The 121896-nt window shown below is 47.0% G+C and overlaps 3 protein-coding genes and 1 non-coding gene across 16 annotated transcripts in view; 3 read left to right on the forward strand and 1 right to left on the reverse strand.

Annotated features, from left to right (window-relative positions):
- The window catches only part of ZCCHC7 (zinc finger CCHC-type containing 7), a 279525-nt gene extending 238391 nt beyond the window's left edge, over positions 1-41134 (forward strand). The window contains exons 8-14 of one of the 8 annotated variants that reach the window (XR_012516641.1): positions 389-472; positions 10515-10606; positions 18531-18598; positions 19700-21030; positions 26080-26176; positions 27110-27273; positions 35284-41134. Coding sequence is in view for 1 of the 8 variants with exons in the window: in XM_074395057.1 (XP_074251158.1) it covers positions 389-472; positions 4525-4575 (135 nt within the window). In the remaining 7 variants the exon portion in view is untranslated. Of the gene's footprint in view, positions 1-388; positions 473-4524; positions 4576-10514; positions 10607-16705; positions 18599-19699; positions 21031-26079; positions 26177-27109; positions 28437-35283 lie in introns of those variants that run through there. The other 7 variants (XR_012516639.1, XR_012516638.1, XR_012516637.1 and 4 more) reach the window with 7 other exon arrangements.
- A 9506-nt stretch (positions 41135-50640) lies between these two features.
- Positions 50641-75410, forward strand: GRHPR (glyoxylate and hydroxypyruvate reductase). 4 transcript variants are annotated; one of them, XR_012516644.1, is made up of 11 exons: positions 50983-51097; positions 53161-53291; positions 54232-54304; positions 54839-54955; positions 56450-56538; positions 57688-57792; positions 58773-58908; positions 60188-60318; positions 72182-72298; positions 72947-73115; positions 75075-75165. XR_012516644.1 is itself a non-coding variant. In XM_003940054.4 (9 exons), exons 1-9 carry the CDS (start codon positions 51015-51017, stop codon positions 75194-75196), a joined length of 987 nt encoding a protein of 328 aa, XP_003940103.1. In that variant the 5' UTR covers positions 50641-51014; the 3' UTR covers positions 75197-75410. The 4 variants fall into 4 exon arrangements, 2 of the variants coding, with proteins under 2 accessions (XP_003940103.1, XP_074251159.1); XR_746459.3 differs by lacking the exon at positions 72182-72298; XM_003940054.4 differs by lacking the exons at positions 72182-72298; positions 72947-73115 and having other exon boundaries at positions 50641-51097; positions 75075-75410.
- A 2251-nt stretch (positions 75411-77661) lies between these two features.
- Positions 77662-119747, reverse strand: ZBTB5 (zinc finger and BTB domain containing 5). 3 transcript variants are annotated; one of them, XM_003940055.4, is made up of 2 exons: positions 119515-119747; positions 77662-82105 (listed from the first exon to the last, which is right to left on the reverse strand). In XM_003940055.4, the coding sequence occupies exon 2, from the start codon at positions 82099-82101 to the stop codon at positions 80068-80070; it is 2034 nt and encodes a 677-aa protein (XP_003940104.1). In that variant the 5' UTR covers positions 82102-82105; positions 119515-119747; the 3' UTR covers positions 77662-80067. The 3 variants fall into 3 exon arrangements, with proteins under 3 accessions (XP_003940104.1, XP_074251153.1, XP_010349085.1); XM_074395052.1 differs by lacking the exon at positions 119515-119747 and adding an exon at positions 118258-119504; XM_010350783.3 differs by lacking the exon at positions 119515-119747 and adding an exon at positions 93714-110024.
- LOC120366490 (small nucleolar RNA SNORA48) lies at positions 93704-93838 on the forward strand. Its single transcript, XR_005581144.1, has one exon. It is a non-coding gene; the product is annotated as a small nucleolar RNA SNORA48 (small nucleolar RNA).
- Positions 119748-121896: the final 2149 nt, after the last annotated feature.

A 121896-nucleotide genomic window follows, 5' to 3' on the forward strand; every position in this document is an offset into this window, starting at 1 on the left:
TTCACTCCTGAGACAGTCCAGGCAGGAAGCACAGAACCCTTCTCAGTTCTATAATCACGCACGCTCGATACTCATGCTTATACACATGTATGTACACAAGCACATATGCACCCTTGGCACCACACATGCTGGTACATACATACACCATAACACATGCACACACATGCTCACACTTGCACAGACACACAAATACACTCCATCAAATGTTTTATGGGATTCAGGAGTTTGAAGATTTGGGGGCTAGGAGGACAGGTTACCTGACACAGGACATAGCTTCCCACTGTCCTTGCAGCTCCCCCACCCACTCTCTCTGTCTTCCCGTCAATTCCATCCCTTGTTCCAGCACTGCCCCACCTCAGTCCCAAATTCTCATCCCTCTGTTTTATAGAGCCATTCTACTGTCTGCTGTGGAGTTGGGGACCGTCCATACCTGTGCCTGCAGATACCAAATGAGGGAATGTTTCCCAAAGAGGTATTTGAATCACATGTTTATCTATCTTGTTTAATATCATTATGAACAAATGAATGGCTGTAACAGAAGAATGTCTTGTCACAGCTCACCATTTCCCACTCTAACACAATTCTGGCTGGACATAGTGACTCATGACTGTAATCCCAGCACTTTGGAAGGCTGGGACGGGAGGATTGTTTGAGCCCTGGAGTTCAAGACCAGCCTGGGCAACATAGTGGAACCCCTGTCTCAATGTTTTTAAATAAAAGAGAAAAAGGAATAAACTAACACAATTCAGTGGCAAATCTCATGTTTTAGGCCCTACTGAGTACCTGGCACTGCATCAGACATTGCAAATACAGAGAAAGTAGCTCCCCCAGGAAAGCACCACAGCCTAATAGAAAACCCACACACATAAACAAATAGTAGGCTGGGTGCAGTGGTTCACGTCTGTAATCTTAGGACTTGGGGAGGCCAAGGCAGGAGGATCACTTGAGCCCAAGAGTTGGAGACCAGCCCATACAACATAGACCGCATCTATTAAAAAAAAAAAAAAAATTAGCGAGGCATGATGGCCTATGCCTATAGTCCCAGCTATGCAAGATGTTGAGGTGGGCGGATCTCTCGAACCTGGAGGGCTGAGGCTGCAGTAAGCCATGATCATGCCACTGTACTCCAGCCTGGGTGACAGGGCAAGAACCTGTCTCAAAAAACAATAGTGACAAGCGAAGGGTGTGACTGAGGCCATCCTGGAGGTAGAGAAACAGCTTTCCTGCTGTGATGTGAAGGACAGTCAGCTTTTCAGGTGAGCAAGATTGGGAAGGTCATCTCAGGCAGGAGGAGCCGAGTGTGCAAGGACACGGGAGTGCCTCACCTGTTCTTGAACTTCATATAAATGGAATCATTTAATGTGTGCTCTTGTCTCAGGCTTCCTTAGCTCAGTGAGTCTGTAAGAGTCAGCCATGGGGAGAATATTATAAAGCTTTGTTTCAAACATTGAGAAGTGGGGCGCTAACTTGGAGGAGCACAAACTCAACACAATAGTTTCCTAATCACCCCACCACAGAAGCTGGGCTCTCATGAAAATTAGCTTTTATCCTCTTCTTGTAAAACCTTCCTTCCACAGAACATAAGCCTCAAGGACCACAATGTATATCAAGCCCCCCCACCGCCCCCACTGAGCAGTGAGAGTCTCACTCCAGTCCACAACTTAAGACTTTAAACTATTAAACCCAGGGTGGATTTTCTATGCCCAGTGGTTTTCCATTTTGTCTTTTAATTTTTACTTTAAGGACTTAATTTTAACAAAAGAGCCAAATTACTACCAAGCTTTACAATGAACTTGTTTAGAGGAGTTAAAGACAGGCTTTGGAATACAGAGCTTTAATGACGTTGGAAGATGGTAATTAAACAGCCCCTGTGTGCCCTGTCTCATGTTTTGCAAAAGGCAAGGAACAGAGAGACCAAAGACCAGAGGTATTCACTTTGGGACCACTGGAATCACCTGAGGAAATTTAAAGTCTCCCGTCCCCAGCCTGCACCCCTAAACCAATGGCGTCGGAATCTATTGGGTGGGGACTCAGACGCCACAGTGATCTCTTAAGCTCTCACGTGATTCCAGTGTGCATCCAAGGTCAAGAATCTCTAGATTGGCTGGGCGCGGTGGCTCACGCCTGTAATCCCAGCACTTTGCGAGGCCAAGGCGGGTGGATCACGAGGTCAAGAGATCGAGACCATCCTGGTCAACATGGTGAAACGCTGTCTCTTCTAAAAATACAAAACATTAGCTGGGCATGGTGGCACGTGCCTGTAATCCCAGCTACTCAGGAGGCTGAGGCAGGAGAATTGCCTGAACCCAGGAGGCGGAGGTTGTGGTGAGCCGAGATCACGCCACTGCACTCCAGCCTGGGTAACAAGAGCGAAACTCTGTCTCAAAAAAAAAAAAAAAAACAGAATCTCTGGATTGATTGACAGTGAAGTGATGAGAAACTGATCAAGGGAAATAAGGGAGGCCGGACACAGTGGCTCACGCCTGTAATCCCAGCACTTTGGGAGGCCAAGGCGGGAAGATCACAAGGTCAAGAGATTGAGACCATCCTGGCCAACATAGTGAAACCCCGTCTCTACTAAAATACAAAAAAAAAATTAGCTAAGTGTGGTGGCGCACACCTGTAGTCCCAGCTACTTTGGAGGCCGAGGCAAGAGAATTGCTTGAAGCCAGGAGGCGGAGGTTGCAGTGAGTCGAGATCTCGCCACTGCACTCCAGCCTGGCACCTGGTGAAGAAACGAGATTGTGTCTCACAAAAAAAAAGGAAAATAGGGGTGAGCCTGGAAGACAGAGAGAAGTCTTCACACCAAAATATAGCTCTGCTTTGGAAAGAACCAAGAGGGCTGCATCCAAGCCTGGTGACACCAGGGGATATTTCCAATCTCTGAGGAAGAGTTCTGTTATAGTCTCAGTTATGTTCCCCCACAGTTTATATATTGAAGTACTAATCCCCAGTACCTGAGAATGTAACTGCATTTGTAGCTGGTCCTATAGAGGGGTGATTAAGTTAAAGTGAGGTGGTTAAGGAGAGCTTCCATCTAATCTGGCTGGTGTTCTAATACGTAAGAAGAGGAGACCAGGACACACAAAGAGACCCAGGGGTGACAAGGACCATGTGAAGAGGCAGCGAGAGGGCACCTACCTGCAAGCCAAGGAGGAGGCCTCAGCGGAACCCAACCCTGCCAATGCTTTGGTCTTGGACACCTGCTGATGACATTCCCCAGTCAGTGTTATTTGGTGTGGCCGCTCTAGCAGACCAACGCAAGCTTCATTTCAGCACTTTGTTCTTATGTCTTTCTCACAGGGTTACTCCTTGGCCACTTCTAGGACTCTTCCCTAACAGCTAATGAGGATGCCCTTAAATGCTGATCCACCTAGATGGTCACAGAATACTCCTGATAATTATGGGTAATGGAAATGTTTGACAATGAGAGAATGGAGAAGTAAATGATAGCAGTCAGTTCAATCGAGCATGAAGAAGCCATTAAGTTATCAAGATTATTTTTTAGCCTCTTCCTTTGTCTTCTATCAAGACTTTTTTATTCTTTTTGAGACAGAGTCTCACTCCTGTCATCCAGGCTGAAGTGCAGTGGCATGATCTCAGCTCACTGCAACATGTCTTCCAATTCAAGCACTTCTGCCTCAGCTGGGATTACAGGCATGTGCTACCATGCCCAATTAATTTTTTTTTTTTTTTTTTAGTAGAGATGGGGTTTTACCATGTTGGCCATTCTGGTCTCAAACTCCTGACCTCAGGTGATCTGCCCACCTCAGCCTCCCAAAGTGCTGGGATTACAGGCGTGAGCCACCTCGCCCAGCCAATTTTAAAAATCTTGATAGAAGGCCTGGCGCAGTGGCTCATGTCTGTAATCTCAGCACTTTGGGAGGCTGAGGCAGACAGATCACCTGAGGTTAGGAGTTTGAGACCAGCCTGGCCAACACGATGAAACCCCATCTCTATTAAAAACGCAAAAATTGGCCAGGCGTGGTGGCTCACGCCTGTAATCCAAGCACTTTGGAGACCAAGGCAGGCAGATCACCTGAGGTCGGGAGTTCAAGACCAGCCTGACCAACATGGTGAAACCCAGTCTTTAAAAATAAATAAATAAATAAACAAAAAAATGCAAAAATTAGCCACTCTTGGTGGTGTGTGCCTGTAGTCCCAGAAACTCAGGAGGCTGAGGCAGGAGAATCACTTGCTAAGCTTTTTAAAGTTGCATTTTCAACATGAAAGTTTTCACCTATGTGAAAACGAATTGAAAATCCCTTCAACAAGTGGATGGGTAAGTTCTGATGTGTTCGCAAAACAGAATCCCACACCGCCTACAACAACATGGAGGAATCTTGCACACACTGAGCTGCAAGGAAAAGAAGTCAGTCACAAAAGATTCCACTTCTCTAAAATTCAAAACAGTCAAAAATAAGCTGTACTGTTAGAAGTCAGGATAGCAGGTCCCTGGCGAGGCCAGAACAGGGCACAAGGGAGCCTTCTGGGGTGCTGAAAATATTTTATGTCTTCATCTAGGACATCAAGACCCTCTTCCTGAGACCTCATAACCTCATGCCGGGACACTGAGTATGCATCTACTTTCTTTGCCTCTAATGTCTGGGTTACCTACAGGTAGTCCCACCTCCCCAACACATATGGGGACACCCACAGAGAGTCTTTAGTTTCCTGGTTCATGCCTTGACCTACCCATCTGTATCCTAAACCCACACAAGGATGTATAAATATAGAAAAATGTATTGAGTTATAACTGTGCTTTATATAAGTCATATGTCAGTTTTTTGAGTGTTTTAAAATGCATTGTAAAAGGGCTGGGTGTTAATATGTACACAGATGGCCATGGCATTCAGCTGAGGCTGGTATGGGGTCTGTGAGACTGGTTAGGACTGGGACAGGTGGCTCAGTTCTGACTTGGGTTGGAAGAATAGCATCTTCCAACCGCAGGGGAGGAGGTGGCTCTTGAACTAAGGCTCAAAGGTGAAGGCAGAATGAATGGGAGGGGAAGTATCTCAAACAGGCTTGTTCAGAGGCTCATAGGCAGGCCAGTGGAGGAGTCATCCAGGCAGAGAGCACTGGTCAGGGTCGGACCATGGTTGTGGTGAGAGAGGAGATGGATAGGATAGAGACAAGGCCACCCAATTGCAGATGAAGTTGTCTGATTCCAGGAATGATCCCAGCATAGCTGACCATGGGTGGCCTGTGCTGTTGATGATCTCAAGGGGGATCAGCTAGCCATGCCAGCTCTGGGGTACCAGGGAGAAGATGTGATGTACCAGAGTCTAGATGATGTGGTTGAGGTCCCAAGTCACTCTATGTGAGATTATGGATGAGTAAACTGAGGCACAAGCTGGAAAGCTCAAGACTCTGTGGATCTCTCTCTCTCTCTCTCTCTCTCTCTCTCTCTCTCTTTCTCTCTCTCTCTCTCTCTCTCTGTGTGTGTGTGTGTGTGTGTAGGAGAGGAGGTGAAATACACAGGTAGGTAGACACAGTGTCCTGGGATAGGGTGAGGGGATCTCAGGACAAGGTCATGAGTTGAGGCTTGGAACCTAGGACAGCTTAGGGGTTCTTAGCTGGTCTGGTTTCCCCTTGGTTTGGTTTCGTTTTGTTTTGTGAGTGCATGTGTTTAGAAATGGGGTCTTGTGGCCAGGCAGAGTGGATCATGTCTATAATCCCAGCACTTTGGGAGGGTGAGGTGGGCGGATCATCTGAGGTCAGAAGTTCGAGACCCACCTGGCCAGTATGACCCCATCTCTGCTAAAAATACAAAAAATTAGCTGGGCATGGTGGCGGGCAATCCCAGTTACTTGGGTGGCTGAGGCAGGAGAATTGCTTGAACCTGGGAGGTGGAGGTTGCAGTGAGCTGAGATCGTTCCACCACACTTCAGCCTGGGCAGCAGAGCAAAACTCAGAATTAAAAAAAAGAAAGAAAGAAACGGGGTCTTGCTATGTTGCCCAGGCTGGCCTTGCATTCCTGGGCTCAGTCTCCCAAGAAGCTGGGAGTAGAGTGTGCTTTTTGCTTTTAAATAAGATCTGATTGGGAATGATCTTTGATGATTCTTCTCCTTAATGATCTGTTTTGTAATGGCCTTTTCTTGCCCTCCCACACTCACCTCATTTTACAAAGGGCAACACTGAGACCAGAGAAGGGAAGAGAATCATAAGGGAAGGGAATGTGACTAAATCTCCATGGACCAAGCATGCAAGGGTTTGAGGGTGTCTGCAGCTTAACCTGTGCCCGCAGCTGGGCTGCCAGGACCAAGACCTCCTAAGACACCTGCCCCTGCCACTGGCCACCCAGGAGACCCCTGGACCAGTTATTTTGGGAGTGCCATCAGAATAAGATGCAGAAATGTGCCAATGTGTCTATGAAGATCAGCAGTAGTTTCTTCTGAATCTTTTTGGGGTATTTTGGCTGGGTTTTTCTTAATTATCCAGATTAGCATTAGGTAAATTCCCACATGGAAAGGCGTCTCATCTTCTGAAACCAGCTGTTAATGTGGAAGTGGGTGTGTGACTGGCTTGCCCCCTAAAGACTGAATAGACAGAGGACGCTGAGGCCCTGCCAGCCCCATCCAGCCCCACCCTTCAGCCTATGAAGTAATTTCTCATGTTATAAACAACACGGGCTATGCAAATGCAACTCTCTTGTTAGTGTTCAAGTACAGCATTTGTTTCCATGATGAATTGGAGCCTCAATAATTATTTCTACAATGCAAGCCAGGCCTCTCCCAACAATGTGGCCACCATGGTTCCAGATGCTGTTGGGGGGGCATGCCTGCGGCCACTGCATGGGGCCTTGGAAGGAAGACAGGAGGAAGGGATGTGCATCAATCAAGCCATGAGTCTGGGCACCACTGGCCCGTCCACCACCTGGGAAGCTTTCCGTGTGGAGGATGCACATGGCTGAGCGCATGGCTGCCTCTCCACCCGAGGCCTTCACTCTGCCCTGTCGCCCCCTGGGACCCCTTTTTCTCCCATCTCTGCCCAGCCACATCCTATCATGGTCAGTGGCCAGCTCTAGCGCCACCTTGGTGAAGCCTTGGGGGAGACCTTGCCATCCCAGCGAGGGGCACAGTAAGGATGCCACAGTCACCCCACCCCACCTTCAGGGCCACCTCATCTGGCACCAGCACTGTCTGCGCTGGTCCCCAGCACTTCACACATTTGTATGCTTTGCTTCAGAACGACAAACACTAAAGTTACAGAACTTTATTTAAAAGTGAAAATAAAACTGCATGATTTATATAGACACATATATAGATGTTTGAGAACATGTGTGTATGCATATAGAGAGTGCATAAAAATAGATTTATATTTATATATTCTTTTCTTTTTTTTAAGATGGAGTCTCTCTCTGTTGCCCAGGCTGTAGTGCAGTGGCGTGATCTCAGCTCACTGCAACCTCCGCCTCCCAGGTTCAAGCAATTCTCGTGCCTCAGCCTCTCGAGTAGCTAGGATTACAGGGGTACGCCACCATGCCTGGCTAATTTTTTGTATTTTTAATAGAGGCAAGGTTTCGTCATGTTGACAAGGCTGGTCTCAAACTCCTGACCTCAAGTGATCCACCTGCCTCAGCCTCCCGAAGTGCTGGGATTACAGGCATGAGCCATCGCACCCGGCCTGTATTTATATATTCTGTATTACATAATATAAAAATATAAATGTTTATATAAAGAAATATGTCTTTGCATATTCATAGAAAGAAATCTGGAAGAATACGCACCAAACTGTTCCTCTTGCTTATCTCTGGGAAGTTGGTTTTGCTTTCATACAAAGTAGTGTTTGAATTTGTTTCAGGAATATATTAAGTTTCTAAGCTCTTAGCCAGTGTTTCTGAAGAAGAAAAAGTGTCTTGGATATGCATCTGGCTTCTCTCTTATTAGGCAGTGGGAACCTGCCTCTGTCGTCTAGGCCAGGGCACAGAGCAAAGTGAGCACATGTTTGTGAGATGAATTAAAGAGAGCTCAAGGATAAGCCCCAGCCACCTCCAACAAGGCCCTGGAGTGGCGGCTCCTCACTGCTGCCTTGCAGTGCCTGGCCCAGTGCTTAGGGAGTGCTCCATAAAGGTTTATTGAATGAAGAAGGAAGGAGGGAGGGAGGGAAGAGTTGGAAGGAGAGAAAGAAAGGAGGAAAGAAGGGAGGAAGGAAAGGATGGAGAAAAGGAAGGATGAAGGGAGGAAGGGAGGGAGGGAGGGAAGAAGGGGTATGGGTGATCATGAACTCTGAATGTGTGTGTCTGAATTAATGATTGTTTAATATGTAAATGTGGGAATCTAATGAAACACTAAAATAGAGGGTACCAACTGGATGTTGGAAATATTTTATTACTAGGTTTACAATTTTTTTTCGTTATAAAGTAACAGAACTGTATTCCAAAAGTATGAAAAATAGGCCGGGCGCAGTGGCTCACGCTTGTAATCCCAGCAGTTTGGGAGGGTAAGGCAGGTGGATCACCTGAGGTCAGGAGTTTGAGTCCAGCCTGGCCAACATGGTGAAACTGGTCTCTACTAAAAATATGAAAAAAAGTAGCCGGGAGTGGTAGCACATACCTGTAGTCCTAGCTACTCAAGAGGCTGAGGCAGGAGAATCGCTTGAACCTGGGAGGTAGAGGTTGCAGTGAGCCGAGATCGCACCACTGCATTCCAGCCTGGGTGACAGAGCGAGACTCTGTCTCAAATGAAAAAAAAAAAAAAAGAAGAAGACGAAGAAAAGAAAAGAAAACTTCATCATCACCCTATCAAATCCCCGTTTGTATTTTCGTGAATTTCCTTCCGAGGTTGTGAGTGTATGCACATATTTCTTCTCTGCATGTTACACAGTAGACTGCTCACACCTTTTATATCATGTTTCTGTTGTAACTTCCTGTTATGTCCTAAGCTTTTTTCATCCTATTATAAAGTCCCCAACCTCTTAATCAACTACATTAAGAGAACATATATAACTTATTGAACCAATTACCTCTTCTTATATTGAGGTAACCTCATTTTTTATTATAGCATTTATGATTTTTTAAACTACTAGCTTTTGCCTAATGCCTTCATAATTTTCCCTTGGGTAACCTCTCAGGGGTGTTTGGATGCCTCAGGTTAGTGGCCCAGAAGCAGAGGAGAGATGAGCAGCCTGAAGGCAGCTGGGCCACAAACCTTGTTACCATGAGTTAAGCAGCTTGCCCCAGAGAGCAAATCAGTGCCCACTTCCTTTATTGAGAAAGTCTTGCTATGGAAAACGTCAGTGCGCCTACATAGCCTGCTGAGTGGCAATAATGCACATTCTGGTGGGAGCTTCCTGACCCTCTTCATGGACACCTAGCCAAGAGTTTGCAGAGTGGCACGGGTCTGCAGATGACGTTCTGAGCAGTCCTTGTCTACAGAGCTTCAGTAGGCACAACTGGCTCGCTGTGGAAGGTTTACACCTGGGTGGATTCACAGTTGGAGTTTGAAAGAGAGTAAAGTCCCTGCCATGAGCCTGGCACTGTGCCATGGCCTTCCCGTGCAACAGCGCTCAAAGGGTGCCCCTCCCACAGCGGGGCCTGCTGCCCTGCACTCTTGAGGGTTTGCCTCAGGTCCCTTCCAGGTGCTCCAGCTCCTGTCCGGGTTGCAGAACTCCTGGGCATTGCTGTGTGTGAGCACACACAGCCAGGGCTGCCCCTAGAAACAGGAGAACCAGAGCCGCTCGATTAGATAGGCCACCATGACAACTGTACTGTCAGCATCTTTCATGGGCTCCTTGAGGTATTGCTAAAAAGAGTAATTTTACAATTGGATTTCAATTATTCTCAGAAAATAGGAAGAAGACCCCCTCCCCCCCAATATGAAAGAAGGATGGTCAGGATTTTTTTTTTTTTTTTTTTTTTTTTTTTGAGACAGAGTTTCGCTCTTGTTACCCAGGCTGGAGTGCAATGGCGCGATCTCGGCTCACCACAACCTCCGCCTCCTGGGTTCAGGCAATTCTCCTGCCTCAGCTTCCTGAGTAGCTGGGATTACAGGCACACGCCACCATGCCCAGCTAATTTTTTGTATTTTTAGTAGAGACGGGGTTTCACCATGTTGACCAGGATGGTCTCGATCTCTCGACCTCGTGATCCACCCGCCTCGGCCTCCCAAAGTGCTGGGATTACAGGCTTGAGCCACCACGCCCGGCAATTGTCAGGATTTTTAATCTGAAATGTAATATGTTCAGGTCTGCATTTTAGAAGGAGTAAACTAGCTACTTTATGGAGAGTAGATCAGAGGGTTTGGGACCACAGGTGAGGACTCCCGTGGGGACGTCAGGATGGGAGGTCCCAGGGAGGTCAGTGGCCGGGAGTAGTAGGTGTGAATATTAGCCCCAATTCTTCCGTCCCCCTGCGTCCATACTCTGGCTGTATGAGACTGTGGGCTTGGTCTTGTGACTTACTTTAGTCAATGGGATGGGGCAGACAAGTCTTGATACTAGGTCTGAAAGTTGACCGTAAGAGACCTCACGTATTTCTATTTTTCCTCTCACGCATCTGCCATCACCATGAGAAGAACCTGTCCAGCTTGCCCGTGAACCCTAGGAGGATGAGGGACAGAGCAGAGATGTTCACCAGCTTGCCAACCCCTGAGTGAGCCCAGCCAAGGTCAGTAGAGCTGCAGGCCCTGAGAAGGAATGGCTGTTGTTGCAGACCACTGACATTCTGGGGCTATTTGTTATGCAGTATTGCTGCGGCGGTCGGTTACCGATACAGCGGGCGTGGAAAGAAATTAACAAAGCCAAGAAATACTTAAGAAAGCAAATGGAGTTGGTGGCCAGTTGAGTGAGTGGGTGAGACTGAGAAAGCCTCAGAGAACTTGGTTCGGCTCAGGTACCTGGGTGGTTCAAGGCCCAGTGCCTGCAGTGGAGGACAGAGGAAGAGACGTGGCCGCCCACATTAGACTCACACTAAAAGCACTCTCTCCTTTCCCCGACCATTTCTTTTTGTTTCTGGAGGACGCCAGGGCCTGTGTCTGACAGGATAAGCTCCGTAGGGGGCGAACAACTGTGTGGGATTACAGGCAACCCTGCCACAGTCAGCCGCCCCCACAGCCTCCGGCTCTGTCAGAGCTTCTCCAGTACGGACTCATTAAAACAGACTGATTAAAACAACCCCTGATGTGGACAAGGGGGTGAGCCAGACTTCCCGGCCTCAGAGGCCAACTCAAGAAAGGCCCCCAGATTTCCCAGGGCTTCCTGCAGAAAGCGTAGCCTGCATCTCGTTACTTTCGTTTGCTTAAAATACGTGTGTTTGCAGCAGTGAAACCACCCAAAATACTCACTTCTTTATTTCCAGCTAGATAAGTTGAACTCAATTTGCATTGGATAATTATTTTCAATTAAGTGATAACAATCCTGTTTGGTGCAAAAATAATCTTGTCCAAAGGCCAAACAGTTTATCCCATCCAAAAACAGGAAGCAGTGACAGAAGAATGTTATTAGCATGCTTGCCGTGGGGATGGAGGGGCCAGTCTCTCCATCCCATGGAGGGATGGCCCAGCCAAGGCCTTCAAGGGGGACCTCTGACACTATGGGCTGGGTGGGACCATTGACCTGGTTTGCCCTGTGGCAGCCCCCGGGCTGTGCAGCCACTCTTTCTTCTTTCCAGAAAAAGGAGGAGGCACCTCCTGATGGCTGCAAGGTAGTGGAAAAGACAGCTGGTCAGAGAAGGGCCCAAGACAGAGGCCAGGGCCTGAGTTCTGGGCCACCTGTGTGTCCCTGGACTAGTCATCCCTCTCTGGGCCTCAGTGTCCCCCTGTATGGGGAGCAGTGAAGTTAGATGGGGACAGTTCCAGCTCAGCTGGGATTCTGTCCTGGTAATCCAGAGCTACCTAAGTCTGCAGCCAGGTTTTCTTTAGGGAAAAGCCCCACTTCCTGTGTGATCTGTGTGCTGCTGGGGCAGGGATTCTCCCCCGCCAGGAAGAAGGAGCAGGTGCTGAGTTCTGGAGCCTCACAGGGGCCCCGCCACTCTCCTGGTCTTCTGGCAATGTCACATTCTCTGCAGGCAGCTGGAGTTCCTTACTTTCCTCCACAGCCTTCCCTACTGTTGCACATCTGGGCAAACCCCTCCCCACCGACGGAGATGCTGTGAACATCTTATTCAAGGCTGCTGGTATGTTCAAGAGCAGACCGTGTCTCAAAAACACAAAAAAGAAAAACAACCTGCCTGCCAATCTTTCTATTGTTATTTATGTAGGAAAACATGAGGATCAAAGTAGTCCAAACAAATAACTCATATGAATTTTTGCAGCCAATACTTCAAATATTTGATCCTGAGTGCCCCGTGCTATGTGCTGTCTGTGTTTTCACTGACGTGCAGTCCTACCACAGCCTGAGAACTAAGACTCCTGTCACTTATAGACAAGGAAACCAAAGCTCAGAGAGACTAAGTAATTTGCTCAAGTCACACAGAGTGGAAATCTGACTTTGTTGGTTTCAATTGACTTCCACTCTGCATTTCTTCCATTCCTCCCTCTCTTCCTCCCTCCCTCCCTCACTTCCTTCCTCTCCTTCCTTCCTTCCTTCCTTCATTCCCTTTTTTTGAGACAGGGTCTCACTATGTTGTCCAGGCTGGTCTTGACCTCCTGGCCTCAAGCGATTGTCACCTGGGCCTCCCATGGTGCTGGGATAACAGGTCTGAGCCGCCATGCCCTGCTGTCCTGCATTCTTTCCTCTACTCAACGGTGGCAGCGCCCCTTAGGCTTCTCTGGCACACAATGTACCCTCAGCCAGGCCGAACTGAGAAGCTGGACAGGGGAGAAAGAAGAAACCATCTGAGCTGCCATATCTCTTAAGTTCATAGCTGCCATTTTTGATAGCAAGAGTTTTTCATAGATGTACATTTCATAGATTACTATTAAATATGGATGTATCACATTTTAGTTTGTTTAAATGTTTTCTCTTATAACATTTGTGTGAACAACTTTGGTGGAGCCTTCAACTTTGAGATACGGAAAAGCAGTGTTTCCCACTCTGAATCAGAAACCCAAGGTTAAGTGAGAAGATTGAGCCCAAGGGTCCGGAAGGCCTTTTAGAAGCAGCGCCACCTGCAGGCCTTCCGAGTTCCTTACCTGACAGAATTCAAAGGTGTCAGACCAGGAGTCTCAGACCAATTCTGAGTCCAGCTACTAAAATCACTTTCAGTATGAAAAGTGATTTTCAAACTGAGGCCCAGAGAGAGAAAGAGCCTCAGTTTCTCCATCTATAAAACTTCGGGGTTGGAATAGAACAGTCTTTCTCAAATGATGTCACTCTGGTCTAAAAGCCTAAAAGATGCCAGTGACCCCCTTCTTGAAAGTGTTTTGGTTGATTGATTGATTATTGATTGAGACAGAGTCTTGCTCTGTCACCAGTGCTGGAGTACAATAATAAGATCTCAGTTCCCTGCAACCTCTGCCTCCCAATTCTCGTGCCTCAGCCTCCCAAGTAGCTGGGATTACAGGCACGTGCCACCACACCCAGCTAATTTTTTGTATTTTTAGTGGAGATGGGGTTGCACGGTGTTGGCCAGGATGGTCTTGAACTCCTGACCTCAAGTTATTCTCCTGCCTTGGCCTCTCAAAGTGCTGGGATTACGGGTGTGAGCCCTCACGCCCAGCCTATTTATTTATTTTGAGACAGGGTCTCACTCTGTCACCAAGGCTGGAGTGCAGTGGCACAATCATGGTTCACTGCAGCCTCGACCTCCCTGATCTCAAGCAATCCTTCCACCTCAGCCTTACAAGTAGCTGGGGCTATAGGCAAGCACAACCATACCTGGCTTTTGAGTTTTTTTCTGTATTTGCAGAGATGGGGTTTCACCATGTTGCCCGGTCTTGAACTACTTGGCTCAAGTGATCTTTCTGCCTTGGCCTCCCAAAGTGCTAGGATTACAGGCATGAGCCATGATGCCTGGCCTGAAAGGTGTTCCTTTGTTTGTTTGTTATTTTGAGACAGCCTTGCTCTGTCGCCCAGACTAGAGTGCAGCAGTGCAATCTCGGCTCACTGCAGCCTCTGCCTCCCAGGTTCCAGCAATTCTCCCATCCCGGCCTCCTGAGTAGCTGGGATTACAGGTGTGCACTACCACGCCCAGCTAAATGTTTTTGTATTTAAGTAGAGACAGGGTTTCACCATGTTGGCCAATCTGGTCGCAAACTCCTGACTTCAAGTAATCAGCCTGCCTTGGCCTTCCAAAGTACTGGGATTACAGGCGTGAGCCACTGTGCCCTGCCTGAAAGTATTTTTAAATGCATTAAAAACACACAGAGCAGTTCCCTATCATTCTAACTGCTCAGCAGTGGCCCACGTTTTAGAAATGGTGTGATGGTAGGAGCCGGGGGTGCGGCATGAGAGGCTGCCCGGCCGGCGCCTGCGAGGGCGATGTCAGATCGGGGAATCCAGGCACGGGCAGACACGAGACTGCTATGGTAACAAGGCTGAGGATGATGGCTGGTCTCTGTTCGGTGTCTTGTCTTGTAATCCCAACATGTAGTTGTGACCTTGCTCAATGTTCGTTGTCTGTTAAATGCACTACACAAATTTAATTCCCATGGCTTGTGGCTGAGCAAAGGAGATTTTAAAAGAAAGTTGTGTGCAGTCTAGCTCATCAGCTCTTGCTATTATTTTTAAAGAGCTCCATGGAACAAATGGTGGACTCCAAGCACCCTTTGATTGCTAACAACCTAGAGAAGAGGTATTAGACCTTGGGAGTAGCATTTTTGGCAATGTTTTGGTTACAGACCTCCTTCTGAGTCGCCTGGAGAGGTCTTTCCTGCTCTTTGTAGTGGATGTATGATTTGGTTTGCAAGTGTCACTCCTCCCACAGCATGTGGCCGTCAATCATGGTGGCTTCTGCCTCCAACCCAGTCCCTCTGAGGATCCCAAAGATCACTGCCCCGCCCCTTAGCACATGATTGGTTCAGAGGCAGGCGTATGACTCAAGATGCCAATCAGAATTCTTGTCTGGGATTGTTATTTTAGTCCCTGGGTGAAAGGAGGACTTCCCTGGATAGAGCTGTCTTTCTGGGAGGTTCTGTATCTGGCTGCCCACCACCATCTTGCCTAACTCATAGAAGAAAGCCAAGGAGAGAGCCAAGAGATGGGAGAGAAAGAGGGAGAAAGAGAGAGAGAGAGAGAGAGAGAAGGTCCTGACAACACTGCCTGAGCTGCTGTGTCCAGCTATACCTGCTTCCCCCTAGACTTCCACATTTCAGGAGCCAATGAATTCCTTGGTTGCCTAAGCTACAGTAAGTTAGGCATCTCTCACTTGCAACCAAGAGTCCTTTAAGGCCCACTCAACAGGGCTGCCATATACAGTGACATCCCTTCACTTACGTGGTACGAAAGCTTTTCAGAAGAATGCAGTAAAGTGCTCAGTCATCACCTCCTCACAGAAGCCTTCCTTGATTTCTCTATGCAGAGCCAGTCACTCCCTACTTTGTGCTTCCAGGAATCTTGTAAAAATATATGCTGTAGCCCAAGTCCCTCTATGTATTTATAAGAATATAAATTGAATATTCTTATTCACATGCCTATCTCTCCATCTCAGTGGGAGATCTTTGGGGTCGAGAGGAAATCTGATTTATCACTGTTTCCCCAGGACCCAGCCAAGAAAGTGCTTAGGTGTTTATTGAGTGAATTATAACCAAATCTCACTACAAGAAAAAATTGGGATGTCTCATCTAATTTGTTATTAAGAAAATTCTTACCTGGGTGGGGTGGCTCACACCTGTAATCCCAACACTTTGGGAGGCCAAGGTGGGAGGATCACTTGAGCTCAGGAATTTGAGACCAGCCTGGCAAAATAGGGAGACCCTTTCTCTACTAAAAATACAAAATAAAAAAAAATTATCCAGGCATAGTGGCAAGGCACCTGTGGTCACAGCTACTCTAGAGGCTGAGGTGAGAAGATTGGTTGAGCCTGGGAGGTCAAGGTTGCAGTGAGCGATGATCATATCACTGCACTCCAGCCTGGGCAACAGACTGAGACACTGTCTCAAAAATTTAAAAATTAAAAAAAAAAAAAAAAGAAAAGAAAATGATTGGCTGGGCACTGTGGCTCATGCCTATAATGCTAAAAACTTTGGCAGGCCAGGGCTCTGAGGCTGCTTAAGTGTGCTGACTGGCCCCAGGTCACACACAGGGACCAGACGTGCTGACCTCTGTGGAGCTTTGCACCCAATCACCCAGAGGCAGCAGGAGGAGTTTCCTTTTTGTTCTATTTTGTTTGAGACAGGGTCTCACTCGGTTGCTGAGACCAGAGTGCAGTAGCACAATCTTAGGTCACTGCAGCCTCAATCTTCTGAGCTCAAGAGATCCTCCCACCTCGGCCTTCCAAGTAGCTAGCACTACAGGTGTGTGCCATTATGGCCTGGCTAATTTTTTTTTTTTTTATTAGAAATGGAGTCTCACTACATTGCCCAGGCTGGTCTCAAACTCCTGGGCTCAAGAGATCCTCCCACTTTGGCCTCCCGAAGTGCTGGGATTACAGATGTAAGCCACCATGCCTACCGCAATTGAGATTTGTTTCTTTTCTTTTTTTATTGAGATAGAATTTCGCTCTGTTGCCCAAGCTGGAGTGCAGTGTACAGTGGCACGATTTCAGCTCACTACAGCCTCTACCTCCTGGGCTCAAGGGATCCTCCCACCTCAGCCTCCTGAGTAACTTAGACTACAGGTGTGCACCATTAAGCCTGGCTAATTTTTGTTTGTTTGTATTGTTTTCCAGAGACAGGGTCTCACTATGTTGCCCAGCTTGGTCTGAAACTTCTGGTCTCAAGTGAGCCTCCCACCTTGGCCCCCCAAAATGCTGGGATTACAGATGTGAGCCACCACGCCCAGCCCTGAGGTTTGTTTCTTAAACTATTATCCTCTAAGGGCGGTTCCACATTCACACACCTTCATGCATTTGGCTCTTGGCTGTACCTGCCTCCTCTCACCCCAGATTCTGCCAAGCTGGTCCTTAGGACAGTGGCTCTCCCACCTACCCTGAGGCCGAGATCTCTACATGTTTGTGGGCCTCACTTCCCAGGCACCTCCCAGCCCCACACGAGCCTTCTCCTAGGGCCAAGAAGGCATTTTTGTATGGGCGGTGGTGGGGGGTCTGTTTCAGAGACACAGATGGCTCCAAATACGTCTTCTCCATCTGTAAGAGATAACAGATGTGCATTGAAAGAAAGGAATACGTACATATTTAATGATTTAACTTAAGCAACTGGGCAAATATTCATTTTCTTAAGATGGTAATATATAATTAACTGATAATAAAATTAATTGGGTAAAACAGTCTAAAAGAAAGAGGTTTAATTGTTCCAGAGACTGACGAGTCCCCAAAAGCAGCCACGAGAAGAAGGTTTTTCCTGCTCTGGAACAAGGGCTCTGAGTGGGGCTTCGTGTTCATCCTGTGGGAATGGAGGGTGGAGAGGAAGATGGTTCCTTGCAATTTAACAACTTAACAATGGGTTTAGAGAGATCCTAATGTCTACTCCCAACCCTAACCACACATCTTCACCCCTGCCAGTTCAAAAAACACAGAAAAGAAAGAATCTACCACCAGTACCCTTGTCCTAGATGATAGGAGAGAAAGCTTGTAGCAGCCTCACGACCTTGCCCCTTTCACTGCTAAGTGCCAGACCCCGGGCTGGACACTGTGGGGGAGACTGGCTGGGCAAGTCTGCCCTGCAGGGAGGTCTGAGGTGTTTAGGGAAAGGAGACAGGGACACACGGTCCTCACAAATGCAAAAGAAGGTTTTGGTCCTTAGATCAGTAGCCCTCCCACCTTCCCAGAGGCCGAGATCTCTGACACGTTTGTGGGCCTCACTTCCCAGGTGCCTCCCAGCCCCACACGAGCAGAGGGGTCACCAGTCAGAGGGAAGGGAAGGTGACTGGGACTGGAGAGAGACGTCCCGGAGGAGGTGGCTGGGGCAGGTGGTCTCTGACTGGCACCTACAGGACAGGAGCCCATAGGAAGAGGGGAGAGCAGGACAACTGGGGTTGGGTTGGACTAAAGCGGGACCAGGAAGGGTGTAGGGAGAGATGAGGCTGGATGGGTGGCTGGAGGAGGGGGTCCCAGGTGCGAGGGAAAAGCAGCTCTGGTCCCACCATCGGCCCTGCCTTTTATTATTAATCTCTCTTGTGAATTCAGGTGGGAAAAGGTCTGCTGAGATTCATGCCAGAATTCACAGGAGAAAGAGTCTGTAATTTCTTTGAGCTCTGTGACTCTGGACAAAGTATTCAGTATTAATGCAGTTGACCATGACGTCTTCTGTGTATTCAACTGACAGACCAAATTACCTTTCCTTATCTCCTGGCGAGAAAAAAGGACCATTTACTTGACATATTTCATAATCATTTCACCTGCTTGCCCCCTACAGAGAGCACCAGTGACCCGGCCCCCCCCCTTCCCACCCAATACAGGAAGTATGTCGTCTAATAAGCCCAGTTTCTAAAGAATGTTTTTAATCTTAGTATAGTGAATGTGATTTTCAATTGTATTGTTAATTCTCCATCTGCTTTTTGAAAAGCACATGCTTTTGTTCTAATTCTCATCTTAGCTCACTCATCAGGACCAGGAGGAAGCTTCGACATCTTCCATTTCATGACCCTATTTGGCATTTGACAGGTGAGACCCAAAGAGGAGAAGGCATGGGCCAGGACACCACAGGGCAGCTGGGGGCAGATCAGTCAGGGCTCTATTCCCTCCATGCCCAGTAGGCACCGTTCTCTAGGTGGTGCCCCAGCCTGGGTAACTACAAAGCCTCAGAGACTCAGAGCATTTTTTTCTAATTGTGGTAAAGTACACATAACAAAAAATCTACCATCTTAACCTTTTTTTTCTGTTTTGTTTTGTTTGTTTGTTTGTTTTGAGATGGAGTTTCGCTCTTGTTGCCCAGGCTGGAGTGCAGTAGCACGATCTCAGCTCACTGCAACCTCCACCTTCTGAGTTCAAGCGATTCTCCTGCCTCAGCCTCCCCAGTAGCTGGGATTATAGGCACCCCCCACCACTCCTGGCTAATTTTTTGTATTTTTGGTAGTGACAGGGTTTCACCATGTTGACCAGGCTGGTCTCAATTTCCTGACCTCAGGTGATCTGCCTGCCTTGGCCTTCAAAAGTGCTGATATTACAGGTGTAAGCCACCGAACTGGCCCATCTTAACCATTTTTAAGTGGACAGTTTAGTAGCATTAAGTAATTTACATTGCTGTATTACCACCACCATCATCCATCTCTAGAACTGTTACACTTTAACTGAAACTCTGTGCCCATTAAATAATAATTTTCCATCTCCCTCTAACCCCCAACCTGGTAACTACCATTCTCCTTTCTGTCTCTACGAATTTTACTACTCTAGGTACCTTACGTCAGTGGAATCACACCACTTATGTGGTGACTGGTTTATTTCACTTAGTGTGATGTCTACCAGGTTCATCCACATTATAGCACATGTCAGAATTGCCTTCCCTTTTGAAGCTTCCTCTTATTCCACTGTCTGTCCACACCACATTTTGTTTATCCATTCATCTGTCAGTGGACACTTGGGTTATTTCCATCTTATAGCTATTGTGAATAATGCTATGAACAAAAATACCACTTTAAGATCCTGCTTTCAATTCTTTTAAGTACATATATAGCCACAGTGGAAATGTTGGATTATGATTCCACTTTTAATTTTTTGAGCAGAAGTGTTACTTCATTAACTACCACTCTGGCTTCCATCCCGCAGGCCGGAAGCCACACCAGGCATCAGATGAGAGGATAGGAAACCAGCCGTTGCCCAGAGGTTCCTGGGTCTCAGAGAACAAAATCCAAGTGTGGGAAGGTCTTGCCCACTGGCCAGGTACTGGGCATGGCCTCTCAGGGCACCTGTGGATTTCTAGTCAGTGTGTCTTGGGGCTACTGAAAACCTGGCTCTGGGCTTTGCCTTAGGAAGCAGTGGACCAGGAACTGCACACTCACATCAAATATAATAGTAAGTACAAGGGACCTTTCTTGCAGTACCTCATTTAATTCTCATCTCAACCCTGGGAGGTAGGTACAATCGTCATCCCATTTTACAGATGAGAGTATCAGTGCTCACGGATGTTAATAGGTCCAAAAGAAAAGTGGCAAGGCTCAGACTCAAGCCCAGCTCAGTCCCTGTTCTTTCTACCACCTCCAGCTGCCTCTCGTGGTGTTTTAGTGTAGGGAGGAAAGGTACAGGTGCTGCAGGGAGGAGTATGTAGGAACAGGGATGGGGGAGAGTGGTTCTGTCCAAGGACCTGGAAGGTGCCTTGGAGGAGGCTGCCTTTTAGCAGAACCTGGAAGGATGGGTCGATGCTGGGGAAGAAGGTGCCAGAAAATGTATATCAAACTCCTTGGGTGGTTCTCTCTGGATGCAAAGAAAAGTGATAGATCTCAAATATGGTGGAGATTTGCCAGGTGTGGTGGCTCATGCCTGTAATCCCAGCACTTTGGGAGGCCGAGGTGGGTGGATCATGAGGTCAGGTGATCGAGACCATCCTGGCTAACACAGTGAAACCCCATCTCCACTAAAAATACAGAAAGTTAGCCAGGCATGGTGGCGTGCGCCTGTAGACCCAGCTACTTGGGAGGCTGAGGCAGGAGAATCGCTTGAACTCGGGAGGCAGAGGTTGCAGTGGGTGAGGGGGTGAGACTCAGTCTCAAAAAAAAAAAAAAAAAAAATTATCCAGGTGAGGGGTAACTAGCAAAAAAAAAAAAGAAAGAAAATATGGTGGAGATTTTTTTTAAAGACTGTAACTCTAGATAAATAGATTTGAAAATTGTATAAAATAGATAATTTTCTATGAAAATAAATATTCAGACCAATTCAAAAAGGAGTTGAAAACATAAAAAGATCATGGAAGAAATTGGAAGACTTTCACTGTCTGTATTACTATAATATTTGAACTTTTTTTTTTTTTTTTTGAGGCACAGTCTTGCTCTGTCTCCCAGGCTGCAGTTCAATGGCGTGACCTTGGCTCACTGGAACCTCTGCCTCCTGGGTTCAGGCAGTTCTCCTGCCTCAGCCTGTTGAGCCTGTTGAGTGGATTACAGGTATGCACTACCACGCCTGGCTAATTTTTGTGTTTTTTCAGTAGAGATGAGGTTTCACCCTGTTGGCCAGGCTGGACTTCAAACTCCTGACCTCAAGTGATCCACCTGCCTCAGTCTCCCAAAGTGCTAGGATTACAGACATGAGCCACCATGCCTGGTCTATATTAGAACTTTTAAAAATGAGTGTTTGTTACTTTTGGAATCTGAAGTAGATATATATATATAAAATATGTATACTATCATAGGAATTGTTGTTGTTTTTGAGACAGAGCCTCGCTCTGTTGCCCAGGCTGGAGTGCAGTGGCATGATCTCGGTTCAGTACAACCTCTGCCTCCCGATTCAAGTGATTCTCCTGCCTCAGCCTCCTAAGTAGCTGGAATTACAGGAGCCCACCACCACGCCCAGCTAATTTTTTGTATTTTTAGGAGAGATGGGGTTTCACCATGTTGACTAGGCTGGTCTCAAACTCCTGACCTCAGGTAATCCACCCACCTTGGCCTCCCAAAGTGCTGGGATTACAGGCGTGATCTACTGTGCGTGGCCACATGGGAAATATGTATGATATTAAGTATAAAAAGCAGATTGCATAGCCAGTCATGGTAGTGTACACCTGTAATCCCTGCACTTTGAGAGGCCAAGGTGGGAGGATCGCTTGAGGCCAGGAGTTCGAGACCAGCCCGGGCAACATAGCAAGAATTGATATCTACAAAAAATTTAAAAATTAGCCAGTATAATGGCACGTGTCTGTAGTCCCAGCTATTCTGGAGACTGAGGCAAGATGATCACTTGAGCCCAGAAGTCCAATGCTGCAGTGAGCCATGATCACACTACTGCAAGCTGGCCTGGGAGACAGAGTAAGACCTTAGTTCTAAACAACAACAAAAATAATTAACTAAATTAAATTTTTAAAAAAGCAGGTTACAAATTGGTATATATAGAGAGTGGCCCCCACTTATGTGAGTAAATATGTAAATGTCAGTGTGTATTTACAAGGATATTTACCACAATTTCACCAATGGTTATTCCTGGGTAGTAGAGTTATGGATGGCTTTCTTTTTCTATTTTCTTTTTTTAATGAAAAACAGATAAAACAAAAATTGTAATTGCCTGCCAGGGCTACCATTAAAAAAACCACAGACTGGACTGGGTGGCTTAAACAACAGAAGTTTATTTTCTCATAGTTCTGGAGGCTGGAAACCCAAGTTCAAGGTGCTGGCAGGCTTGGTTCTCCTGAGGCCTCTCTCCTTGGCTTGCCAACAGCCACCTTCTTGCTGTGTCCTCCCAAGGCCTTTGCCCCGTGCACATACATCCCTGGTGTCTTTCTTCTTATAAGCACACCAGTCATATTGCATGAAGGCCCAACCCTTATGACCTCATTTTACCTTAATTACCTCCTTAAGGACCCTGTTTCCATACACAGTCATATTGGAGTTTAGGCCTTCAACCTATGAATTGTGGGGGAACACAATTTAGTCTATAACAAAAGTTAGTTTGAAAAAGAAAAAGGCCGGGCGCGGTGGCTCAAGCCTGTAATCCCAGCACTTTGGGAGGCCGAGGCGGGTGGATCATGAGGTCAAGAGATCGAGACCATCCTGGTCAACATGGTGAAACCCCGTCTCTACTAAAATACAAAAAAATATAGCTGGACATAGTGGCACGTGCCTGTAATCCCAGCTACTCAGGAGGCTGAGGCAGGAGAATTGCCTGAACCCAGGAGGCGGAGGTTGCGGTGAGCCGAGATCACGCCATTGCACTCCAGCCTGGGCAACAAGAGTGAAACTCCGTCTCAAAAAAAAAAAAAAAAAAAAAAAAAAAAAGAAAGAAAAAAAAAAAGAAAGTAGGCCAGGCACAGTGGCTTATGCCTGTAATCCCAGCACTGTGGAAGACCAAGGTGGACTGATCACTTGAGGTCAGGAGTTCAAGAGCAGCCTGGCCAACATGGTGAAACCCCATCTCTACTAAAAATGCCAAAAAAAAAATTAGCCAGGCATGGTGGCAGTCACCTGTAGTGCCAGCTACTCAGGAGGCTGAGGCATGAGAATTGCTTGAACCCATGGGGTGAACGCTGCAGTGAGCTGAGATTGTGCCACTGCATTCCAGCTTGGGCAACAGAGCAAGACTCTGTCTCAAAAAAAGAAAATAAAGCTTATTAAAGCCCTTACAAAAAGACCCAGACAGTTCTTAGGATGAATTTTGTCAGTTTCACCCAACAGTTAATTTCTGTCTTTTTTTTTTTTTTTTCGAGACAGAGTTTCGCACTTGTTACCTAGGATGGAGTATAATGGTGCGATCTCAGCTCACCGCAACCTCCACCTCCTAGGTTCAAGCAATTCTCCTGCCTCAGCCTCCCAGGTAGCTAGGACTACAGGCGTGTGCCACCATGCCCAGCTAATTTTTGTATTTTTAGTAGAGATGGGGTTTCACCATGTTGACCAGGATGGTCTCAATCTCTTGACCTCGTGATCCACCCGCCTTGGCCTCCCAAAGTGCTGGGATTGTAGGCGTGAGCCACCGCACCTGGCCAACAGTTAATTCCTATGCTATGCAACCTCTCCCAGAGCTTAGAAAAAAGTTAAAAAATTTCCAATTAATTGTATACAGTTTGCATAACTCCAATACTAAGACTTGATGTTACAAGAGCACAGGATAAAGTCTATCTATCTAAAATCAAGAGTCAACATCATGCTAATGATAAAACGCTAAACCCAGTCTAGAGGAATTTGGATTAAAGTCAGAATGAAGACAAAGGTATCAGTTAGGTATCAGCAATGCTAGCTGCTCTAAGGAACATAACTCCAAACCTCAGTGGCTGAACACAATGGAAGTATATTACTTATTTACACAAAGAGCAATGAGAATTCCTGGTTAGCCAGCTGCCTCCCATGTGGCCATTCAGGGCCCTCAGCTGCTTCTGCCATCCTCTAGAGCCACTGCCAGCTCCTCTGACAGCAGACAGGAAGAAAGACAGTAGTAGATTGTGTGGGAGGTTTTATGGACCAACCAGGGAAGGCACTTACATCACCTCCACCCACAGTCCAGTGACTAGAACCTGGTCACACAGCCACTCCTAACTGCAAGGGAGGCTGAGAAATGTTATCTCCTTCTGTGCCCAGCAGGAAGAAGAAACAGGTGATATTGCAGCATTTCTTTTCTTTTTTTTTCTTTTTTTTTTTTTGAGACAGATTTTTGCTCTTGTCACCCAGGCTGGAGTGCAATGGTGCAATCTCGATTCACTGCAACCTCCACCTCCCCAGTTCAAGCAATTCTCCTGCCTCACCCTCCAGAGTAGCTGGGATCACTGGTGCCCGCCACCATGCCCAGCTAATTTTGTATTTTTAGTAGAGATGGGATTTCACCACGTTGGCCAGGCTGGTCTTGAACTCCTGACTGCCTTGGCCTCCCAAAGTGCTGGGATTACAGGCGTGAGCCACTGGGCCCGGCCTGTTGCAGCATTTCTTACAGAATACTGCGCTGTCGTCTCCAGGACTTCTGTTGACAAGTCACTGATGTTTTCTGCACACCCTGATGTGCAGCAGGCAATGACTGCTACCTGAGCACCATCCCAGCTTCAGAGATTAAAAATGTGAAAAACTTGCAATTGATGAAATACTCGATAGGAATGGTAAATGAGAGGCTACACTTGTAAAAGGCCCATGGATAAGCCAAGGCTTTCCGGGCATAACCCCAAAAGCCAAAAACATAAATGAAAGACTTAACTACATAAAAACAAAAAAATCCCTTATATCAAAAAAGAACGTTGAAAGGAGAAGGGTCCACTGTGGGGAAAATCTTTGCAGTGTGTGATAGAGAATGAGTAGGCTTGCTATTTAAAGAGACCTCAGGCCGGGCGCGGTGGCTCAAGCCTGTAATCCCAGCACTTTGGGAGGCCGAGGCAGGTGGATCACGAGGTCGAGAGATCGAGACCATCCTGGTCAACATGGTGAAACCCCGTCTCTACTAAAAATACAAAAAATTAGCTGGGCATGGTGGCGCGTGCCTGTAATCCCAGCTACTCAGGAGGCTGAGGCAGGAGAATTGCCTGAACCCAGGAGGCGGAGGTTGCGGTGAGCCGAGATCGCGCCATTGCACTCCAGCCTGGGTAACAAGAGCGAAACTCCGTCTCAAAAAATAAATAAATAAATAAATAAATAAATAAAGAGACCTCACAAATCAAGAGTAAACAAGGTAAACAAAATGGATAAAGAACATAACAGGAAATTAATAAAAGAACTAAAAATGGTTAAATATGTTAATGATGTAAAACTATTTAGTAGTCAAGCACAAATTAAAACTACCATGTAATACCATGTTTTACCATGAGATTGGCAGAGATGTGAAAATCATAATGGTGTTTGCAAAGACTAGCAAGTAAAAGCTATTAAACCTCTGGAAAGGGAAAGATGGGCACCCTGTTTACTTCTGTGGATGATAAGGTCTTGGAAACACTTATGCCTATTGACCCAGCAGTCCCGCCTCTGGAATGGATCCTAAGGAAACAAATGAAGAGATCTAAAAGACATAGGTACAAAGCTACTAATTAACTTTAATTTGTATCAAGTTATACATGCACATGATTTCAAAGGTGAAAAAATTCTACAAGATTTGTTATGAAGGCCAGCAATTCCCTGAAGCCCCTTCCCAAGTCATGGCCCTGCTCCGCTTTTTCAGTCCTAGAGATACAATTTTTTCTTTTTCTGTTTTGAGACAGGGTCTCACTCTGTCTCCCAGGCTGGAGTGCAGTGGCATGATCACAGCTCCCTGCAGCCTCGACCTTGGGGGTACAAGCGATTTTCCCTTCTCAGCCTGCTGAGTAGCGGGAACCACAGGCATGCGCCACCATGCTCAGCTACCTTTTATCATTTATTGTAGCCGGAGGTCTCCCTGTGTTTCCTAGGCTCAAGCAGTCCTCCTGCCTTGGCCTCCCAAAGGGTTGGGATTACAGGCATGAGCCACCACACACAGCCTCAGAAAGACTATTTCAGTCCTTTAAGTATCTACTATATTTTCTCTAAATACCATACTTATATTGCTACTTCTTGATTTTTCAGGTTTATACATTATATACTGATTTGTCATTATGGAAGGGGAGAATTTGGCTCTCATCAACCACTCACAATACCCCTCGCCCACCCTGGAACAAAACAGGTATGAATACATGTTTTCCCACCCTCACAGCCCCCCAATATAGTTATTTGTAATTCTGATCAGATCAATATTTGGTGTTTACTTCATTCTGACTGTAAATCTATTTTCAAGATTTCTAGAGTTAATAATTGTAATTGTCTTGCTTTTTTTTCTTTTCTTTTCTTTTCTTTTTTTTTTTTTTTTTTTTGAGGCAGAGTCTCACTCTGTCTCGCAGAAGTGCAATGGCACAATCTTCACTCACTGAAGCTTCCACCTCCCAAGTTCAAGTGATTCTTTTGCCTCAGCCTCCTGAGTAGCTGAGACTACAGGCACGCACCACCATGCCCAGCTAATTTTTGTACTTTCAGTAGAGATGGGGTTTTGCCATGTTGGCCAATCTGGTCTCAAACTCCTGACCTCAGGTGGTCCACAGCATTGGCCTCCCAGAGTGCTGGAATTACAGGCACAAGCCACTGCACCCAGCCCAATTGTCTTGCTTTTACCATTGGCTTGGTTTACTAATTTTCATTACTAATTTAACTACAAACTCTTTCCTTCAGAATTTTGAACATATTCCTCCATTGTTTTCTGGCGTCCATTGATGCTGTTAAAGAATCCAGTGCCATTCGGATCCATGATCCTTTGTATGAAATCTGCTTTTTCTCTGCAAACTTGTAGGATCTTTTCTTTGTGCCAGATACTTGTGTTCTTCAATTCTAGTTTTTTTGAAAACAAAATATTTTTTTAAATTTCTTTCTTTCTTTTTTTTAGGACAGAGTCTCACTTTGTCACCCAGGCTGGAGTGCAGTGGTTTGACCATAGCTCACTGCAGCCTCCAACTCCTAGGCTCAGGTGATTCTCCCACTTCAGCCCCCCAAGTAGCTAGGACTACAGGTGTGTGCCACCATGCCTGGACAATTTTTTAATTTTTAATTTTTTTTTTTTTTTTTGCAGAAGCCATCGGTACCATCTAGCTAAGCTAGGTTGAAGATACTCTGGACTCAACAATTCTATGTTAGGGTACATGCCCTAGAACATCTCTCCCATGTGTGCACAAAAAGATAGTGATGCCTGTGATCCCAGTGCTTTGGGAGGTCAAGGAAGAAGGATCACTTGAGGTAAGAAGTTTGAGACCAGCCTGGGCAACATAGCAAGACACTGTTTCTATAAAAAATTTAAAAATTAGCCAGGCGTGGAGGCATGTGCCTGTAGTCTTAGCACTCAGGAGGCTGAGGCAGGAGGATCACTTGAGCCCAAGAGTTTGAAGTTACAGTGAACTATGATCGTGCTACTGTATTCTAGCCTGGGTAACAGAGCAAGATCCTGACCTAAAAAAAAAAAAAAGACATTTTTTTTTTTGAGGAGTTTCGCTCTTGTTACCCAGGCTGGAGTGCAATGGCGCGATCTCGGCTCACCACAACCTCCACCTCCTGGTTTCAGGCAATTCTCCTGTCTCAGCCTCCTGAGTAGCTGGGATTACAGGCACATGCCACCATGCCCAGCTAATTTTTTGTATTTTTAGTAGAGACGGGGTTTCACCATGTTGACCAGGATGGTCTCGATCTCTTGACCTCGTGATCCACTTGCCTCGGCCTCCCAAAGTGCTGGGATTACAGGCTTGAGCCACCGTGCCCGGCAAAGACATTTATAAGAATGCTATGGCAACGTTGTTTATAATGACAAATAAAAGAGAAAAGATATAATAAATCCTTTTTGACAGTTGAATGAATAAAGATGGCATAGTTATACAAAACATATATAATATTGAGTAAATACACAAGACATACAAGGAGGCAATTTGGCTCACACCTGTAAGCCCAGCCCTTTGGGAGGCTGAGGCAAGAGGATCACTTGAGCTCAGGAGTTCGAGACCAGCCTGGGTAATATCTAAAGACCTTTTCTCTGCTTAAAAAAAAAAAAAGGGGGGCTGGGGCCGGGCGCGGTGGCTCAAGCCTGTAATCCCAGCACTTTGGGAGGCTGAGGCGGGTGGATCACGAGGTCGAGAGATCGAGACCATCCTGGTCAACATGGTGAAACCCCGTCTCTACTAAAGATACAAAAAAAAAAAAAAAAAAAAAAATTAGCTGGGCATGGTGGCACGTGCCTGTAATCCCAGCTACTCAGGAGGCTGAGGCAGGAGAATTGCCTGAGCCCAGGAGGCGGAGGTTGCGGTGAGCCGAGATCGTGCCATTGCACTCCAGCCTGGGTAACAAGAGTGAAACTCCGTCTCAAAAAAAAAAAAAAAAAAAAAAAAAAAAAAAAAAAAAAAGGGGGGGCTGGGTGCAGTGGCTCAAGCCTGTAATCCCAGCACTTTGGGAGGCCGAGGCAGGTGGATCACGAGGTCAAGAGATGGAGACCATCCTGGTCAACATGGTGAAACCCCGTCTCTACTAAAAATACAAAAAATTAGCTGGCCATGGTGGTACGTGCCTGTAATCCCAGCTACTCAGGAGGCTGAGGCAGGAGAATTGCCTGAACCCAGGAGGCGGAGGTTGCGGTGAGCCGAGATCGCACCATTGCACTCCAGCCTGGGTAACAAGGGCGAAACTCCGTCTCAAAAAAAAAAAAATTAACTAGGCATGGTGGCATGTGCCTGTAGTCCTGGCCACTCAGGAGGCTGACATGGGAGGGCTGCTTGAGCCTGGGGAATTTGAGGCTGCAGCGAGCTATGATTGTACCACTGCACTCTGGCCTGGGGGACAGAGCAAGACCCTGTCTCAAGAGAAAAGAATTGCAATCCTACTTAAAATTGCAGTATTCCATCCCTGGCTCTCCAGCTTCCCTTGTTTTTTCCCTCTGTACATCTCACATTTTAACATATTTCATAATGTATCTTAATTTCATACCTTGTGTTTATGGTTTGGCTCACGCCACCAGAATGTGCATGAGAGCAGTGATCCTCTCTGTTGTTTACCGATATTCCCAGGGCTTAGGATGGTGCCTCACATATAGTAGGTTCTTAATAAGTATATGTTTGTGAATTTGTGAATGAATAAAAGACAGAAGCCACTACTGAAAGTTTAAAACCATGCAAAGCAATACCACTTATCATTGATGGATAAACACGCAATTCAGATTTGGGTTACCACTGGCGACAGAGGTGGGGAGCAGGATCAGGAAGGGGCACCCAAGCGTCTTCCAGTGTCCCTGTAAGATTATATTTCCTAAGCAGGGCAATAGAGATGAAAATATTTGTTTTATTATTATGGACAAGTTTTGCATGGTAGAGAAATTTTACATCACAGCTTTAAAAAAAAAAAAAGGAACAACAAGCACCTGCAGCAGGTGTTGGAATCTCCCTGGGTTTTTCACATGACCTCATGGGACAGGTGTGCACAGAGGGCTTCCTGGAAGCCCAGCTCAGAGCAAGGTGGGGTCTGGGACTGGGGGTTCTTTCAAAGCTCCCAAAGTGGGGGGAATCCCAGTCAGATCAAGAGAGGAAGTGGCAGCCTAGGAGGTCACCTCTTCTGGATGAGATGGGGAGGTAAGGCCAGAATGAAGGTTGGTCTTACACTGTCTTATTAACAGCTCAACAAGTTCTCCTAGCCTATTGTCCAGATAAAACTGATTCATCAAGACAGGGAATTGCAATAGTAAGAGTTTAATACATGTACAGCTGGCTAAACAGGAGACTGAAACTTTATTATTATTTAAATCAGCCCCTTGAGAATTCAAAAATGGGTCTTTTAAGGATAATTCGGCAGGTATGAGGCCAGGGAGTGGGGAGTGTGGATTGGTCAGGTTGAAGATGAAATCATATGAGGTGGAAGTGGATTCTCTTTTTTTTGGAGAAAAAATCTCCCTGTCACCCAGGGTGGAGTGTGGTGGTGCCATCTCGGCTCACTGCAGCCTCTGCCTCCCAGGTTCAAGCAATTCTCCTGCCTCAGCCTCCCAAGTAGCTGGGATTACAGATGTGTACTACCACACCCGGTTAATTTTTGTATTTTTAGTAGAGATGGGGTTTCACCATGTTGGCCAGGCTGGTCTCAAACTCCTAACCTCAAATGATCCGCCCACCTTGGCTTCCCAAAGTGCTGGGATTACAGGCATGAGCCACCGCACCCGGACTGAAGTGGATTCTTGCCATCTTCTGTTCCTGGGTGAGATCACAGGACTGGTTGAGCCAGATTACAGGGTGGGACCAGCTGGTACATTGGAGTACACCAGCAGTACAGAGTCTGAGAAATTCCTCAAGTGCCAGTCTTAGGTTTCACAATCTTGATGTTATCCCTAGGAGCCAATGGGAAGGTTCAGTATCTTGTAGCTAGCTGTGTGACTCGTAAACCATAATTTCTAATTTTGTGGCTAGCTCACTAGTCTTACAAAGGCAGTCTGGTCCCCAGGCAAGAAGGAATTTGTTTAGGGAAAAGGCGGTTAACATCTTTGTATCAAAGTTAAACTATAAACCAAGTTCCGCCTATGCCCAGGAATGAACAGGACAGCTTAGAGGTTAAAGGCAAGATGGAGTTGGTTAGGTCAGATCTTTTTCACTGTCATTTTTTTTTTTTCTTTTTTGAGATGGAGTTTTGCTCTTGTTGCCCAGGCTGGAATGCACCGGTGCAATCTTGGCTCACTGCAACTTCCGCCTCCCAGGTTCAAGTGATTCTGCTACCTCCCAGTAGCTGGGATTACAAGTGCCTGCCACCACGCCCAGCTAATATTTTTGTATTTTTAGTAGAGATGGGGTTTCACCATGTTGGCCAGGCTGGTCTTGAACTCCTGACCTCAGGTGATCTGCCAGCCTTGGGCTCCCAAAGTGCTGGGATTACAGGTGTGAGCCACCGCGCCTGGCCACTGTCTTAATTTTCACAAAGGTGGTTTCATCTTCACCCCGGAGCGAGGACTTGCTGCTGGATCCGCATGAGACGTGCACTGCTGTGAGTCAGCTCTGGGTTTCGCTTTAGGACACCTGGGAGCTCTCCCAGTTCAGAATCGGATTCTCTGTTGGAAGCTCTGCCCAGAATTTCTCACAACTTAGTCTCCATCCTGACCCCTACCCCATCAATAATGGGGAGAGAAAACGTGGACCCTGTTTGTTTACATCACAGGCTGCTATGAGAATCAAAAAGGATGAAAAAAATCGCAGTTAGACTGGTCTCTACCAACCTCCCTGTGGGTAGAGACCAAAGTCTAACTGCAATTTTGCATTTTTTCTTAACCATCTCCCTACTGTTTGATTGAGTGTGTTTGCCATTTTCTTTGCTATAAACAGCACTGCAATGAACATCTTTACATGCCTGCATATGGGAGAAGGGAAAACTTCCCCTTTACCCTCTGAAGGTTCACTGAAAATCAATTGACAAAAGGCAGATTAGTAGGAGAAAAAGCATGCACATTTATTAACATTCATGGGAAAGAATTACAGTGAGATTACCCCAAATCCCCAATTTGGTATAGTAGTTTATGCACCCTTTTTCCCAGGGGAGCAAAGAGATGGGGAGTGTAAGCCATTCTTTTAAGGAGCAGTAAATGATTATTGTATTGACCAGGCACTGTGGCTCATGCCTATAATCCCAGCACTCTACAAAGGCTGAGGCAGGCAGATCACAAGGTCAGAAGTTCAAGACCAGCCTGGCCAACATGGTGAACCCCGTCTCTACTAAAAATACAAAAATTAGCTGGGCATGGTGGCATACACCTGTAATCCCAGCTACTTGGGAGGCTGAGGCAGAGAATTGCTTAACCCGGGAGGCAGAGGTTGCAGTGAGATTAGATCACACCACTGCACTCCAGCCTAGGTGACAGCAAAACTCTGTCTCAAAAAAAAAAAAAAAAAAAAAAAAAAAAATTATATTAAAAAAAAAGATTATTAAAGAGAACGAATGGACTAGGGAGACAGAAATTAACTTGTAAATGGAATGAGCCTGAGAGGCAGGCATTATCTTGTGGAAAAGCCCATTCAGGTGTGATTGCCTTCTTCTGGCTTCTTTTCTGCAGTAGATAATGGGGCAACAGGGGGGATAAAAGGCAAATGTGTTTCTTTTGGCAAGATGCTTTCTAGGTCAGATAAGGAAATTCCAGAGTCCCCTCAAGCCCTTGAGGGGTGAGAGGGAGAGAACAAGACAATGTTAGAGAGACTTTGATGCTGAGGCTTATTTCTGAGGCCTTTCAGTTTTCAAAAGCACTCAGCATGCCCAAGCACCATATTTTGGGGAATCGTTTTCTGCATGCTAACACTTACATTTTTGGTTTGCTTTATAAAAAATATTATTTCACTGGGATAAATCCAAAAGGAAATAATTTGTCAAAGTATATAAATGCTGAGCAACCTGATAATCTAAAGGATAAGCATCCTGTTCTAGGGAGTTAATGCGGCCAGGTGCAGTGGCTTACGCCTGTAATCTTAACACTTTCGGAAGCCAAGGCGGGTGGATCACCTGAGGTCAGGAGTTCGAGACCAGCCCAGCCAGCATAGTGAAACCCTGTTTCTACTAAAAATATAGAAATTAGCTGGGCATGGTGGCACGCACCTTTAAGTCCAGCTATTTGGAAGGCTGAGGCAGGAGAATTGCTTGAACCTGGGAGGTGGAGGTTGCAGTGAGCCTCTGAGATTGCACCACTGCATTCCAGCCTGGGCAATAGGATAAGACTCCATCTCAAAAAAAAAAAAAAAAAAAAGTTAATGCAAGTGCAAAATTTAAGGGTGACAGTTCAGGAAACACAGACTCCAGAGGAATGGAATCAGTGCTTTGAAATGAACGAGTTAAGGTTTTACTTGTATAGGTAGAAACCAAGAAGTTTAGCAGGATTACTAAAGTTTAGCAGCCTTTTCCATACGAGACTGGTTTATGAATTACAGCAATCTGATTGGTTGCAGCTTGTTCCTTTCCAGGAAAGGTATAGTCAACAATCCATCTTGAGTAAATTGATTGTCATAGAGCCTTTTGTGCTATCTGGTCTGAGTCAGGTACAAGAGAGGAGAGAAGGAAATTAACTTATAAGGAGGGTCAGTAATTAAGAAAAAGGGGTCTTTTCTCCAGTGCCATTTAGTCTTTTACAACATTTTACAAAAGAATGTAGGTAAGGAAAAAGTTTATCTATAATCAGAGAAACAGAGATTGCAGCTGCCTGTTATGTGACTCAGGTCCCACAGTCTCATTTCCTTTAAAGCTCCAAATAAAATTCCAACAGGTTTGTAAGCAGACAGGGAGGGTCTCCAGGGACTGTAGGCATTTAGTCAACTGGAGCAATCAGTCTGTTTGACAGCCTCCTGCTCTGCAGCTTTTTCCCCCAAACCCTGTGTTGAATGTGGTCATGTAGTTGCTGGCACCAGCTCCTGACAGATCCAGGCAACTACTAGATCAAGCCTGTCCAACCAGCGGCCCAGGATGCAGCCCAACACAAATCATAAACCTTAAACACGATGAGATTTTTTTTTAGCTCATTAGCTATCATTAGTATTAGTGCATTTTATGTGCGGCCTAAGACAATTCTTCTTCCAGTGTGGCCCAGGGAAGCCAAAAGATTGGACACCCCTGTTCTAGATGAACCTGAGTACACGTTCCTCATGACCATGCTGAAGTTTCCACCTCAGGAGGAGCTCCAGCTTCATCACCATGAAGGGCTAGCACGGTGACTTCCCTGTGTCTGTCCCGGCAGGACCCCTCGCCCCTTCATCACTACAGAAAACCCTCCGGTCACTTTCATTCAGGGAGACACTGCTTTGGAGAATCCTCCCAGGGCTCTCCTTACCTGTGATGAGTCATAAAACTTCTACTGATCCAAACCTGTGTTCTCGTGGAGAGCCACTGGAGGTTCACCAGGTAAATGAACCCCAGTTTTTTCTGGGTAACAGGTTGAATGTGAATTACTTATTTTCACAAGCTGTTGATGTGTTCCGTCAAATCGCTGCTTCCTAAAGAGTTGGCTCTGGTGACATATAAATGTGTGGGACCATTGCCTCTTATCCCAGGAGATCCACTCCTGATCTGGCATCCTTCAAAATCTGCTGAATTCAAAACGATCCTCTACGGAACTCCTGCTCAACAGGTCTGAAAAGAAAAAAAGACTACACCTGACCAAAGACAGGGGGAGGCATTTATATTAGTTTGCCAGTTTGAGGAAATGCCTTACTTGGCAGTCTTGTAAATCCAGTTAACGGCTCACTTACCTGGACAGCTTTGAAATGACCTATTTTTGGCATGCATTTTAAAAGTCAGGAGAGCTGAGACAAAATGAGAATTTATTAGTATTTAACATTTGATGAAATACCTTGAATATTTAAAATGCTCATAAAATGCTATTCGCTGTACTTAACTTTTATTTTATTTATATTTTGAGACAGGATCTCTGTTGCTTATGCTGGAGTGCAGTAGCATGATCACAGCCTACTGCAGCCTCAGCCTCCTGGGCTCAAGCAATCCTCCCACCTCAGCCTCCCACGTAGCTGGGACTATAGGCATGAGCTACCACACCTGGCTAATTTTTGTATTTTTAGAAGAGATGGGGTTTTGCCATGTTGCCCAGGCTGATCTCAAACTCCTGACCTCAGGTGATCCACCTACCTTAGTCTGGCAAAGTGCTGGGATTACAGGCACAAGCCACCGTGCCTGGCTGATACTGTGCCATTTCTGCCACATCATCTCCACCATTGGGCACTATGGTTTTGTTTTGGTTTTTACCCTAAACAAATAGGAGGTCTAACTAGCAAGTTTGGAGCTCCAGGCCTTGAGATCCATTTGTAAGAGTAGGGAAGAAGGAAGCAACATAATATATGTGCCAGCTAATAATTACATGTTCTGCTTATTAAGAATTTACTTTCAGCCAGGCACGGTGGCTCATGCCTGTAATCCCAGCACTTTGGGAGGCCGAGGCGGGTGGATCATGAGGTCAGGAAATGGAGACCATCCTAGCTAACCTGATGAAACCCCTTCTCTACTAAAAATAGAAAAATTAGCCGGGCATGGTAGCATGCACCTGTAGTCCCAGCTACTTGGGAGGCTGAGGCAGGAGAATTGCTTGAACCCAGGAGAGGGAGGTTGCAGTGAGCTGAGATCGTGCCACTGTACTCCAGCCTGGGCAACAGGGCAAGACTCCATCTTTAAAAAAAAAACCAAGAATTTACTTTCTCCCAAGCCCTGTGCTAAGCACTTGTGTGATCTCATTTATCCTTGGATCCTTTTCTATAGGTCCAGTTACCCCCATATTACAGACAAGAAACTGAAGTCCAGGTCCTGGAGAGAGAGGGAGAGAGACAGAGCACCATTCTGGTATGATGCAGGAAGAGTCAGAGAACAAAAATAGGACTGATAAGAGGTAGCGGCACTGCTGCAGGCTCTGTCGCCAGCTTCCAGCTCATCATTCAACCTTCTGGGCCTTGACTCTGCCCTAAGGAGGGGCTGAGGGCCAGGTGATGGGCACCAGTGTGTGGCTTCTTCACATCCTGCAGGCCGGACCCCCTGGGTCTCACGTTCCTACAGGGGAAGGCAGAGCTGACTGCTTTTCCTTTCTCCACACAGAGCAGCAGGGGAGTCGTGACCTACGAGGCTCAGCAGAGCATGAGCCTAGCCATTGCCACGTGGCCTGCCTGCCCGTGCTGTGGTTACACCGTCTTCACACTGGCTCCAGAACCCCGAGAACTCAGGTTTGCCCTTCCGTTCATCCTCCAAACACGTGTTGAGCACTGACTGAATGCAGCAGTTGTGATGGGGCTGAACTTAGGGCCAAGGAGCCAGGCTCCACTCCACTGTGACACCAGATGTGGAGCTCTGAGTCACCTCCGTGGCCTCTGACCACAGTTTCCTTATCTGTAAAATGGGGATGGTAATGACTATCTCGGAGGGTTGTTGTGAGACTTAAATGAAAAGACGGACGTGGCTGAGGCCAGCACGGGGCCCTGTAAACTGTGAACAGAAAGGGCCTCTCCAGGTATGACTCAGGCTCCCACTGGGGATGCTCACTGGCCCAGCTTTGATACCCAGAATTGACCACAAGAGAGAAAGTGGCAGGCTAGTAGGAGGGACGCACTTTCACTAGGGGCTGGGAAGGGTTCTGGGATGGCTTCCTGGAGGAGGTAGTGTTTGTACCAAATGAAAACCGGTTCTATTCAGTGATGAGACTTGCTGTCTGCAACCAGAACTTCCATTTAAAAACTAGACAGAAGACTTCCACGAGGCGGTAACCTCAGACCGACTCCTGCACCCAGAAAGGACATCCTTAGAGCATCTTGGGAGAAATCTGCCCACCCCTCTGTATTTTCTTTTCTTTCTTTCTTTTTTTTTTTTTGAGGATGGGTCTCCTTCTGTTGCTAGGCTAGAGTGCAGCGTTATGACTGCAGCTCACTGTGGCCTCTGCCTCCTGGCACCAAACAATCCTTCTGTCCCAGTCTCTGGAGCAGCTGAGATTACAGGTGTGCACCACCACACGTGGCTAATTATTTAGTTTCGGTAGAGATGGAGTCCCACTATGTTGCCCAGGCTTTCCTCTGTCAAATGACAGACATGATTCAATCATTCATTCATTCAATACATTTTTATTGAGCATCTACTAGGAGGTGCCAGGCATTATTCTTGGTACTGGAGCTATGGCAGCGAATGAAACAAAGCCCCTGCTCTCAAAGCTTATATCCTGATGGGCAGAGAGGAAAGCTAGACGATAAACAGAGAAATAAAGATATATCAGGTTGGTGGTGATTGTCAAGGCGCTGGATGAGGCGGAGGGAGGGTGGGCAGGAAGTGATGCCATCAGGGAAGCCAGTGAAGGGCCACCTTTTGAGTGGGATAAGCAGGACATGAGGCTCAGACCCTGTAGACATGGAGGGAGCAGGGAATGTTCCAGGCAGGGGAACAGCAGGTGCCGGAGGCCTGAGTGCTGGGCAGAGGGGACCCCACGCGAGACCACAGGAAAGCCGGAGACAGAGAGAGGGAGGTCAGAGGCAGTGAGTTGGCTTCCATGGGTCGTGATTAGGATCCTGGCCTTACCCTCAGGAGACAGGAGCCTTTGGGGCACTTCCTTAGGGGAGCAGCGGCTTGGCTCTGGTTGCCCAGAAGAAGAGACTGAAGCAGGCCCAGGGCAGACACAGAAGGGGGCCAGGAGGCTGGGGCATCGGGGCCTCAGCTTGGACCAGGTGCAGGCAGCGGAGCTGGGCTGGGGGAAGAGGTTGGCTTCCAGGTGTGCTTAAAGTTGGAGCCATGAGGATTCGGGGCTGGGTTAGACTCCCTACTCCTGAATGTCCTCTAAGGACCACAAGGTTCCTAGTAGTCTCACCAAATACCATCTGGAAGCCTCCTCATTCCACAAGCGATTGTGAAAATAAGACCCTAAGTGTTTCATTTTGTTGTTTTCCTGAAATAAAACCAAATATAATGACTAAGAAAAGCTCCTCTTCCACCTCCAGGGTGCTGCTCCCTCCGGTGGAGGGTTGGTTCCTGATTTAGACGATTTTCATAAATGAATTACAGGGAGAGGCAGGCCTAGGAGCAGGTCTGGGGCCGCTCCTCCAGCTGGGCAGCTGCCCGGGGTGCCCTGCAGGCTCACAGGGGCTGCGGGATGCCTGGCTTCTGCCTGCAGTGAGCAGCTCTCCGTCCCTATAGGGGAAGCCTCTTCATCATTAGGAGAGGGCTTGGGAGCACGCAGGGGCTTTGGTCTTTCTCCTCAGGGCAATGAGGAGCCATGGAGGGACAGGACCAGATTTGCTTTTTAGAGGAGACCCTTGAGCAACCCCAGGAGATCAGGTTGGAGGAGGCGAGGCTGGAGGCCCCGAGGTCTGGGCGGGGCCTTCAGGAAGGAGCGGAGGGAAGGGAAGTAGAGCCCCTAAAGAGCGGGGAGTTGTTCCCCGGGCTGCCCCTTGTTGGCCGTGGCTCTGCCCTGGGGCCCAGGCCCGATGTCCACCTTGCCCGGGCCTGAGTTCCTGCAGGTGCAGCCACATGGGGCCTGAGCTGGCCCAACTCTGTGGGGCCTGTTCCAGGCTAGTAACTCATGGCTGAGCGGCTTTGGCAGAAGGAGGCAGTTCTGCCTTTCGCAAAACTCGTCACAGTTCAAGCTTTGGGCCCCAGACAGCGGCAGATGACAGAGGGATTTCCTGAGGTGGTTTGTGGGACTTTTGCTGAAATGGTAGCATGAGCTTCAGCTGGGCCCACAGGGAGCTATGCCACGCCTCCATCCCCTTCTCCTCCTTGGCCTGTCCTAAATCAGGGATGGGACCATGGTCCTCGTCCAGGGCAACCTTGCCCTTTAAGCAGTGTGCCTGAGCTCCTCCCTCAGGTTCTGCTCAAACCCCTTCCCTCAGAAGAATCTGCATGCCCTGCTGTGTGGTCACACAGCAAGGCCTGTGCCTCCTCCTCCAGGAAGCTGCACTCAGCCCAGATCTCCTTGGATGGTGCTAACTCATGGGGTGTGGGGAGTAGGGAAGCCCAGCTTCCTTGCCTGGGGTTTCGATAACCCTGAAATGTAACTTACATTCCAGAGTGGCCCTCACGATCAGAGTGGAGCAATGCCGTGCTGGACTTGGCCAGACATGGCGCTGTTTGTCTTCCTTCCCTCCCGTCTCCTGCTTCCCACTCCTTTCCTGTTTATTCTGGGAGCACTTCCTTCATAAATTGCTTGCTCATTAATCCTCAGCAGAGGATTAATGCTTCTGGGGATCCGAACCAAGACTCAGTTTCCAGGGTTCACTCCTGCTGTTTCTCAGCTTAGACAGATCCTCCTTGACTGTGCCCCTATAAAACAGAATGCAATGCAGAGCTTGTCTTCTGCAGGGAAGCTTCCCAGTGGGGCCAGTCCTGCCCTGAGGTCCCATGACACCTTGGGGCCCTGTTCCTGGTCCTGGGAGGTAGCCCCTCCCCTTGGCTCCACCCACAGTTGAGTCTGCACACAAAGTTGTTCTGCCCACCTTGGCTCTTGACTCCACCTCCACCTCACAGCCTCTCTGGGCCTCCGTTGTTCCATCTGTACAATGTGGGCATGGGCTGTGCCCCTGTGAGTGGTAACACGACTCTGGTTCTGGATTCCTGCTCCCTACTTCACCCTGAGATAGCTGAGCCAGGACATCTGGAAAAGAGGAGCCCGGCTTGTTCAAAAGTAACAGCTGGGTCCTGGCTCAGAGAATCAACCATTCTGGCTGTTACAGCTCATTACTAAACTCCAGCTATGCCCTGAGAAGGATTAAGGAAACTGCTCTGGTAAAAAATCCCCAACAGAAAGAATGCACTCCCTCCCAGGGAGTCCTAGAAATCTGACTACGGTAATCTTCTCCTGGCGGTCTCCAACCAAAGCATATTCCAGGTGTTTGCATGTCAGAGGGGCCAGCTGGGTATCTGTGTGGTCGGCCAATGCCTGGCAGAAAAGTGGCCCAAGGTGCCGGCTTTCTGATTCATGGGCAGGACTTCGGATAGTGGCAGCTGCTGAGGGAGCTTTGTTAGGCTGCATCGCCCCATGGAGAGAATCTGAGGCTGGATGGCAAGAAACCTCAACAGGCCGCTGCTCTGCCTTGAACCTGCTGGTGACCGAGGCAGGCCACTGTCCCCTGTTAACCCTCAGCTTTTCCACTTAAAAACTGGGAATGGTATCCCCACTTACAGAAATTTACTCACTTACACAGACTATGTCTATGGAGTGTTCACCCTGTGGGTACCCAGGCTGGGCACTGGAACCATGAAAAGGCTTGGACGCTACCCTGTCCTTTCCCTATATTGCTCCCAGGCTTGAAGCTGGGAAGGTAAAAGGTGAGGATCAGAGGAAGAAAAGGGGTATGCATGTGGGGGCCACACTAGCACAAAACCGGAGGCCTGCAGCCATGATGCCTTGACACTATGGATGAATAAGCAGATGAGGCCGAAGGAGCCACGAGTTGGCTGGCAGGTCAGGACAAGGCAGCCATCAGAGTTCTGGTCACATGCTTCAGTGTTACTGGGTTAATCTATTTTCTGCTGTTATCACAGAATACTGCAGACTGAGTAACTTATAAAGAAAAGAACTTTATTTGGCACATGTTTCTGGAGGCTGGGGAGTCCAAAAATTAGTGTCAGCATCTGGAGACAGTCATCCCATGGCAGCAGGCATCACATGGCCGGCATGCACACAAGACAGAGAGAGAGTGGGGCCAAACTTACCCTTTGATCAGGAGCTCACTCTTGCTGTAAGTAACTCGCTCCCACAATAACTGCATTAATCTCTTCATGAGTGCAGAGCGCTGATGACCCAATCACCTCTAAAGGTCACATTTCTCAACACTGTCACAATAGCAATTAATTTTTTTTTTTTTTAAGATGGAGTTTCACTCTTTCACCCAGGCTATAGTGCAGTGGCACAATCTCAGCTCACTGCAACCTCTGCTCCGGGTTCAAGCAGTTCTCCTGCCTCAGCATCCTGAGTAGCTGGAACTACAGGTGTGGGTCACCATACCCAGCTAATTTTTTATTTTTAGTAGAGGTGGGGTTTAGCCATGTTGGCCAGGCTGGTCTTGAACTTCTGACCTTAGGTAATCCACCTTCCTTAGCCTCCCAAAGTTCTGGGATTATAGGTGTGAGCCATCATGCCCAGCTGCAATTTAATTTCAACGTGAGTTTTGGAGAGGACGTTCAAGCCACAGCAGTTACCTGGATTTGAGTCTAGCTCAAACTTGGTGACCTTGGTTGAGTCCTTCAGGCCGAAGGACTTGAGGCTCTCTGAGCCTCAGTCCTCTTGACTTGAAAGTGGGAATCCTAACAGTGCCCACTTGAAGGCTTGTTATGGGGGTGAACATCATATATTTTGAAGCCCAATACTGTCTGAGTGGAGGTGGCTCCCTCACCCCTCTGAATCTCCCAGGCTGGGACCCTCTGCTCCCCAGAAGAGCAGACTGAGAAGCTGAGAAAGGGGCAGGTGTCTTTCTGTGTGGGGTGCAAGACTGCAGTAGGCTGAGTCTGGGGGCGACAAGCTCTGCTGCTGAGCTGGGAGAACTGGGTGGCCTTCTTCCTCACCCCCACTGCCCTGGGGAGGCCAGCCTCTGAACAGCATAAGGGGCAAGTCCAGCTACACCTCCCTCCCTTCCTCAGGGAGGCCTGCCCCACCCCCACCCCCCACCCCCACCCCCGCAGCCTGCAGCTCTGCATCCTCACCCTGCCCCCAAGGCCACACCTCATTGTGAACCGAAGGCTCAGCACATTTCCCAGGGTCCTGGGCTGGCCAAGGGGTCCTACCTGGGCTCTCTGCTACTCTCTGTGGCCAGTTGCTCATATCCTGTGTATGGGAACATCAGCTTCCAGCCATCAGATGGAAGCCCAGACAGGGCCGGGATGACAGCCACACAGGGCCTTGCTTGCTGTGCATCCTCGGAAAATTTTCTCCCTGTCTGGGCTTCGGTCTCCGTATCTGTATAATGGGCTTCCAGCATGCGCCCTGCCTCACCTCTCACCAAGCACAGACCAGAGGCAGGGCCCCCTTAGAGAGGAGAGAGTCGGTCAGACGATCTCGATTCAAACCCAGTTCTGGTCCTTACCAGCCATGTGACCATGGGCAAGTCCCTCCACTGATCTAAGTCTCAGTTTCTTTGTCTGTAAATTGGGGGTCCTAAAATCAACTTCACTGGCCTTTGTGGGGATTAAATGAACTCATGTGTCAAGTGTCTGGCACGGATCACTCACTCAGCACAAGCGCCCTTCCCTTGGGGCCGCTCTCCGCCTCTTTACGCCCTGATCTGGCCTCCTCTTCCACTGCGAATCTCAGCTGCTGCTGCTTCTCACTTTGGTGATGCCCACGTGCTCCAGCCTCCAGCCTTTGCTCATGCTGTTTGTTCTGGCAGGAATGCCTTTTCTCCCTCTCGAATTCCTACGATCCCAAAGCGTATTGTCTTCATCGCTCAGCTCAAATGCTGCATCCTCCAGGAACGCTCTCCGAGGAGCTCTGTGCCAGCAGACAAGAACACAGATACAGGGGCACCAGAAGGGACATCTCTGCCCACATCTCTCTCCCTTCTGCCTGGATTAGACTCAAACGTGGACATTTTTCTCCCCCACCTCGCAGTACACAAAAGTGCCCACTAGGTGGTGATAGAATGACGAAGTCCCCGTGGGGATGGGCGAAAAGGGAGGCCAACCAGGCACCTACGGCATTGCTTATTCGTTTATTTAACGAATCTTGGCTGAGCACCTGCGTGGTGCCAGACTGTGGGACAACCCAGCAACAAGGCCCTAGTTTCAATGAGCTTATGTTCTAGCTGGGGAGGCTGGCCTGGTGGGAGACGCACAAAAAAACGAAGAAATAAATAAAGCAGGAAAAACATGGGACAGAGGTGAAGATTACACACAAAATGCCAGCCTGGGATTGCTTGACGTCAGGAGTTCGAGACCAGCCTGGCCAACATGGTGAAACCCCACCTCTACAAAGAATACAAAAATTAGCCAGGTGTGGTGGTGCACACCGGTAGTCCCAAGCTATCTGGGAGGCTGAGGTTGGAAGATCGCTTGAGACTGGGAAGTGGAGGTTGCAGTGAGCTGAGATTTCAGCACAGCACTCCAGCCTGGGTGACAGAGTGAGACCCCTGTCTCAAAAAATTTTTTGAAAAAGAAAATGCCGGGCCCCTGAGTGTGTCCAGGCTTCTGACTGAGCGTTCTTTCAGTGCAGAGCCACACTTTGAACCTGAGAGATGGGCTGAGCTGGCTATTTCTCAAAGTGCGGTCCATGGACCAGCAGCAGCAGCAGTTTCTGAGAGCTCAAAGGAAATGCAGGTTCTCTGACCTCTGCCGAACGCACAGAATCAGAATCTGCATTTAACAAGATCTCCAGGTAATTCCTGTTCAAGTTCAAGTGAGAAGCTCTGCCCAAGTCCAGAGGCTTAGGGACAAGTGACATCCACAGGTCAAATCTGGCCACCTGTTTTTCTATGAATCCCATGCTAAGAATAGGTCCTTCTCAGAAAAAAAAAAAAAAAAAATCCTAAAGAATAATATTTTGTGATAAATAAAAGACATCAGGAATTCTGATTTCAATGGCCATAAATGAAGTTGTATTGGAAGCCGGCTGCAGCCTTTGTTTATGTATTGTCTATGGCTGCTCTGGGGCCAGAATGGTGGCATTAAGGAGTCACGACAAAGATGATATGGGCCACAATGTTAAAATATTGATTCTCTGGCCCTTTGAAGAAAAAGTTTGCTAGTCCCTGCTCTAGTACATCTTCCTCACACTTTATGAATGAGGAATCAGGGCCCCAGGGGAGAGGGGTAGTCTCTTGTCCAGGGCCTCATGGGAGCCCTGCTTTCTGTACATGCTCAAAGTCCTGTTTCCACAGGCTCAGGCCTTAAGGGACCGAAAGCCCCCACTTTCTGTCTGTTAGGTTGGCCCAGGGTTGAACTCGGGTTCCAAGCTGTGTACGTGAGTACATGCTCAGGCCAACAGCACAGCCAAGGGCCCAGCTGCCAGCCAGCGTCAATGACCAGACATAGGAGGAAGCCTTTGGTGACTCCAGCTGCTGTCTGACTACAGCTATCACTGCACGAAAGAGCCTGAAGGAGAACTAATGGCTGATCCCAGTCAGCACCAGAACCATAAGAGATGATAACGCCTTCCAGCCCTGAGCTTGTTTGGAGGGTGACTTGGCCAAGGATGACATCCACTGCCCCAGAGGCTGGGAGACTGGCAGGTATGTCTTAGGATTTGGGGGTGGGGGTGAAGCTCATCCCGGGGAGAGTCCCTTTTGAGTGAGTTAGGGTGTCTGTGTCCGTGTGAACGAGCTGTCAGAATGGGTTGGGGGCTGTGGTCAGGGGCAACTCCCATTCCCAGATCCTGGGCATTGTGACCATCCACGCTAGGTCTTTTCCATGTTGGCCACACTGTTCCAGGCAGGGGCCTCCAGTCACATGGACTGGTCTCTGAGCCTGGTCTGATGTGTGTACTCTCAGGAGCCTGGACAGGGGCAGTCTCAACCCAGAAATGACCTCTTTAATACTTGGTGCAATTCCCTATATGAAACGCCCAAATTTATGAGCCACCCAGGCCTGGGTCACCTGCTGCCTGGCTGGAGGAAGTGCGTGAGGCCATGTGAGGTCGCGGCCACCCCTGGGTTTGCAGTCAGAGCAACCTGCTTCTGAGTCCTGGCTCCACCACTTATGAGCTGTTTGACCTTGGTGTGAGGTCATGTCATCTTCCTAAGCTCAGTTTCTTCAGCCACACAATGGGTATGGCTGACCTTTGAGGTCACTTACCTTTGAAGGTTATTGTGATTGTCAAACAAGTCAGTGTTTGCATGGGCTCAGGGCCATGGTAGACATTCGCCAGGCACTGAGGCTACTGGGGACAGAAGTGACAGGCCCAGGCTCTGGAGCCAGTGGGTTTAAGCACCACTCTACCTACCACTAATAAGAAGTTATTAAACTTCTGTGTGCCTCAGTTTCCTCATTTGTAACATGGGGATAATCATCGCACCTGCCTCCTGGCTTGTTGAGCGGATGTGTTATGTATACATAGTGCTTACAGCAGCACAACACACATAGTGGGTACTTCACACATACAAATCCACCTAAGGAAACCAATCCTGGTGCCCCGGGATGGCCATTGGTCAGAGATGCAGAAGCTGAAGCCAGCTTAGGACAAGCGGAGGGGCCCAGGCCTGCCCCTCAGCTCTGCTGGCCTCATTTCTGTTCCAGGGCTGTTCAGTTACTTGCTCCCAGGCCTGCGAGGCCCAGAGGACAGCAGAGAGACCTCTTCTCCACTGATTTGATCTGAATCCATTCTGCCCCATGCAGCCCGGATGAGGGAACTGGTATGATAAGCACAGAGAGGTGACATCTCCCACTGGGGATCTCCCAGCAAGTCCCTGGGCCACCTGGATCCCGGCCACAGCTCCACCCTGCTACCTCCCTCTCTTAAGTAACACATTAATAAGTATCTTACCCTCAGGCCATTATCTGTACTCGGGCCACTTCAGGGAACATTTCTGAAACGGATCAAACATTGACACAAGGAAATGTTTTTCTGTCCCCAGGCCGGGCCCTTTGGCCTCTGTTAACCAGTGAGTGTCCTTTGTTAATCAGTGAGTGTCCTCTGTTAATCAGTGAGTGTCCTCTGTTAATCCCGAGCCTAGCTCCTCCCACACTCAAGGACAAACAAGGCATTGGGCACTGGAGAAACCTGTCCACCAGGGGCAGGAGGGGACACAAAAGGCTAATGGGTCCCCTCCCCTAAAGCAGTGCACACAGCTGAAGCTCAGTAAGTGCTACCGGATGGTAGGAACGGAGCCAGCTGAGGGCACGGGAAGAGGGATCTGCCAAGCAGAGGAGGCCTGACCTGGGCTTCACTGGGTAAAACCAGTCATCATAAGAAGTAGCTGGCATTTCAGGAGCTCTCAGTAAGTTCCAGACACTGTCCTAAGCACTGGACATGGTCACTCACTAACATTTCCATGTTTCAACATCTGTGGGGTACATACGTTGTTCTCCGCAGTCTACAGACAGGAAGCTGGAGGCAAGAATGATGAAGTCATTTGCTTAAGTCACACCATTACCAAGAGGCAGAGCTTGGATTCACACCCAGCACCCTGGCTCCAGACGCAAGCGCTCAACCACCGTGCAAGCCTATGCGAGTGGGAGGGGTGAAGTGCACGAATGAGGGGTAACTTCTAGGTGCTGGCTTGGAGTGGCCGTCCTTTTGATGGATATGCAGGAGGGGCGCATGTGTCGGTGGGGTATTCGGGAGAAGGTGGATAAACTGGGTTTGGCAGGTTGAGTTCCGGATGCCTGGGGATACTCAGGTGGAGGAAGCAGGGAGGAAGGCGGCTTATGGCTGTCAAGCTGGGTGAGGGGGGCTAGAGCTGCTCACTCCAGAATCATCAGCATAGAGCGCAGCCTGGGAGACATGAGTGATGGAGAGGCAAGGCCACGGCTACAGCAGGGGATTGATATTTAGTGTGCAAGGACTCAGAATGACAGCAAGAAAAGAAGTGTTTGTGGAACTATCATTATTATTATTGAGACAGAGTCTCACTCTGTTGCCTAGGCTGGAGTGCAGTGGTGCAGTCATAGCTTACTGTGACCTTGAACTCCTAGGCTGAAGTGATTCTCCTGCCTCAGCCTTCTGGGACTACAGGCATATGTGACCACAGCCAACTAATTTTTAAATTTTTCTGTAGAGATAGTGTGTATGGGGGGGGTCTCCCTATATTGCCCATGCTGGTCTCAAACTCCTGGCTTCGAGCAGTCCTCCTGCCTTAGCCTCCCAGAGTGCTGGGATTACAGGAATCAGCCACCACGCCTGGCCAAGTGCTATTTTTAGTTTAGTTTAGTTTACTTTATTTGAGATGGAGTCCTACTCTGTTCCACAGGCCGGAGTGCAGTGGTGCAATCTCGGCTCACTGCAACCTCTACCTCCTGGGTTCAAGCAATTCCTCAGCCTTCCAAGTAGCTGGGATTACAGGCATCCGCCACCGAGCTTGGGTAATTTTTTTGTATTTTTTTAGTAGAGATGGGGTTTCATCATCTTGGCCAGGCTGGTCTTGAACTCCTGATCTTGTGATCCATCCACCTCAGCCTCCCAAAGTGCTGGGATTACAAGCATGAGCCACCACACCTGGCTGCCAAGTGCTATTTTTTTTTTTTTTTTTTTTTTGAGACGGAGTTTCGCTCTTGTTACCCAGGCTGGAGTGCAATGGCGCGATCTCGGCTCACCGCAACCTCCGCCTCCTGGGCTCAGGCAATTCTCCTGCCTCAGCCTCCTAAGTAGCTGGGATTACAGGCACATGCCACCACGCCCAGCTAGTTTTTTGTATTTTTAGTAGAGACGGGGTTTCACTATGTTGACCAGGATGGTCTTGATCTCTCGACCTCGTGATCCACCTGCCTCGGCCTCCCAAAGTGCTGGGATTACAGGCTTGAGCCACCGCGCCCGGCCTCAAGTGCTATTTTTAAATGAATGTTTTCTTTATTTTGAGGTAGATAATAAATGCATAAGACACAAATTCTCAAAGGGTGAAAATTGTGTCTCTCTCACTGTCCTCCTTCACCAGGTCATCTCCCTGGAGACAGCCACCGTCCCCAGTTTCTGCTTTTTCTTTTTTCTTTTTCTTTTGTTAGAGATAGGGTATCACTCTGTTGCCCAGTCTGGAGTGCAGCGGCACAGTCACAGTTCACTGCAGCCCCAACCTCCCAGGCTCAAGCAATCTTCCCACCTCGGTGTCCCAAGTAACTGGAACTACAGGTGCACACCACTATGCCTGGGTAATTAAAAAAAAATTTTTTTTAAGAGACAGGGTCTCGCTATGTTGCCCAGGCTTGTCTCAAACTCCTGGGCTCAAGCAATCCTCCTGCCTCAGCCTCCCAAAGTGCTGGGATTACAAACCACGAGCCACTGTGCCTAGCCTGTTCCCATGAAACAAGAAAGATGTTTCTTGCACATCTCTCCAGGAATATTTAACACACAAATAGACGGCCAGGTGTCGTGAACTTTGGAAGTGGATTGCTCCTAGTCCAGGAGTTCGAGACCAGCCTGGTAGTGATAACCAGGCTGGTAGTAAAACCCTGTCTCTACAAAAAATACAAAAAATTAGCTGGGTGTGGTGGCACAGGCTTGTGGTCCCAGCTACTCAGGAGGCTGAGGTGGGAGGATCATTGGAGCCCAGGAAATGGAGGTTGCAGTGAGCCAAGATCACGCCACTGCACTCCAGCCTAGATGACAGACTGAGACCCTGTCTCAAAACAAAAACAAAATAATAGGGACATACTTTCTCTTATAAATGGTAACATATGCACTTTATATCACCCTGTTTTTTCCCTGGACAGTACATCTTAGACATGATTCCACATTGGTACGCATAGGACTGCTTCACTCTTTTGATTGATATAGAGTATTTCTTTTTTTTTTTTTTTGAGACGGAGTTTCACTCTTGTTACCCAGGCTGGAGTGCAATGGCGCATCTCGGCGCACCACAACCTCCGCCTCCTGGGTTCAGGCAATTCTCCTGCCTCAGCCTCCTGAGTAGCTGGGATTACATGCACGCGCCACCATGTCCAGCTAATTTTTTGTATTTTTAGTAGAGATGGGGTTTCACCATGTTGACCAGGATGGTCTTGATCTGTTGACCTTGTGATCCACCTGCCTCCGCCTCCCAAAGTGCTGGGATTACAGGCGTGAGCCACCGCGCCCGGCTGATATAGAGTATTTCAGTGTAGGAATGAGCCATACGTAATGAACAGTCCCCTGTGAGTGGACCTTTAGATTGTTTCCCATATTTTACTATTCTAGCAATGTCGCAATGCCTTTGGCAGACGTCTTTTTGTATATGTGTCAATACATCTGTCAGGTAAATTCCTTTTCTTTTTTTTTTTTTTTTTAAAGATGGGGTTTCACCATGATGGCCAGGCTGGTCTTGAACTCCTGACCTCAGATGATCCATCCATCTCAGCCTCCCAAAGTGCTAGGATTAAGGCGTGAGCCACCACACCCGGCTTATCAGGTAAATTCCTAAAAGCAACATTTCTGGGTCAAAAAGATGTGCACTCTATCGCTGGGCGCAGTGGCTCAAGCCTGTAATCCCAGCACTTTGGGAGGCCGAGGCGGGTGGATCACGAGGTCGAGAGATCGAGACCATCCTGGTCAACATGGTGAAACCCCGTCTCTACTAAAAGTGCAAAAAATTAGCTGGGCATGGTGGCACGTGCCTGTAATCCCAGCTACTCAGGAGGCTGAGGCAGGAGAATTGCCTGAGCCCAGGAGGCGGAGGTTGCGGTGAGCCGAGATCGCGCCATTGCACTCCAGCCTGGGTAACAAGGGCGAAACTCCGTCTCAAAAAAAAAAAAAAAAAAAAAAAAGATGTGCACTCTAAATTTTGATAGCTACTGCCAAATGTTTTTTATTGAAGTTGCTTGATTTACACTCCTACCAGCAACATATGAAAGCACCTGTTTCCCCAGTGTGTTGTTTTCACATTGGTATCTTGTTGTAATTTTAATAGGCAGTTCTAGGCCGGGCACGGTGGCTCAAGCCTGTAATCCCAGCACTTTGGGAGGCCGAGGCGGGTGGATTACGAGGTCGAGAGATCGAGAACATCCTGGTCAACACGGTGAAACCCCGTCTCTACTAAAAATACAAAAAATTAGCTGGGCATGGTGGTGCGTGCCTGTAATCCCAGCTACTCAGGAGGCTGAGGCAGGAGAATTGCCTGAACCCAGGAGGCGGAGGTTGTGGTGAGCCGAGATCGCGCCATTGCACTCCAGCCTGGGTAACAAGAGCGAAACTCCGTCTCAAAAAAAAAAAAAATAGGCAGTTCTTTTTTGAGTCAAGTTGAGCACTTTTCATTTTTTTTTTTTTTTCTTTTTCTTTTTTGAGACAGAGTCTTGCTCTGTCACCCAGGCTGAAGTACAGTAGCACAATCTGGGCTCATTGCAACCTCTGCCTCCCAGGCCTGAGCAATTTTCCTAACCCAGCCTCCGGAATAGCTGGAATTAAAGGCATGTGCCCCCATGCTAATTTTTGTGTTTTCAGTAGAGATGGAGTTTCACCATGTTGGCCAGGCTGGTCTTGAACTCCTGATCTCAAGTGATCCGCCTGCCTCAGCCTCCCAAAGTGCTGAAATTACAAGTGTGAGCCACTGCGCCAGGCCATACATTTAAAAGCCATTTCCTTTTCTGTAACATATCCATTGGTATCCTTTGCTTATTCAGATAAGCTGGGCATCTTTGTCTTAAGGAACTATTTGTGCAATAAGGAAATTAACTCCTTGTCTATAAAATGATTTGCAAATATATGGTATTTTCCCCAGTTTGTTGGATGATTTTGTTAATTTTTGTTTTTTAGATAAGCCTATAGCACCTGGTATTTCCAGGCAGTCTCCCATACATGCCCTAACCAGACTTAGTTTCCAAGATCAGATGCATTCAGGATGGTATGGCTGTAGTGGTTAATTTTTTAATGAAGAATTAATTTTATTCTTATGGCTTCTGGGTTTCCCACAGTTATCTATTGCTGCATAAAGAATTATTCCAGGCCGGGCGCGGTGGCTCACACCTGTAATGCCAGCACCTTGGGAGGTCGAGGCGGGTGGATCACGTGAGGTCGAGAGTTAGAGACCAGCCTTAACCTTGTATTTTTAGCAGAAACCCCGTCTCTACTAAAAACGCGATCCCAGCTACTCTGGAGGCTGAGGCAGGAGAATCGTTTGAACTTGGGAGGCGGAGGCTGTGGTGAGCCGAGATCACACCATTGCACTCCTGCCTGGGCAACAAGAGCGAAACTCTATCTCGAGAAAAAAAAAAAAAAAAAAAATTCCGAAATTCAATGGCTTAGAGCAACAGCAATGAGTGCATTATCATCTCTTCTGGTTCCGGGGCTGACTGGGCTCAGCCAGTGGTTCTCCTTCAGGCTCTTTCAAGGTCGTAGCTGTAGTCAGAGGGGAGCTGACCTGGAGAAGGCTTCCTCATTCAAATGTCTAGTCATTGAGGCTGGCTGGCAGCTGGGCCGTTGGCTGTGCTGTTGGCCTGAACATGTACCCATGACCTCTCTGTGTGTCCTGGACTTCCTCACAGCCTGGAACCTGTGTTCAACCCCGGGCCAACCCAGGAGACAGAAAGTTGGGGCTTTCTGTTCCTTGAGGCCTGAGCCGGTGGAAACAGGACCTGGAGCGTGTACAGAAAGCAGGGCTCCCAGGAAGCCTTGGATAAGAGACTGCCCCCTCTTCCCTGGGGCCCTGATTCCCCAGAGGCGCAAGGCGCACACCCGGCCACACGCAGAGACACCGTATAGGGTCACTGTCACTCCATAAGCACGCAAGGTCACCGCCCAGCCGTAACTCCGCACTCCCGCACGCGAGGCCACATCCCCGCCCAACTCAAGCGTGGCCCCGCCCCACTCAAGCGTGGCCCCGCCCCACTCAAGCGTGGCCCCGCCCCGGCCCGACTCCATTCCGGGGCCTGCGTCTGTCCCGCTAGGTCCGGGTCGGTGTCCGGCGTTTTCAAGGTGGATGAGACTGGTGCGACTCATGAAGGTGTTCGTCACCCGCAGGATCCCCCCCGAAGGCAGGGCCGCGCTCGCCCAGGCCGCAGAGTAAGAGCCCTGCGCCCTGTGAGGGAGGGGAGGGGCTGTCCCACGGATGGGAGAGCCGGGCTGGGCGCTTGGGCCTTGACCGGCCTTTCCACTGGTGGCTGGCTGGGTCGCGCTTGGAGTTTAGGGGAGGCTCGGAGAAAGTTATTCCGGGCCCATCTCTTTCCAGGCCCCTTAAGACGACGCCAGGACCTGCAGTTCCGGCTTTGGAGAGGGGACATTGCCTCTGAGGCAAGGTGCAGGCTGTCAATTCTTTATGCTTCCACAGGGCAGGTGGGGTCAGGGACTTGACAGTCACTGACCTGGTCCCTTGGACAATTGGCAGGGACCTCTGATGACCCTTTTTCTTTATATTTATTTATTTTGAGACAGAGGCTCGCTCTGTTGCATGGGCTGGGGTGCGATGGCTGATCGATCGTGGCACACTGCAGCCTTGACTTCCTGGGCTCAATCAGTTCTCCCACCTCAGGCTCCCGACCAGCTGGGACTACAGGTGCGCAGAATCACCACCAGCTAATTTTCTGATTGTTTTGTACAGACGGGGGGTCTCACTTTGTTGCTCGGGCTGTTCTCAAATTCCTGGGCTCAAGCGATCCGCCTCTCAGCCTCCCAAAGTGTTGGGGTTACAGGTGTGAGCCACTGTGCCCGGCCTGAGGACTCTTAATTTTTTCTTTTATTTATTTTTTGAGACAGGGTCTCACTCTCACCCAGGCAATGGCAGTGACGCAGTTATACCTCACTGCAGCCTCAACCTCCTGGACTCAAGCAATTCTTCCACCTCAGTCTCCCAAGTAGCTGGAACTACTACAGGCATGCACCACGATGTCTGGCTAATTTTTTAATTTTTGCAGAGACTAGGGCCTGTGTTGCCCAGGCTGTTCTTGAACTCCTCTACGTAAGGGATCCTCCCACCTCAGCCTCCCAGAGTGCTGGGATTTTAGGCATAAACCACTGCACCTGGCCGGCCCTTGTTAAATGGAACCCTTTCTGCGGGCCAGCCTTGCCAGGTGCTTCATATACATAGACTTTTAATCCTTGCAGCACAGTGAGATCATTCCCATTTCATAGATTAAAAAACAGAGGCTGGACTTAGGGTTAAGTTCCTTACCCAAACCTATGAGGCTCCCAGGTGGAGGAGCTGGGGTTTGTACCCAGACATGCCTGACGGCCGTCTGACCACTACATTTGATCAGGTTTGCCTTTGCAGTGTTAGGAAGAGGATGCGACCCAGCCTCAGCAAGTGAGATTTTCAAATTTTGTTCACTGCCACAAGATTTTGCCAAGGACCCTCTTTGTCCTGAGCAGAAGGCAGAAAGCAACCACACTCATGGTGACCAAAGCTCACACTGTGCCCTCTCATGGGGAGGTGGATGAAAGGTGGTCAGAGCCCCAGGCTGAGTTGGGAGGTGCCAGTAGCTACCCTGTGTCCTGCCACATGGAGGCTCTACATGTGCTGGCTGCACTGAATTCCATGGCAAGGGCCAGGAGGCCCGGTGTGCCACCGGGACAGATGTCCAGTTCCTGTGAGCTGCTGTGGAAGTGTTGAGTTCCCTGAGAAGCATTGCGTGGCCTTGACCTTATCTTTCCTGGGCCCAGTCCGACTATGAGTTTTCTCTCATAAAACAGACAACTCCTTGTGCGTAGCGTGGAAGAAGACCTAGCTCAGTGGCAAGCACTTCCTCCAAAGACAGGAGGAGCGGCAACAGGCCACTGAATCCAGGCCCCCACCTGATGCGCGCCCTGCCCTCCAGGCCTCCCCTGTAGTTGGCCTCCTGCTTGGCCACCCAGCCCCCTGTGAGTGTGGAAGGCTCTTCTCTGTGCTGACCTGAGAGCTGTCTCCATGCCTTTCCCCTTGCAGCTTGGGCTCTGCTCGGGGCCCCTCAGCCCTTCACCTGTCACCTGCCTCTCGGGACAGTTCTGAGGCCACCCCCACCTGACCCGGCCTCCCCTCAACAAGCCCCCGGCAGCTTGAGGCCAGGGCCATCAGAGGCCAGAGTTTCTAGCTGGGAGGGACTGGGACAGGTGTGCGGCTCCTGCTTCTCCTGAGGGCCTCGCTTTCCCCACAGCTGCGAGGTGGAACAGTGGGACTCGGATGAGCCCATCCCCGACAAGGAGCTGGAGCGAGGGGTGGTGGGGGCCCACGGCCTGCTCTGCCTCCTCTCCGACCGTGTGGACAAGAGGCTCCTCGATGTCGCAGGTGCGTGCTGGGCGGGTGGCAGACTCGAGGATGGCTTGGGTCTGTGGGCCCTCAGCCCGCACTGCTGGCTCCTGGGCTGCCCTGCAGTGCTGTCTGGGTTCTGAGGGCGTCTCCTGCAATACCAGCCCCGAGTGGGCAGCTAGTTGGGTCTGGCATAGGCACTGCTCCTCCCTCCTGCTGTGAACCCCTTGCGGTGGGTGGGTGGGGGGACCCTGGGAGGGCAAACACTGGTGTAGAGACTGTGGGTGTGGGGAAGAGCATCCAAGGCCCTGGGTTCTCCAGCCCCGCCACAGCCTTGCTCTGTGACCTCCAACAAGACCTGCCTCTTCTGGGCCTGCAAGTAGCGTGAGGGAGGACCTAGGTCAGTGGCAGGCGCCAGCAGGCACCCAGGACGTCTTTCTGCAACTGCAGCCACAGGTCTCAGCCTGGGGAAAGGTAAACCTCGCCCTGTGAGGCTATTGTGACAGTTTTGAGAAAATGTTCAGACTCAGAGGTTGCCGGATGGGAAAGGGCCCTTGTGAGTCAGTGCTGAGCCACTCCTTGCCCTGACCTTGGCCTGGAAGCTTTCTGGTGTCCTGCTTGCAGGAGAGGGTGTGAGAGGGTCATGTCCCAGCCACCTTCTTGGCACACTCAGAGGTGTCCATGGTGGAGGCTCCAGTGTGGCTGAAGGAGACCCGAGGCCTCGCTGGGTGGACGGTCCAGTGGGTAAGAGTGGGGCCTTGTGGCAGAGGCCCCAAGGTGAACCCGGCTCTGCCTGTGACTGAGCCAGGCCACTTAACCTCCTTGAGCCGCAGTGTCTGAGGCTGTCAAAGGGGATTGTTTGGAGTTTTAACTGAAGAACAGAGATGTCTGCCTCTTATTCTGAGAAAACAATAATAGGCAGGTGTGTGGCTTTGAGTTCATCGAGGGAAGATACTAACTTGCATTTTCTGCACAACAGGGGCCAATCTTAAAGTCATCAGCACCCTGTCCGTGGGCGTTGACCACTTGGCTTTGGATGAAATCAAGAAGCGGTAACTGCAGCCTGGGCCCTGGGAGGGGCCTGGAGAGAGGGCGGCTGTGAGAGAGGAGGCGGAGCTGTTGATTTGCTTTTACTTCATACCCCTTGGCCATTCAGGGAGAATGTGAGTGGCTGAGGATAGAATCTGTCCACATGTGCACAGGTCAGTTACAATAAGCCCCAGCAGTCAGAAACAGCGGGTAACTTCTGTGTAGCTGTCACCCTTTCACATTCATTATCTTTTTTGATCCCCACAACAATACCTTGAAGTAGAAAAGGCAGGTATCATTCTTTCTCTTTCAGATGAGGAAATCCAGAAAGGTTAAGTTACTTTTTCAGTCCTTGAACCCTGATCTTTTCTCTTCCTATCCTTCCAAAGTGGGAGGTAAACAGGAATGAGGACGGACGGTTTTTGTGTGCTTATAGTTCTGAGTTTCCTGGCAGGCGCATTAAAGAGGGAGCAAAGTAACACCATGAAAGGGTCCCAGCAGTAGACAATGGTGAATGTGCTTGAGGCTGATGTTACCACCAGATGTTTGATTCATAGTGGGATCCGAGTGGGCTACACCCCAGATGTCCTGACAGATGCCACCGCCGAACTTGCAGTCTCCCTGCTACTGAGCACCTGCCGCCGGTTGCCAGAGGCCATCGAAGAAGTGAAGAAGTAAGTGAACGCCTGGTAGGAACGTGGGCTCTGCTCAGCACCGGTTCCTGATCTCAGCGTCAGTCCAGCCCGGGTGTAGCCCCTATCCCCAGGTGTGCCCCATTGAGGGAGGACCCCAGCTAAAATCATTAAAGCTCAAGGCAGAGCTGCAATAAGCAGGGCAGGTGAGAAGAGGATGAAGGAGGATAAACCAGTTCTGCTGATGACTGAGGACAGAGCAGGGTGAGTGTGGATCAGGGAATGCTTCAAGGAAGAAGCAGCAGATGGGTGTCCGCTCGAGTCCTGAGAGCTGCGGGTCCACCATCCCTTACCAATGATGCCAAAATCGAGAGAGCTCGGACAGCTGAAAATTCTTTCATACTAACAGGAGGCTATTTAAGGCTTTTATTTCTCCCACTTAGCGTGACTCTCCTAAGTTTTGCTGCAGATGTAACACTGTGTTTAAAACAGGGCGCTGCCCAGACACTGCAGAGGGTGATGTGTGGAGTACACATGTGCGCCATGTTACCTTTCTAAAAGCCAAACAATTTTAAAATCTAGCCTGAGGGTTTCAGATCAGGGATTTCAGTCTGTGTATCAAGAGTTAGAGTTGGCCGGGCGTGGTGGCTCACACCTGTAATCCCAGCACTTTGGGAGACCGAGACCGGCAGATTGCCTGAGCTGAGGAGTTAGAGAGCAGCCTGGGCAACATGACAAAACCCCATCTCTACAAAAAAATACAAAAACTAGGCAGGTGTGGTGGCACATGGCTGTATTCCCAGCTACTCAGGAGGCTGAGGTGGGAGGATTGCTTGAACCCAGGAGGCAGAGGCTGCGGTGAGCCGACACTGTGTCACTGCACTCCAGCCTGGGTGACAGAGCAAGACCCTGTCTCAAAAAAATTTTTTAAAGAGTTGGGGAAGCATTCCAGGTGCAGATGCAGGGACTGGCCTGAGCCCAGATGGGAGGGATGCAAACGCAGGCCCTCAGGGGATGTGGCCAGCAGCCGTGGAGCAGAGTAGGCAGTGCTAAGTGTCCTGCTCATGGTCCTATCTAGGCAGTCAGCACCTCCATTGGAGGTGGCTCAGGGCAGGTTCCGTCTCTTGCCCAGGGCAGCAGGCCGGGACCTGTGGCTGTGCTCTGTTGCTGCTCTAGAGTGCCAAGAGCTTGTTTTGGAATTATAAATCCCAAGTTTGCAGCCTGTTGCTCTCAGCTCTCCTCTGGTTGTGTGACCTCAGGCAGGTTACTCTTTCTGGTTTGTTTTCCCATTTGCAAAATGAGATGAGAGCCAGTAAGGCCCCTTCCCGCCCTCAGGTTCTGTGTCCCTGGTGGCTTTAAAGGAGGAGTCATTTCTGCAGCTCATCTGCAGCGCTCAGTGGCAGTGCCTCATCCCACTCTGTCCTTGACCTGGAGGGCGGGTTTATACCTTGGACCACAGCCGGGGTGCTGGGTTCTCAGCAGGCCCTCATCTTTGCCCAAGGATTGGCCTCTCACCTGCCCCTCTCTCCCCCACAGCGGCGGCTGGACCTCGTGGAAGCCCCTCTGGCTGTGTGGCTATGGGCTCACACACAGCACTGTCGGCATCATCGGGCTGGGGCGCATAGGTGAGGCTCCTACCTGCCTGCCTGCCTGCCCCGGCTCTCACGGCTTGGTTTGCATCCCTGGCACCACGTGTCTGAAGGCTGAGAAGACCCACACGCTGTCAGGGCACTTTGCTTGCAGTAGGGATAGATCTAGTGAGGGATGCAGCTTTGCAAAACACAGGCAAATACATGAATAAAGCAGGAGATCCTTAAGAACTCACTAGGTGATAAAAGCAAGTTGCCTAAGGGTCAGGGGGCTTCACGATTCCAGCTCCATAAAGAACAGGTGAAGACTACACATGCTGTGTTGGGGTCTTTAGGACTGACTGTGAGAGAGCCCATTTCCCCAGCACCCTCCAGCTTGGGTTCTAGGCGATGTTTGACTCATGAGGCCCTAACTCCGGGGCCTGCGGGCTCAGCGGGTGGTTCGTCTGCAGTTCTGCAGTTGAGGCAGAGCTGCTTTTCTGCCAGTGGCCCTTGTTTGGAGAAGCCTGGCAGAAAGGCTTGGGCCTAACCTAGCAGCTATGTCGGTGGCTCTCTGTCTCTGTCATCCTGCCTGGTGCAGGGGTACGGGTGCAGGGTATGGAGGGTGTCTAGCCAGCTAACAGCCCTGCCTCTCACCAGAGAGTTGCTTGGAGGAGGCCAGCAGCTGTGGGGCATGTTGAGTGTGAAAATCCAATGGCACAAACCTGTCTCAGCGGCAGCTTACATGAAAAGTAACTGTAGGCTTGGGGTGAGCTGGCAGTTTGGCAGTGCCACCAAAAAGTCAAATGAGTCTGAGATTGCATCCACAGAAGCAGAGGGTCCAGGATGGAGGAGGGGACTGCTTGACCAAACATCTCCTTAGTGAAAACTCTCCAGTTCTCAGAGGTTAGGAAAATCCTGTGAGTAGCTTTCCACGTGGTTTGGACCACGTGAGGACAGCATCAGCCAGTTACGGCTTCGGGAGCCGAGGTGCTGTCTCCAGATCCCTGGGACAGTGTGGGCTGGCTGGGGGCTGGTTACATGGGGCAGCCAGCCCCCGGCCTGCTTTGGAGGAGACAGGAGCGGGCAGCTCTGGGGCTGTGCTGATGAAGGGATCTGCCCTGAGGGCCGCTGTCCCGGAGCTGCTGGGTGCTGCCCCTGCCCTCTGTGGGACTGGGAATGAGACCTGGACTCTCCTTGCTTTAGGCCAGGCCATTGCTCGGCGTCTGAAACCATTTGGTGTCCAGAGATTTTTGTACACAGGGCGCCAGCCCAGGCCTGAGGATGCAGCAGAATTCCAGGCAGAGTTTGGTAAGTGAATCCTTGATTTCCATGGGAGCCCCATCTGTACCCAGTGAGGGGCTGGATTTTCTCTCATGGTGGCATTTTCAGGCAGAGGGCAGGAGCTCCATGTGTGTCCGGGGGCTGCTGTGTCTGGTAGGTGGTGTTTCCTCTACCTGCCCCTGGACACAGGCCCACTCAAGGGGTACAGGGACTTACCCAGGTCCTCTCTGTGCCAGCAGAGCAGTCCAGGGCTCCTGTCTTTCAGAGTTCCTTGTTACCATTGCCCATTGCGGGTGGAGCATCTGGGATGGTGATAGGTGTGAGGAAGGACTGGGCACTTTCACTTTCCTTCATAAACTGGTGAGCACTACCCCAGCCTCTGTGTGTGCCCCTTAGTCCAGGCGGATCCAGTCCCTAGTGGGTCCGCAGCCTGGTGAGCACAAGGCAGGCAGGATCTCAAGCATTCCCCAACTCCCCTGGGCACTTTGGGCCCTGAAGGTGGTTAAAGCCAGAGTGATCCAGATCCTACTGTGCTGGATTTGACTTTATGTGGTCATGAGAGTTGTCCAGGTAGAGACTTGGCCTTCAGAAAGCATCGTGGGAGGCCAGGCGCGGTGGCTCAAGTTTGTAATCCCAGCACTTTGGGAGGCCGAGGCGGGTGGATCACGAGGTCGAGAGATCGAGACCATCCTGGTCAACATGGTGAAACCCCGTCTCTACTAAAAATACAAAAAATTAGCTGGGCATGGTGGCGCGTGCCTGTAATCCCAGCTACTCAGGAGGCTGAGGCAGGAGAATTGCCTGAACCCAGGAGGCGGAGGTTGCGGTGAGCCGAGATCGCGCCATTGCACTCCAGCCTGGGTAACAACAGCAAAACACCGTCTCAAAAAAAAAAAAAAAAAAAAAAGCATCGTGGGAGTTTGTTACAGGAGTCGGGAGTAAGAGACAACCATCTGGTTGTCTCTATCCTGGGACTTGGTGCCTGATGGAGTCCCGCCCTCCCTCAGTGTCTACCCCCGAGCTGGCTGCCCAGTCTGATTTCATCATCGTGGCCTGCTCCCTAACTCCAGCAACCAAGGGACTCTGCAACAAGGACTTCTTCCAGAAGATGAAGGAAACAGCTGTGTTTGTCAACATCAGCAGGTATCCTAGGGCCACCTTTCCCAGCAAGCCTGGAGAGGAGCCATCCCCACTGCTGCCATCTGCAGAGTCTCTTCCCCATGGGTTGTTGGTGAGACTCCAGGGCAGGCTTGCTGGTTTCCATAAACCAAGCAACCAGCCGTATGTGGGAATACACGAGAGCACTGCACAGGAAGAAGAGCCATCGGAGTGGGCCTGACCCAGGGAGCCTTTGCAGGCCTGTTGTCCTCCACCACAAAGGGCTGGACTTCAGGATCTGAGGGGTCCGCCAAAGGCCGCCTCCCACACTGCTAAGCCTGGCTTTGTCTGGCTGTGGTTCTGTGATACTTTGAACCTTAGGCTCCTGGGAAGACAAACCCTAAAACTCACGAGGCCTTAGTTCCTCACACTGTCTCCGGGGGTGCCTTCAGGCCACTGGGCATATGTGGGGGTCAGACCTTCCTTCTCTGCCTCTCCAAGCCCCTCCTAGCTGGTGCCCCTTGAGCCTGTTTACATCAGTTTAGAGGAAGGAGGATTGGGTGAGGTCACCTCGAGGACTCATCCACCCTAAAGGTACCTGTAATCACCAACGTTTAGCTACAAAACAGGTAACCTGGGAACAGAGGAGAGACATGCAGGAGCACAGGGCTGGTGCCCCTGGCTGGCAGCAGTCTCGGCTGCCATGTACTGCTGCCTGCATGTCCCAGGACAGCCCGGGACCCTGCATTACTCATTAATGCACAAGTATTACTTCACAAGATGCAATCTCTAGAAGATCAGTTCTTGGCTTCAGTGGCCGCTGCCTTTGATGGATGTGGTTAGGGGTGTGTGCGCATTTCTTTGGCCTGGTTTAGGCAGGTGCCTGATGGCATGCTGTGGTGCTTCTCGGTGGGGGGTCTGAAGGCCAACCAGATCGGAAACACTCGATGGGGCCTGACACAGCCGCCCTGTGGGCCCTGTTCATGCAGTAGAGCATGTAAGGAAGGTTTCGTCCTCCCAACATGCCTGGGAGTTTGGTGGTATTCCCTTATCTCACAGAGCAGATAATTGTGACACAGATAATTTGAGGCACAGAGAATTTGAGACACTTGCCCAAGATCACACAGCTAGAAAGAGGCAGGGCTGGAGTTCTCTGAGTGTAAGACTTACAGACATACTGTAAGTATATCCTAAGAATTATTGCTTTAAAAGTCAGTGCCAAGTGCCAGGTGAGGGAAATATTCATTCTGTAGGTTGTTTTGCCTCAAAGGTGGCCTAGGCAGAGGGATCTTTGGGGTACCCATGTCACCACTGTCATTCCCAGGGGCGATGTCGTAAATCAGGATGACCTGTACCAGGCCTTGGCCAGTGGTCAGATTGCAGCTGCTGGACTGGATGTGACGACCCCAGAACCACTGCCTACAAGCCACCCTCTCCTAACCCTGAAGAACTGTGGTAAGAACTGCACTTTTCTGACGCAAACTCTCTGCTGCCCTGCAGGACCAGTGTTTTTGAGGGGGCCCTGAGGTGCCAAGTGTGAAGCTAGTGTGAGCAAGTGCTAAACCCAAAGGGACACACCAGGAACCGTAAATGTTTACGCTGTTGGTGACATGGGTAGAGGACAGGAGCATGCTCTGCTAGGTCTCTGTCCCTAAAGGAACCAAATATAGGTGTGAGTGGATTTGTTTAAAAAAAGAGAGAGAGAGACCGGACACAGTGGCTCATACCTGTAATCCCAGCACTTTGGGAGGCTGAAACGGGTGGTTCACAAGGTCAGGAAATCAAGACCATCCTGGCCAACCTGGTGAAACCCTGTCTCTGCTAAAATACAAAATATTAGCCGGGCGTGGTGGCTCACACCTGTAATCCCAGCTACTCAGGAGGCTGAGGCAGGAGAATTGCTCGAACCCAGGAGGCGGCAATTGCAGTGAGCCAAGATTGTGCCATTGCACTTCATCCTGGGTGACAGCAAGACTCCGTCTCAAAAAAAAAAAAAAAAAAAAAGTGGGCTGACTACATGTGTTACACCACAGTGACTCATGGGTAAAACCTGTTACTATAAATTGCTATTATCAGTTTAAGTGTGAAAAAGTAAAAGTGTAATTACAATGCCGATATTTATAACTCGTGCCAGTTTTTTAAGCTGTTGTTTCATAACAAAGCCCCTTTATCTCTTCTGCTTTGTGGGGATGGGGCCAGGCCTCTGCACACCCCATTTCTGCTGTGCCAGCTGCACTGCCAGGCCCTGTCAGTGTGGGTGTGGGAGGGCCTGCTCCCCCGCCTTCCCGTCCTGTCCCTGGGGGAGGGACAGCAGCACTTCGTCAGCTAGCAGTACCAGTTCCTTCCCATTGTTATAGGTAAAATTTTCAGTGCCGAAAAAGAAATAGCACTCAAATAGAAATTTCCTCAGCAAGGCAATTTACCTCCATAGAAGGGTGCAACTCACAGATGGAACAGTGGTCAGTGCACACCAGGACAAGGGAGAAAGGGGTCCGTATTCCTGACGGAAGTCACTCCTGCTGTGTCGTTCCCCTATTGGCTAGGGTTAGATGGCACCGTCGAGTCTAATTCCGACTGGCTATTTTTTTTTTTTTTTTTGGAAGCTAATCGTTCAGCCCAACACTCGCCTTGAAGGTAATGGACTCTCGAACTCCTTTCATGGGGACCACACGGGGCCCTATGGGGAGCATGAAGAACCCACATAGGGGCTCAAGGAGAGCAGCCCAGCATGGCCCTTTCTTTTTTGTCCCATCTCCAGGGTCCTTCCCATGCCAAACTTCAGGCCCTATTCTTGGTTTCTGTCACTTCACCACCCCTCAATAAAGAGTCATACAGGTTGTAAGACAGTGACAGAGGATCTGAAGACCACCACAGCAGGGGACAGCAGGACATACAGACAGGGGGAAGCCAGGCATTCGTACCGAACAATGAGACCTGTTGGGTACCCAGGCTGGGGGTCAGGTCAGGAGGGAGCTGGGACCCAGCAAGCCTAGTGAAACCCAGGGAACAGTGTGACTCAGTCGCATCCGGGATGGTGAATCAACAGCTGCATCATCCCTCTTCCTTCTCAAGCGACAACACCAGAGCCTAGCCCTAGCCTCACGGTGCTTGTACCTTTCATATTCAAACCTCCTCGGGTCGCAGCACCTTACTGCCTTCACTTTCCTCTCACCCCTTGACTCATCTTTCCTGATAGTTATCACTTGAGACACCTAAGACAATGTGATTTTATATATATATATATAAGAAAAAGAATAGCCGGGCGCGGTGGCTCAAGCCTGTAATCCCAGCACTTTGGGAGGCCAAGGCGGGTGGATCATGAGGTCAAGAGATCGAGACCATCCTGGTCAACATGGTGAAACCCCGTCTCTACTAAAAATACAAAAAATTAGCTGGGCATGGTGGTGTGTGCCTGTAATCCCAGCTACTCAGGAGGCTGAGGCAGGAGAATTGCCTGAACCCAGGAGGCGGAGGCTGCGGTGAGCCGAGATCGCGCCATTGCACTCCAGCCTGGGTGACAAGAGCGAAACTCCGTCTCAAAAAAAAAAAAAAAAAAAAAAAAAGAATAAGAAGAAGAAAGAGGAAGAGGGAGAGAGGATGGGGGTATTGCTTTATTGCCCGGGCTAAAATGCAATCTAAATATGGGTATGCCTGTAATTGTCCTATAATGGACACATAAAAGAAAATGAGGGAAGAGAATAACAAGGAGCCAACCAACATTTTGTTTAAACTTCTAAGTTGATATGATGTGGTACTGATAAGAGTGTATATTTTGTGTATTTAAAGTGGAGAGTTCTATAAATGTTAATTACGTTTACTTGTTCCAGATCTGAGTTCAAGTCCTGGATATCGTTGTTAATTTTCTGTCTCATTGATCTGTCTAATATTAATGTTGAAGTCTCCCACTATTATTGTGTGGGCGTCTAAGTCTCTCTTTTTTTTTTTTTTGAGACGGAGTTTCGCTCTTGTTAACCAGGCTGGAGTGCAATGGCGCAATCTCGGCTCACCGCAACCTCCGCCTCCTGGGTTCAGGCAATTCTCCTGCCTCAGCCTCCTGAGTAGCTGGGATTACAGGCACGCGCCACCATGCCCAGCTAATTTTTTGTATTTTTAGTAGAGACATTTTTCACCATGTTGACCAGGATGGTCTCAATCTCTTGACCTCATGATCCACCCGCCTCGGCCTCCCAAAGTGCTGGGATTACAGGCTTGAGCCACCGCGCCCGGCCTAAGTCTCTTTATTAGTCTTGTATGTCTGGGTATTCCTGTATTGGGTGGGTATCTATTTAGGATCTTTAGCTCTTCTTGTTGTTGCATTGATCCTTTTATCATTATATAATGTCCTTCTTTGCTTCTTACGATCTTTGTTGCTTTAACAACTATTTTATCAGAGGCAAAAATTGTAACTTCTGCTTTTTATTTATTTATTTTAGCTCTCTGTTTGGTTGGTAAATCTTTCTCCATCCCTTGTTTTGAGTCTTTGTGTATCCTTAAATGTGAGATGGGTCTGGATGCAGCATACTGATGGGTTTTAGTTTTTTGTTCAGATTGCCTGTCTGTCTTTGGATTGGGGGATTTAGTCGATTTAAATTTAGAATTAATAATGACATGTGAGTTTAATACTGCCATTTAATATTAGTTGGCTATTTTGCCCATTAGTTGATGTAAATTCTTCATTTTATTGATGCTCTTTTTAGTATTTTTTAGAAAGGCTGATACTGTTTGTTCCTTCCTATGTGTAGTGGTTCTTTCAGAAGCTCTTTTAAAGCAGGTCTGGTGGTCATGAAATCTCTAAGTGCTTGTTTATTCAGAAAAAAACTTTATTTTTCCTTCACTTATGAAGCTTAGTTTGGCTGGATGTGAAATTCTCGGTTGAAAGTTCTTTTCTTTAAGGATGTTGAATATTGGTCCCCACTCTCTTCTGGCTTGTAGGGTTTCTGCTGAGAGATCTGCTGTAAGTCTGATAGGCTTCCCTTTGTGGGTAACCTGACCTTTCTCTCTGGCTGCCCTTAGTATTTTCTCCTTCATTTCAACCCTGGTGAATCTGACGATTATGTGCCTTGGAGTTGCTCTTCTTGAGGAATATCTCTGTGGTGTTCTCTGTATTACCTGGAGTTGAATATTATCCTGCCTTACTAGGCTGGGAAAATTTTCCTGAATAATGTCCTGAAGCGTATTTTCCAACTTGGATTCATTCTCTTCGTCACATTCAGGTACACCTATCAAGCGTAGATTAGGTCTTTTCACATAGTCCCATAGTCCCATATTTCTGATATCCTTTCTTCTGCTTTATCAATTCGGCTGTTAAAACTTGTGCATACTTCACGTAGTTCTCGTATTGTGTTTTTCAGCTCCATCAATTCACTTATATTCCTCTCTAAATTGTGTATTCTTGTTAACATTTCGTCAAACCTTTTTTTAAAGTTGTTTCTTTAGATTGAGTTAGAACAAGTTCTTTTAATTCACAGAAGTTTCTCATTATCCACATTTTGAAGCCTGCTTCTGTAATTGGAACACACTCATTCTCCATCAAGCCTTGTTCCGTTGCTGATGAGGAACTGTGATCCCTGCTGAGGGAGAGGTGTTCTGATCTTGGGTATTCTCAGCCTTTTTTGGCTGTTTTTTTCCCTTCGTTATAAATTTATCCATCTGTGGTCTTTGTATTTACCGTCTTTGTAATTGGGTTTCTGAGTGGACGTCCAACTTATTGATTCTTAGCACCGAAATCTCAGCAACCCCCTGCACCGACTCAATCAGCAGCATTAAGATTGATGGTGCTTTTCTGACTCTGCACCAAGAACCGATGCTCCGAGGCGCAGGCAAAACCGCCTCGCCGGTCACAAGAGTCGCCCTGGCTCCTCCGCTGGGAATCTCCTGGTGCGTGAGCAACAAGAATTCATGTGAAGGTGTGGCGTCCTCTCGTTCTTTGAGCTTTCGCTGGGAGCTACAATCCTGAGCTGCTAGTGATCAGCCATCTTGGATCTCTCTCCCCGACTGGCTATTTTAAAGGGAGCAGAGGTACAAGCCAGAGTGGCGGGGTGGGTAGTTGGGTGGGAAGGAGAGTTACAGGCAAGTCAGAGCAGGTAACCAGGGTCAAAGCAGGTGACCAGAGCAGATGACCAGAATGAGTCAGGACAGAGCAGGGGACCGGGGAACAGATGTGAACTACTGATTAGAACTGGTGTAAGGTCATATTAGAACTGGCGTAACGCCTACAATCTCAGCACTTTGGGAGTCTGAGGCAGGAAGATCACTTGAGGTCGGGAGTTTGAGACCAGCCAGACCAACACAGAGAAACCCTGTCTCTACTAAAAATACAAAATTAGCTGGGCATGGTGGCACATGCCTGTAATCCCAGCTACTTGGGAGGCTGAGGCAGGAGAATTGCTTGAACCTGGGAGGCAGAGGTTGCAGTGAGCCGAGATCACGCCACTCCAGCCTGGGAAACAGCCAAACTCCGTCTCAAAAAAGAAAAAAAAAAAAAAAAAGACTAGTGGAAAAGGTTGTTTAGTGAAACTATAAGGAAGTTAAACTTAAAAGTGGAGAATTAAAGACTAAGAGAGCAGAACATACTGACATACTTATTCTTTGAAGAGAAATTTGGGGTTCACTATATCTAACAATCCCCCATCTTGAATTTTTAGTTTTTTTTTTCTCTTCAAACTTTCTTAACGTGTCTTGGCTTAGTCGTTTTTTTTTTGTTTGTTTTGGCTTAGTCGTTTTGCTGTCCCTTTTGCAGCCTCCCTGGTATAATTAATAAACTGCTGCTGATCATGATAGATGTAATTTAATTTACATTTTTATTATCACCTATAAAAATATTGACTTAAGTCCTGCAGCTATTTGATCTCGGGTTTTAAATTTATTTGGTAACTCCAATTGTTTTTATATAAACATGGGAGTAAAAGGACCCAGGCACTTCTTTTTTTACGAATTTTCTTTTTTTATCGTGTTGACGGAATGCTAGGGTGAAAGGGATGGCCAGTTAGACTAGAGCATGGGTGCTGCTCTAATTACTTGGCAGAGCCCCCAGCAATAGTGCCCTGTAATACCACCACACATTTGCTTGGGGATGAAGAAGGGCAGATTGATTGGTAAGCTCTTGAAAAGGCTTGGTTTTTCTGCACCCTGTTAAGTCTTCAAGGAATCTCAACTTTTCCCCCTGCCGTGAAAGGCAAGAGGTGGGGGCTGGAGGCTGGATGGCCATGGGGGGCTGACCCGCAGGGCTCTGAACCTCAGGGAACAGCAGTGACAGAGTTTTGCATGACTCATCGCCCCAGGCTGTGGGGTTCTGGAAGAGAGCTACCACACAGCTCACACCTGGTCCGTGAGAGGACCACCCAAGTGGAAAGGAGACAGTCTGGGTCTCTGGCCTGCCTGTCGCACAAGCATAACAGTCGCTCTTGTTTAGCTTGCAAACAGAGTATCTAATCCATTCCAGCCAAGCATTTGTGTCCTGGTACTCTGCTTCAGTTGCTATAGTTTGCTTTCAATCTTTAACCTCTACAACAGCTACTTTGGTTTTATCCTTGGGTAGATGGTGAGAGAGGGTTTGGTTAGCGGAGAACTTAGGAGATGGAAAAGGGGTTGCAGGAGGTGAGGAGGCAATAAAGCGCATTTTAAAGGATTCTATGGGGTCCTTCCCGGAGACTTCTGCTCCTATACCATAGAAATGGCTTAATGAAGGGGAAGACCTCTGGGGAGCCGAGATGGTAATCAGTCTGACAATGGGGAGGGATAACTCCTTTGGTAGAATGAATATATGGTTTTAAAAAACTGCAGGTACTAGTTGGGGCAGTCCATCCTTGCTCTTTAGTGGTCCACAGCGTGCTGGATGGACTACGGCATTAAAGCTCTGTATCGAAGGGGCAAGACTCGCAGTGGACACTGGGGTCTTCATCGAAATCTTCCCAGACTGAATGGTCCCCATTCACTGATGTCCAGTCTGAGGAGAGCCAGGAAGGACAGAGCTATTTTTCTGAAGTGGAGAGCTGTCTTTGACTTGACAAGTCCCCACAGGGATATAAGGAGGCTTGTAATAGCTTGAAGCAAAATTGACTTGGTTACATTAATAACTAGATGGCCAGCAATAGAGTGAGGAAAGAAGAAAGAGTAATAGAATAGATAAAAGAGAGTTAAATTTTTCTTAGCTTTAGTTTGGTTGGGGTTTCCCCTGAGACCATGGCCCGTGACTCCGTTTTGGTGGCAGTGGGGGCACCTTTTTGACTTGGGTGTGATGAATCCAACCTTTTTCTGCTGTCTGGACTGCAGTCTCAGTAGTTAGGAACACCAGGTAAGGTCTTTCCCAGGCTGGTTTGAGCTTTTCCTTCTCTCCAAGTTTTGACAAGGACGTGGTCCCCAGGCTGGTGCTGATGTGCTGGGAACTCCAGGGGTGGCACCTGCGCTGAAAGACTTTTAGTTTCGAGGGAAGGAAAAGTGGAAGATAAATCAAGTATATTATTTATGAGAAACTGATATATATATTTTTGTTTCAAATGTAGAGAGATCAGTAGTAGAATGTCTTTTTGGGGAGCAGGTTATACTCTTTTTTTTTTTTTTTGAGACGGAGTTTCACTCTTGTTACACAGTCTGGAGTGCAATGGCGCGATCTCGGCTCACTGCAACCTCCGCCTCCTGGGTTCAGGCAATTCTCCCACCTCAGCCTCCTGAGTAGCTGGGATTACAGGCATGCACCATCATGCCCAGCTAATTTTTTTTTTTGTATTTTTAGTAGAGACGGGGTTTTACCATGTTGGCCAGGATGGTCTCGATCTCTTGACCTCGTGATCCACCCACCTCGGCCTCCCAAAGTGCTGGGATTACAGGCTTGAGCCACCATGTCCGGCCTCAGGTTGTACTCTTAACAGGGTAATAGGCCTTCCTACTTTCCCTGTTGAAGGTGGGTGCCAGGGAGTATGATATTTCCATGTTACATCCAGTACCTGGGCTAATTTCCCAATGACATGCAGTAAAATGAGTCCTATTATCTGAATCAAATACTTTAGATGACCAATTGGAGGCATTTTTGTGTAATTAATCTGGATACTTTACAATGGCCTTAAGCTTGGATTCCTTCCCCAGAGGAGTAAATGTTTTTCTTTTTTTCTTTTTTTTTTTAGTTTATTAGTTTTCTTACATACTAAGCAACTATCTGTAACTCGTTGGCCAAGTTATAAATTCCTATGCACCCATAAACTGAGGACTGCGTCACACATGGCTTTCAGCCCCCAATGGGTCCCTAGATGCAGTTGAAGGCAGATTCCCCTCTTAAGGGGTTCAGTAACATTGTTCTCTGGCCTGGCAATATCCATTTGCCCTCTGCATTCTCTTTAACACCTATTTTTATTAGTTTTCAGACCAAAGAAAGCCAAACACCATTTTATATTTGACAATGCTTCCTGTATGGTTTTACACCAGATAAGCTAAATTTTACCTTTGTATTAGTGAGCTATTAATGTCAAACTTAATTTTAATAAATCCTTGTAGACATATTTATCCAATTTTAATGTCTGACTGTAAGGTAAGACTTTAAAAAGACTCTTTTTAACCCTGTATAATTTTTGTTAAAGAGCAGGTTATCATTTTAAAAAAAAACTTGTGCTTTTATTTTAATGTCCAGTTCACAGAAAACCTGGATCATATCCTTTTAATGTTAGCCAATGTGTTTACACACAGAATTTCCTTTATAATTAACATTTTAAAACTTGCTTAAACCTTCAAAACAAAGGTTTTTTGTTTTGTTTTTAACCTTTTTTTAATGTAGGTAGAAATCCACATTCTTATGCCTCCTTATAATCCTTTTACCAAAAGTGTATTTCACTTTCCTTACACACCTTGCACATAAAGTGGTTTCTTCAATGGTTTTTTTACATTTAGGAGGCCTAATTCTAAATTATACATTTCTTGCATAAATTCCCTTTTATAACATTTTTCACAGCTTTCGTAATCTTCAACTTTCTGACTTGTTGTAAATATCCCTTTTTTAAACAGCCAGTTAATTTATTTTAGGACAAGAATATAAGATTCTTTTTACATAAATTCTGTTTTGTTTTGTTTTGTTGGCTTTTTTTTGGCAAAGAAGGTAACTGTTCTTTTCCAAAGCAAACTTCTTTCATGTCTATGAACTAGACTGCCTAAGGCCACAAGATTAGAAGTTAGGATAATACACGTTTCACTGTTAACTTTTAGCAAACTTCATCAACTAAGTGTCATCCCGGAATGCATGTGGGCCATTTGGGTTACTGGATTAAGGATTTTTGATAGGAAGGCGGCTACTGGTTGTTAGTGGCCTCCGTGACTTTGGGCAAGAATTTCTTTGTTTACACTGACAAAAAGATGTAATAGCTGCTTAAGGAGGTAACCTTTCCACCTGTTGAATTTCTGGTAACTGCCAAATAAGGGAGTTCCGCCTGTCTCGTGGGAGCTTTTTGTATCAGGGCTTTATTTTTAGGGCATAAGAGTCTATCCCTAGACAGAGACTCCACAAACCCTTGGGATAAGACTGTCCATCAGTATTGCTATTTTCCATCGGAGTGAGGTTCTCACTCAAAGGCAAATAGGTCTTGGCTGCCCTCTGCCAATGGACAAGCCCAGAAGGCATCTTTCAAACCTATTACGGTAAACTGCTGGTGACTGTAATAGTTTAAGGATTGGGAACAACAGGGTTTAAGAAGCCCATCACAGAGAAGACCTTCAATTATCAATTATAGCTTTTAAATTTACTCTGGCTTTTAAAGGAACAGGCATATTGCTTTCTCTTTACTACTTCTATTTTTCTCTTTAACTCTCTCTCTCTCCCTCCCACTCTCCCCTCCCCCCATTTCCTGTGTTCCCTCTGTCAGTCTTTTCCTCTCTAGGATTTCTTTTCTCTTAGAAACTCTTTTACAGGTTTATCTTTCTAGTTCTCTATTCATTTATTTGTAATTTCTTGTTAATATTTGGCCAATTGTTAGTGACAAAATGAAGTTTTAACATTCCCTGCCCAAGAGGATCCTCAAGACCTAGAGCAGCGAATTTTCCTGGAGGACTGAGTTGTTCTTGCCCCACCAGGGGTCTTGCGTGGGAAATTTTTGATTCGCTGTAGGAACGTTTTGACTGGGGGAGGGGATCGTTCATGTTCCTAGGCTCTCATAGCAGCTCTACAGAACATACCTCTTTCTTTGCTGGAGAAGAGAGTATAGGGAAGTCCCGATTTTTATTATTTTTTTTTGCATTGTTCTATCTCACATCGAAAATCCTTTTAGGGATTTCAGGTAGGGAGTGGGCTGGCTGGTAGTGAGTGGGCTCTTGGGACGATTCCCAAGAGGCAGGGTTATAAGGAGGGGGACAACAAGGATAGGAGAAGGGTCTGGGACAGCAGCTGCTTTTCCTTGTTCTTGGTCCCTTCATTATTCTTATAATATTTTATCATTAGGCCTAGGGGATTATTAGGGGTAATATTATTGTTGCTAGCTTTATCCTTTTTACCCCTTACCCTACTTGGGTTATTTCCCATTTTTAGGGTAAGACTCAATTTCCCTTACCAGAAATGTCTTGCCTTTTGGGATGAGGCTCAAATCCCCTTACTGGAAACGTCTCGCCTTTTTTTTCTCCTGTGACACCCCAACCAAGGAATAGTTCACCGCCCCTCCGCGGGTTCTCTTACCTTGGTCTGTCCCGACCACCAAGAAAATACTTTGCCTGGGGCATTTCCTTCCTTGGTTTGTGCAGATTTGCGCTGTCGCAATGGTATGTGAGGATTCTTTACCTTAGATTGCCAGCTGGTTTCCTTCTGTGCTGCTGAGAACATAGGCTTATTCCTCGCACTGGTCAGTCCTGAGTTCTCACTCATGAGGCCACCGCAGTGTGGCCGCAGAAGTGCTCCTCCTCAGGAGAGAGAACCAGAGACCGCCCCTGGAGGGGAATGGGGTCCCTGCAGGGGAATAGGGTCCCCGTATGGGTCACCAAGATTGTTACATGTACAATTTTCTGTGCTGCAAAACAAGTAGCACTTGAATATCAATTTCCTCAGCAAGGCAATTTACTTCTATAGAAGGGTGTGGCTCACAGATGGAACAATGGCGAGCACACACCTGGACAAGGAAGGGAAGGGGTACTTACGCCTGATGGAGGTCGCCCCTACTGCTGTGTCATTCCCCTATTGGCTACGGTTAAATTGCACAGTCTAGTCTAATTCCGATTGGCTATTTTAAAGAGAGCCAGAGTGGTGGGGTGGATAGTTTGGTGGGAAGGATGGTCACAGGCAGATGACTGGAGCAGGTGACCATAATGAGTCGAGTCAGGATGGAGCAGGGGACGGGGAGCAGATATGAACTACTGATTAGAACTGGTGGAAAAGGTTATTGAGTGAAACTACAAGGAAGTTAAACTTTAAAATGGAGAATTAAAGAATAAGAAAGCTGAAAATACACATACTGATTATTTGCAGAGAAACTTGGGGTTCACTGTATCTAACACTATAGTGGCTGGGGAATCCAGTTTGCAGTTTTTCCAACACTTGGTGAACCAGCCCCATTGGCCCCTGCTCAGAGACATGAGCAACAGCCAGTCAGTGCCCCTGCCACAAAAGTCTGAGTTGTAGCTCAGACCAAAGATGTCTCTGGCAGTTGCTACTTCCATGATACTATAGTGCAGTGGTTCTCATACTTTTGTTTTTTTGAGACAGTCTCGCTGTGTCGCACAGGCTGGAGTGCAGTGGTGCAATCTCAGCTCACTGCAACCTCCACCTCCTGGGCTCAAGCGATTCTCCTGCCTCAGTTTCCTGAGTAGCTGTGATTACAGGTGTATGCCACGAGGCCCAGCTAATTTTTATATTTTTAGTAGAGACAGGGTTTGTCCATGTTAGCCAGGCTGGTCTTGAACTCCTGACCTCAGGTGATCCACCCGCCTCCCAAAGTGCTGGGATTATGGGCGTGAGCCACCTGTGCTCAGCTGATTCTCATTCTTTTGTGTTGGTCAGAATCACCTGTAAGGGGTGACTGATCAAACACAGGTTGCTAGCCCCATCCCAAGGGTTTCTATTTCAGCAGGTCTGGGGTGGGGCCTGAGACAGTGCACGGCTCCCAGATGCCGCTAATGCTGCTGGTCCTGGGACCCTGTGGTTGGTTTGAGGTTTTTTTGCCTGCTCAGTTAGTGAGTTAACTTTTTTTTTTGAGACAAGAGTTTCACTCTTGTTACCCAGGCTGGAGTGCAATGGCGCGATCTCGGCTCACCGCAACCTCCGCCTCCTGGGTTCAGGCAATTCTCCTGCCTCAGCCTCCTGAGTAGCTGGGATTACAGGCACGCGCCACCATGCCCAGCTAATTTTTTGTATTTTTAGTAGAGACGGGGTTTCACCATGTTGACCAGGATGGTCTCTATCTCTTGACCTCGTGATCCACCTGCCTCGGCCTCCCGAAGTGCTGGAATTACAGGCGTGAGCCACCACGCCTGGCCAGTGAGTTAACTTTATGTGTAATGATTCTTTATGTTAAGATCTGTTCAGGTGGCTGGTGGAGTTTATGCCTCCAGACTAGCAGTGATCAGGGCTTAGGTTGTCCGGGCCAATCCCTGTCCTTCATTTGGATTCTGGAATGGAAACCTAACAGAAGGTCTTTAGCTGCCTTCTCCAGTGAATGCTCCCATTATTGTACCTTTTGGAAACTTTCCCGTCCCTGCCTGAGATCCTGGCCTGCAAGAAGCACTGGCTGTAATGTCAGGGCTGTCACCCACAGCCAGGAAAACTGCCCTCCCACCCCTAACCCAAGTCCTGGGAATTCAGCTCAGGGGCCCAGGACTGCCACTGCTGCTTCTGTAAAATCCAAGCACTGTGCTGTAGCCTGGAATCATATTTGTGATAAAGAAGACCGTGCAGCTCCAAGCAGTGCAGCTCATGACCCCACTGATCCACAAGGAGCACAGATTGAGGCTGCCAGATGGAGTCATTAACTGGAATTGCCTGTGCCTTTGGGCAATGGCCAGGGGCCCCTGTGGGGAACAATTCAGGCCAGACTTTTACTGCTTCCAGTAGTGTGGAGAATGTCAAGAGGTCAGACTGTGTAGACCAGTTGAGGCCAGGGAGAAATACCCAATCTTTATCCCCAAGGTTAAGGAAGAGGTAGAGGAAAAGCATGCAAACATGTAGAAGCAGCAGCTCTCATTGAGACCACTGCAACAAGAGGGAGGAGTCAAGTTAGTGAAGGCCACGGGACTCCAGTCCTTCCACTTCAGAGTGACACAGACCTTTTGCAAAATGCCATTCAGTCACCCTCCAAGTAAGTACATTTCCCTCTGTTGTCCTGTAAACTGTAATGTACAAAATATATTTTGATGATCAGGGTTAGCCTCTTGACATGTACACTGAACAAAATGGGAGTTATATGTTCTGTGTAAACCTGTTGGTAAATGTAGGCACCACTTTTGAATTCTCCTAGGTGGCCCTGAATTTTGCCACTTTGAAATAATATGCTAAATAATCTCAGCAACCAGAACCATTATCTGGGAATGCTTCTTGTGAATGAGTGGATTTATTCTGATTCCTTATATGTCTAAAATGCTGGGGTGGGCCTCGGCAGGGTGGCTCACGCCTGTAATCCCAGCACTTTGGGAAGCTAAGGCAGGAGGTCACTTGGGCCCAAGAATTCAAGTCATAGCCTGAGCAACATAGTGAGACCCCATCCCTATAAAAAATAAAAAATTAGCTAGGTGTGGTGACATGTACCTCTAGCCCTAGCTACTCAGGAGGTTGAGGTGGGAGGATTCCTTGAGCCTGGAAGGTTGAGGCTATAGTAAGCTGATTGTACCATGGCACTCCAGCCTGGGCAACAAAGCAAGACTCTGTCTCAAAAACTCTTCTCTTACTAGAAGAGGCTAAATGGTCAGATGCAAATTTCTCCAAACCTATCCTGACCTTGAGTATGTAAAGGGGTACTATAGTTCATTTCTGACATGTTTTGGTTTCCATGTTTTCCATCCATTGACTTCCAGGTTTTCTATTTGGATGGTGAAAATTTGGACCCTACCATTCACAGTCCCTTCCTAAGCGTAGGGAAAGGCTGGTTTTTGCTGTTCCTGGTTACTCTGAAAGCTCTGGTTTGGAGTCTGTGTTCACACTGGCTCTCAGTTTGATCAGCTACAATGTTCTTGAGAGGTGGGGACCTAATTGTTACCAAAGTTGTAGCCAAGAGAGGAAACTCTGAATTAAGTACTCAATTATGGCCGGGCGCAGTGGCTCACACCTGTAATCCCAGTCCTTTGGGAGGCCGAGACAGGAGAATCACTTGAGGCCAGGAGTTCAAGACCAGCCTAGGCAACAAAGACCCCATTACAATAATGATAAAATTTAAAGAAGAAAGTGTATGCAATTAAAAGGAACCATGATTTCTACCTGGAAAAAACACAAAAGCAGTTTTGTGGTTTTTTTTTTTTTTTTTGGATAAAAATGATGTCTCACTATGTGGTCCAGGTTGGCCTTAAATTCTTGGGCTCAAGTGATCCTTGCATCTCAGCCTCTGAAGTAGCTGGGACTACAGGAATATGCCACTGCACCTGGCTGAAAGTTCATGGAGGCGAGTAACTTAACTTGCTTTGGGATGGGATCAGATTGCTGTTCAGCATTTCATTTTGGAGTTACTTCTGTAGATCAGAAACCTTGTCACGTGGCATCATTTTCAGGGGCACATGGTACAAGTAGTCAGTGCTAAACTCTGAAGCTAAACTGGCACCCAGGTTCACCATTTTTGTTGTTTTTGAGAGTCATTCAGGATGGGGTGCAATTGTGCGATCTCAGCTCACTGCAACCTCTACCTTCCAGGCTCAAATAATCCTCCTGCCTCAGCCTCCCAAGTAGCTGGGACTACAGGTGTAGGCCATCACAACTGGCTAATGTTTATAACTTTTGTAGAGATGGGGTTTCACCATGTTGCCCAGACTGGTCTTGAACTCCTGAGCTCAAGTGATCTGCCTTGCCTTGGCCTCATAAAGTGCCGGGATTACAGGTGTGAGCCACTGCACCCAGCCCTAGAATACAAATTTTTCATCACATTGTGACTGTTTCAGTAGCTTGGAGGCCATTTAGTCGCCCTGGGAGATTGGCCTGCTTAGTGACAGTAGGAGAAGGCAAAGCATGGAATCATGAGGCAGTCTTTGTTCTTACTGGCAAACCCAAGCCATATAAACAGCCCAGTTGAAGGCTGCTGAACCACCCTTCTTATCTCTTTCTCTCTCCTTTCCAGTGATCCTGCCGCACATTGGCAGTGCTACCCACAGAACCCGTAACACCATGTCCTTGTTGGCAGCTAACAACTTGCTGGCTGGCCTGAGAGGGGAGCCGATGCCCAGCGAACTCAAGCTGTAGCCAAACAGTAGAGATGGAGGGCCGGGAGGCAAACCGGGCTCTGGTATTCTGTCAGACACACCCAGGCTTGATTTGGACCCACAGGCAGGAGCCAAGGGAAAGTCTGATTCTCCAAGGAAAGAATGGTGCTGAGAGATGTACTTGTCACCTTTGTGGTTGGACACACTGGAGCCAAAAGTATGTAATTCTATTATTAAATAATCCTCTGAGAGACCGTCTTGGCCTGTAACTGGGGAAGTTAACAGGCGCATCTGGCTGGGCATGGTGATGGACACCCCTGTAGTCCCAGCAACTCAGGAGGCTGAGCAGAGAGGATCCTTTGAGGTCAGTTCAAGGTTGCAGTGTGATATGTACGATCACTCTGTAAATAGCCACTAAACTTACTTAACCTGGGCAATGTGGCAAGACCTGTTTCTAAAAAAAACTTTAAAAATACAAAGAGCATTTGCTTACCCCTTCAAAGTCACAGCATCCAGTGATCTGCCTGGCTCTGCTTCCTACCCCAGCCTTCAGCCCCAGGCATTTTCCTTACTGCAACCTGTCCAAACCACCTTACCCCTCATCTTTTCTGCCCAAATTCCTTCCCTTGTTCCTTACCAAGGACGGGACAAGCAGAACCCAGTTATGACCATGGCACTTGAATCTGATACCTAGACCATCCGGAAAATTAAAGAGCACTTCCAGAAAAGGAGATAACTGGAAGAAATGAGAACTAGGTAAGGACATAACACTTTTACTTTTGTCAAGAACAATTAGAGGTAGGTGGGTTTCTTTCTAAATTAGTTTCAGTACCTATACAAATTGTTCCCTTTCCCCATCTTGTCCTCCAGCCCCTCCCTGCCCCCAGGTAGTTTTTTGTTGTTGTTCAGTCTTTTTTTTTTTTTTTGGGACGGAGTTTCGCTCTTGTTACCCAGGCTGGAGTGCAATGGCGCGATCTTGGCTCACCGCAACCTCCGCCTCCCGGGTTCAGGCAATTCTCCTGCCTCAGCCTCCTGAGTAGCTGGGATTACAGGCACACGCCACCATGCCCAGCTAATTTTTTGTATTTTTAGTAGAGACGGGGTTTCACCATGTTGACCAGGATGGTCCCGATCTCTCGACCTCGTGATCCACCCGCCTCGGCCTCCCAAAGTGCTGGGATTACAGGCTTGAGCCACCGCACCCGGCCTGTTGTTGTTCAGTCTTGCTCTGTGCAAGTGGTTTGATCTCAGCTCACTGCAACCTCCGCCTCCTGGGTTGATGCAATGCTCCTGCCTCAGCCTCAGCCTCCTGTGTAGCTGGGACTACAGGCATGTGCCACCACACCCAGCTAATTTTTTTTTTTTTTTTTTGAGACGGAGTTTCACTCTTGTTTCCCAGGCTGGAGTGCAATGGCGCGATCTCGGCTCACCGCAACCTCCGCCTCCTGGGCTCAGGCAATTCTCCTGCCTCAGCCTCCTGAGTAGCTGGGATTGCAGGCACGTGCCACCATGCCCAGCTGATTTTTTGTATTTTTAGTAGAGACGGGGTTTCACCATGTTGACCAGGATGGTCTCGATCTCTTGACCTCGTGATCCACCCGTCTCGGCCTCCCAAAGTGCTGGGATTACAGGCTTGAGCCACCGCGCCCAGCCTTTTGTATTTTTAGCAGAGACAGGGTTTCACCACGTTGGCCAGGATGATCTCAAACTCTTCACCTTGTGATCTACCCGCCTTGGCCTCCCAAAGTGCTGATCTCCCAAAGAGATCACAGGTGTGAGCCACCATGCCTGGCTGGATGTTTTTTTCTTAAGTCACCACCTTACCTACTCCTCTCCAAGGTCAGGCCACAGCACTACCATTGACAAAGCCCAGCTCTGTGCTCAAAGAATCAGCTTCCAGTTCTTCCCCATAGCCAAGCCAAACTGGCAGATGGAGTTTCCAACTTGGGAGGCAGGTCAAGGGAGTAGGACAAGATTACGCAGACACTACAAGAGCAAGTGGGTAGGCTGAAAACAAAATCTCATGCATGTCCATAGCTCAAAGACAGAAAAGGAAAGCGGGGGATGGCAGAAGGGAATGATTTTCGAGGAACAATCAATTTTATTTTTGAGATGAAGTCTCGCTCTTGTTGCCCAGGCTGGAGTGCGATGGCACGATCTCGGCTCACTGCAGCCTCTGCCTACCAGGTTCAAGCAATTCTCCTGCCTCAGACTCCCAAGTAGCTGGGATTGTAGCTGGGATTACAGATGTATGCCATCACACCCAACTAATTTTTCTATATTTAGTAGAGACGGGTTTCATCATGTTGGCCAGGCTGGTCTCAAACTCCTGACCTCAGGCGATCTGCCCACCTCGGCTCGGCCTCCCTAAGTGCTGGGATTACAGGTATGAACCACCACACCCAGCCTTTTAACAGAGGACAGCATTATTTTCTAGGTTAGCAAAGAGATATTACCCTCTTTTGTTTCAACCTTAATAACCTAAACAAAGAAAAAGAACACATATTTAAAGGCATGAATATGACAAATTTTTTATTTCAAAATCTCAAGCTGTAACCAGCATAGCACCACTGACATGGATGCCTTGATAGAACTTTATGATCTGATCACCAGAAAAGATTCTATATGATCATGCCAGACTATAATTAAGGCTAACCAATCAAAATTCAGGTACCCAATACCAGTTATAATTCAGGTAGAAACTACACATCATAGGAACCCTGGGACTGGTTTCCCAGGGAACCCTGGAAGAATTTAAGTGCTACAGCATGTACTCCTTTGACACTGGTCCACAAGCTTGCTTCTCACACATAGAAACTGACTGACTAAGAGGTAGATGAGAGATTCCAGGTTCCATCTAGCAGTGGAGAGGCAGAGCTCTTAACATGTATCAGAGATAAGCCCCCCAAAGCAAAGTCCACTTAGCTTCAGCAGAGGTGAGCGGGCAGGCTCCTGGCACTCCAAATGGAAGGGAAGGAGGCCTGTACCGCTCTGCCTGTGTCACTGGCTCCTCTCCCTGGGTCTAGGCAGGGCCTCTCTTCTTTTCTCCAGGCTAACCCACCTGTGTCCCAAGGTTAATCTCACAAGACACTGATCTCTACATCATGTAGAGGGTAGATGGGGAGCCTTCTAATCCCATGTCAGAACATGACTGCTAACAAGGAGCCACACATGACACTGAATTTTACAGGTGACCCCCGTATCCTCCAGTAGGCTCTTTCCCACATCTACTTTAAGGGAATCACAGGTTTTCCTTTGGGCTTTTTTTTCCTGGGAATCAGTCCATAGGAGATGCCAAGCCCCCCCGGAACATGAAATTATCCACAGATGTGTAACTGCACACTCTAGATTAAACAGGAGAGAAAACACGCAATTTTTGCTTCCAGCTATACATACCTAACTTTCTAAACAAAAAACTGAATTTATCTGAATTATGCATGATGGTTTGGTATCTCTAAGCTATATAAAACAAAATGAACTCATGTTCATGCATGAATTAAACTGACTTCATGAGTTCTAAAGAGATGCATTAACCTGTGCTGTTCCCCTGGATGCACACTTGCCTTCACACAGGTGCCACTAACAGCCTTGGTGACACAGTGTCAGAGGACAGCAAGGTGAGGCTGGGGAAGTGAGGCTGTAGGGCCCAGAGATGCCCTGGGCAGTGACCCGAGTGCCTCCAACATTCTCAGATGCTACTTGATTCCTTCTATGCTGTGGGCTGCCTCTTTTACATAGCCTAGAAAATATTCATGCATGAACACTACCATGTTTGGATTTCAATTTTAAACATTTGGTATCCGATTGGGGGAGCAACAAATAATAAAATTTAGGGTCCATACTGTTAAAGTATAGTACATAACAGTACTAAAACCCATGGGGGACATTTTTGGTTAATTTGTCATCGAAAACAGTAACCTAAACCTGGGAGAGACGCTATGTGGGGAGGGGAGTGTGAAGAAGTGGAGAACAGGCTTGTTCTTGGGTAGGATGTGTGAGCCTAGACTGGCCCTCAACATCTGGATGGAGCAACGGGTAAATGTGCCATGAAAGACCCCACAAAACATGACTCCACATCATCAGAACAAAGACAAAAACACAGCTCTTTTCTGACTTCCTAACATGGAATTGTAACTTCTGTAATACAAGTTGGTTAAAATACTGCTAAAACAGCACATACAGAAACAATACCTTGTCACTCTCTACAAGTACACACTCCATTTACAATTTTGTTTTTAAACCAGAAAAAAACTGTTAAAACATTTGTCCAACAGTGATGTATTTAAAAGTATATACACCTAATAGTCCAAGAGAATGCTCACTCTGGACCCAGTGTCAGCACCAAAGTGCAGTGTCTGTGACTGCAAATCAGGTAAAAATAAAAAATACAGTACTTTCTGAGGCCTAGGACTAGCTCATGATACACTTTAAAGCATTTGTGGCAGACAGGCGTGTCCTCAAAGGCCTTCCTTTTAGACAGGCACCAAATCACCACTGGTTACACATAAGTGCATTTTGCATCACTGTACAGGGATATAATCCCATCAGAAGGTATACGAAATTTAAATGCTACACAGTTCTACAAAAATTGCTAAAAAAACTTTTTTGCACTTTAATTTTTAAATTTCTAAATGTGCCACTTTTACCATCAATTACAAACTATTTTCTGACTGCATTACTCAACCCTAAGGAAGAACCTGGTTTCAGGGATTGCATACCTCTCCCAAGACGTGCACTTCACTCAGAAATGCGGCAGCACAAATACTACACGTTAGTTCTCCGGTAATTAGTTGCTGAACTGTTTAGGAGCAACTGGGCAGCTGGAAGCCTTGAACCCAAAGGCATTCATTGCTTACCAAAAGAAATTCAGTCCGACAACTGGCCTCCACATTGTCTTCTGAGGACAAACAGCTAGAGCAAAGTGCTGGGAAGATTGCTGCTCTGCCAGCGCAGGCAGGTAGTCTTTGAGTGCTTATACAGGTGGCTAGACTGACTAAACCTCTTGCCACACTTCAGGCAGGCATAGGGCTTTTCACCTGTGTGAACACGGATGTGCTTCTTGCAATCTGTCAAAGTCAGAAAAGTTTTGCAGCAGATTTTGCAGGCATACTTGCGAGCTCCCTCTACAACCAAAACATTGTGCTCTGATAAGGCCTTCTTGCACTTTGACAGGACATCAGCAGATGCCCTAGTCAACTGTGGAGGACCAGACTGGGAAGGATGGCCATTTTCAAATGAGGATGTGGCTCCATTCATCATTAGCTGGGAACTGGGAGAGTTTTCTGGGATCTGTGAGCTCCTGACGGAAGTTACAACTGGCATTTTGGGAGCTATGCGGCGGTAGTATGGAAAGTTACTGGCTCCTCCCCTTGGGGAACCTATCATTACCCTGGAGAAGGAGGAGTGGAGGCCCAAACTAGACCTAGAAAAGTCCATCCCAAACTGTTCTCCTCCTTGGTAGCCTGAAGTCTGCACACATGGCAGGCCCATCACCTCCTGCATTGGCCTGACGAAGTGGGAGTCTGCAGGTTCACTAAATGGGTTCTCTACATGGGAGCCAGGGGCAGAGGAGGGACCACCTGCAGGCCCAGCCTCTGGACTCAACAAATAGGGGGCCTCGCTCTCCAGCCTGCAGTCACTAGTGGTGTTTGGGATATTATCATCATTGTTCTGATTTGCAGTAAAGTTATTTCCTCTGCTCTTGTTAAGAAAATTTGAAATACTAAAAGTGGACTTATGTTCTAGGTTATTTGTGACTTCCAAAATGTGGATATCACCCACCCTGTCTGTGCTAGACTGGGGATCTGAAAAACTCCGATCACTGCTTTCAGGGCTGAGGTCTATCTTCTCAGCACTGACCACAACTCCTTCCACTTCCACAGACTCGCTGCCTTCTGCTTGTGAGGTCACATCACTCACTTCATCCTGAGGCTCAGGCGAGCTCAGGGGCTCAGATTTAACCACCACTCTCATGTGCTCCTTCTCACCGAGGCCAACCTCAGGATTTTCACACTGAAAACTACTTTTCTCATTTGCAGCTTCCTGATCAAAACTAGTCTCAACCTGAGTTGCACGAGAGGCCATAGACAACTGTGCCATGTTGCCAGCACTGTTGTCGGACTGGCTGGGCACCTGGGCATCTTCTTGAGTGCCAAAAGACTGATCAAACATGATAGCACTGTCTTCCTGGTTATCAGTCATTCCATCAGCTTTAGGGTTATCCACAATTTTCAGAGAATCTGGTGAAAAGAACTCCTCCCGAGAATGAACCCCTGGAGGCCCATTCTCTGGTGTAACATCTGAAATGGCAGACTCTTCCATGGAGGGTCGAAGGCGCTGCCTGGCCCGCTCCTCTGCAGACTGCTTACGCTTATGAAGGCGTCTCATGGGGAAGGGGGTGCGCTGATCCAGGTTACTGCGCATGGAAGAGCTCATGGGGGCTGGCTGCTCGTCACCAGTCTGGCTGGAATTGAGGGCTGAGCTCACGATGCTTAGTCCCAGCTGCTGTAACATAAAGGAGCGCTGCATGCGGGCGCTCTGCTCTTGAACACGCTCACTGGGGGGAGACATGGGCAGCGTCCTTGTTGTTAAGTAATGTTTACATGCCTTAACAACAGAGTTCAAATGCAGGTGAGAGGCTGCCAATAAGACATCCATAACATTGCTCTCCCCTAGCATGAGGGTGGAGGTATACATCATGTCAATCAGTGCAGCAAAGGCCTCTGCTGTCACCACCTCACTATCCAACTGGATCATGTTCATGGTCTGATCTCCTTCTGCCACTGAGAACAGTGCTCGGAAATGTGTGCTGCATGCTGCTAGCACGGAGCGGTGGGCTTTAAAGTGTCTATTCCCCACTACAATGACACAATCACAGAGCTGGCCATGAAGTCTCTGGTAGTTCAGCTGCTGGAAGATTTGTTCAAAGTGACCAGGAAAATCCATGATCCTACAGGAAAACGAAGAAAGAAAAGTTAAGACCTAGAAAAGCTTCAGTCAAAGAACATAAAGGGTGTGATGAAAAGAGTGGAATGGATGGCCAAGCTTGGACCTTTGAAACCTGTGATATCTCTGATGATGGGCACATACACTGAGAGCGTGTCATATAAGGAGCAAATGCCAATTCAGCCATCAGCCCAGCAGGCATGCACACATGTGGGCTCTGCTACTGACAGGGTCCCCTTTACTATTCATATGAGCCACATATACCACTGAGGGTCTAAGTTAGTAAAGACCAGCATGTGAGTGATGGCGTATCGATCCCACAGAAGTTCATTAGAGTTCTGCATTCCCTCAGGATGAGGAAAGAATGCCAAGAAATTCCAAAGTCTTAGTAACCTTAAATAAGCAAAAAGGGCAAATCAGTATTAGTGTGGAAGATTTCCAGTTATAGATGGTAGCAGACTGCACACACATTCGCCCCCTGCTTATTCCTGAAACCCCACTACAAAGACACTAAGTCGGGCATGGTGGCTCATGCCTGTTAATCCCAGTACTTTGGGATCCCAAGGTGGGCAGATCACCTGAGGTCAGGAGTTTGAGACCAGCCTGACCAACATGGTAAAACCCAGTCTCTACTAAGTATACAAAAAATTAGCCAGGCATGGTGGCACACACCTATAATCCCAGCTACTCGGGAGGCTGAGGCAGAAAAATTGCTTGAACCCAGGAGGCGGAGATTGCAGTAAGCCAAGATCGTGCCCCTGCACTCAAGCCTGGGCGACAGAGCAAGACTTCATCTCAAAAAAAAAAAAAAAAAAAAAGACACTAAAGTTTTTTGGTTTAGTTGTTGTTTTAAAGGTATAAACCCACAAGAAAAAAGAAAATGAGGCGGCCTTCAATAGCATTTTGGAAGCTGGGGAGCACATAATTGAGTGCTAAGAGACTGAGCATACCCCGAAAGCTAAAATCCTAAACTGGCAGTGGATAAAACAACCTGACATATAGAAATCCCTTTCCTGAAGCCAAGGAACTGGTTGCCCTTGCCAGGGAAAACGGAATGAAGGTGTGGCTAAGGCAGGAACCCTGGCTCAAAATCTATCCAATTAAAAAGTAAAACAAAGAAACCCTAAACCAGATGCGGTGGCTCATGCTTGTAATCCTAGCACTTTTGGAGGCGGAGGGGGTGGATCACCTGAGCTCAGGAGTTTGAGACCAGCCTGGGCAACAAGGTGAAACCCTGTCTCTACCAAAAATAGAAAAAAAATTAGTCAGGTGTGATGGTGTGTGCCTGTGGTCTCAGCTACAGGAGGCTAAAGGGGAAGGAGGGGAGGAGAACTTGAGCCTGGGAGGTGGAAGTTACAGTGAACAGAGATCACATCCCTGCAGCACTCCAAACTGGGTGAGAGAGTTAGAGCTGTCTCAAAAAAGCCGAGCGTGGTGGCATGCATTTGTGGCCCCAGCTACTTGGGAGGCTGAGATGGAAGGATCAATTGACCCTGGGAAGTTGAGGCTTCTGTGAACTGTGACTGTACTACAACACTCCAGCATAAGCAACAGAGCAGGACCCTGTCTCAAATAATAAAAATATGTGAATAAATAAGAAAAAGGGAAGGACTTAATCAGGTCCAACATCTGACTACAGAAAGAGAAAAGGCAGAATACAGAGGAGGAAAATGATGTAAGACATGGTATTTTTTTAACACCTTTTTTTTTTTTTTTTTTTGAGACAGAGTTTCGCTCTTGTTACCCAGGCTGGAGTGCAATGGCGCGATCTCGGCTCACCGCAACCTCCGCCTCCTGGGTTCAGGCAATTCTCCTGCCTCAGCCTCCTGAGTAGCTGGGATTACAGGCAGGCGCCACCATGCCCAGCCAATTTTTTGCATTTTTAGTAGAGACGGGGTTTCACCATGTTGACCAGGATGGTCTCGATCTCTTGACCTCATGATCCACCCGCCTCGGCCTCCCAAAGTGCTGGGATTACAGGCTTGAGCCACCGCGCCCGGCCTCTTTTTTTAACACCTTAAACTTCATATGGAACCAAAAGAGAGCCCGCATAGCCAAGTCAATTCCAAGCAAAAAGAACAAAGCAGGAGGCATCACACTACCAGTCTTCAAACTATACTACAAGGCTACAGTAATCAAAACAGCATGGTACTGGTACCAAAACAGAGATATAGACCAATGGAACAGAACAGAGGCCTTGGAGGCAACACTATGTATCTACAATCATCTGATCTTTGACAAACCTGACAAAAACAAGCAATGGGGAAAGGATTCCCTGTTTAATAAATGGTGTTGGGAAAGCTGGCTAGCCATGTGCAGAAAGTAGAAACTGGACCCCTTCCTGACACCTTACACTAAAATTAACTCCAGATGGATTAAAGACTTAAACATAAGACACAACACCATAAAAACCCTAGAAGAAAATCTAGGCAAAACCATTCAGGACATAGGCATAGGCAAGGACTTCCTGACCAAAACACCAAAAGCATTGGCAACAAAAGCCAAAATAGACAAATGTGACCTAATCAAACTCCACAGCTTCTGCACGGCAAAAGAAACAGTCATTAGAGTGAATCAGCAACCAATAGAATGGGAAAAAATTTTTGCAGTTTACCCATCTGACAAAGGACTTATATCCAAAATTTACAAAGAACTAAAACAGATTTACAAGAAAAAAACAAGCCCATTCAAAAGTGGGCAAAGGATATGAACAGATACTTTACAAAAGAAGACATACATGAGGCCAACAAACATAGGAAAAAATGCTCATCACCACTGGTCATCAGAGAAATGCAAATCAAAACTAAATTGAGATACCATCTCATGCCAGTTAGAATGGCGATCATTAAAAAATCCAGAGACAACAGATGCTGGAGAGGATGTGGAGAAACAGGAACACTTTTACACTGTTGGCGGGAGTGTAAATTAGTTCAACCATTGTGGAAGACAGTGTGGCAATTCCTCAAGGACCTAGAAATAGAAATCCCATTTGACCCAGCAATCCCATTACTGGGTATATATCCAAAGGATTATAAATCGTTCTAATATAAGGACACGTGCACATGAATGTTCATTGCAGCACTGTTTACAATAGCAAAGGCCTGGAACCAACCCAAATGCCCATCGATGATAGACTGGACAGGGAAAATGTGGCACATATACACCATGGAATACTATGTAGCCATAAAAAACGATGAGTTCGTGTCCTTTGTAGGGACATGGATGAACCTGGAAACCATCATTCTCAGCAAACTGACACAAGAGCAGAAAATCAAACACCGCATGTTCTCACTCACAGGCGGGTGTTGAACAATGAGAACACATGGACACAGGGAGGGGAGCACTACACACTGGGGTCTGTTGGGGGGAAATGGAGGGGGGACAGTGGGGGGTGGGGAGTTGGGGAGAGACAGCATGGGGAGAAATGCCAGATATAGGTGATGGGGAAGAAGGCAGCAAATCACACTGCCACGTGTGCACCTAGGCAACAATCTTGCATGTTCTTCACATGTACCCCAAAACCTAAAATGCAATAAAATAAAATAAAATAATAATAAAAAAAGACATGGTATTTTTTAAAATTCTGAGAACCAAAGAAATCTGCTTATTAAAACTAGCAAGGCCCAACAAGTACTCAATAATATGAATGAAGATATAAATCCCCACACTAGGCTGATATCCTGAATAAAATTGGCATTTGTCTTTGCCACAGCAGCACTGAAAGCTAGAAGATGACAGTGCCTTCAAAATTATTCAAGATAATAATTTCCAACTTAGAATTCCATACCCAACCAAAATATTAATCAATTATGACAGTAAGCTAAGGCATCTTCAGAGAAGAACCAAAGGTTTATCCTTTCTCAAGAGGCAACTAAGATGGTAGGAAACAGAGACCCACCAGAGAAGACAGGCAAAGGGAATCACAAGAATGATGATGAAGCCCAAGATAACAATTAGGCAGGCCTGGAGAGCAAAAGCAGTCAGACTGGAGCAGGGAGGACTTCAATGAGCAGGTCTCCAAGGAGGGTGGAAAAAAGGAATGGATTTAGAATTTACCAGTTCTATCAAAATGCAAAGATAGGTCATAAAAAAAACAAGAAGGACCAGGAGCGGAGGCTTATGCCTGTAATCCCAGCACTTTGGGAGGTAAGGCAGGCAGATCACAAGGTCAGGAGTTCGAGATCAGCCTGACCAATATGGTGAAACCCTATCTCTACTAAAAATAAAAAAGTTAGCTGAGTGTGGTCGTGCTCGCCGGTAATCCCAGCTACTCAGGAAGCTGAGGCAGGAGAATCGTTTAAACCCGGGAGGCAGAGGTTGCAGTGAGCTGAGATCACGCCACTGTACTCCATACTCCATCCTGGGCGACAGAGCCAAACTCCGTCTCGAAAAAAAAAAAAAAAAAAAAAAAAAGGCCAGGTGTGGTGGCTCAGGCCTGTAATCCCAATACTTTGGGAGGCCAAGGCGGGCAGATCATGAGGTCAGGAATTCAAGACGGGCCGGGCCAACATGGTGAAACCCTGTCTCTACAAAAAATACAAAAAATTAGCCAGACATAGTGGTGGGCGCCTGTAATTCAGCTACTCACGAGACTGAGGCAGGAGAATCACTTGAATGTGGGAGGCAGAGGTTGCAGGGAGCTGAGATCCTGCCATTGCACTCCAGCCTGGGCAACAAGAGCAAGATTCTGTCTCAAAAAAACAAAAACCAAAACAAAACAAAAACAAGAAAATTTTAAATGGAGCAACGATTAACTCCAGGGGAAAAAGAAAAAAGATTGTTTACTTGTAGGATACAATATGTAGTTCATTTGTAGGCAATATTTACGCAGTCATAAAATATGTACACTAAACCAAATGTGAGATATTGGGATGATGAGAGAAAGCAACTTTGCATGGGGGCAGGGGGCACAAGAGAAATGGTATAATAAAGTTAAATCCTCACTTTCCTTATTAGTCTAGAAATACAACCTGAAATAGGTTCTCTCAAAAAAATAGTAATATAAGCATGTTATTTAGAAATACAGAAGTTGGCCAAGCATGGTGGTTCATGCCTGTAATCCCAGCACTTTGGGAGGCCAAGGTTGGTGGGTCCCTTAAGCCCAGGAGTTTGAGACCAGCCTGAACTACATGGCAAAACCCCACCTCTTACTAAAAATACAAAAACAATTAGCCGGGCATGGTGGTGCATGCCTGTAGTCCCAGCTACCGGGAGGCTGAGGTGGGAGGATCGCCTGAGCTCGGGAATCAGTGGCTGCAGTGAGCAGAGATCACGCCACTGCACTCTAACCTGGGAGACAGAGTGAGACCCTGTCTTAAAACAAAAAAACAAACAAAAAAACAAAAAGAAAGAAAGAAGTACAGAAGTCAACAGTGGAAGAAATAGCTGAAATAATTGAAAGTGGTTGCCTCAGCCGGGCGCGGTGGCTTAAGCCTGTAATCCCAGCACTTTGGGAAGCCGAGGCGGGTGGATCACAAGGTCAAGAGATCGAAACCATCCTGGTCAACATGGTGAAACCCCGTCTCTACTAAAGATACAAAAAAATTAGCTAGGCATGGTGGCACGTGCCTGTAATCCCAGCTACTCAGGAGGCTGAGGCAGGAGAATTGCCTGAACCCAGGAGGAGGAGGTTGCAGTGAGCCAAGATCACGCCATTGCACTCCAGCCTGGGTAACAAGAGCGAAACTCCGTCTCAAAAAAAAAAAAGAAAAAAGAAAGTGGTTGCCTCTGGGAGTGGGGTAATTGATGGGGAAAAGGATGGGACAGGGGACTGCTGTTTTCTCTTTACCTATAAGCCTTATGGAACTATGTGGTTTTAAAAATATAAATGTGGGCTGGGTATAGTGGCTCACACCTGTAATCCTAACCCTTTGGGAGGCCAAGGTGGGCGAATTGCTTGAGCTCACGAGTTCGAGACCAGCCTAGGCAGCAGGGCAAAACCCCATCTCAACTAAAAATACAAAAAGTAGCCAGGCATGGTGGTAAGTGCCCACCATGTAGTCCCAGCCTACTTGGGAGGCTAAGATGGGAGGACTCCTTCAGCCCAGGAGGCGGCAGTTGTAGAGAGCTGAGATCACACCACTGTACTCCAACCTGGGTGACAAAGCAAGTCTCTGTCTCAAATAAATAAATACATAAAAATGTATACAAATATACAAATCAAATTTTAAAAAACATGGTATATCCATGACATTCTAAAGCAGGCGTCCCCAAACTGTGGCCCCCTGAGGCCATTTATCCGGCCCCCCACCGCACTTCAGGAAGGGGCACCTCTTTCATTGGTGGTCAGTGAGAGGAGCACAGTATGTGGCGGCCCTCCAACAGTCTGAGGGACAGTGAACTGGCCCCCTGTGTAAAAAGTTTGGGGACACCTGTGCTAAAGGGATATATGTGAGATCTTTGCAAATCTCCAAAATTCACAAATACCATCATGGCATTTCATACGAAGGCAGCATGAGTGCCAAGTGGCTCCCCAGGCCCAACCACTTGCTCTGATGCCCCAGTCTTACAGCCTTTACAGGCCAAAGTTGGTCAGGATCCTGGAAAATAACTGAAATGGTAAAGTCTAAGTCCACAAAACCCAAGGGTGTACTCTGGCAACTGAGACTATTTATTATGCTATTCTGGTATACCTTGAAAGTTAACTATTGGAAAAGCAAAATGCCTCAAAGCAGCAGCCACATGTTGGCCATATTATTTTGCCTCCCCCCTTTGATGAATTTCCAACAACAAAATAGATCACTAAAATACACACTTTCCCACTGAGGTGTCTGCTCTTTGCTATCACATATGAGAGATCTGATCTCCAAAGATGGCCGCCACATCCCACTTGCCAGCAGTGGCAGGCAGCAGCACACACATCCCAGGTCCTTACCCAACTCACCCAGGCCCCACAGAACTCAAGGTTTTGGAGACATTAAATGAAATGCAATTACTGCTCATAAGTCTATAGCCCTGCCTTAGAAAGTTCGCTCATACATGAATAAGTGCCAATTTCCAGAGGGGTGATTATTTTGTAGCAGTAGTAGGGAAGAAATATTCTGGTTTAAGGAATAAAATAAACTCAACAAAATTGTGGTGGAATGTTGTACAAGCCTTAGAGTTGCTCGAAGAACTAAGTGACCATGGAAGCTTGGGCCCAACAGGCAAAGACAAGGAACACCAGACACTCAGTGTTACTGCTTTCTCTCCTACTGTGGGGAACAGACCCAGCATATTAGTCCATTTTCACACTGCCATAAAGAAATATACCCAAGACCGGGTAATTTATAAAGGAAAGAGGTTTTTTAATTGACTCAGTTCTGCATGGCTGAGGTGGCCTCAGGAACCTTACAATCATTGTGGAAAGTAAAGGGGAACCAAGGGCCTTCTTCCCATGGCGCAGTAGACAGAAGAGTATGAGTGTGTGAAGGAGAAACTGTCAAACGCTTATAAAACCATCAGATCTTGTGAGAACCAATATGATAACAGCATGGGGGAAACCACCCCCATGATCCAATCACCTCCTTCCTTCCACAAGTGGGGATTACAATTTGGGATGAGATTTGGGTTGGGAGGGAACCAAACCTTATCACCCAGCATTGTAACAGTCTCACTGGTGATAGTAACAGAGGTAATGGTACTGGTAATAAAATATAAAATATGTATTTTTTAGTGTGTGTGTGTGTGTGTGTGTGTGTGTGTGTGTGTTTTGAGACAGGGTTTTACCCTGTTGCCCAGGCTAGAGTGCAGTGGCATGCATGATCATAGCTCACTGCAGCCTTGAAGTGCTGGCTTAAAGCAATCCTCCTGCCAACCTGGGATTACAGGTATAATAAAATAACAGTAACTACTGCCTAAGAGCCTGACAGACATTATGCTAAGTACTTTTACATTATTTCTAATCTTCAAAACAATAGTGGCAGGTGGGAATTATTTTCCTGATTTAATAGATGAGGGGGGGCCATAAAAGACTGACTTCCCAAATAAATAGTATTTCAACAACCAGGCATACTAATTTAAAAAGACATGCTTCCCTTTTTTTTTTTTTTTTGAGATGGAATCTCAGTCGGTCGCCATGCTGGAGTGCAGTAGCACGATCTTGGCTCATCGCAGTTTCCACCTCCCGGGTTCAAGTGATTCTCCTGCCTCAGCCTCCCAAGTAGCTGGGACTACAGGAGATGGAGCAACATGGCAAGACCTCATTTCCAAAATAAAGAAATTTTTTAAATTATGGTCCCAGAAACACGATTTTGAGGAAATTTTCCAAGAGCCAGGGACCTTTGAAAAGAGCTACTGAAGTAGCTAAACACAACCCCAACAACTATAGAGGTTTAACTAATACTGGAAGATAGGCGAACAGTACATACAATCTTTTAACTTTTCATCAGCCTAGAGATCCTCAGCTCTGCACTAGATCCCCCATTACAGTCCTCGAGACCAACTCAGGTTCTCCAAGCTCCTCTCAAAGCATCGTTTTGGGATGCTCAAAACTTTGTTATGCCTGTTGGCAGACCATCTTCGGGAAATACAGAGGCTAATGTCTGCACCGTAACTATGATTCTACCTTGGGAAAGTGGCACTCACAATTTGCAGGCTATTCAAATGTGACAGAGGGAAAGGGTGTTCAAGATTCTGTGGAGCTACAAATAAAAGATGTCCACCATAGCATCCCCCAGACAAATAGGGCCCCTCTACATATATGTACTATCCAGGTGACTTTGGAAATGCATAGTTTTACTAAGAGGTGATCTGCCTGGAACCAAAACAACAGAAAAACAGATGAGTTGATGTTACACTGTAACATCTTCAACTAGCAATTTATTAAGTCCTGACTACTCTGCCATGGACTGTGCTAAGTAGGGTGAACTTATTAAAACAAAATTTAAAATGATTTGTCTATTTATTTAAACATAATAAATAATTACACATTAACATAACATTTTAATAAAAAATAACTGGGCCGGGCATGGTGGCTCACATCTATAAAGGAACGCATAGGCAGGAGGATCAATTGAGCCCAGGAGTTTGAGACCAGCCTGGGCAACACAGGGGAGATCCCATCTCTATAAAAAAAGTTATTTAAAAAATAAATAACTGTATTTTCCAAAAACATAAGAGAGACATTGTTTTACATTTCAGAATTAACAGAAGACAACTAGATTTTCACATCTGTTTCTGCATTCAGGCATCACGCATTACATGGCCTCTGGAAAACTCCACTGTACATTTCATGAAAGAATGAATTAAAAAAAGGCCCAGCCTGGTGGCTCATGCCTGTCATCCCAGCACTTTCAGAGGCCAAGGTGGGACCAGGAGTTTGAGACCAGCTTGGCCAACATGGTGAAACCCTGCCTCTATTAAAAATGCAAAAATTAGTCAGGCATGGTGGCACATGACTGTAGTCTCAGCTACTCAGGAGGCGAGGCATGAGAATCACTTGAACCCGGGAGGTGGAGGTTAAAGTGAGCCAAGATTGTACCACTGTACTCCAGACTGCGCAAATAGTATGAGACTCTCAAAAAAAAAAAAAAAAAAAAAAAAGTAAAAGATGTAGGAATTAAAGAGAAATTAGGCAGAGTAAGGGTACAGAAGTCCTCAGTAAGGTTTTCCTTTTAATGAAAACCAGTCCCAAATAATTTTTTTTTTTTTTTTTGGAGACAGTTTCACTCTTGTTGCCCAGGAGTGCAATAGCACAATCTCAGCTCACTGCAACCTCTGGCTCCTGGACTCAAGTGATTTTCCTGCCTCAGCCTCCTGAGCAGCTGGTATTACAGGTACCCACTACCACACCCAGCTAATTTTGTATTTTTAGTAGAGGCGGGGTTTTTCCATGTTGGCCAGGCTGGTCTCCAACTCCCCATCTCAGGTGATCTGCCCGCCTCAGCCTCCCGAAGCGCTGGGATTACAGGCGTGAGGCACCAAGCCCAGCCTCCAAATAATTTTTCTTTTGTTAGAAAGAAAATGGTACTGGTAATAAAATATATATTTTTTAATGTCTTTTTTTTTTTTTTGAGACAGGGTTTTACCCTGTTGTCCAGGCTAGAGTGCAGTAGCACTTCTGTTAGAAAGAAAAACGATTTGGGGGTTGTAAAATCCAGCTGCAGACATAAATGCCGGCAATTGTGCCAATCATGTTCAAAATGGCAGCTCCATCTTCCCTTCTCTTTTTCAGCAACGTGTACAGTAAGGAGTAGACAAGGGGGCAGACCAAGGGGAAAGCCTATTTGCATAATAAGATTAGGGTGGAGTGGCAGCCTTCCCCATGTGCTAAACATCACACCTGATCAAACCAATCTGTGGGCCCGATGTAAATCAGACACCACCTCCTCAAGCCTGCATATATAATCTGTCAAACTCTGCCACCGGCTGTTCTTTTCCTTTTGGAAGCCTCTCTCTCTCACTAGAGAGAGAGCTGTTTTCATTTCTCTTTGTTTCTCTTTCTTTTGCCTATTAAACCTCCACTCCTAAACTCCTCGTGTGTGTCCGTGTCCTAAATTTTCTTGGCCCAAGCCAACGAACCCGGGGTATTTACCCCAGACAATGAAGCTGCTTCAAAAAAAGCAAATTAAGTCTTTGTATCATTATAAAAAGTTCTGACCTCACAGATCCCTTGAAAAAGTCTGAGGGGCTTATGTGGTGGGTCACTGGACTACATGAACTGCTGATCTAACAAAAATTATATTTGGAAGACAGAAAAATGAGTAATATGCATTGAAATGTATACAGCAAAACTGGCAGAATTACAAAGAGAAATTAACAAATTCATAAAGAACAACAGTCTTACCTTTAATCAAGGAGATATCGATAATGCCTAAACTGAAATTAAGAATTAGCTCCAAGAGTATTATTTAATATATAAATGTAATTACCAAAAGAATTAGCTATGAGTTGAAAGTGGTAGTCTTGGGGAAGAGAAAATGGAAAGCAGGAACCTGGGCAACATGGTGAGCCTCTACCAAAAATACAAAAAAATACCCAGGCATGGTGTAGTCCCATCTTGTAGTCCCATCTACTTGGGAGACTGAGGTGGGAGGACTGTTTAAGCCTGCAGGGGTGGAGGTTGCAGTGAGCTGAGATCATATCACTGCACTCCAGCATGGGTGACAGAGACCCTGACTCTTAAAAAAAAAAAAAAAAAAAAAAAAAAAAATGGAAAGCAGGGAAGGTAAGGCCTGGTGTTTGCCTTAACAAATCTTGCAGAACTACTGGTTCATTAAGTGATGTTCACTGGCTAAGCATGGTGGCTCATGTCTACAATCCCAGCATTTTGGGAGGCTGAGGTGGGTGGATCACTTGAGGCCAGGAGTTTGAGACCAACCTGACCAACATGGCAAAACCCTGCCTCTACTAAAAATACAAAACTTAGCTGTGTGTGGTGGTGCATGCCTGTAATCCCAAATACTCCGGAGGCTGAGGTACAAGAATCACTCGAACCTGGGAGATGGAAGTTGCACAGAGCCAAGATAGTGCTACTGCACTCCTGCCTGGGTGATAGAGTGCGAGTGAGACTGTCTCAAAAAAAAAGTGCACAATTTTACATATACTTTTGGTAAGATAATAATAAATTTAAAAAGAAAGCCTGAATAGACTATAACCATACACAATTAGAAAAAACTGTCATTGTCCCTGACCTGGATAGAGTGGCGTCTGGTTGGTGGTGCCCCTCTCATGTCAGCCAGGGACAAAGCAACTCCTTGTTCATCCCAGCTTGGCTTTTGATCTGTGCCTATGCCTGGTTCATGCCTTGGACACACAGGAAAGAAGAAAGAAAAAAAAAAGAAAAAGAAAAAAGAAAAAACTATCATTATCACCCCCTAAAAGGCTGCAGCACTAAGTAGTTTTGTAAGAAGTATTTATCAAATGTTATGGAAAGGATAATTCTTTTATTATTTAAATCATTTTGAGACAGAAAGCTTCCTATGATGCAATAATGACATAAACAGTCACTGTATCACAAACCAGGTAAGGCAATTATTAACACGGTAAATACCAAATCTTTCTGAACAGATCAGGAAGAATGATTCATGCAGTGAAGAGCAATCTATTGCTGTGATCGTGTAACTGCTCAATAGGTTTATCTTGCCCCTCTCTAGACAGAGCCAATTTATCAAGACAGGAGAACTGCAATAGAGAAAGAGTAATTCATGCAGAGCCGGCTGTGTGGGAGGACCGGAGTTGTATTATGACTCAAATTAGTCTTCCCAAAAACTCAGGGATCAGAGGTTTTTGCGTGTGTTTTTTTTGTTTGTTTGTTTGTTTTTTTGAGACGAAGTCTTGCTCTGTCGCCAGGCTGGAGTACAGTGGCGCAATCTCAGCTCACTGCAATGTCTGCCTCCTGGGTTCAAGCGATTCTTCTGCCTCAGCCTCCCGAGTAGCTGGGACCACAGGCATGTGCCACCATGCCCGGCTAATTTTTGTATTTTTAGTAGAGATGGGGTTTCACCATGTTGGCCAAGACTGTCTCAATCTCTTGACCTCGTGATCCGCCCACCTTGGCCTCCCAAAGTGCTGGGATTATAGGCGTCAGCCACCACGCCTGGCCAGGGATCAGAGTTTTTAAGGATAATTTGGTGGGTAGGGGGCCAGTGAGTCGGAAGTGCTGATCAGTTGGCTTGGGGATAAAATCTAGGGAGTCGAAGCTGTCCTCTTATGCCAAGTCAATTCCTGGCTGGAGGATACAGAACTGGCTGGCAGGTCCAGGTGAGCCCATCCCGTGGTCAGAAATGCAAAAGCCTGAAAAGACATCTCAAAAGGCCGATCTGAGCTTCACAACAGTGATGTTATCTTCAAGAGTAACTGGGGAAGTTGCAATTCTTATGACCTATGTAATGATGGCTGGTAATATTTAGAATTCCAGCCCCTCTCATTCTAATTGGTGGCTTATGGCCTTTTCTTTTTTCTTTTTTTTAATTTCTTTTTTCTTGCTTATGGCCTTTTCATTTGTTTTACAAGAACAGATTAGCTTTAAACTATAAACTAAATTCCTTCCCAAGGCTAGTTTGGCCTACGGACAGAAATGAATGACAACAGTTAGAGGTTAGAAGCAAGATGGGATCAGTTAGGTCTGATATCTTTCTGCCATAATTTTGTTATAATTTTGCAAAGGCAGTTTCAATTACACTGACTAAATTTTAAGATAAGCTATTTAATATCTAATAACAGAAGCATAACTCATGGTAAAAATGGGGCCATGAGTTAAGCCAAATTCAGTTAAGCCAAATGCACACTAGCATCATTTTTGATATATGTTTGGGCCATCCCCAAAACCTAAAAGTCAATATTCCAATAATTAGTTGGAAATAGCAGTGTATTACTATTAATATGGAGCTCAAAAGTGATTCCAAAGACTGAATACAAAGGAGGCTTAGATTCATACTGTCTTAATTAGGGTTCTCCAGAAGCAAACCATAGGAGAAAGATTCGAGTGCAAGTGATTTATCAAGAAGTTGTTCCCAGGAAAAAATGGGAGTAGGGAGCAGGAGGAGGAAGCAGCAGCCAAGTAAACGTGTGCTCTGGGGCAAATTCCAGCCTTAGCATGATCTAGCAGGGGAGCTCTGTAGTATAAATAATGCCTTTGAGTTTGAGCCACCTCAAGGCAAAGGTACCAGTCTTTCATAGCCCTGCAGTCACTCAGTCAATGACTAGAGCCTCCTCAGAGCAATGTAAACTGCCAGGCACTTCTGGTTCTCTGGGCCCATGCACAAAGTGATGCCGGTCACCCAAGAGTCACAGATGCAAGCTGTTAAGCACACAGTAGCTTCAGGATAGGTGCACAGAACTGGTAAAAAGGATCAAGGGGATCTGGTCACAGCTCCACAGTATCTGCTACACACACTTGGTGATACTAAAGAATAAACTAACATGTGACCATACGGATAAACAGAAGCTACTATCTGTTAGTAAGAACTATCCTTGTATACTTATATCACATATGTTGCACTCTCAATCCCCTACCCCTGTCCCATAACCATTAGGTAAACAAGCAATCTCTATTCCTTTATTGGATTCTAAGATGCCACATGTATGTCCTCTCTCATTTTATTTTATTTATTTATTTACTTATTTATGTATTGAGACTGAGTTTCGCTCTTGTTGCCCAGGCTGGAGTGCAATGGCATGATCTCGGCTTACTGCAACCTCCGCCTCCTAGGTTGAAGCAATTCTGCCTCAGCCTCTCAAGTAGCTGAGATTACAGGCATGTGCCACCACGCCTGGCTAATTTTGTATTTTTAGTAGAGACAGGGCTTCTTCATGTTGGGCAGGCTGGTCTTGAACTCCCAATTCCAGGGGATCCTCCTTCCTCGGCCTCCTAAAGTGCTGGGATTACAGGCAGGAGCCCCCACATCTGGCCTCTCTCTCTAAATAGCGACAGGTCTTGCTCTGTCATCCAGGCTGGAGTGCAATGGCACAGATACAGCTCACTACAGCCTTGAACTCCTGGGCTCAAGCAATCATCCCACCTCGACCTCTTGTTAGCTGGGACCACAGGTGTGGACCACTACATGCAGTTTTTTTCTTATTTTTGTAGAGACACAGTCCTCCCTATGTTGGCCAGGCTGGTCTCGAACTCCTGGGCTCAAGGGATCCTTCTGCCTCAAGGGATCCTTCTGCCTCAGCCTTCCAAAAGTGTTGGCACTACAGGTGTGAGCTACTGTGAAGTGAAGTTTTCAGGAGAATTGTTACACAGCACTAAGTAACTGTAATGGTGTGAAACTTCTTACCATGTCTCCCCACAATCAACATTCAAATACTATCTCCACCTTTTAGGGGAGGGGGGTCTGTCTACATCTTTGAAGGAAATCACTTCCCACCCATTCGCAGTCCATAAGTCCATGTAGTACAGATGGAACTGCCACAAACCCCTGAGTTCACCAGGACACACAGGATCCAGGGAGACCCAGCCAAGTTGGTACCCACTCTCCTTGATTACAGTGATTGTTTCAGACATGGGTATGTGACCCAAGTTCTGCCAATAGAATCTGCCTGCAGACTTTTGCTGATACTATCAAGAAAGAGTCTATTTTCACCCAGATTATAAACTATGAGGGAGATATAAATCTAGCACTGAGAGTAACCACTGCCTGTTTGAGAATGAAGCCAACACAGAAGAAAGAGATACCAAAAATAGTGTCCAGAAGGTATCAAGACTCTGGGATCCAGGAATGACTAAAGTTAGCATCACCCTAGGACTTGTTTCATGAGCCAGTGAATTCCACTTTTACCTTAACCTGGTTTATATTGGATCTCTGCCACATAGTCGAACATGAAGTTCAAATTACATCTCCCAGGAAAACCTATATAATACAGCTATCTCAAAACCTTTAGAACTTTAGATCTAGAAGAAGTATTTTTAAAATTCAGTTCATTTGGGGGATATAAAATTTGCTATTATCTGCTCTGACGGAAGAGAATCATGAATCAAGATCACTGTTATTCAAAACTCTCAAGTAACTCTAGCAAAGTCAGAGGGCCAGTCTAAAAGCCTTAACAGAGCTCAGTCTGAGTAAATAAGAGTTTTACCCAAAGCTGCCTGTCTGAAGCCTTCTAACCAAGGGAAAAGGCTTCAGTTCTCCTTCAAAGACTCCAAAATGTGACAATATGAGTTAGTATAGCTAGAGATGTGGCAAGCAATCTACTGATGTATAACTGTGTCTGACCCAAAACAAACATATAGTACAGTATTTGTTATCTGTGGGAACAAATATTTAGGAATTTCAAAACTAAATATAATTTTAAAAATACACTCATATTACTGTCCGTTATATTAACGTGAACATCAAAAGTTGACTTTTCTCACTAGATTTACTTTTCTAATAATGCTTTACTTAGGCTAATAAAAAAAGTTCCTTGTGTCTTTGGAGAACAAGCCAGCACATTTTAAACTATTTAATTTATATAATGACATACCCACAGGCTTCTCAATAATATAATTCATTCATAACAAAAACTGCACCCATACTCAAACATCATCTACTACCATATAAAGTAATTTGCTGCTTGTCTGCCAGTAAGGATCCACACAGTTGCCACCTACAGAAAGCCAGTTAACTTTCTAAGGAATCCTTAACATTCAGCAGCCCAATCTAGATAAAACCCTAGCAAATCCTACTTCTGTGTGGGCTGAGCAAAAACAAAAACCCTAGTGATAACGACAGAAGACGGGGAAATACTGGGAAAAAGAGGGCAGTACCCCAGCTAAGGCACCACCCTCAAACCTGGAAACCTACGGCCCTAAATAATCAGGCATTCCTATTTTTTGTGCCCAAATGTTGCCTTTTGGCCTGCCATGCCTTGCGATCCTGTATTTATATAAACCCCAAACACCAGGTTCCACAGGCAAATGAGAAAAAGAGGAGTGCAGCAAAGAAGGAGAGAAGAGGAAAGTCTGAATGTCAAGAGCCATTCAACAGGGGATGGTCAGAGAGATCGGCCGCAGGATAGCCAAACTCCAGGGGAAGATCATCTTCCTGCTCCATACCCTTTCCAGCTCCCTAACCATCCCACTGAGAGCCACTCCATCACCCGATAAAATCCCCACATACACCATCCTTCAAGTCCATGTGTGACCTCATTCTTCCTGGATGCCAGACAGGAACCCAAGTACCAAGAAGGCACTCCATCTGCGGACAGCAAAGCTGAAAGAACACTGCAGCATGCCTACTGGGGCTTCAGGAGCCGCAGGCACCCACCCCTAGATGCCACTGTGGGGTCAGAGCCTAAAAGAGCTTGCCTCAGCTCCTGCCCCTGCCTGTCTCTGTGCTCCTTCTCCTATAAGGCGTTTTAGCAGCTATGGCAGAAGCCAAACAGACGAGCCACACCCTTGTCGAAAGTCCTGCAATGGTTGGGGTCGGGGGGAGGTCAGAGAACCCTCCCATTTCATCAGCAGAAAAAGAACTAAACAGAACATTTCCTCTACTTGTAGAGATGATATAGATGAAAACAAATGTCAGGGAGCAAAACAAAGCAAGGTCCCACTCAAGTAGGCTAGGATTTTTAAAATACAGATGAGGTCTCAATATGCCCAGGCTGCTCTTGAACTCCAGGGTTCAAGAAAATCCTCCTGCCATATGCTCCTAAAGTGCAGGCTAGGATTTTTTTTTTTTAAGGCATGGTCTCACTCTGTCACCCAGGCTGGAGTACAGTGGCTGTACTCCAGTTCAGCCTGATCACAGTTCACTGCAGGCTTGACCTCCCAGGCTCAGGTGATACTCCCATCTCATCCTCCTGGGTAGCTGGGACTACAGGAACACATCACCACGCCTGGCTAATTTTTGTGTTTTTTGTAAATATGGGGTTTTTCCATGTTGCTCAGGCCAGTCTCAAACTCCTGGGCCTGCCTCAACCTCCCAAAGTGTTGAGGTTACAGGTGTGAGCCACTGCATCTGTCCCAGACTAAGATATCTGACAGGGCTCCAAGTCAGGCAGAGTGGAGTACTGGAACATACATCCATTGTTCTGATTTGACCAGCAAAGTGGGAGTAGGGGAAGGCTGGAACTAGGTAGGCACAATGATGTATGGGTTAACCACAAGAAACCAGATCTGTCAGCATGACTAATGTCATAATATCTGTGGTTCTGCTCTGTCATGGTTGGCTCAGAAATTGAACAGATTAAGTCTATAAAACAGGAAAATCCACTAGTGACTAAAGATGAGCATGACTGAGAGAGCAGGCTAATTAATGATAAAAGATCTTACCATCTCACCCCACTCTCCAATTCTCCCCACATTGCCACCTTGTTTTCCAGGCCAAAATCCCTAGGGATGAATTGACCTAGAATTCTATAACTCAGTTTGAATAAGAAAAGGTATTGGCGCCCTACTTATATTCCTAGTACAAATTCAAATGCTTTTTCTACTAAAACAGCTCATTGAGAGCAGGAACTGTATTTTCTCTCTCAAAGTGCCTGACATAAAATACTCCGTAAATTATTTGCTGAATGAACTTTTGCTATATACGGATAAAGTATATTACCCAACAATCACTTTTCTGAGAATCACATCTCTAAAATCAGCCAAAAACCAGAAATAAAGTCTCAGAATATCCAAAATAAAGATCAAAGACTATGTATGAAAGATTTCCTCATAGGAAAGTCCGTGAAGCCCTCACAGTCTTTTGTTTGAAACAAAATTCAAGTTTTTGTTTTTGTTTTTGTTTTTGTTTTGAGATGTAGTTTCACTCTTGTTACCCAGACTGGAGTGCAATGGCACAATCTTGGCTCACTGCAACCTCCGTCTCCTGGGCTCAAGTGATTCTCCTGCCTCAGTCTGCCGAGCAGCTGGGATTACAGGCATGCACCACCATGCCTGGCTAATTTTGTATTTTTGTAGAGATGGGTTTTCTCCATGTTGGTCAGGCTGTTCTTGAACTCCTGAACTCAGGTGATCTGCCCATTTTGGCCTCCCAAAGTAATGGGATTACAGGTGTGCGTCACTGTGCCAGGCCAAAATTCAAGTTTTTCTAGTTCCCTAACCTAACTGAAGCAGCAACTCCAGAATGAGAGCAAGGCATAGCTGCTTAAATGAGGTAAGCTGACAGCTGCAAAAAGAGACAGCTGACCCACTAAGGGGAAAAAGAGGCCCAGCAAGCTTGGAGCTAGGTAATGGAGGGGATATGCAGCTCAGGGGACCTCAATAGCCCATAAAGGTACTTGTGTATTTGCTACACAAGTTCATTCATGTAACATTTTATGTTTGTTTTGTTTTTGAGACACGGTCTTGCTTTGCTACCCAGGATGGAGTGTAGTGGTGTGATCACAGCTCACTGTAGACCGGGCGTCCCCAAACTACGGCCCGCGGGCCACATGCGGCCCCCTGAGGCCATTTATCCGGCCCCCCAACACACTTCAGGAAGGGGCACCTCTTTCATTGGTGGTCAGTGAGAGGAGCACAGTATGTGGCGGCCCTCCAACGGTCTGAGGGACAGTGAACTGGCCCCCTGTGTAAAAAGTTTGGGGATGCCTGCTGTAGACTCTACTTCCCTAGCTCAAGTGACTCTCCCACCTCAGCCTCCCAAATACTGGTACTACAGGCACATGTCACCACGCCCAGATTATTTTTAAATTTTTTTGTAGAGTCAGGTCTCACTATGTTGCTCTGGCTGGTCTCGAACTCTGGGCTCAGGCATTCCTCCTGCCTTGGCCTCCCAAAGTGCTGAGATTATAGGTGTGAGCCACCATGCCAGCATCATCTAATGTTTTAAAGTGCTTACTTGTTCAACGTTAAGTGCTGTGGAGCACAGATTTGTATGGGACAGTACTGCCACAGGTGTTTAGTGGAAATAAGATATACATGAATAACGACATTACAAAGTAGAAAGCATTAAGTGCCACATAAGAGGTTAAGGAACCTCTCAATAGTTTGGAGAAGGCAAAGGTTATTTCTAGCTTCACGGTGGCATTGACAACAGAGCTAGGTCTTGGTTTGGAGAAGGAAAGTACATTCTAGACCAGGTGTCCCCAAACTTTTTACACAGGGGGCCAGTTCACTGTCCCTCAGACCGTTGGAGGGCCGCCACATACTGTGCTCCTCTCACTGACCACCAATGAAAGAGGTGCCTCTTTCTGAAGTGCGGCGGGGGGGCCAGATAAATGGCCTCAGGGGGCCGCATGTGGCCCTCGGACCGTAGTTTGGGTACGCCTGTTCTAGACAGAGGTAAAAGTGGAGAAGTAGTTGAGGTGGTGAAAGCAATGTATTTGGTTTGGCTGGAAAACATTAAGGCTAGAAAGGTAGGTATTGGATAGTGACTGCTCACAACTGATGTTAATAATTGCATGTCATCAGGTTAACCATGAGGCACATAATTTTGAACTAAAGACCATCATCACTTTTCAGATTACTTTCTTAAAAAGTATTTTGGGTTTTCTTAAGCAGAACATCAGCCAGGGTTATGGGTTGTAGCAACAGAAAGTGATCCTAGTTAAACATAAAAGTAATTTACTGAAAGGCTATTGGTTTGATCATGGAATGATGGGAAGGCTGGACACATAAGATTGAGCTGGGAATAAACTACGCTAGGCAGCAGGAACAATCAGGCCAGAATGCCTGACATCTGTGCTGGACACAGCTACTACTACCCGACTGTTCACTCCAATGGAGTCCCAGCCTCCTCTTCCCTACATTTGTTATTAAGTCTTGACTCTTGAGTACCTGTTTTCAATATGTGTGATAAAATGGGAAGTATACCTGAAGTTTTTGTGCTGCATTCTTAAATACTAGTTGCCTCAAGAAAAAGCACTTGGCCGGGTGTGGTGGCTCACGCCTGTAATCCAGGCACTTTGGAGGCCAAGGCGGGTGGATCACCTGAGGTTGCGAGTTTAAGACCAGCCTGACCAACATGGTGAAGCCCCATCTTAAAAAATAAAATAAAAATAGCCGGGTGTGATGGCTCAAGCCTGTAATCCCAGCACTTTGGGAGGCCGAGGCGGGTGGATCACAAGGTCAAGAGATCGAGACCATCCTGGTCAACATGGTGAAACCCCGTCTCTACTAAAAATACAAAAAATTAGCTGGGCATGGTGGCAGCTACTCAGGAGGCTGAGGCAGAAGAATTGCCTGAACCCAGGAGGCGAAGGTTGCGGTGAGCTGAGATCGCGCCATTGCACTCCAGCCTGGGTAACGAGAGTGAAACTCCATCTTAAAAAAAAAAAAAAAGAAAAAGAAAAAACTGTAAAACAGGGGCTGGACATGCCGGCCCCTAATTCTCAGCCTGTAATTCCAGCACTCTGGGGGGCCAAAGCAAGAGGATCACTTGAAGCCAGGAATTAGAGACAAACCTGGGCAACACAGTGAGCACTGTCTCTATAAAAATTTTTTTTTTAATTATGTGGCTCATGCCTGTAATCCCAATACTTTGGGAGGCCAAGGAAAGATCACTTCAAGCCAAGAGTTGGAGACCAGCCTGGACAAAATAGCAAGACCCTGTCTCTACAAAAATTTAAAAAAAGAAAAAAATAGCCAGGCATGGTGGTGCACACTTGTAGTCCCAGCTACATGAGAGGCTGAGGTAGGAGGATGGCTTGAGCTCAAGAGGTTGAGGCTGCAATGAGCCGTGATCCTGCCACTATACTCCAGCCTGGGCAATACTGCAAGACCCTGTCTCTTAAAAAAATAAAATAAAAATTAGCTGGACGTGGTGGTAAGTGCCTACAGTCTTGGCTACTCAGGAGGCTGAGGCCAGGGAGGACCACCTGAACCAAGGAGTTCAAGGCTGCAGTGAGCTATGACTGCACCACTATACTCCAGCCTGGGCAACAGTCAGACCCTGTCTCATTAATTCATTTACACATACACACACAAAAACAAAAATTAGCTTAGCTGGGCATGGTGGTACACACTTGTAGTTTCAGTTACTCAGGAGGCAGAGTAGGACGATTGCTTGAGCCCAGGAGTTCAAGGGTGCAGCAAGCTGTGATCATGCCACTGTACTCCAGACTGGGTGACAGAGTGAGACCCTACATCACTCTGTCACTCAAGCTGGAGTCTGGTGGCGCAATCTCGGCTCACTGCAACCTCTGCCTCCCAGGTTCAAATGATTCTCCTGCCTCAGCCTCCCGAGTAGTTGAAATTACAAATGTGTGCCACCATGCCCAGCTAATTTTTATATTTAATTTTTTTATATTATATTTAATTTTTATATTTAATAACAGGGTTTCAACATGTTGGCCAGGCTGGTCTTGACCTCAGGTGATCCACCCACCTAGGCTTCCCAAAGTGCTGGGATTATAGGCGTGAGCCACCGTGCTTTACCCTATCTCTTAAAAGAAAAAAAAAAGTATAATAATGCCACTCTTGAGTATTGCTAGTGCCCAGACCTTGGTTTTAAGTTCTATTTTTCAATAAAAACAGCCAGAGCTCCTTGAAGAAATGGCTGATTCTAGGAGTAGGACAGCAAATTAACAAAATAAGCCTGGAGTATCTCGGAGCACAAGAAAGTAAGGAATTGCTTAAAAACAACAAAATAACATGAAAATGGAAGTATGTGAAAGGGATGCAGGTGTCAACAGGAGAAAGACTTCCCAATAGTCAAAGCTGAAACAATGTGAGCAAATAATAAATACATATTTTAAAATACTGATATGTGACTGATTAAATAAGTAGACCAAGGAGACAAATCTCCCATGCATAAGAATTCACGTAAATACTCTGCCCTCAAGGAGGTAGAGCATAATTCCTCACTCCTTAAGTGTGGGCAGTACAGTGACTTCCTTCCAGGTAAGGAAAGGGAAGGAAAAGAGTTAACTTTGGATTAGAGAAATCTAAAAATACTATCTCAGCCAGGTGACCAAGGGCAACATCAAGGGTAAGTCATGTTGATAGCATACCTTAGTATGCACCACATGTTGATGTGATTGAGAATGGCACCTTGCCCCTGTGTTCTTCCCCCAAAAAACCCATAATCCCAGTGTAATCATGAGGAAAACATCAGACAAATCTCAATTGTGGGACATTCTACAAAATTGCTGTGGTTTTCCTCCATAGTTCCTGGCTTATAGTTCCCACAGCCCTTGTTACAGTCTTTTGTTATAATGTTGGGTGTGCTAGACCTCAGGGCCAAGCCTCTGACCTTCTCCTGCCTTCCTTTCATTCTAATGTTTCCCCACCTTTCTGATTGTGGATCTCAAAATCCTCCCATGAGAGGTTCCCACTGTACACCCTGGAAAAGGAATGCTGACGGCATGAAGCGTCATAAAAATCCAAGAGGACGGGGTTCAATGAGCTTCTGGAGAGCTGAACACGGGGAAGTTCCTGGAGGGTGGTGCCCCAGGGAGGGCGTGGAAGCTCTAGACCTCGTCCTATACGTCCTTTAATCTGTATCTGTTGCAATATCCTTTACAACAAACTGGTAAACATGTTTCCCTGAGTTTTGTGAGCCACTCTAGCAAATTAATTGAATCCAAAGAGGCGGGTATGGGAACCCCAACTTGAAGCTGGTAGGTCAGGAGGCCTGGACTTGCCATTGGTGTTGGAGAGAGAAAGGCAGTCTTGGGGAACTGAGCCCTCAACTTGTGAACCTGACACTATCTCTGGGTAGGTAAGTGAAAGGGGCAGGAGGCAAGGAAATTCTAGGCAGAAAAGGGTCAGGTACCTGGCAAAGCCCTACCCTCAAGCCTAGAACCAGAGCCCAAAGTGAGAAATTGCATTCCTGTTTTCCCACTCAAATGTCTTTTCCAAAACCACCAATGGCCCACCCAACTCGCTATCCTGTACAAAAAAAAAATCCCTGACCCACTGGCAGAGCGCAGAGAAGAAGAGCAGCAGCAGCTGGATGCTGGAGAGAAGCAGCTTGACTTCAGAGGGACAGCTTGACAGCGAGACAGCTGGATTCTAGGGGAAGATCACCTTCTTGCTCCAAACCCCTTCAAGCTCCCCTTCCTGCTGAGAGCCACTTTCATTGGCAATAAAGTCCTGCCCATTCACCACCCTTCAATTTGTTTGTGTGACCTCCTTCCTCCTGGATGCTAGACAAGGACTCAGGTCTATGTGCAAAAGGCTGTCACACTGACCCGCCACTGAGCTGTTAACACTTAAGCCATCTGTGGATGTCAAAGCTAAAAGAGCGCACTGTAACACACACCCTCTGGGGCTTCAGGGCTCGTGGGTACCCCCAGACACTGCCACAGGGCCACATGAAGTTTTGCTCCTGACGGTGCCCAACAGCGCTTGCTCTAGGCTCTGCATCCACTCACCTGTGTGCTTTCCCTGCCATGAGGGGTTGAGAGTAGTGGGCCAAGTTATAAGCAAGACACCCCCCTCACAAGGCCCGTGAAGGGGTAACGGTTAAGTTCCTTGTTTCAACAGTGCCGGAACTGAATTGGAGGACACCCAGTTGGTGTCCACAGCCCTTAATGTGTGGGGGGAAAAAGCCCACACGTTAGGCCATAGAAGTCTTCTTCTATGATGATTGTTGCAGTGTGAAAACAGAGGAAAATCATGGTTTAAAGGGTTTTTCCATATATGCAATGCCTGACTCATACTCTATCAAAGTTACTGAAATTCAGAGGACCCCTGCAACCATGTGAATGGACTCCCTCCTTGGCCAGGACACCATAAACTTTAACCTGATAGACTGGTTCAGGCCACAATGGCAAATAGAGGTTGGACATGCCTCTTTATACCCTTCCAGCAGTAACATCAACACAGACCTTAAGTCTGATAAGAAACATTTAGAATCTGACATTTTGGGCCGGATAAAATGAAAGAAAAGAAAGAAACATTTACAGTCTATATTCTTTCTAAATCCTGGTCAGGAGCGGTGGCTCACGCCTGTAATCCCAGCACTTTGGGAGGCTGAGGCAGGTGAATCACAAGGTCAAGACTATCCTGGCTAACACAGTGAAACCAAAAAAAAAAAAAAAGGATTAGTTGGGCATGGTGGTGCGTGCCTGTAATCCCAACTACTCAGGAGGCTGAGGCAGGAGAATCGCTTGAATCTGGGAGGCTGAGGTTGCAGCGAGCTGAGACCGCGCTACTACACTCTAGCCTGGACAATAGAGTGAGACTCTATCTCAAAAAAAAAAAAAAAAGCCTGCTACTTGGTGGCTTCATGTACATGATAAAAACCTAGATCTCTGCAACCCCTTAGCATAACCCAGACATTCTTTTCTATAGATAACAACTCTTTCAACCAACTGCCAATCACAATATGTTTAAATCTGCCTATAACTTGGAACACCCCCCACCTTTGAGTTGTTCCACCCTTTCAGATTTAACCAATGTAAATCGTACATGTACACATAAAGAAATGTATTGTGTCGCCCTAAAATGTATAAAGGCAAGCTGTACCCCAACCACCTTGGGCACATGTCATCAGGACCTCGTCCTTAAACTTGGCAAAATAAACTTTGTAAACTGATTGAGACTTGTCTTGAATACTTTGTGGTTTACATATAAGAAACTTTCACAGCCAAGAGGAGCCTAAGGAGACATGATGACTAAATATGATGTGCTACTGAAACTGCCTTTGCAAAATTTTAACTAAGGAAATTATGATACTGAAAGATATCAAACCTAACCAACTCCATCTCGGTTCTAACCTCCAAACTGTTATCTATTCCTGGGAATAGGCCAAACTAGCCTTGAGGAGGAATTTAGTTTACAGTTTAAATAACAGCGCTTTCCCAAAGCTAGACTGTTTTTGTAAAACGAATGAAAGGCCACCAGCCACCAAGTTAGGATGAGAGGGGATGGAATTCTAAATATTAAGTCATTACAGAGGTCATAAGAATTACAATTTCCCCAATTACTCTTGAAGATAACATCACTATTATCCGTTTCAGGCTTTTGCATTTCTAACAACCTAATGGCCTCACCTGGACCTGCCAACCAGTTCTGTGGCCCCCATCCAAGAACTGACTCAGCACAAGAGAACAGCTTCAACTCCCTAGGAGTTTTAATCAGCACTCCCAACTCACTGAAAAACTCTGATCCCCAAGTTTTTGGGGAGACTAATTTGAGTAACAATAAAACTCCGGTCCTCCAGCACAGCTGGCTCTGCATGAATTACTCTTTCTCTATTGCAATTCCCATCTTGATAAATTGGCTCTGTCTAGGCAGCAGGTAAGGTGAATCTACTGGGTAGTTACCCTAACCTGGATGGGATCTTAGAATAAAGAATATTAAAACTAATAAAAATCTGAATAAACAATAAATCTTAGTTAATAATATTAGGTAATAATATTATAATAATAGTGGTTCATTAACTATAACATACCATACTAATGTTAAGATGTTAGTGAACCAGGTGTGGGTATACAAAAATACTATCTTTGCAATTTTCTGTAAATCTAAAACTATTAGAAAAGATAAAGTTTACTTTTAAAAAAATGCTACTCTCGGCCGGGTGTAGTGGCTCACGCCTGTAATCCCAGCACTTTGGGAGGCCAAGGCATGCGGATCGCAAGGTCAGGAGATCAAGATCATCCTAGCTAACATGGTGAAATCTTGTCTCTACTAAAAATACAAAAAATTAGACAGGCATAGTGTCATGCGCTTGCAGTCCCAGCTGCTCGGGAGGCTGAGGCAGGAGAACTGCTTGAATCCGGGCAGCAGAGGTTGCAGTGAGCTGAGATCACGCCACAGAAGTCCAGCCCGGGCAACAGAGTGAGACTCCATCTCAAAATAAATAAATAAATAAATAAATAGCCACTTTCTACACTACTTTTTTAGAAAAGTTTTTTTTTTCCTCCCCTCCCCAGAAAAGTTTTCTTATAAAAAATGTCTTATTGTCAGGTGTGGTGGCTCATGCCTGTAATCCTAGCACTTTGGGAGGCCAAGGTGGGTGGATCACTTGAGCTCAGGAGTTCCAGACCAGTCTGGACAAGAAACATGGTGAAACCTCATCTCTACTAAAAAAATACAAAAATTAGCTGGGTGTGGTGGCACACAACTGTAATCCCAGCTACTCAGGTGGCGGAGACAGGAGACTCACTTGAACCCAGTAGGCTTATGATCTCAGATCACGCCACTGCACTCCAGCTTGGGCAACAGAGACCCTACCTCAAAAAAAAAAAAAAAATTATATATATATAACTTTAGTGTAAAGGCAACCTTCAACTTACACATACGGTGAGTTACTCAAATTTGTGGAATAAACTGCCCAGCCTTTCCCTAGCAATAACATAACCTCCTAGGATCACTCAGAGTATCCTTTTAACCTGTCACTGTGGTAGCAAACTGCCAAACCACCACTGCCTTGTTAATTAACACTGCACCGTCACTTACTACTGTGCTTCTAGTAGCTGGGTGATGAAAGGGAAAGACGAGAGGGTTGAATACCTACTAAAAGCCAGGTTCTATAGGTACTTTACACATACTACCTCTTATGTACAACTCCCAAGAAGTGACTCTCTATGCATATCTAGGGCTAACATTACCCAACTAGTTCAATAAGTGAAGAAGCAGCTGTATGACCCAGGTCCAGCTATGCTGTAATGGGAGCAACCCCCAGTAAGACATGGGCCCAGTGATTAATATGACACTCAGAGGAGGGAACAAATGTAGCTGAGGCTGGGCACAGTGGTTCACGCCTATAAATGTCAGCACTTTGGGAGACCAAGGTGGGAGGATTGAGGCCAGGAGTTTGAGAATGCCCTGCCCAACATAGCAAGATCCCATCTCTATTAAAATTAAAATAAACAAGGCCAGGCACAGTGGCTAACACCTGTAATCCCAAAAGTTTGGGAGGCTGAGGTAGGTAGATCACTAGGTCAGAAGTTTGAGACCAGCCAGGCCAACATGGTGAAGCCCTGTTTCTACTAAAAATTTTAAAAATTTAAAAAAAAAAAAAAAAAAAAAAAAAGCCAGGCATAATGGCACACAGCTGTAATCCCAGCTACTCGGGAGGCTGCAGCAGGTGAATTGCCTGAACCTGGGAGACAGAGGTTGCAGTGAGCTGAGGTCATGCCATTGTGTTCCAACTTGGGTGACGGAGCAAGACTCTGTCTCAGAAAAAAATAAAAAATAAAAAGAATGTAGTTGTGAGCATAAACAAGGGCTAGGAATAAGGATATCAGGGGACTGGAGGGAGTAAAGGGATGGAGCTGAAAGGCAGAGTCAGGGTCAAGGGCTGGAGGTGCGGGTGAAAAGACATGTGCAAGATGACAATAAAGGGAGTGAAAATGAGAGCAAGTGCTCTGGAAGAGGTGGCAGGAAGGGTTTTTCTTCTCCCCTTCTTTTACTCAAATCCTCTCGGCCGGGCGCAGTGGCTCAAGCCTGTAATCCCAGCACTTTGGGAGGCCGAGGCGGGTGGATCACGAGGTCGAGAGATCGAGACCAACCATGGTCAACATGGTGAAACCCCGTCTCTAATAAAAATACAAAAAAAATTAGCTGGGCATGGTGGTGTGTGCCTATAATCCCAGCTACTCAGGAGGCTGAGGCAGGAGAATTGCCTGAACCCAGGAGGCGGAGGTTGCGGTGAGCCGAGATCGCGCCATTGCACTCCAGCCTGGGTAACAAGAGCGAAACTCCGTCTCAAAAAAAAAAAAAAAAAAAAAGAATTGTTTCTCAAATCCTCTCTTGCTGCCAATGCCACATGCTATCATCATAGACCACAATGCCAAGCCTTTGTTCCTGACAAGAGACCTCAGCTTGGAAGAGGTCTCCCAAACTAGGGAGAGGTAGGAAGGAGGAGACAGGATGAGATTTATCTTCTCCCACTGTAACCACTCAAGGGGTTCACCTTGCCCCCTGCCTAGACAGAGCCGATTTATCAAGACAGGGGAACTGCAATAAAGAGTAATTCATGTAGAGCCAGCTGTGCAAGAGACCAGTTTTATTTATTACTCAAATCAGTCTCCCCAAGCATTCAGGGATCAGAGGTTTTTTTTTTTTTTTTTTTTTTTTTTGAGACGGAGTTTCGCTCTTGTTACCCAGGCTGGAGTGCAATGGCGCGATCTCGGCTCACCGCAACCTCCGCCTCCTGGGTTCAGGCAATTCTCCTGCCTCAGCCTCCTGAGTAGCTCGGATTACAGGCATGTGCCACCATGCCCAGCTACTTTTTTTTGTATTTTTAGTAGAGACGGGGTTTCACCATATTGACCAGGACGGTCTTGATCTCTTGACCTGGTGATCCACTCGCCTCGGCCTCCCAAAGTGCTGGGATTACAGGCTTGAGCCACCGCGCCCAGCCAGGGATCAGAGTTTTTAAGGGCAATTTGGTGGGTGGGGGGAAGCAAGTGAGCTGGAAGTGCTGATTGGTCAACTCAGAGATGAAATCATAGGGAGCTGAAGCTGTCTTCTTGTGCTCAATCAGTTCCTGGGTAGGGGCCACAAGATTAGAGGAGCAAGTTTATTGATCTGGGTAGTGCCAGCTGATTCATCAAATGCAGGGTCTGCAAAATATCTCAAGCATTGATCTTAGGAGTTTAGAGAGGGTCACAATCTTGTAGCCTCCAGCTGCATAACTCCTGAATCACAATTTCTAATTTTTTTTTTGAGGCGGAGTTTCGCTTTTTTTGCCCAGGCTGGAGTGCAATGGCGTGATCCTGGCTCACTGCAACCTCTGCCTCCTGGGTTCAAGTGATTCTCCTGCCTCAGCCTCCCAAGTAGCAGGGAATACAGGCATGCACCACCAAGCCTGGCTAATTTTTTGTATTTTTAGTAGAGATGGGTTTCACCATGTTGGCCAGGCTGGTCTCAAACTCCTGACCTCAGGTGATCCATCCACCTTGGCCTCCTAAAGTGCTAATTTCTTTCTTTTTTTTTTTTTAAATAAAGATGAGGTTTCACCATGACGGCCAGGCTGGTCTTGAACTCCTGACCTCAGGTGATCCACCCACCAGGCCTCCCAAAGTGCTAGGATTACAGGTGTGAGCCACTTCGCCCAGCCCAAAGTGCTAATTTCTAATCTTATGGCTAATGTTAGTCCTACAAAGGCAGTCTAGTCCCCAGGGAAGGAGGAGATTTGTTTTGGGAAAGGGCTGTTACTTTGCTTCAAACTATGACTCAAACTATAAACTGTCACCTAAGTTCCTCCCAAGGTTAGTTCAGCCCACACCCAGGAATGAACAAGAACAGCTTGGAGGTTAGAAACAAGAGGGAGTTGGTTAGATCAGATCTCTTTTTCTGTCTTCAGTTACAATTTTATAATGGCAGTTTCACCACTGCCCCTTGCCACTGGCTCCTCCCTGCCCTGCCTCCCATTAATTAGACTGGTGCTGACAAAAATCAAGCATCAGGGGAGGGTGACAGCAATATTTTGGCAGTAAGGTCATCGGTTACAAGAGGAAAATCTTGGTATGCCCAACCTTGTCAGGAAGGTAGTCTATCAGAGGGTGACTGATACAGTTTAGATATGTGTCCCCTCCAATTCTCATGTTGAACGGCTATCCTCAGTGTTGGAGATGGGGTCCAGTGGGAGGTGACTGGATCCTGCAGGCAGAGAACGGTTTAGCACCATTCTCCTGATGCTGTCCTTCTGATAGTGAGTTTTTAGGAAGATCTAGTCATTTAAAGAGGAGGGACACCCCTCTCCTCCCTCCCACCCATGCTCCAGTGCTTTATAGCAAGCTGTGTGGGAGGAGGGTGGGAAGGTGACACACTTCTTTTTTCTTTTTTTTTTTTAAGGCGGAGTTTCACCATGTTGGTCAGGCTGGTCTTGAACTCCCGACCTCAGGTGATCCCGCCCGCCATGGCCTCCAAAGTGCTTGGATTACAGGCGTGAGCTACAGTACCAGGCTGTAATACATTTCTTTAAATGCCTGCTCCCACTTCTCCTGCCATAAGTAGAACTTCCCTGAGGCCTCCCCAGAAGCCAAGCAGGTACTGCCACCATGCTTACACAGCCTGTAAAATCATAAGCCATTAAGCCTCTTTTCTTTATAAGCTACCCAGTATTTCTTTTATAGCAATGCAAGAACAGACTAATAAAGTGACCCACTAGCAGAGTGCTGCCTGAAGGACTGTTGTGTCACAGGAAGTCAGTTACATGGTAAGAGTCTGAAAGCATTACATTTAAAGCTCAAAATAAGTTATGGCAAATTGTTTTTTCTTTTGAGACAGAATCTCACTCTGTCACTCAGGCTGGAGTGCAGTGGCATGATCTCAGCTCACTATCACCTCTGCCTCCTGGGTTCAAGTGATTCTCCCGCCTCAGCCTTCTGAATAGCTGGGATTATAGGCACCCACCACTACACCTGGCTAATTTTTTTGTATTTTTTTCTAGAGACGGGGTTTCACCATGTTGGCCAGGCTGGTCTTGAACTCCTGACCTCGTGATCTGCCTGTCTTAGCCTCCCAAAGTGCTGGGATTACAAGCATGAGCCACCGTGCCCGGCCCAACTTATGGTAAATTTAACTGCTTCACCCTGCTAGAATTTTATACTTGCACTGTACCTGTCTAGAAATTTCCTATTCTCAGTTGGTACATTTTCCTAAAATTTTAAATGACTAGCTTGCTAGTTTAGTATCTAGATCAAAGAACATCTTTAGCCAGTTAACACTTTAAATATTATAAAAATTTCACAAACGTATCTAAAAATCCATAGAAACTAACTATTCGTGTCTTCTTTTAGCTGCCTGTAAAGCTGAGACTACATGTATTTTAATATCTGTTTAAGAAATCTGAATGTCTTGATAACCTAGAAAATGCTGTCTGCCACTCATCCCAGTTGTCCCCCAAAATTTTTAAAGTTTTTAAAAAGTTTTCTTTTCTTTCCAATCCTAATTGATGTGCAGCATAAATAATTTTAAAACATGTCTTTCATTGCCTTTTACCCAGCAGTTCAAGAAACTTGTTTTTCTTTTCTTTTCCTATTTTTTTGAGACCGAGTCTTGCTTTGTCACCAGGATGGAGTGTAGTGGTTCAATCTCGGCTCACTGCAACCTCCACCTCCTGGGTTCAAGCAATTCTCCTGCCTCAGTCTCCTGAGTAGCTGCAATTACAAGGCACGTACCACCACATCTGGCTAATTTTTTTTGCATTTTTAGTAGAGACAGGGTTTCACCGTATTGGCCAGGCTGGTCTCAAACTCCTGACTTTGTGACCTGCCTACCTTGGCCTCCCAAAGTGCTGAGATTACAGGCATGAGCCACTGCGCCCTGCCAAGAAGCTTATTTCTTAATGAAAACAAAATTAGGCCAGATGCAGGGGCTCACACCTGTAATCCCAGTACTTTGGGTGGCTTCAAGGGTCACTTGAAGCCAGGGGTTTGAGACCTACTTGGTCAATATAGTGAAACCCTGTCTCTACAATTTTTTTTTTAATTAGCTGGGAGCTGGGCATGGTGGCTCACACCTATAATCTCAACACGTTGGGAGGCCAAGGTGGAAGAAACCTTGAGTCCAGGAGTCTAAAACCAGTCTGGAAAACATTGGGAGCTCCCACCTCTACAAAAAATACAAAAATTAGGTTGGCATAATGGTGCATGCCTGTAGTCCCAGCTACCTGGAAGGCTGGGTTGCCTGAGTCCAGGAGATTGGGGCTGCAGTGAGCTATGACCACCCCGCTGGACTCCAGCCTGGGTGACAGAGTAAGACCCTGTCTCAAAAGCAAAACAGAACAAAGTAGAAAGAAAAAAAAAAGTAAACTTTTATCAAGATGACAACTATGACAAAGCACTGGAGACACTATTACTATAGCGCCTTTCCAACAGAGAAAATGAAAACGGACTTACTCCACTTCTTATATCTAGTTTGCTTTCAAAGCAGTATATGCCTTCACTTCTCAATCATTTATCAAATCAATAATGCTCCGCAAATGACCTATATTTGACTGGCAGAGTTTCTTTTGATCATCTATTCAAAATAAGAACAATGTAAGTAACTGTGTTTAGATTTTTGTAGCATTTCTGGGCTCCTCCCACAACCGAATGCCCAAACACTGGATTTTCTTTTCCTGGTCTTCCTTCCTCAAATCCTCTTTGCAAAAAAGACTAAAACAGAAGGACTATAAAGGTGAAAGCCTTGCATTTTTAGAGGAAGATGGTTGAGTGGATTTTAAATTATAATTGACTAATTAAGATGTACTGAAAAAGTAATTATACCATGTCAACAACATTAACACATAGAAAAAAGAGGAAGCAACTCACCCTAATCATTTTAAACTTAAGAAACTGGCAGGCCAGGCATGGTGGTTCACACCTGTAATCCCAGCACTTTGGGGGGCCAAGGTAGATGGATCATGAGGTCAGGAGTTTGAGACCACCCTGGCCAATATCCAACATGGTGAAACCCCACTCTACTAAAATTGGGAAAATTAGCTGGGTGTGGTGGCAGGCACTTGTAGTCCCAGCTACTTGGGAGGCTGAGGCAGAAAAATCACTTGAACCCGGAAGGCGGAGGTTGCAGTGAGCTGAGATCGCACCACTGCACTCCAGCCTGGGTGACAGACTGAGAGGCAAAAATAAAAAAGAAAAAGAAAAGAAATGGGCAATCAATTCTTTTGATTGACTGGTAATTTAGCCCAGGCGCAGTGGCTCATGCCTGTAATCCCAGCACTTTGGGAGGCCAAGGCAGGGGGATCACTTGTGGTCAGGAGTTCAAGACCAGCCTGGCCAACATGGTCAAACGCTGTCTCTACCAAAAAATACAAAAATTAGTTGGGCAGGGTGGAACAAGCCTGTAGTCCCAGCTACTTGGGAGGCTGACACAGGAGAATTGCTTAAATCCAAGAGGCGCAGGCTGCAGTGAGGATCACATCACTGCACTTAAGCCTGGGCAACAGAATAAGACCCTATCACAAAAAAAAAAAAAAAAGAAATTGGGAGTAAAGGCATCTGTAAACCTGTTATCAAACGAAGTAACAGATTACCAAGTATAATTTCCAAAAAGTAGAACTATCACTTTATCATCCTTTAAAATTTGTAAAATGAATCATTTATATAAGGAAAAATATCACTCTCGATAGGTTGCCTTCCAGTAACAAACTTTTTCCAGAACAGGAAAATAAATTAGGAAAATTCATTGGTTACAACTACAATGAATCAGTTGGGTACAAAAATCTCTTTTGGGAGGTAGGGAGCCAGGATTTTACTATGTTGCCTGGGATGGTTTGAACTCAAGTGATCCTCCTGTCTCAGACTCCCAAGTAATTGGGACTACAGGTGTGTGCCACTTGGGCTAAAAGTCTTTTAATTCTATCAAATTTCATTAAATCTAAGACACCTGTGATTACAAAAGGCATTATTTCATGTAACAACTAGGAAAAAATCATGGCATAATGCTTACTTATGGTATCCTGTCTTCAAGGAAGAAGGAAAATTGTCTACCAATGACTAACAATGATAGAGGCAGGAGACAGACAAATGCCTAGGTAGATGAGGGCACATCTCCAGTGAAACCCATCTCCAACCAAAGACAGTTTAAAGCCTGAAAGCCAAGCTACAAGTCAAGTCCAGGGACCAGACTGAGATCGTGTCTTCCAAATTGGCTTGCTTTCCTCTGATTGATCCTCACCCATCATCTACTTTACATATACCTATATTTTCCTAATTGGTTTTCTACACTGTCAAACCCACTTTTGAGTGGTGTCTTTGCTTTAACTTTTTTTTTTTTTTGGGGGGGGGCGGAGACAGTGTATCACTCTGTCGCCAAGACTGGAGTACAGTGGCACAATCTCAACTCACCACAATCTCTGCCTCCCAGGCTGAAGCCATTCTCCTGCATCAACCTCCTGAGTAGCTGGGATTTCAGGCATGTGCCACCACACCAAGCTAATTTTTGTATTTTAGTAGAGACATGGTTTCACTATGTTGGCCAGACTGTTCTCAAACTCCTGACCTCCAGTAATCTGTCTGCCTCAGCCTCCCAAAGTCCTGGGATTACAGGAGTGAGCCACCATACTCGGCCTTTCCTTTTTTAACTGTTTGCATACTCAGAAACCAATCAGCACATACTCCCCATACTTGAGTTTATAAGAAGTCCCAGATCCAGCCAACTGGGAAAGAAACCACTGACTTTCTTGTGGGGGTGGGGGACCACTCCCTCAATGCCCTCTTCCCTGAGAACTGTTCTGTCACTCAATAAAATTCTTCTCTGCCCTCCTCACCCTTCAAATTGTCAGTGTAACCTAATTCTTCTTAAATGAGAGCTCAGGAACCGCCAAATTCGGTACAAGCTGTAACACTGGCGGGCAGAGTGGGGGCAGGGGCGCATCACCAATGGTGGAGGTCCCCTGTTTGCAAAGTGGTTGAGAAAAATCCTGCATCACCAATAAAATAATCCTGGATAGTAAGAATATCTATTACAATAAGTAAGTACTCCAACACAATTCCTAATCTGTTTGTGCTGTTAAGATAAATCAAAGCTTTTAGGAAATACATATATAACTAATGAAATGAAAGGCACTTCCAAAACTGGATCTTGAAATTAAAAGCCACTATTCAGTGGTGAAAATGATGAAAACATATGTAAAGAGCAATAGTTCATACTATTGCTTCCTGTTTGGCACACTTTTTTTGGGTACTTTTGGGCACAAAAGTCTCTTTTTAAGGGTAGGGAACAAGGACTGTATTATGTTGCCTAAGTTACTTTGAACTCAAGTGATCCTCCTGCCTCAGACTCCCAAGTAGTTGCAACTACAGGTTTGTGCCACCTGGGATAAAATATTTTAATCTTACCAAATTACATTAAATCTAAGACACCTGTGATTATAAAATGCGTTATTTCACTTAACATTAGGGAAAAAAGCTGCCAATTAAGCTACAGCATAATACCACAAAAGACCAAAAACAGCTGGTCTTTTAGGAGATGAGACGTTCACTTCATATAGACAAAAGGTGTAGCGTAGTGCAACATTCCATCCCACCTGCTACACTAACAAAACTGGCTCTACAAGACAACATCCATATTTGAGAAACATTAAGTACAATAAGAGAAAAATCACATGCTTAAAACTGACAGAGAGGAAAAGTATTTAATTTACATTTAAAAATAAAAAAAAAATTAGCCGGGCACCGTGGCTCACACTTGTAATCCCAGCACTTTGGGAGGCTGAGGGCAGATCACAAGGTCAGGGATTCAAGACCAACCTGACCAACACAGTGAAACCCCAAAACCGTGAAAATACAAAATTTAGCTGGGCGTGGTAAGGCACACCTGTAATCCCAGCAACTTGGGAGGCCGAGCCAGGAGAATTGCTTGAACTTGGGAGGCGGAGGTTGCTGTGAGCTGAGAGCATGCCATTGCACTCCAGCCTGGGAGACAGAGCAAGACTCTGTTTCAAAAAATACAAAATAAAAGTTGAAAGCTAACAGAGAATCAGTATCTTGGGTTCTTTGTTCCATTTCCAGAAAGAATTTGAGCCAGATTCAAGATTCTTTGTCAGCACTACACCAGGTTTTGTCAATTTCAATGAACACGAGATATTTTTAAGTCTCCAATTCAATATAATTCATGCTAAGTTCTTTAAGTACTATTTGATATCATAATGATTTTTTAATACTTCCACTTTGGGGACAGTCTTGTGACCGCCTCTTTTGAGAGTGGTCACTCCTAAGTTTGTAAGATGCCTTTCCTCCAAATCTTACCACTTTCAGAATTTTGCTAGAGACTTATTAATTAACCAAAATCCAGTTTGCCAGCTCCTCAGCTAACAAAAAGCTATGTTTTGAGACAACTTTTAAGGAAAAGTGGCAAATCTCTAGAAAACAAGTTGACTTCAGGACTCTTCAAAAGAGAGTCTGCTTATTCAGCAAAACCCAAGGGCCCACAACAGGTCCCCAACCAGGCAGTCTTACCTGTAAGGTCACCAAGCCGGCTGTGGTGGCCAGGTCAATCTTCCTAAATTTGCTGAGATTTCCAGGAGGGTTGGAAGGAAGAGGGGCTTTTCTCTAAAATTCCTTCTCTTTTCCCTCTTAACTATTAGCTTACTGTCAACCACCGTCACCACAGAAATCACAAGAGTTTAGGCAAACGAAAAGCAAGTTCTGCCCAGCCTTTTGCAACATCTAAGGCAAAACAGCCCATACTAGGACAACAAATTACCAATAATGACCAAGGCACAGCATTCTCTTTAACCTCTAAATAAAAGTCCGTAATGTCTTCGACTTAATACAAGTTAAAAATATGAGAACATGTTTTGGAATATTTTTGCTTCAATTTTTGAAGACAAAGAGTTTCTTCTATTAATTCATGTTGACCAGAATTAGAGGACACTACTTAGTAACCAAGACTTTACTGTGCTTTCACCTAAAATTTTTCCTTCAAATTATTTAGGATTTGTCACCTGTTCAGAAAATTAGTTTCCACAGTATCCTTCATTATGCTAGAATGCGAACTGACTTAACAATAAATGACCATTTTTTAAAGAAAAAAAAACCAACCTTCCACTACCCTTAATTCACTGCCTTTTTTTATTATTTACATACAAATCTGTTCTCCAAACAGAAGATGGGACGGCAGTGTCTTATCACCGCATCCCCCACAGCACCTTGCACGAAGCCTGGGAGTGGGGGGCATTCAGTAAATGCCTATTAAACACTTCAGTTCTCTCATAGCAATTTGGGGCATTCCAAAACGCAGGCTCCACCCCTACAGGGGCTGCCGCCGGCTCCCGATACCAGTCTGCCTATGGCCTTGCTCTGGTGAAATGAAACCTCGTCGCTCAAGATGACCCAGGATGGGCGCAACGGAGCCGTCCGACCCCATCCAGCAGGGCAGCAGACCCTCTCTTCACCCCGCCAGGCCGTTGGGCCTGAGGCCTTTCCTACTCAGTTCGGTAACCTGCATCGCCACCCGGGATCCGCCGGGGTACCAGCCCCCGCCCCTCCCCTCAGACACCCTGGCGTCGGGACACCGGGGACGCCTGCGCAGAAGAACCCGCCTGGCCCCTTCGCTCCGACGGTAACAATGACCCCTCAGAAGACGGGCAGGGTAGGCTGGGGACACCAATACACGTCTGCGCACTCCCCGACGCCTTGGCGCGCCCCTGGTGCTCAACCTTCCTCACGTGAGCGCGCCCGCCATCACGGCACTTGCTGACCGGGTCCCCTCACCTGAGCCGGCCTCCGCCCCCCTCCTCCTCGCTGAAGGAGGCGGTGACCCCTCTCCGTTCGGACTTGGTAGTGTCAGAGGAGGTTGGAACGTCCAGACTGGCGTCTCGGTTAAGAGACTTCCTCCCGCTTCCGCCCGCCCCCCTCCCACCCCGCCTCTAGTCCCCTAGCTCCTTCAGCCGGTTCGCCGAGACAGTCTGAGAACACCGCGGCGGCGCCCGATAAACGGAAGTGACGTAATGCACGAGCGCCTACTCCGCTCCACTCCTCCTCCTCCCCCTATTGGGCTACAACCAATCACCAAGGGGAGGGCGGGGCCGAGGTAAGAGTGCAGCCAACCAGCGCGCGGAACCGGAGGAATTTTCTCGGCCCCCAGAAAACTGACCAATCGACGGTCCCAGGAGCCTGATTGTGTTTACTACCAACTGAATCCGTGAACCTCTGACCAACCACCCTTTGCCTTGCAACACGTAAAACGGTTATCAAATGCATTTTAGGGAGGGATTTATCACTAAACTGCTCTAGGTTTGGACTACAGAACTGCAGCTGTGTGCTGCAGCCAATCAAAACCCTCTGTGGTTGAGGCAAGAGGGCTTTCCGCCTAATCCTGCCAATCACAACAACGACTGCCTGCGGTCTGAGAGAGCCCGTGAGGCGGTCCCTCTGGGCAGGCCATCCCGCCATTGGCTGGTGCTTGAAGGATTTTCCACCCTCGTGGTGCCCGGCACTTCAGTGACCTTAGGCTCCTCTCCGGGTGAATTCCCTTCGCAGAACCCACACACTTACGGGGTTGGAGATTGAGTTCCCACTTAATAGACGTTGGGAAAGAGAAGATTACGAGAATCTCTTTAGTTTGAACCAAGCCAGAGTCCACGGTAAAATCAGTGAACAAAAAACGGCCTCCATCTGATGACAGTTATGTCGGACCCCGCCCCTCGTCCAGTCCGGGTAGCTGCGCGTCTGGGAACGCTGGCGCCCCAGGAAACGCCCTTGGCCCCACAATCGGCTGCAGGTCAAATAAGCCTGTGGTGTCCACGCCAGGTTCATAATCACCTGCACCCCCAAAAACCAAAATAGGAAGCGCTAAGCTCTCCCACTCATTCCCAAACGCGGAAGGGTCACGGACTTTTGTGGGACGCGGTCAGAAAAGAGCGAACCCCAGTGTGACCCTCGGGTTTCCGGTGCACACTAGGAGGAAGAACCCGAGCCGTGAGCATTGGGCACTGGGGCCAGGGAACAAGCCCCCTTTCCTCGGATGAAGACAGCAGAAGAGAGCTGCCTTTTCCTGCACAGCTTGTCTGGGAGCTAGCTCTGCGTGGTTCGGGAGGCAAAGTCAGGCTCGCAAACGCGGCTGGGTTTTCCTGGGAGGTGGGGAGTGAGGGTCATGGAGAGGCTCCCTTAAAAATGGAACTCCGGCCCGGGCGCGGTGGCTCAAACGCCTGTAATCCCAGCACTTTGGGAGGCTGAGGCGGGTGGATCACGAGGTCAAGACATCGAGACCATTCTGTTCAACATGGTGAAACCCCGTCTCTGCTAAAAATACAAAACATTAGCTGGGCATGGTGGCACGTGCCTATAATCCAGCTACTCAGGAGGTTGAGGCAGAAGAATTGCCTGAAACCAGGAGGCAGAAGTTGCAGTGAGCCGAGATCGGGCCATTGCACTCCAGCCTGGGTAACAAGAGCGAAACTCCGTCTCAAAAAAAAAAAAAAAAAGGAACTCCCGAGCGGGCACGGTGGCTCACACCTATAATCGCAGCAATTGGGGAGACCGAGGCAGGCGAATCGCCTGAGGTCAGGAGTTCAAGACCAGCCTGGCCAACATGCTGAAACCCGGTCTCTACTAAAAATATCAAAATTAGCTGGGCATGGTGGCGGACCCCTGTAATCCCAGCTAGTCGGGAGGCTGAGGTTGCAATGAGCCAAGATCGCCCCGCGATCAGAGACTCAGTCTGGTGTGGAGGGAGGGGAAAGGAACTCCCCGCTTACAGAATTGAATACACCGAATACCCTTACAGCTGCTTCCATTCATTCATTTATCAGTCGGAAGTACTGATTTCAAAAAGCAACTAGTGGATTTCTTTAAGGCCTCCTTGGAGTCTGATGGTTAATCTATTCCTTAAGATTCGCTGACGCTCTATAGCCATCACATATTTTACTGCCAGATTGGGTGGTAAAATAAGAAAAATACGGAATGCTGACAGTAAGCCAGTCAATACGAGAGAGTGGCTCTCAACAGTAAATGCCATGACCTAGATTGCCTCAGATTTACAGGCTGGCAAAAGTTTACAAAGTTGTACATTCAGAATTCAGGAGTGTGTGGCAGTGGACACCTGCTATATTGTGGACCGGAGTATCACTGATGCCCTGTTTGACGATCGCTTGA

The sequence above is a fragment of the Saimiri boliviensis genome, chromosome 2 (genome assembly GCF_048565385.1).
Source record: "Saimiri boliviensis isolate mSaiBol1 chromosome 2, mSaiBol1.pri, whole genome shotgun sequence".
In the NCBI taxonomy this organism is placed as follows: Eukaryota; Metazoa; Chordata; class Mammalia; order Primates; family Cebidae; genus Saimiri; species Saimiri boliviensis.

Excerpts from the sequence above, each read along its gene's own strand:
- GRHPR (XM_003940054.4), top strand. The coding sequence starts at position 51,015 with ATGAGACTGGTGCGACTCATGAAGGTGTTCGTCACCCGCAGGATCCCC. Across the intron at positions 53,292-54,231 it reads GAGGCTCCTCGATGTCGCAG|GGGCCAATCTTAAAGTCATC; the intron begins GTGCGTGCTGGG and ends TCTGCACAACAG. Across the intron at positions 54,956-56,449 it reads GCCATCGAAGAAGTGAAGAA|CGGCGGCTGGACCTCGTGGA; the intron begins GTAAGTGAACGC and ends TCTCCCCCACAG.
- ZBTB5 (XM_003940055.4), bottom strand. The coding sequence starts at position 82,101 with ATGGATTTTCCTGGTCACTTTGAACAAATCTTCCAGCAGCTGAACTAC.